Raw genomic sequence first — 143,239 nt, forward strand, 5'->3', positions numbered from 1 at the left:
AACACGGTCTGATGTGCTGCAACGTCACCATCACTTGGACCACATCAGCCCACCTCTCCTACCCTATTTAACGACTCTGCATTCCCACAATTTCCTCATCCATCTCACCCCTCTCCTCCAAACTCTTCTCACGATTCCACTGTACATTTGCTGCTTCCCATGGCTGCTTCCTCCTATTACTACTGCTCCTACTCCGAGGGCATGCAGTCTCGGCGGCTGTCGTCCAACGAGTCGGGGCTCCGGCGGAGGTGCCTCATGATGGTGAAGCAACAGAGGACCCGGTTCTACATCCTGCGCCGCTGCGTCTCCATGCTCCTCTGTTGGCACGACTGATCACAGGTTCACCGATGCTCTTTTCTGTTTCATGACGCCGCGCCCCGAGGCAGGAGCTCGACGGCTCGTACACGAGAAGCTGCTTAGAGACGAAGATGCAGGAAGACATGGGTGTTTGGCAGAAGTCTTGTTTTGGGGCCTTCCCTTGTTTTGTTTTGTTAATTGGGTTCCACAAGGCTTCGGTTCATTAGTTAGTGTACAGATTTCCGAGACATCAACTTGATGTAAATTAGATTGTGGGCATATGCTTGATGAGGAAGAGTGTAATCTCCCGAAAACAGCTTCGAAAGCGTGCAATTGTGATCTAAATGTGTTCTGATGAAGAGATTCTAGAAGTCTCAATCAAAATAATGTGAAGGGTGCGCACAGGCGGGTCAAGGCGTCCAACCGATGGACCCTGCAATAAACTACTTCAACGTGTACAATTTTAATCACGTCTAATCTGATGTGTCCACCATGACATAACCATGTTTTCATTTGAAAAAGGCCGTCAACTGATCAAGTCATGACGTTGTCAAGTAATTTACTTTTAATATTGCTAGTTGCAGGTCTTATCTAACATCTAGATTAATTATATATTATTTTTTTTATAATTAAATATTTTAATATTTTAATATTTATATTTAAAAATTATATTAATATTTTTATATTTATGAAAGTAATATATTTAATTTTATTTTATTTTCAGATTTTACTAACGGAAATATCATAGGGTTTATCACTGAGTACGTGCTTACTCTGTCTCACTTTTATTTATTATTGAGCACGTGCGATATTTTTACTAGCAGAATTGATAGCATAAAAAAAAATATGATTAAATGTTTAACTTTTATAAGCATAGAGATACTAATATAGTTTTTGAAAGTATATAGATTATGATACTAAAGGTAGCTAATTGCATAAGATAATATCTAATTTAATCGATACTATGATCTTATGACATTATATCTAAGTCGGGGAATACACAAAATTATCCCAACATCAATGTACATCATGAATATAATGTTCCAAAAGTTATAAATAAATTCACTTAGATATGTTCTTAGGAGAGAGCTCTCGTTTTATTAGTACTTTTGATTCACTATTTTCGATATTGTCTACACTTCAATTCTTCAATTAGCTTATGCATCGGAGATATTTTATTAAGCATGCTCTCGATATAATTTGTAGGATTCAATATCTTTTAGATTCAACCATCCCATCCCTAACATCATCATGCGACAAACGCAAAATAAGACCTTAGTTGACTCCAATTTTACATTCGATTCGGACAATCAGATTTCAATTTAGCATTTTGAAAACCGAGCAGATTATCCCTTTGAATCAAAATTGGCTACAAAATAGATAATCAACTCAATATGATCCCACAAAACCCACAGCGAGGTGTGTCAAAGCTCCACTAATAATGATCTTAAACCAATAAGAAACTGTCAGATCATTGTTTCCATCAGATCAAGAAATAACCAAAGCCACCGGACGTCCATGGACATGGAATGGGGTGACCCACGAACAGCCCAGGCCCAGAAAGCATGGCTTTTGATGCACATTCGTTCTAGAAGTTCATTGGAGAGACGTAAGCGTTCGTAGCATTTTAGCTCAATTCCAGTGGAGTATTCCAAACTTGCCGTCGTGATTTGATACTCCTCCTGTGATGATGGAATAATGCATGCGTCTTGAGAGGAAAGTGCTCGAGCGAGACAAGAACAAACGCATTTGTTCTCTCCTCCGCCTGCCGTTCTAGAAGATGCGGAAAGAAACGTATCGGGACAAAGTCGCAGGAAAACATTGAAAATTAGTCTTTTCTTAAAATATGGTTTTGCTAAGATAACATATGTTATAAACAATCACGTTGATAATTAATATATGAGACCCCCTTGTACAAACTTAATATTAGATATATAATTTTTGTATTCCAGCTGTTTTTTTTTGCTAAATTATATTGATAAAGCATATTATGGATTCCATTGTGTGGATATGACCCCCCACCACGCCAGCGCAAGTGTGGAGTCTCGGGAGGCAAACACAACGCCACATCGGATGTGCTGTCAGGAATCCGGGATAATGGTTGTTCTCCTCCCGTGTCGTTTGGGGCTGCACCAACTAGCGTCAGCCCGACAAGGACCACATTGGGAAGCTCGGAACGGCGCCATGTGGCGCCATTCCACATATCCCGAGCGATGAATATCCAAAGGTATAAATTCGTCGCTCGAAGAGTCGACCGTCATGCAAAGGTCACATACGATCGACCTTCAGACATTATGATAAAAGCCCCTTGCCAATATCTAACAAGAGAAAGATCTTAGGAAAAGAATTCCATTAACTTGATCTTTGGAGGGGCCTAAGTTAGGATTCCCCTCCCCATCCCGACCTAGGCCAATGTGCAGAACTCTGACGGCAACAAAGGCGAATGCGCTCGTTGAAGAAGCACATCCCAACCAAGCTCGACCCGATCAAACGAAAACCTCATCCCGAGATCTTAAACATCACTAATTGAACCAAAACGTACGGACCCCTCGACCACGTTTCACCAACACGTACAACGGTAGCTTTGTTCGGTGATATTTATTGTGAAATATGGATGAGGAATCTATAGTTGTTATATTCGAATCAAGTCAAAACCGAATCATATTAATAATTTGATGGCTTCGAATTAAATTCAAATCGGATTCTAATGATTCGTTCTAGTTTCTAAAATATGGAATCGGACGCATTCGTTCTGGTTCGATTCCGAATCGACTAAAGAAAAAAACAAAATCTAAATACCCTTACAAATAATGAATCCATCCCTTTCAACAGTTTAATAAGTGATTATAATAAGGGTATTTTAAAAAAAGAAAATAGATGATTCTAACTTAGAATTGGAACTAAAACTATCGGTTCTTAAATTGAAATAACCTAAAATCAATTCGATTCTGATTTCACATTCAATAAAATCGAAATAAAGATTCTGAAATAAGCAATAAAATTGAGATCTCAAAAAAGCAACTCACCCAATAAGAGTTTGTTATAGTAGTTGAAGTAAGATATCCCATAGAAGTTCAATGCAATAACTTAGGTTAATCAAATTGAGATTTTTTTTTTTTACGTGTATGATCTCATTAGATCTCATTGTTGGGTCCAGCCATACGTGGGACAAATTGGACCGTTTGAGCTTAAATCAAATAAATTAAAAAGAGAGAGAGAGATAAGGTTGTGATGGGTGCAGCGTGAGAACACAGCAAGAGAGCGCAGCGTCCAAGCGTGCGTCCGTGCAGTGAACGGCGGCAGCACACGACGACAGAGAGAAGGAGAGAGAAAGATTAGGTTTCTTAATTTTTCTACTCGACGATCGGTGGTCAAATATTATCAGTTTTAGCTCAAATTTTATGTGAAGAATTCTTACAGTAAACTCTACAATCCTAACGGTGTTGATCTATAGTTTACCCTCTCTAAAGTATTTTCCTGTTATATCTATTTTGTGAGATCTAGAATTTTTTTACGAGAAGATTCACTTATGTTATTCTTGAGCCAATATCTATTATCTTAATGTTATTATGATCATCTAGTTATTCTAAAGAAACCTATTATAAACTTGTTATCATTATTATTGATAATGAAAGTTTGAGATGGACTATAGTCCCGTGATTTTTTTCACATTGGATCCACGTTAAAAGATTTTGTCGTAATTGATTTTTTGCTCTATTGTTTATACTGTGCTGGTTGATATTTTTATTTGGATATCAAATTAGTATTTTGATGAGGAACCCATTTTGATACATAAAGAGGGAGAAGAATATTCCGCTTTAACGGGTTTTTTCCGACACTTAGCCCACGCTTTGTTTAACAAACCTAATTCTCAATGTTTGTTATTCCATGATTCTACCATAAAATGGAAAGTCTACGAGGTAAATCCTCTTTTAAGTATGCTATTTAACTAAAACATAATCGAGAGAAATTATTACAACGAAATATTTTTTTTTCCTTTTTATGTATCAAAATAAGTTTCTTATCAAAATACTAACATGTTATCAAAAGTAAATATTAACAAGAATAACATAAACATTAGAATAATAAATTTTTATTTGAAAAATAGAAAAAAAAAATCATAACATTGTAATCCACTTTAACATTTACTATCACCAATAATGATAATAGATTTATAATAAATTTTCTCTATAATAACTAGAGGATCATAATAACATCAAAAATATATATCTTAATTCAACAATAACATAGCATCGTGATGAATTTTATCAAAGAAAATATTTAGATCTCACGAAATAAGTATATCAGAAAAGTATTTCAAAGAAGATAAATTATAGATCGACATCGTTAGGATTATAAAGCTTATTAAAAGAATTATTCGTATAAAATTTGGATCAAAATCGATGAAGTTTAACCATTTGATCATCTAGTAAAAATCTTAAAACCCTAATTTTCTCTCTCATCTTTTCCTACGCCGGTATTCTTTTTACCGTTTTGTTCACACGCCTCTCACGCACAACTCTAATAGTTTTTTCTTTTCATTTTTTTAATAAATCAGATTTAGGCTTCCAAATCGATCTAAGCCTATCTATGGACTCGACACAATTGGATTAGCCTAAAATATCCAAAAGAAAAATATATATTAGTTTAAAGAATAAATTTAAATTTAGAATCTTATGATAAACTATTAAGATCTTTACTAGTCAAGTTGATTAACACCTTTAATAATATTTTTTTTCATCAACTATGTCAATAATCACATTTGTTTGTGAAAAGTTCAATATTACTCGAGGTCTCAAATTGCTATTGTATCAAAGAGGAGCAAGGATTCTTCTTATGGGGTTCTAAGGGCATTGCTTGCCAATAATAATATATTATGGGAGGCTATCGGAGAGTTAGGAATGATTAAACTTTCTAACTCAAAAGGTGCAACTTCAAGGGTATATAGATACGAGCTTTTATGCCAAACAATTCATATACGAAGGGAGTCACCAATCACATCGACATTAGGTGTCCAAAGCCTCCTCCTCTTGGTGCTATTAAATTTGGACACTGATAGCTTCTCTCCACATGGGTCGAATGTGATTCATTGCTCGAGATCATGATAATATTGTTCGATATAAAAGGATTTTGAACTTATCTATATGAAACTATGTTTATTAAGTAACATCTCTCGCATGCGCCGCAAGAATGCTTCACTGTAATCATACTAGAGACTGATTCTCTGTTAATTAAGGAATGTATTATGGACCGTAAAAATTCCCCTATGGAGATCTCTAATCCTGAAACACACACACACACACACACACTCTCTCTCTCTCTCTCTAATTTTTGACTGCACTCACTGTTTCAGAGAGTGCAAGGGTAGCCCATTAGACTACTACTAAGGATCATACAATAATATTATGTTATTTTGGAAGAAACAATTTCCTTCATATTTACCATCCTTATAAGTAATACTTTCCTTCCGATTTACTATCCTCACGTTGTAGGCTTTTTCTCAATAATTAAATTTTCTGTATTTCTAAAATTTCACATAATCTTCCATTGACCTTAAAATTTTCAATATGATATATGTTAATTCAAATATTCACATATTTTATTGTTAATATTCATCGAGAAACTTAAGGTTAGTTGCTTTTAATTATAACTAACATAATAATGTATTTAAATTTTAAATGTATGTAATATATAACATATGCTTATCATCATAATAAAGTATAACAATTAAAATTCTATTTTGAGTACACATAAAATGATCAAGCAACGCATAAATATATGACTCTTCAAGTTAAATAACCTAATAGCTTGAGCTTTTGGGTTGAATTGGTATGATATATAGGCTCTTAGGTTATTAGATAACCTAATAACCCTAAAGCTTTTCATCAAGCTTTACGGGCTTTTCGTTTGGAGGATCGAGAGCAAGTTCAATGCAATGATAACTTTAAACAATCTCCCTCAAGAGAGTCATTATTTATTTTCATGAAAGGAAAAGATGACAAGATAGTCATTATTGTTGAGATAATAGCATATGATAAAGAGAATGTACAAAGTGTCGACCATGAAGGTGACGACAGATTCATGAAGACTACTAGTGCGAGGATTTTGAAGGCCAAGGGGGAGTGCTCGATCTTCGACCAGCTCATCCTCTGAACTCTTTTCGAATAGAACATAATTCTCTTAAGAGGCTTAAAGAATGCCTAGAAAGTCATTAAACATTTTAGTAAAACTTATAATGTGCTTTCCATCCACTCCAATGGAAAGATGTTGAAAATATTCATATATATATATATATATATATATATGAGATGATAAGAGATATATGAGAGGATAATCTTATATCATTAATGATTGAAAAAATCAGATTATAAATATTATATTTATTATATAACCTAATAACATAAACTTTTTTATTAAATTGATGCCTACGTTAATGCTGTTCAATTTGACTTGGAGTCGTCGCTACAGGATGATTGACATACGAGTAAAATAAAACTACCGACTTGCAAAGAAAGAATATTTACACGCCAGTGTTCTCCGATTAATTTATATCTCAAGGCAGCACGCACTTTGAACATGGCCGGAGAATTCCCTCGGCGTCTCCACCTTCCGCCATTGCAGCCGCTTGCCCTCTCCCTCCTCTGTCAGGTCCAAGACGTACGCCACCTGGGCCCCACCTTTTGCCCATAAGCCCAACACCATGAGGGCCCCTTCCCACGTCACCAACTGCAGCGCAGCCCGCAAGTCACCGGGCAAGTCCGGCAGCCGCCGCCACGCCCCGCCGTCCTCCTCCCGCAGCACCGTCACTTGCCCACCCTGCCGACACATGTACGCCCTGCCGTCGCTTCCAACCACGTACGTCCGCGGGCATGCCGCCTCCTCCAGCTTCCCTTCCTCCACGGCGCCCCATCGCCAGGTGGCGACTTCGAAGGCCTCGGCGCTCCGCGTGAACTGCGCCTGCGCCTCCGTGGGGTAGCCCCCGACGACGTGAAAAGCGCCGCGCGCGAACACCCCTCGGCATTCGTCCCGCTGCCGCTCCATGTCGGGCAGGTGGACCCACGCGTCAGCCGCCACGTCGTAGGCCAGCGCCGACCGCAGCGCGTTCTTGCTCTCGTCGTGCCCGCCGGCCACGAACACCGTCCGGTGCTCCTCCGACGCCGCGCACGCGAAGAAGGAGCGCCGCGGGCCGGGCATGCGGGCACCGCGGCGCCAGGCCCCGGACACCAGGTCGTAGATGCGGACCTCGTCGGAGGTGGCCCAGGTGCGTGGGTCCCACCCGCCGACCACCACCAGCTCCCTTCCGACGGCGGCCAGCTGGCAGAAGAGCGGGAGGCCGTGAGAGCGGCCGGGAATCGGCGGTGGCGAGCTCCAGGCGCCGGTGGACGGCTCGAAGAGCGAGATGCGATAGAGCAGCGGGGAGTGGGAGGATTGCTGCTTGGCCTTGTCGGCGGGGAGCGGCGTGGGGTCGCACTGAGCGAGTGCGACGACGGGCCGGGCGAGGCCGGCAGACTTCCTGAGGCGGTGGAAGGACGGCGACTCGAGGTCGTGCTTCCAGAGCTTGCAGACGGCTCGGACGGTGCGGAAGGAGTCGAAGGGGACCCGGATGAAGCACTCGCGGGCGATCTCCTCCGGCAATTCGGGCATCAGCTCGGCTTCCATACCAGTTTCTAAATCAAGCGAGGGCACGACAGGGTTCTGACACAGGCAAAGACACAAACGGAGGAAGACAAAGAATTTGCGCTTTTTTAAACAGTGGTAATGGCTGAAAGAAGATAATAAGTTGAATAAGTGAGGTTCTTTCTATGGAGACGATGACGGAGGAGGGTTTTGTTTATATAGGGCGTCACCGATGATCTAGAACTGGGGTGACGGAAGAGGTTCCGTAAGCTTCTTATAGACATGGTAATCTCCACGGGAAGACAGGAGAGAGTGTTCCTCTCTCTCTCTCTCTCTCTCTCTCTTTCTCTCTAATCAGTGAATCAGGTCCCACCTGTCGGCTTTATCTTAATTCATTATTATCCGTCTGAAAAATTGGGAATTTAAGCTTGCAGGATGAAGGAGAGGAGGAGAGGCCGAGGTTTTAGGGTGATACCAGTGGGAGGAATTTTCTCCCTGTCGAAGCTTTTCCCTTTTGTTTATAACACTGACATACCATCGCAGATCTTCTCATCCGTCCCTGCGAACTCAGATTTCACATGTTCTTCCTGTGCTGGGGAGAACTGGCTTACAGTGGATGAGATGGCGTGGGAACTTCTTGGTCGTCGCAAAGCACGAAAGGAACCCAACGAGGATTGCCTGCTTTGGTTTTGATTGATTCGCGCATGAATACTCGTGGCATCCATTGAAGATTTTGAAGCCCCAATTCGTCGTGCTGCCTCTCCGACTCCGAAAGAAACCCGTCCGAATCCTCTCTGCTTGCTCGGTGCACATTTGTTTCACGAGATGCATGTGTCCGTCCTCGAGGTGAAGGTGACTCTGGCTCAAAAGTAGTGGTTTCTGAGTCACAATTTTGTTCTTCGTGCCCATAGTCCTTTCGGTCTCAGTATTCATACAATGAAAATGATGCCCGTAATAGAACATGCGATAGTGAGGCTGAAACAGTCACAACCATTACCCCTCGTAACTGAGGACCAAAGCATCGTTTCTAAATTTCTTTTTCTTTGAAAAAAACATGAGCCTATTTCCAGTAGATTGTGGAAACCAATGGGAAAACAAGGAGCATTATTAGTATGAGGATCACAATGTCAAACCCTGGACCGATGGTTGAGGATCCTGTCTGGGGTCCAACCATTCCTTGGTGGCCACGACAGCAAGCCAAATGTCAACGCCACATCTACGTTTTTTATTTATCCCATGATTCTCCACACGGCAATGTCTGCGTCGATAAGTAGCAGTTGTCCCGAAGCGACAAGGTCCGCTGTTAATAAATTAGGAAGACAAGTTTGACATTGCCTACATTTCTTCCTACAGAAGCAACGGTAGAATGAGTGCGCAGCTAAAATCTATCGGATTCACTTCAGTTCTAAGGACAGCAGATTTATGGACCGAGGAGCTCTGCGTACTCTACAGCTTGTTGCGTGAGCCGAACGAAGCCTGTCTCGATGCATAACAACTAGTCATCATATGACCGGCCGAAAGGAGTCGAATGGTCCCAACAAGTACAAGAATTAGGGCCACTGAAACCATCCTTCGAAGCCACGGCAACCGATCCAATGGGCCGGCCAAGCCATCAGGTGAGCGATCCTTAAACAAAGGCGAGATTAGAATTGTTTTGTTGTTGTTCTCTGACTGGATGCTGGAAGAGACGATGACATTAACAACAATTCGAAAGAGGCCATCTATGGTCTCTCTCTTTGAGCAGATGATACGTGGCAGTGCAACAGTGAGCTGAGGCAATGGCGTACAAAAATAACCCTTATAATACTCCGGCGATGTTTTCCACCTTCCGTATGTCATTCCAGAGACAGACGGTCACTGTGTAATTACAAGTCCCACTCGTGTCCTCTCTTCCAAAGAACAAGTCTTGTGGCCTCATTATTCAATATCCCTTACTTCAATTCAAGCAAGTGAATCAAGACTGGGATCGATGAGCCGCCATCACATAAGCCATAAGCACCGTTTCCGCTACTTCTAGTTGATAGCAGATGTCCATTGAATCTGGTAGCAGCTGTACATCATAATCCACTTGGGAAAAGCTTATGTTAAAAATACGAGTTTTCATATCTCCATGGAGCAGCCCGCCTGCACGTGGCCCGAAAACTCTTCCGGCGTCGCCACCCTCTTCCACGTTGTCGCCCCCTTTCCCGCCCCCACCTCCCCGACGTACCCCACGTGGCCCCCACCGCGCTTCTCCGAGCCGATCAGCATCAGGCTCCGCTCCCAGGCCACCAGGAGCGGCGCCACCCTCGCGGTCTCCGGCGCTTCCGCCACCGCCCGCCACGCGCCGCTCCCGTCGTCCGAAAGCGCCGCTACGTCCCCTCTCGGCCCGCACATGTAGAGCCGCCCGTCGCCACCCGCCACGCACGCCCGCGGGCACGTGCCGACCTCCAGCTTGTCCTCCTCCACGGGGCCCCACCGCCTGGAGGCGACGTCGAACGCCTCCGCGCTCCGCGAGAACCGGCCCTGCGCCTCCGTCGGGTATCCCCCGACGACGTGGAAGGCGCCCCGCAGGAAGGCTCCTCGGCACTCGTCCCGCTCCTGCGCCATGTCCGGCAGTGGGGCCCACGCGTTGGCCACCACGTCGTACGCCATCGCCGACCGCAGCGCGTTCTTCTCCTCGTCGTGACCCCCGGCGACGAAGACGGCACGGAGCTCCTCCGACGCAGCGCACGCGAAGAAGGACCGCCGGGGGCCGGGCATCCGGGCCCCGCGACGCCACACGCCGGCCTCGAAGTCATAGATGTGGACCTCGTCAGAGGCGGCCCACGTCTCCGGGTCGCACCCGCCGACCACCACCAGCTCCCGGCCGACGGCCGCCAGATGGCAGAAAAGGGGCAGGCCACGGAGGAGGCCGGGAATAGGCGGCGGGCAGCTCCATGCGCCGGTCACGGGCTCGAAGAGGACGAGGCGGTACGAGGGGGAGGCGGAGGCAGTGTACTTCTTGGCTGGGCCTGCAGTAGGGGCAAGTGCCGGCTCGGCCTGGGCGAGGGCGATGACCGGTCTGGTGAGACCAGCGGTCTTCCTGAGGCTGTGGAATTGGGAGGATTGGAGCTCTTGCTTCCAGCGGCGGCAGACGGAGCGGACCGTAGGGAAGCCGTCGTAGGGGACGCGGATGAGACACTCCTGCGCTATGTCGTTCGGGAGCCCGGGTATCAGTTCATCCATCACCGGTGACTATTCGTTCTAAGTGGGAAGTAAAAGATGAGCGGTACTGGTCAAGAAGAAAATGCTGTGTGGGTTTAGAGTGAGCCGTGGGTGTGAGCAGCGGAGGGAACTCTTAAATAGCTGTGTGATTGTGGACAGCAGTTGGGAATGGTAGAATTGCCATGATCGAGTTGGGAACGGTGGAAAGGTTTAGGAAGGGGAGGAGACTACGGCAGTCCACGGATAAGAAGTGAAGACTGGGGGCGACAGCACGGCCGTTGATTCCTTTTCGCGGGTCGCCGGGAAAAGCACACAGTACGTTGGACCTTATCGGATGCAAGAAATCATACGCCAAGGTGGGCCCCCAAGTGTTAAAGCCAGAGTATGGCGATGTGAAATGTGGTGCCCGCTTGGTGGGGCCCGTCTGCGTTGGTCGGTAGACCAAGACATCTAGAAGTGGTGTCTGGATATGATTTGAGGACGCTAGCAGCGGATTCCTTGCAGTCTCTGAGCGAGTAATTCAAATACTGGAAGGAGCGTTCGGGGATGAGAGGATCTGACGCTGCGGATAAAGCAGGAGCCATGTCATGTTTGATTGGATGTGATATATATAATGGCGTCTAATGTTTGTCCAGTTTCGAGATCGTCTCAACGTGCCTGTCAATTAAAATCAAACGTGGATGTGGTTTAGCTTCTCTTCTCTCCATGACAAGAACTAAGATCTTGATAATTTTCTCAATAGTAGCGAGGAAGCACACGTCCTCAACTTACATTTCAAAGGAAAGATATGAAATGGAGAGGACATTTCAGAAGATATGTGATGATACTTGAGTGGCTCCGGTTCTAGATATGTGAATAACAATTGAGATCTAGATATGTGATGATACTTGAGTGGCTCCAGTTCTTGAGTAACTCAGGTAGTTCTCAAGTGACTCCAAGATATCGCTCGTAAGAAGATCAATATTAGGAAAGAGTTTTTTATTTGATCCCTCCGATGCTCAAGTTAGTGATCCGAGGTTCCTGAAAGCGGGCTTGAGTCTTTCGGAAAAAAAGAGCCCCCTAAGTTCGAAATATATTTTTATCTCTTGAAAGAAGAAAAAAAAGTTTGAGATTTTCTTCTTTGTCGTAAAGAATAAGAATAAGTTTATAAATATCTTCCTCATCAAAATGAATGAGAACAAAGTTTATGTTTAAACTACTTTGGATCTTATCCATTAGAAAGTTGGGAGAGGGTGATTTGGATCCTACATGACAATCACATGTTAGTTGATATTATATTCTCTATCATTTGTCTAATCCTGAATGTTAAGACCAAGTCGGCACTAAGGGTGGGAGTGAATTAGTGCTTACATAAAAATTCATCGATTTAGAAATTCATCAATGAAAATTGATATCGGAAAGATATTAACTTGAAAACACGTTGGTAAACGTAGTGAAAGTAAGGAATCAGTTTGCAATGAAAATGAAAAGCATAAAGTAAATGCAAACTAAATTTATAGTGGCTCAGTCGTTGTGACCTACATCCACTCACAATTCCTCTTCACTCGAGGTAACCGGCTTCCATTACCGATCTTCTTTCAATAGACGAAGGTCAATTACCCTTACAATTATTTTTTATTTTCACATGCTTAGGAGAGAACTATTATGATCGAGTCGACACTAAGAGGATGAGATAAGTTAGTACAGTGGATAAAAATATCGGTTTAAAATTTTTGTACGATAAAAACTAATCTCGGAAGATAACTTGAAATTGAATACTTGTTCGTAAGCATAATGACATAAAAGTAAAGAGGAAGTAAAGCAATTACAAAGTAAGTAAATTATAATAATATAAATGCACACTGATTTATAGTGGTTCGGTTATCGTGACCTACATCCACTCCCGATTCCTCTTCACTCAAAGCCACCAGCTTCCACTACCGATCTTCTTTTAATGAGTGAAGATCAACTACCTTTTTATGCTCGATTCTCCTTTTGACAAGTTCAGGAGAGAACATTTATACCCTCTCTTACTCATCTTTTAAACCACATTAACACTTAGAGTTTGAGAGGAGTTCTCACAAGATTACAATAGTATTTTTCTACTTTTTCCTCTCGATTCTTGTGTATATTAATTAGGGATGAGAGAGATATTTATAGGCCTTAAGTGGATTCAAACTTGGAGTCTAAAAATATCTCATCCCTGATTTTCGGGATACTAGCGATACCACCACCTATAGCACTAACACTAGACGGTACAACCGCCCAATCTGACGGTACCATCGTTTGATATCCTGCCACTAGGTGGTACAACCGCCTAGTCTAGCGGTACCACCGCTTGACATAATCTCGGAGACTGTGCAACCGACGGTTCTACCTATTGGGTCATTATTTAGGTCTTTCACTTGGCCCAACACAACCCAAACTTGAGACCAATTGACCCCTAATTGAGTTGGCTCAATTCCAACCCAATTACGCTTAAAAACTTCGATCTAGATAATTATTATAAAGCTAATCAAATATTGCCTGGCATGTCATTGGTTTATCGATGCCTTATCTTATTCTTCGGTGCATCATCATCTCTTGCGGCATATTGCCCAATCGATCATTGACCTCCGTAACTCTGATTTACTTGGCGTAATTTTCGCTCTTCTTGGCCCGATGCCCGAACTCATGGCCCGAAGCCTTCTGTCGATACGTCGATCGATCCTCCAGCTCGATGTCCAATCTTCTGACATATTCCATTCTGACCCAACAAGATTCTTCCTGCCTTAATTGTCTCTCCTTGATCGAAGCTTCCTACATCACTCAAATGCAGATCAGATAAACACTATCAATTTATTTCATCATCAAAATTCGAGATTCAATAAGAACATTTACACCTCTTTTAGACCTTACTCCTCCCTTAGAAAACTTCTAATTCTAGGAGGAAGGGACTCTAAATTCTAAGAGAGTTTTCAATTTTTCTGAAGTATTCTTTCCCCCATTTCAGCTCAATTTTGTGCTTAGCCAAGCAGAAATATCTTGGGTATTTATATATCTCAAATGACTTTAAAAATAGAGCCAAAAAAGGTCTCGTCCCGAGTTTCCCAGGTCCTAGTGGTACCACAACTTGTGTTGGGCAGTACTACCACCTACAACATTAACATTGGGCGATTCTATCATCCGGTCAAGCGATACTATCACCTAACAGTTTGAGAGATTATGTCTGGGCGATACCACCGCCTAGACTAGCGATACCAACACTTGACATAGTTTGGGAGACTATGTCTGGGCGACACCAACACTCGATCTGGCGGTACCACCGTTAGACCCTACTACAGGTCACTGAATGGGCCAAACAACAAGCCCAATTTAGCCCTGATTCAGGCCTAATTGGCCCCTAATTAAGTTAGCATTGTTTCATCCCAAAATTGACTTAATTAGTCATAAACTAACTCAATCTAGACACATGATTATAAGCATGAATCCTATATTTTCTGGCATGTCATTGGTTCATTCGAAGCTTCGTCTGATCCTTTGGCGCATCATCATGTCCTTCGGCGTATTGTCCAATTGGCATGTTGACTCCCGCAACTTTTGATCTCTTTGGCGTAATGTCTGATCCTTTGACTCAATACCCGAACTCACGACATGAAGCCTTCTACCGATACATCGACCGATCATCCGACCCGACATCTAATCTTCTGACATGTTCCACTCCGACCCAACGTTTGATTCCTCCTGATTTAATCGATTTATCTTTTTTGATCGAAGTTAGTCCCGCGTCACTTAAAACATAGATTAGATTGTAAACTCATTAATTGATTTCATCATCAAAATTTGAGATTCAACAATCTTCCCTATTTTTGATAATCATAATCAATTGATGACTGAGTTTAAACTAAACTTTCTCTATTAATATGTCATATTGAAATGATCATTGAATTCAAATTGAATTCTAAGTCAAAGCAATTTTAATTATGATTCACATCATATGCAATACATCATATATATATCATCATAATAAAATCATGAGTATTACATGCATAATCATAACTTCAAAACATTAAAGTGCATCATAACATCATTATACCATCTCCCCTTTTGTCATTAACAAAAAGGAGAAAAGTATAATTGGCAAATTTTTAATTATGCAAGCTAGTAAGATAGCAAGTTTTGCATCATTTTAGAACATATAAGTTAACAAGTTTTAGAGATGTGCAAGTTTAGCATGTTTGCTTTTCTTTGCCATGTGCAAGCTAACAAATTCTTTTTCTCTTTGGAGAAGTACAAGCTAACATGTTTTTCTTTTTTTGCAATGTGCAAGCTAGCAATCTTTCTCCCCCTTTATCATTGTCAAAAGGAAGGGAATAATGTAATATTGTAAATATTTTTCCTTTACCTCAATTTTCAAAGAATTGTATATATAAAAATAAAGATATCAATATCAAAGATCATGAAGGATCAAGTCATAATTCATTTTGACAAGTCTCTTTTTTTTGTAAATAGAAAAAAAAAACTTAGGAGATCAAATATTAAGTAATCTTTAAAGGAATTCTTAAGTCATCAATTTTAAAAAATAAAAAAAAATTATGATTCATAAATATTCTCTTTAACAAAAGGAAAAATAGGAGAATAAGGATCTTGATTCATAAAAAAATATGAAGTATCAAATTTCAAGAAATCAAGAATTTGATATAGATAAAACTCATTCAAATTTAAATCATCAAATCATCAAAATCACTTTTAAGAAATTCAAAATGACATAAATACATTTATCAATTTCTTATTAAAAAATCGATAAGATAGAGATAAAAAAATTTTGAAAATGCATTCCCTTTTTAGAGCATGTTTTTTATATCAAAACCATGCATCATGTTTAAATCCAAAAAACAAGATTTATCATAGAAATCATCAAAATCAATAAACCATAAATCATAAAACTCATCATTACTTCAAATCATCATGAATAATTAAATCATCAAGCATGATTTCAAATCGTCATTACTTCAAATCATCATTTTATTACCAAGAGTTCTAATTCTAGTGATCTTTCATTTATTATTTTGGCTAGTGAGCTTTATGAAGTGTTTTGTATCTCCAGTCATAAGCTTTAAGCATCCACTATCAAGATTTTTGCTCTTAGCTTTCAATTGTAGAGTTGTTTACAAGAAATGTATGTTTACTATAGGTATCTATTTAACTTTGGGTCTCTCATGTTTTAATCTATCGTTCTTAACTTTTGGCAATAAGTTATTCATGATTCCTTTAGGAACTCAAACCAATTTACGTGAGCCATACTTTTTGAATGGACATTTATATACAAAATGATCATGTCTACCACAAAAATTATATTTGTTTTTAATAGAAACATGTAATGTAGGTTCTTTAACAAAAGTGGTTGGCTTTTGTTGAGTGTTACAAAGCCAATTCTTTTTTTTCTACGAACATGATTCTTATCAGCAAGAATCATGTTTAAAGATTTTTTACTAATTTTAAAATTTTCTAACATTTATTTTAATAATATATTTTCATTCTTAATTAAGTCTAACTCTTCACGTTTAGTGCAATAAGTTAACATACAATTATCATACTTATTTTTTAATTTTTTAAATTCATTAGCAATAGAAACATGCTTCTTTTTTAACAATTTATACTTTTTACTAACTAATTTAAAATTATCAAACAAATCATTAAAGGCATTGAATAATTCATCCTAAGATAAAGAAGATTCATTTGAGTTGTTTAAATCGTCCCAAGTCACCTTGAGTGCTTTCTTCTTCTTTGGTAGTTTCTTCTTTTTAAGTTTATTTTTATTTTTTTATTCTTGTTTTATGAACTTTTTAAATTTGTTGTGCGGAGTTCAAAGTCATATATCACTTGAGCTTTCGCTCGAGTTGTCTTCTTTCGTTTCGTTCTAAGTATCAAATTCTTTTATTTTAATTTAAAATTATCAAATAAATCATTAAAGGCATTGAATAATTCATCGTAAGATAAAGAAGATTTATTTAAGTTGTTTACTTCACTATCGAGAGCCATCAAATCGAAGTTCGCCACTTTGTCTTCATCGGTTTGCTTCTCGTCTTCGGATACACTCAAATCGTCTCAAGTCGGTCTTGAGTGTTTTCTTTTTCTTTTTAAGTTTATTTTTATTTTTATTTTTTTTATTTTTATTTTATGAACTTTTTAAATTTGCTTGTGAGGAGTTCAAAGTCATTATCACATGTGCTTTCACTCGAGTAGTTTTTTTTTGTTCAAGTGTCAAATCCTTCCTGTTTTTTGAAAAGTTATTCTCATGTTCATCATGTACCTTGTATTTTATTTCATATGTCATCAAAGACCCAATAAGTTCTTGAAGTGAAAAGTTATTTAGGTCCTTTGCCTATTGTATTGTAATTACTTTCGAATGCCAATTTTTAGAAAGTGAACATAAAACTTTATTAAAAAGTTTAAGATTCAAAAAATATTTGCCAAGGGCTTTTAAACTATTGACGATATCCGCAAAATGGGTGTACATGTCAATAATGGTTTCGCTTGGCTACATTTAAAATAGTTTAAGATCATGTATCAAAAAATTAATTTTAGAATCTTTAACTCTATGAGGCGGTATGAATTAGTGCTTACGTAAAAATTTATTGGTTTAAAAGTTATTGTTAGATGAAAACCAATATAAAAAATATGTTAACTTGAAAACACGTTCGTAAGCATAGTGAAAGTAAGGATCAGTTTGCAATGAGGCTTTGAAACACATCGATGGGGACTAAAAGGTAGCTTAAACTCATCCCTAAGGGTGAGAAGTTAGGCCCATTAAGCATGTGCTGATATCTCATTAGCATTTGTATCAAAGTGGACACATCCACTTGTGGGAAAGAGGACTGTTGTTCCCCCTTGAATGAATGTACTATAGGTTGGAGGCAGGGCCTTTTTGTGGAAGTGTTAGTTGAGAGGATTTGTGAGTGGACGTTCCTATAACATCATGCCCTCCTTCTAGTGCCAATGTTATGGAAAAATATTGTCGACATCTTAATCAACCCAACGTAGTCCAAACTCGGAGGCATAGTAGCGTCCAAGGTGGTTCTTGAGTGACTCTAAGGTGTTGCCTACAAGAAGATCGAGATCGAGAGAGGGTTCCCAATTCATTCCTCCGACGCTCAAGTTAGTGATTTGATGTCCCTAAAAGTAAGCTCGGATCATTCAGAAAAAAAAAGATGACCTCACCTTATTCAGAATATATTTTTAGACCGATGACAAGAAAATTTAGGATTTCCTTCTTAGCCATAAAGGAGAAAGATGTTTGTAATTATCTTCTTAGTCATAATAAATGGGAAAGAAACAAAGATGTTTGTAATTATCTTCTTAGTCATAATAAATGGGAAAGAAACTTGTGTTTCTGTATTTTAGACCTACTGAGAGGGTGATTTGGTTCTTACGTGCCAACCATGTGTAAGTTGATATCAGATTCCCTATTAGGATATTTTATAACTACTTGTGAAGAATAATAAAACGATCCTTTTAGTAACTTTACCAAAGAAAACACACCTCTTTTAAGTTCCCGATAACGTGTTTCCTTCTATAATGTCAATGTAGCTTCATTTAATTTAAAAACAAGTCCCAAAGCATGGTCAAATTATATATTATTCTCTTGTACATTGGTCTGTTTAGATATATTCTTTATTTATAAACAAACATAAATATATTCTTTACCCTTCTTCTCGTCATCCTTTTTTTTTTCTCCTCTTAGGACGACACTAGAATAAAATAAGAGATTATAAAAAAAACATAAAATAAAATCAATAATATTAAGACGAATAATATTTTATTATTTTTTAAAAATTATCAATAATTAAAGAATTATTGATAAGATGGAGGAAAGTCTGAATAATAATAAGTTTCTGCAATTATTCTTACCAAGAGACGGCAACAACGAAACGACGTGCTACTTCCACTTACCTTGCAATTAGGCCATAGTACATGGGAACAGTTGTGCTTCTCATCGACCAGCTTTTCCGGAGCTTCCACCAAGTGCCACATCCTTCAGCTGTATGACAGAGGGTCTGGTAGAACACCGACCAGGGAATTAGTTCGTAAGGCATTACTACAATTCGTAATCTACCCGGAGGATAACGGTGATCTCCGATATAAGATAACAAACAGCATTAAGGATTACATTTAAATTATGCTCATCGTTCGTTTCCTTCCTTTTCCACTAATTTGCTAATAAGGAAGTTTAAAGAAGAAAGTTGCCCTTGGTTTCTTTATGCTCCCAATTCTGCAAATTATCATACATTTAGTTCATTTTCATGAGGCAAGGGATCAAAAACCGATTCCACTTCAGCTATGTCAACGTCCGCCAAGTTGGACGGTCTCCACTTTGGATTCTGCATGTACAGCGTCCATATTCACATAAAAAAGGGTAGTCTTAATTACCAAGAAACAGAATCACAAAAAGGAAAGCATCAAAAACATGGATAAGTTCATCAAATAAATAGCACATGATTGAGAAAAACATGATAATATTTGACTGCCAATGCATGCCTGTCAACAACAAGCGATTAAATATCAAACAAAGTTGGAGGTACTAATATGAGAATGTCCACGTGAATGCATCAAGTTTCCAAAAAGGATTGGAAAATAAATGTTCAAACTATAAATGACAATATGTCCTAGTTAGACAAGATAGATACTATAAATTTAGGCAAAACTAAGATGATATAAACATGTTTAACAGAGTCCTATAGGTTTTGTACTATCAAAACAGGGAGTGGGAGAACTAAAAAATTTATTAGAAACGATAAGAAAATACATTCAACTGATTTTAGTTTGCCTGACGATATTACTATACATAGAGTTTGATGGAAGGAAAAGATCTACACTACATGGTTGGAATTGTGGCATGACATTTATGACTTTCTGCAAGCAGTACAAGGTAGACTTAGACAAACATATCTTCATTACAACTAGCAAAAGAAGTTCATAAATTCTCAGGATCATGTACAGCAAAATAAGTTCCACGTGATGATCATGTATGGCCATTGAATTATGACAGGATGTACCTTACTCTGAGGATCATATGGTATAATTCCTGAACATTACTTGGAAACTATGAAGTGCCAACTATCACCATTTGGCATCTATTATGAGTTGCTGTATCATTTAGCATCTTTTTATAGCTTTACTTGATCGACTATAATTTATTTCTCCTAAAAATGAACAATGGAAGATATGTATATATGCTGCAGAATAACAGTAGGCTATGAAATTTCTAACCAGTTCTACAAAGAAACCAACTAAATTGAACAAAATTTCCTTAGTACCAAGAATCATGCTCCTAGTATTTTCTTAAATGATAAACATATCTCAAACTATCTGAGCTACCTGGTCTCTGTCCACCAAGACTGCCCGTACACCTTCAGCAAAATCATTCCGGATTGAAGATCTCAAAGCAATTCGAAATTCAGTCTTCATTATGCCACTTAGCTGGATTTGAAAGAACAGTTATAACTATGAAATTAACATTTGCATAAATGACCTGTAACATAGACAAATACAAAGTTTTCTCAAGGGTCTTACTTTTGCTAAATGGTTATCCACACTTCCATGTGCAAGTGCAACTTGGGAGAAGTGCTTCTGAGTTACAAAAAGAGAAAAGGGAGCACCTGTACCAAGGCCTGAAAGCGCATCGCTAGCCCAGCTTGCCACTGTGATTGAAAGAGAAAATAAGTAACTAGAATAGCAAATTTCTCCATTTAATCTAAATCAATCTTCTTACTGTGGGTCAATAGAACATTCTAAGAATCCAGGATGAGAATTCAATAAAGAGACAAATGAAAGTTCCAGAAAAACTTCCAAAAGCCACAACCATGAAGGTTTCTACAAATGATTCTTGCATAACTGTACAATAAAGATGATGTAGGACTGCATTAAGCTGATCGAAAATGAAGTCACCTTCAAGAACTCTTATTTGTGAGTCTTATTGTAGGCTTGGAAAGAGTCCTTAAGCTCCAGAGAATCATGTTTTGAAAATTCTCGATGTCCCTTTATTTAGTATTTTAAAGTGAGAATTCATTAGCGAACTCTCCTGATGTGACTGATGATGGTTTTGAAGTTTGTAAGATATGTAACCAAAGAACTTTTCTTCTTCCTTTCTCGGAAACAAAAAAAGAATCATCTCCCCTCTCGTGTCAATGATGTGAGTCCATCATCTGTGCATGAGGTGTGATTGGTGTTAGGGCCAAAACCCTACAGATGACTCCAGATATTGCCTCTTTGTCTCTCGATTCCTTCCTCATAGTTTCTCTTTTCTTTCTTTAGATCGACAGTTGCTTCATGTATCAATTCCATGGAGATTAACCTGAGTCCTATTTTCCACAAAATCATATTCAAATAAAATGTACAGCAGCATTATTTTCTTCATTCGAAACCAATTGACTTGCTTTAACCCTAATGAAATTCGCTTCATGATTCTTCTAAATGCGTCTTATAAATACCGTACAAGAAAACGAAAACAGGGAACAGATACCAGATGCAAAACAAAATTCTTGTAGGCCACCTCCCTAAATGTGACACCAAAAGAATAAAGGAGAAGAAGGAGAACTATAAGAATCAGTGGTTAAAATTTGTGGACATGTTGAGATATATGAATACTTATTGTGTACTGAATGAAAAACTAAAAACTATATGAACAAAAGATTCAGAATCTTAATTAGCTTCAGTTTTCACTTTTGATCATTTAAGGCACTTCATACATTGAAGCATAAGATCAATCAATACACAACATGTTTGCAAATTTCCAAATGGACCGAGTATAACGAGCAGGTGGAATCCAGATGCCCAGGTGAGAGTTCAAGAGGTATAATAAACACAGTAATGCAACCAGTGTTAAGTTACTATATTGTTGCTATTAGTTCAAAATTTGGAAGTTAATAACTGAACATTACAAGAAATGTTGCAGTTGAGAAAAGCTTCAGGCTCACACATTATATTCATCTTTTTAAATTAGAGCATACCCACAGAGTCAGAACTAGCTTGGTGCCTTTTTAACTCTTCTATTGTCTCAGAGATGGATTTATTTGCAAAACAAGAAATAATCTGCGGCAAAAGCATTTTCAGTTGAGCCTCTGATTCTGGTTCCTTTTTATGACCAGCCAACAGTGCCTGGATATCTTTGTCAGGGTCATCAGAGCTGCATACAAAAACATTAAAGTTAAATTCCTAATGTCTTCTCCATCCTCTGTTGTTCTAACATAGGAAATCATAAATGAATGCCTGCTTAAAAGGAATGTTGTAGAAAAACACGACAGCAAAATAATGACAATAATAATACAGCTTCTACACCCACACACCTGAAAATATCTTTTTACTTAAGTTACATGATTTCTCTTGAAATGACATGATTCCCACAATTTGAATTTTGATGGTCAACTTTATAAAGAAAATGAACTAGCCATTGATCTAGAATAATGTAAATCTATGATTTCATATGTTCCGAAATCCTGAGATCACCAGTTGGTAATCTCATATTTATTAAACGAGAAGTGCATGGCCTACCACATAATCTTACTAGAACCAATCACATTATCTATCTGGCAGTGTGACATGGTCATCTGGAAGTTTTACCTCACCTTACCTCAGTTCATCTTGTCATATGACCAATTATATCTTATATCCAGAAATCAGATAATGAAGAAACACAACCATATTCATTGGGATGCACTCCCCTAACCTGAGTCCTAAGCTCGATCTTCTCTCATCCTCTATCTTTCTTCTTTCTTTTTTCCTTTCCTCTTTCAATTGATGAACTGAGTCACCTATCACCCACCACTTTAGCAGAGAAGAAGTGCAACTCAGTGAAGTCATCTCATCTCAGCGCATTGGAGAAAAGTTGGCCACACTACACCACGCAAAGTGCCGAAGTCTGGCTTGCCCTTGACAACACTACTGTAAACAGAGTCTAACCAACCAAACCAGCATGTCTAGTCCATAAATCACTATACATTGTCCTGATGCATTAGCCTCCAACCAATCCGAGAACACAAAGATGTTCTTAGACTGCCATCAATGACCAGAGAAAAGAGATCTCCCAGCACAAAAGATAGTGACTGGATATTTTTACTGTCTTAAAAATGGTATTATTTGAACATCTACCTGAAATTTAGCCTTTATTTTTTCTTTTAATCGCCACCAGCTTAGAACTGTTGGCACAATACTGTTGCAAGTTGAGCACAATATATACCATGCTAAATGCAGGCTAGCATGTGCTTGTGCCATGAATCTTAAATATATGTAGGACAGCAAATTTTTAAGATAATATGTACTCTCAGAGTCTCAGTAATTCCTCAGCCTCACCAGCTCCATATTCAACATCCACATCCCTTGAGGGAAATTGCAAAAACTTCTTGACAGTTTATGGGTATCTTGAAAAGACCAAACATCACAGTAATATGTCAGATAGAGAAATCATATAACAGAGGTGTACTAACGTATTTCATGTTAAATAAAGATACTGTTGGATAAATCAAGTGCAGATTAACAGCTGGCAGTGATTTCTCTATGCTCCATATCAAGATACAAAATAAAACATCCGAATGTCATAAAACAAAAATAAATCCTATGCCAAAAATGTGCAGGTCAATATTTTGAAGGAAACATGGTGTATTTTAACAAATGCATGTAAAATATATTATTATATAGGACCTAAGTAAAAAATAACAATAGTGGCTTGGAGTTTATAAAATCTAAATTGAAAAGGAAAACAAAACATGCCAAAATTTGAAGTTATTTTGGTTTGTTGTGATGATAAAACAAATTTGAAAAAGTGAATTTCATGAAAAGCAATGCCTCTGAGCTTTTTTATCATCTCACATTAGTCAAGAAATGTAACATGGAATAATTGCTAGTTTTTCCAATAAAACAAACTAATAAATATTAAATAACATACAAGTTAACATTTAAAAGAGCTTCCTTCAACATGGCCAAACTTCCAGATGGCACATAATGTGTTCCAAGACCCATATATAATGCATCAGCAGGTGATGAAATTCTTTTCCCAGTCATTCCAAGATAAGCACCTGAACACAAGATAGTGGATAAAGAAAGAAAACAATGCCAAAAGGCACCCTAAAAATATCAGAACATACATGAATGATTGGTTCCAGAATAGACTTTGAATTACTCTGAATAGGGATCATGCATGTAATATTCTAATAATTTATCTTAAAAGAAAACAACGTGATGGTTCATAAATCATAAGAATATTACTAATATTGATGAAAAGCAGGATCACAGACAAAAGTTCCAACATGGTAAATCTTGGAAAGGTAAAGAATGCCATGTCAAGGATGCAACAATTAATAGTATTATAAAGATACATTTTGTACAATTTAAACAATCAATAACCATTACATACAACTTATGAAAAACATAACAATAGACCATATCAATAATAAATTATTCATAGAAACAAGAATGGTCATGGTGATATTACAGAATAATAAGAAGATAGTTATATCCATAGAAAATCAAAAATCCAAATATATGTCTAAAGGCCTAATGTAGATTAGATAGATATCTTCAATATAGATGGCATTTGTTAACATAACTAGCTTATAGTTGTCCTAAACTCCCAATTTGTTTTGAAGTTCTATATACATACCACAAATTATCTCGCCTCAATGCACAACATGAACGTGATACAGAAGAAAATAAATTTGAGCACCCGTGCATCAAGGAACATCTTCCACGGTGACAAAAAGTCCATTGTCAATGGTCTAATAATCAGCTGATGTTCTGGTTCCAAAATTTGTGCAGCCACACATCAGCCACACATGATGGCATGAAATGACTCGATCACTCTCAGCTCCAGTTCACATCAGTCTAGCCATGTTCAGAAAGATCCTTTTTTCTGAAAAAGGTTCTCCCCAGGGTGCTTACAATGAATATCTTGTGTGTTTATATTTGAGTAAATGTCAGTTACAACATTTGCACTGTTTACTAAAAGGTCATTTGTTGCTTGTCTTTTACCCATTTCTGCAACCTTACTCAAAAAGGTGGTTGTTTTCTTACATCACTGTTTCTCAAACCATGGTCACCTGGAACACAAACATATATTTTCATGATTAAAAATGATATTTATCATTTTTCCTTTTTATCAGCTGAGTATTGTACAAGTAGGGTATTAACTAAAGTGGGATGTAAAGCTTTACTTCAAGCATGCCATCTTACATTTGACTGCATCCAACATTCACTACATGATCTGGATATAATTTACATATGAATCCAAATGAAACATAGAACCTACACATTTTTGACATGCAATTCTGAATTTGGCCCAGACCAGTACAAGTCCAGTACCCAAGGTTGAATTCCTTGCTTACAAAATATATGCAGGCTTTAGGAAACATACCAACCGCCCCTCTTCCTGGACCATTTGCTGCAATATAAGCAAAGCCAACATCTGGAAACAAGCCAATTCCATTTTCTGGCATGGCAAGAAGAGTCCTCTAGGATGCAAACCATCAAATGATCAAACAGAAAAAAAGAACTAAGATTCAAAAAGATGATGTAGTTAAAATGACTATGAAGGTCAACAACTTCACAGAAGCTCTCAGTTAAGTTACCTCTGTGATAATTCGATACCGCCCATGACCAGACAACCCAATTCCAAACCCCATGGTCACACCATCCATGAAGCATATATAAGGCTTTCTATACTCAGAAATTTTACAAATCAGAGTATATTCTGCAATAAAGACCTGCAAACAAAAATCTCTTAGCCTATCAATTAAGATCAATCATCGAAATTTGAAAGACTACAGTCACAAAGGAACTAAATGGAAACATTTAAATTAACCAAAATGGCATGTGATCAAAGCAAGAAACTTCACTACCATAAAGCTAACATTATACATTCGGATTATGCAGTAAAGGTTACAAAAGAATAGGACTATAAAATGCATGGATTCCCCATCCTCTTTTGAACAAAAAAAAAGCATCTAGTCTACCACGAAAGAAGTACACATCTTCATATGGACTGAGATATTGAACATGTTGAAAAATAAAATTTAAGAAACTAAGCAGGGAATCTAATAGTGTATAAAGCATCTAAAGAGACTGATCCCATAAAAGAAAAAATCTGGTAACCCCCTCATGAGATCACTGGCTGATGTGTGTGTTGAATATGAGCTTTGAAAGATGCAGAAAACACATGGATACACATTGGAATGATCTTAGCAACTCAACTAACTTCCAGAATGTAATTAAACACTTGTCATCAATATAAGTAACATATAACCCAAGAGAAAAACGCACATGATAATAATTCAGCTAGCACAGATGACATCTCTAAAGCAGTCAATTGATAATTATTCATCAAACTAGAATCTCGAACATAGAAAATGCATTTAACAAAATCTGATACCACATTTATAGACCTTAGGACGTGATTCAGCACAGAATTATGCAAATGACTAGACCTCAATTATTTCTGACATTTTGTACTTGGTCGTAATCTGCTTCACATCACCACCTGCATTTAGACTACTTCCATCATTATCATATATACAGTCACCAACCAGAGAAACAAGCAAGACAACATAGCTAGAAAATCATGCACCAGAAATAAAGGGGAAAATGTGCAATAGATCATTGAGAGACCTTTTGCACAATAAATGTTGTTTTGTCCTTTAAATTTCTGCTACAACACCTTTAATATCCATCTCTGCATTGGGAATGAAGTTTACCCCCAAACACACCAATGCTTCGGAGTGCAATAGCACAAAGGAAAATCAAGTATAGGAATCTAAACAATGAGGAACATGAGCTGTGTCAACGTCATGACTAAGAAAGAAGCTTACCTGCTGAAAAGGCCCGAGGTGAGCTGCTCTCCACCAAAACACATTTGATGCTGGGGTTAATTCCCCATTCATCGAGTAAAGTATGGTATTTGAAGTCCATCTCTGCATCGCCATATAAAATATGAGTCACCAATGTCACTAAAGTGTGTACCAGATTAAAAGTTGCAGTGCCAACATATACAAGTATGAAGCCAAGTAATCAGTCTAACCAATACCAAACAGACTTAGCTCAAATAGTTCATAAATAATGATCAGAAAATTATGCACTTTTGGGAATGACAACCACATAAAAGTTCTCCAGCACCATGATTCTCAAATATCTTGAGTCCAAGATTCTCCTAAAATGGAAACCAATATTCCTTAATAGATTCTATAAAACAATTAAAATTAAGCAATGTTCCCAAGGTACAAAGAAAAAAAGTTGGTTTTGTCCAAACTAGAAAAAATCGGGATAAATGGAGAAGCAAACCCCTTGATTTAGATACAGAGACAACCCTGCTGCAGATACATAGATCAGCAACGAGCTAAAATTTCACACTTATGCTATCAGTGACTACCTAGCAGCTCAGCAGCAGAATGGAAGCTATTAGTGAACCAAGAGTTTCACAGAGAAGATCCTGGTAATTTTACGAGTAAAACAATCAGTAAAGTCTTTTTTAAGATACAATAACAATAAAATTATAAATCTCAATTATTTGGGGCCGACCCATGAATCTTTTTCCGTCATCGAGATCTATAAAAAATCATAAGTCAGAGTACTTCAATTTTTATTTATAGTTTATATAAAAAAATTAATACTTCAATCTTTATTTTAAAGTTTTTTTCAAGATATTGGTTAAAATTTAACCGACCCAGAAATGATCTAATATAGGAACGTGGAGAAGGCTTCGGTGGCCAAGGGTCACCAAAACATTTCTTGTATCCATCGGCAAAGTGTCTCGGCTATGAAAAGTCACCACATGTGCAGATTCAACAAAAGAATATCAAGAAAAGGCTGCAAACTAAGAAATATGCAAAGACAAAAAAGAAAGAAAGGAAAAGATACCGAGATTCATGGCGTTGAGGGCTTTGGGGCGATTGAGGGTGATGACGGCGACGCCATTAGGGAAGATGCTCCCCTTGACGAAATCCTCCGAGGAGTCGGCCATGGCGGCGACGCAGCGACGAGAATTTAAAGACCACAACCGAACGAAGCGGGTGAGGTTAGGGTTTCCGGAAAGTGATTTGGGCAAGCAAGGGATCGCGGAGTTATGTAGATGCGAGGAGGAGGGTTTCGGGCGGAGGTGAAGCCCGGAGAGGAGGGTTCGCATTGATGCAACACGTAATTTATCGGAAGCGACCCGAACACAGCAGATACGCATAAGAGAGTAAAAAGGAAAGCGGATATGAGCGATATCGTGCAGATACCCAAATCCCATGTTTTCTCTTTATTTAGAGCAATTTAGCATCAAGTTTCTTATATGTTTCAACCAATTCCTACTTCGAGATCTCACGATCCGCCGCTACATCCTTTGGATTTGATACCAAGCTCCTCTTTGTTTTCACCGAAGACCTTGATGTCATGCGGCAAACGAAAAGAAGGGTGATGCTGTCTCCTGCTCATCGAGCACGCAAAGAGGGAGACGATACACATCCATACATGTAAGAAGGGTGGTCCCAAATGTGATACAAGAATACACGCTATGGCAGGACAAAACGGAACGATTACGCTATGATAGCCCACACGCTATTAGGATGGTCCTCAACTGCGGCCTTTAGAATCGGGTCCATGGGCCTCTCTCATTTGCCCACACGCTCTCTCTCTCCTACCAATACACCGCGTCGTCACCGAATGAAAACTTCGAAAGCACAAGCAATGGCTAACGACGTGGGAATATTACCACAAAATCTCGTTCCAATTCTATGTGCCTTAGTCGTTTTTATCATTAAGAATTACATCGCCATATCATTTGTTTTGTTTGTTTGTTGGATAAACGGAGAGCGAGATGTTCTCCGGATCTCACTGCGCACGTACCGGCAAGAGGTTGACGACACACGAACCTGGGACTCCCACTGCGCACGCGCCATGAGGGGAGGGGGGGCGACGACCGTACACTCTTTCTTGAGATGCGTGCATAATGGTGTGATCCTTGCAGAGGATAGTACCGTAGGGGTGCGCGTGTCGTACGTAGGACACCATAGGATCCCGACTCGTGACTAATATTCTACTTTACCTTGTACAACTCACGTGCCGATGACGACACCCGTAAGGTTAGAACCTAATCATTGAGGACTCGAGGCTTGAATCAGACCACGATTGCATTCGATTTGAACCCAATTGCATGGCCTCTTCCTCAGCGATCGAACGTCCAAATCGGTTCCTCGCTTTCGACAGCGGCGTGGAAGTAATAAACATGAACACTTCCTTGCCTGCTACTGAGAAGTTTCAACTGCATACAAGTGTCATTGGATCAGAATGGTCCCAAGATATCACGTTTAGAACGCTTGGGAATGATTGATTGAATCAGACAAATCAAATCACAATCAGATCACATGCTGACACCAACATGAGACGAACACAACCTCTCATCCACCCTAGGAATGCGTCTTTGAGAATCCTACCAAAGCCTAGGAATGCATCTGTGTCGCCTGAGATGTCTCTCACGAATCCTTTCATTCGATTCACCGCTGTCACAATCTAGCTCGGACTAGATGACAAATGACCAATGGTTTTGCTGAATGCTTAGTTGCACCCTATAATACTTGATAGTATCCGATCTAATTGTGGGGGCACGACAACGCAAGTGTCACACAAATGACAAGCAAGATAAACAAGAGTTCACATGATGCGTGTGGTACTAAAGTGTAAATAGATTGCATTCCTCGCCAGCACAACAGACTGGTGATGACAAAAGATGAGAGAGTTCTATCAGTCTCATATCAGGCAGAATCATATTCCCATCTAAATCGAAGCAAAAGAGTCGATCGCTTCCAGGATTAAGCCATTTCTCCTTTCAGGTTATTGTAATCATTAGACTGTCAGTTCTGATGAAAGGAACAAAGAACAAGCAATTTGGTGTTTCTGATACCCAGAACAGTTATGTGGATCTGCAAACCTAATCTTTTGGCATTCATTCTTTAAGTTCTTACTATGGAGATTTCACTTAAACGAAGCATGCAGATTGTCGAATCAAAGAGAAGTTCTACCGAGCATGCAGTGCAAGAATTCTAGTAGCCACCGACGCAAGAAGAAAGACACAATGCAAGAAAGAAAGATGCTTAGTCCAAGTGGTGGCTCTGCAATATTCATCAATTCACCAAGTTCATATGGGTCATGAGACGATAAATTTCGCGCTTGGGAGAGAGCAGGAAAAATGGGGGAGCCATACACTGTGGCTCGCACCCTTTCTCATCAAAATCATCAGAGGAAAGAGAAAAGGTCTACCAAGACAAGGAGCGTAGGCAATTAATAGATGTTCGCCACCAACAGTACCACGGACACTGTAACGAAATCAGCAAACAAATGAATGTACATGCTGATCATCCATGGCCGCTAAAGATTCACATAGACAGCTCTTGAGAGACGGATGATCAAGCTGCTTGCCGTAGCAATCTCAGTGCTCGCGGATCAAACGTGCGCCGGGAATCTGGCAAACCTCCGCCTTACTCAGCCATGGTCATGTCCTCCAGAAATATCTCCTCGTGAAAGGACGAAGTTGACGAACCAGATGAACCAAACGTGGGCTTCTCCTCCATCTCTTCTTCCATCAAAATTTCCTGGTCACGGCAGTCGCAGCTGCAGAATGCTTTCTCACCTCTGCAACAAATCACAGAACTCTTGTCCGTTAATAAATTCTACAACACAGACTAGAAATATAGTTAGCAAGCAGATGGAGGAGACTCGAGATCATCAAAAGAGTAACCTATACATGTAGATGTCTTTCCCCTCCTCCAGCTTCTTCTTGCAAGAGAAACAGCAGCGGAGGAAGTCACTGGAGGTGCAGGGCGGTGCACCTTCTTCGGAGGGCTTCAGCAGCCAGGCCGACCGTTCCTCATCTTTTCTATGCTTCTTCCTAAGATCTCGCGACGGAAAGCTGTGGCTTTCAAGAATGCAATCTCCAAAAATGTGAGTGGTTTTAGGATTGGGACCGTGCGATATAATGCAGGTGTAATCCTCCGACTGCTCGATTTCGCTTGCGGAAAGAGAAGCGATGACTCCACAGGGTGAGCCGCCAATAGAGACAGGGAGGGACCCAGAAAGCTTGTCAAAATTGGCACTTCCTTCCGCCATGGAACTCTTGGAATCTGATGCAAAGACTTCAGATTCGGACTTGGAGTCGATTGGCGTCGAGGATGATGTGCTAACCACCACCGAACAAGATCTCAGCAATCCGACCTCTCCACATTCTGATTCAGCTCCTTTGGATCTACCAGTCTGTGGGGAAGTGCGGTAGTCCTTCGGCAAAGACTTGGGAGCTGCGCCTGTGCAGTCATCTCCCGGGCCGACAAGGTGAGGTTTGGGGCTAGAGATGTTGATCCTCATGCGTGGAGCAAACAGTATGTTGCTGCTTTCGGAGAGCCCCAAAAGCTTCCCACAAGGCTTGGTCTCGTCGTTGAGGGTATCCACCAGGCGCAGGCCTACCCGGGTGCCGTCCCAGCACCTGGGCTTCCCATCCAGGCTTGCCGATCGAGAGAAACCGAGAAAGGAGTGGCCGAGGTTGGAGAACCCCTTGTAGTCCAAGGGGGACGTGGGGCTCCTGACTGCGTCGGACTCCGATAAGCCCTTGGCGCTGAACCCTACGAAGAGGCCAGGAACACTGAACAGTGTGGCGTTCCTGGCCTTCTGGATCAAGCCATTGGAGGAGAAGCACGAATCGGAGGTGGAATCAGACAGCAGCTGCCCTTTGCAGTGATCTTTCTGGACCTTGTTCATTCCCCTCAGCATCTCTCTCCTCTCCTCTCCTCTCCCTCTAGAACACCAGGATCCCTGAACACAGATTCACAAGGAGCTTCAGCAAGGCATCCAAGCTGGTGTCCCGAAAAGATCCCACATAGCATTCGATAAAAAAGAAAAGAAAATCTCTTTTTTGTCCCATTGGAGAACCATCGATTTGGCAAACTCAAGGATGCAGATCCTGGTTTGACAGTAAAACCAGCAAAAGCAAACATCTTTTTTATTTAGCACATATAAAAAACTGAGTGAATGTATCAAAAGGTTCCGGACATGGACCGGAAAACAAAAGACAACAAACAAAGACGTGAGCAGAGGAGAAAGATCAAACCACATCCCCGAACACGAGATTCACAGATTCAGGCACATCCATCAATGGGCCTGCGAACGGCAGCAAACAACAGGCATAGAGACCATCATCATGTTCAACATTAACAAAGGGGAAGTCAGAATCAAAGGAAGCCCCTTGATCAGATTGTCAAGATCTCGACTTTTCGCAAGGATTTTGTTTCGACTGGAAACAAAAAAAAACAGAAAAAAATACTGATGCTTGAGATTAAAGGTCAAATACAAGATCAATGGAAAAATGGAAAACAAAGAAGAACTGCTTCTTCAACCTGTTAAAATGCACTAAACAAACCAACGGAGAAAAACTACGACGGAAAACAGAGAGATTTAGTGCTTCTCGGAGGCCACAGCTAGTGATCCCAAATGCCCGAGTCCATGTGATGCACTAAAGAAAAGTCCCGATCAGGCTGAAAATTATAGAATAAAACAGAGAGTCCACATGGAGAAGGGAGGGAAAAACCCCACCTTCGCTTCCCCCTTAGCTTCTTCCTTTCCCCCTCCCTCTCACAATCTCTATCTGAGAGACATCTCAGATGGAGGCTATGAAGAGAAGAGAACTACCCCCCAAGGTGCAATAAAAATAGGCTGCAAAGGTATGAATGATAGCTTGTACAGTACTCTCTCTCTCTCTCTCTCTCTCTTATTTCTCTGTCTGTATGCATCAAAATCAAAGCAGTGGGGTGCGGTGTGGCTTCTGAGCTACTCCATCGCATTCATGACCACCAGGGTAGCAAAATACACGTATTCATCTCTGGTTGGTTGGTACCGTCAGAACAGAAAAATATACGTATATTCCACCATTGCGAGTCGGTGACCGCTGCAGAGGGCACACTTCCGGAGCAGAGTCGCATCGTTAAAGGCATCTTCTTCCTGCGTCCTATGTGCATTTTAAATGGAAGTGCATCGTCGAGTCGAAAATAGTGATCGTTCATTCAACCGTAGAAGAAGAAGAAGTTGAAGGACCAAAGAATCTACTTCGGAATGTGTTGGTATTGATGATCGATGGAGTCAAAACCAGTCAAAACATCAAGATCAAAGATCCAACGGTGAACATCATCCCTCGTCGTTGTATTATTTATTATCATCATTGTCGCTGATAATATTATTTGGCGTCGAGGAGGGGCTCGCGGGGAATCTTTCCCGTGGCTTCAGCGTGGGGAAGAAGGGGGAAAAGAAGAAAGGGGTGGGGCCTCCTCCTCTCCTCTTTTCTCTCTCCTTCCTCGAGAAGGACAGCCAGGGCAGAGGCGACGGACAAGCGTGGCCCACCCTCATCTTGCAGTTGCTGCAGCGGTGGGTCCCGTTGCGTCTGCCCGGCCCCGTCCCCATCTCCTCAGCATTATTATTTTGGTTATTATTACCACTTGACTGACTCAACCCCTAACCCCACCTTGGCCTCGAGTTGGGTTAGTGGATTTGGTTGGGGTCACACGCTCGCTCGCTCGCCCATCGAATCGAGGCGACGACAAAGCCGCTCCACTCCATCATCCTTCCAATGCACTGTGAACACACATAAAAAGCTCGATCGAGTGAGTTTTTGAGGCTGCACCATAAGAAATACAAGAATCCATTGTGTTATTTGTTGGTTCTTTTATATGTGTTGTAGTTGAAATTTAGTATCGGCAGCTAATAATATTTGATAAAGAATATGACTTATTAGGTATTAGTCGTCCCCACGTAGCCCAGCAGCAGGTTCATTATTTTTCATCTAATTTACTATCTAAAATACGTCTCATATAATTCCCGACTAAAAATAATCCTTTCGATTTCACCAGTTGCTCCCAGAAATAGACAAGCTAGCTACCTTACCTACAAGTTGATTCCAACGTTTCAAAGGAGCATTGACCTCTTTTAATTCACACTCGTAATGCTGCTTTCGGAGAGGACGATTCCATTTGCTTAAGCGAAAGATGTAGCCAAAGCAAAGACCAAAGGGAAGAAAAGAGGAGAGAAGAAAAGAAATAAAGCGCCCTCCCATGGTCCTTTTTATCATGTGCAAAAAACAAAGGCATAAAAGAAAGAAAAAGGAAGGGAAAAAAATATAACACTCATAATGTACTTTCGGGATACTAAACAAAGGGTTTGAATCATTTTAGTACCTAAACAACTCGGTGTAGATAGAGAATGTTTATAGGCTCGACTCTTTTAACCATGCATCGGCTGTGTGTATCTAAACAAAAATGATAGCTTCGATAAAGATGTGTGTAAAATTTTGGATTCTACCACCCCTCTCTCTCTCTCTCTCTCTCTCTGTTGATCTCATCGAGATGATTCTCTGAAGAGGAGCGAGTAAGGCGGTAGCGTGGATGTTATTCCTGTGACGGGCACAATCGTATGCAAGCAAGGACAGAATTGATGTGAGTTTTCATCATGCCTTCACGTACAACATGTGATCACTCCCCCATCTTTAATCGATGACCACTGCCACACCCTTTTCCTTTTCTTTTTTCTCCTTTTCTTACCCCCTCTCTCTCTCTCTCTCTCTCTCTCTCTCTCCGTATAAATATATATGATCTGGGTCCCAGCTCCCTTTTCCAACTCGCCGAGTTATCGCGAGTTCCTCCGTCGTGAAAACCGCTCGACCCTTGTACGACACCTTATCATTCACCGGCCTCACTTACCCGTTCAGTGATTGTTAGCGACGACAGAACCCCACTGTGGCTGCCTCCAGTCACAAACCAGGCATTACACTTTTACCCCAGTCAAGGTCTAACATGTAATTTCGCCCTCCCCTCTCTCTCTCTCTCCCTCTCTCTCCATATATATGCATACCTCTCATGATATCTCCTTTTGTGTACGCTACTTTCTGTGGCTTTGCGTGACCTAAGCCTCCCACGGTTTCTCGCATCGAGAGGACGACCGACATCGGCGCAAATCACGAGGCTCCGGTGTCGAAGATTCCCTGCCCGTTATCGGCCCATGGAAAGGCCTGCCACTGGCCCATGGAAGAAGGATGGTATTATTTCAATTGAAGCATCAGCAGTGGAAACAACAATTCCTATATATGCTTTGGAATCGCAATAATTGTGGTGGGTTGCTTCTTCTCACAAATAACGAAATATTCGAAGGGACGGCGACACGTAATAATTTTGAGTTCCTAAAGGTACAGAGACAGTGATGGGTGTACCGAGGAGACCCGCGTAGATATCTATTGGTGTTTGTTCAAGTTAATTAGATATCTTCTTTTGAGACAGCGTTAGGTTTCTTGTTCCTTTTTTTAATAGACGGTTTGGATGGCACACTGACTTAAGCAGGTGAGGATTCATAGGATTGTGTTGAACGACTTACTTGATGCCGTATATGGATGATTCCAGCACCAGAAACCGGATGAGATGCTGTCGTCAACACACTCCCAGTGGTGAGTTCATCCTTCATCGATCCTCGCTCGGTTCATCTCCATAAATGCGGAACGCCCATGGTTTTGGTAGCGTGAATTCCCGTAACAGGCTTGTTTCCTCATCAGAAATCTTGATCGAGGCAAATAAATAGTACGTCCATACAGATAAAGAATAGAGCAAAAGGCCTCTATGGACAACGACAGGCTAAAGATTTCTAATTTCATTTATCTACAAGGAGAATTGATTCACGTGTAGGCTATTATTATATACTGGAATCATCACGACCAAAACAGTGGACCATTGTGGATGACTATTGCCTTCTATGCTCCAATTCAATCACAAAATCGATAGAGGCACGATAATTAAGTCTCAGTTGTCAACAGCGAGCTCTAAATAATACAAAATAAGTGCTCTCGCTGTATCTGTACGGTTTTGTCTATTTTGAATATATCTGTACGGTTTTGTCCAGCAAACTAAAAAACGATAGACTTATTCGTCATTAGCACTCTTACTCTTCAACACCAATATGAAACTAAATATCATTATTAATACTCCTGGAAGCCAAAGACTCATGACTCTCCTTCTAACATCATTTTAATAAGAATTATTCATTTTGAATATGCTTAATTTTATCCTTTTAGAACTTTTAAACCCCTAAAAACATCTTTGAGGATAAAGATAATGACAAGACTTCAAGTCACTCCGCCTGTCTCCTTAATTATGCTGCATTTTGGACAATACAGATGATGAGCTGCTCCGATACCTTTATTTGGTTAGTTGGCTTAAAATTTAGCTGGACTGACCTATATTAGCTTGATTGACGTTAATTACATCACAGACTAAGAATAACATAAACTAAAGACAGATTATAAAAGATATAAAGCAAACACCATATAAAAAATTTAAAATAATGACAAGCATTTCAGAATTTTTATATCCATCTTGATGGTTTCAGCTGTACCTGTTTTTAATGACAACCTTTACCGATGACTCTCTGTGGGACAGGGCTGTTGGCCAGCACTATGGAGAGTTGTAGACACCTCAACTGACCCATTGTTTACCTTCATATTTATGCCTGAAGGCTCAATAATTGCTTGTCAACTAGAGATTGCATTTACTTAACGTAATGCATAGATGATGGGCTAAAAACTAGCCAGCTGATGAGAAAATAGACAAAAAAAGACGTTGAGGAGATACCAGACAATGTGGAACAAACTTCTTTTTTGGTGAACGAGTTAGGATCAACCTGACGAATGATGGAGTACAATTTCATTCCCTTAAAAAAATACCTCAATGGAACATATTAGCAGCAAAAGATGTGAAGATTGGTTGCTACCATGTTGTAGAATATACACATGCATCTCGGTGTATAATATCACGTCCCCTTTGTTCAGTAGATGCTACAACAAATGTGAGACAACAGTCAGAAATAGAGCAAGAACGAACCCATCACATAACTGAAAGCCGATACATTGGATTTTAGCACATGATGACTTCGTCTTCTAACTGTTTGTATGTACAAATATCGGTTCAAGGTTTACGACTTTACAACAAAATTTTGCAGATAGCAAGCAATCACCTAGAATTACCTGGTTTGTAAAAACTCCTTACTTCGTGCCACAAACAAAGCAATGTATCGGATGCATCTTCATTCCAACCACTGATGCTGAGTTTTGAAATATCCAGCAGTGTCTTCAGCCATTCTTCATGCAGAGTGGAAAACTGGGATCTTCCTTCACTTGACTTGAAATTCTGACTAATCGTCAGCTTCATTTTTTGACTGGCACAGCCAGCAGCTTGCACAACTGGTCTGGGAAGGCCTGCCATTAAAGCTACTTGTAGCCCATAACTCTCAGGGCAAGCTCCAGCAGCAAGTTTGTAGAGAAAGATAAGGTCTTGGTCCCCGTTGTAAGAGATCCCATCTTTTGGCCTAAAAGCACAGGCCATGTGTTGCAGACTCACATGAGGATGAGATGCAAATTCTTTAGTAAGTGGATGGTAATGGGTGGCAAAGAGCAATCGACAGCAAATCTTTTCCACAAGATGGCGAAATACCTGTTGAGGTGACACAGTTAAAATGTGTCATATCAAGGACACCGATAAAAACACAGAAATCTATAAATGGAATAGCACACTCGAGGGTGTCGAAGAAAGATCCTTATATCAGTAGCAAATCTACAAATAAAAAATAGATTTGTAATGAAAAAGCAAAGGTACAAATTATGCTTTACAGATGGCAGTTTAAGTATATGTTGTAGCACTTAAAATCATTCACAAGTATGCTATCTTCATATTTATCTTCTTCGTGAGTTAGGTAAGTGCTATTTCCAAAAGCTTAAGCTAATAAGAGGTCAAAGGTCAACAAACTTTCTGCAAATGGACCATATACAAACGAATTAAATGGCATGTGAGACGAAGTGATGGAGAAAATAGCACCAAGTTCTGGAAACATCGACTTCATGATAATGACTTAAGTGACCATTATTCCCCAAAAACTTGGAATGGTCAAAAAGCAACCAACTTTACAGACTCAAAGCATAACCAGAGAAAAATGTATGGTTTTATCTGATCAGATATATCATTTTTATCTTTTCCTAGTCTCATGCAGTATAGGAAAATTAACAAACAGATACGATCGCATACTTACAGAATAAGCAATTGCATATCCATCAAATGTGCTTGTTCCTCTGCCGAGTTCATCAAGCAAAACAAGAGAATCTTTGGTGGCATTGCGAAGAACTGATGCAGTTTCTGAGCATTCAACAAAGAATGTACCTAAAATGGCCAATTTGAAATTTAGTACATGCAACATATCAACTTTGAGTAGGTTCATTAAGGACAGGAAGGGCACTGACTTTCGCCAGACATGATTCTATCAGTTGCACCGAGTCGTGTAAAAATAGTATCAACAGGAGACAACAGACATACTTCACAAGGTACATAGCAGCCCAGCTGCAAACAAGAATACATCAACAAAGTATGTTACTTTTTGTTGTTTCCTTTGACATCAACCTGCATACAGAGAGGATACAAACAAGTTAAACCATAACCTGGGCCAATATGACAGCTAGACAAGTAGCTCGCAGTAAAGTTGATTTTCCACCCATATTGGGTCCAGTCAACAGCAGTGCACGAGGATGGCAAGCCATGGAGTCTTCACCAAGATATATGTCATTGGGAACCAGACCATTCCCATTGTCTGCAACAGCATAGGGATGCCATAAACCCTTCATGTGAAGTATTGGTCCTGCATCATCTTGGTGTAGATTTGTTGAATAAGAATTAGCTTCTGAAAAAGTAGGCCTGCTCATGGGCCTACATGATGAAACTGTGACGGTAGCGAAAGCTTGTAGCACATCGATACGGTTGAGTGCATTTATGATATGAGACCACTCAGTAGCTTTCCCAGAGAAAAGCTCAACTAGAACAGCCAATGTTTCTGCATCTGAGTCTTTCACTTTGTGATCCTAGCAACATTAATAAAGTCAATATAACACCGCAATTCTACCCATATTTTGGTGTGATTATATGGCATATAGAGGAAGCTAAATGTATGAATGAATAAACTGTGCAATTAACCTATACAATAAAAAGAATGATAGCAAAAGCAAACTCTTAAAAACCATCAGAGACAAGTTTACAAGGTCTACCATGGGATTATAATAAGATTTTACTCATTGAAAAAACATGAACAAAATTTGAGGACAGAGAAGACATCTGATGAAAAAGTTAATGATGGATAACAGCAAAATCATTAGATCATTAGAGATTAATGGCCGTAGATATTTTTTTTAGCATTGTCACAGATCAGTATAAAATAGGGCACAAGACACTCATAAAAAACTGAGTGGCATCAAACTTATTACTGTCTCAAGAAAATCACTTCAAAATCCAGATCTATACCACATGCTTAGCTAACTTTCCCAATTCTCCATCTGATGCCAACTAAAAAGAACTTGCACAAGAGCATGTACATGACAAACCTGGTAACGCGGAAAGTCATCATCCAAAGCTACTTCAAACTGGTGAAGTAGTTCATCAAGGCCACTGAGTGTTGGAAGATTGACAACCTTCAATAATGATATTATACCATGATCTTCTTTTTCTAAGGCATTTAACAAGTCTATTCCAATTCGAAGGCCTTTAACAAGAGACCCAAATGCTTTCACCTGAAAAAATGTGTATAAGCATAATTATTTTTGACTTGGTGTATATCAAATTCCTTGTACCGTGAAAGCCTTAATTGTAATTGACACACACACACAGCTATAAACAAAGAACTGTAACATCATGAAAAGAATCAAAATATGATTGTATGCAAAGCATCTCCTAAACTAATTGCATTCCTAAGATGGATGCAGATATGCCTCTGGTATCATGATATGGAAAGAACATGACCTTGACATAATCAATATCATAGAGATTCCAATGCTAGCCACAAGCCATATACAAAATATTTACCAAGTAATTTTTCTATGGATGCCTTGCACCTTAGCTGTCATAGGTGCTATTGTAAACATTGCCATACCATCTGTGCCAATATATCTTCTTTCTTCCAATTATTATATTAATGATAACTTGTATCATCATTTACCTAGTTATAACAATAACTATTTGTACATGTAGTTGTTATGATCATGTTGTAATTTTCCATATAGACTTATTACTTCCAAAACCCTGTTCTAAATGGCAACCTGTAGATTATTCGGTCAAACATGTTACCTGATCAAGATTTAACCAGATCAGTTTACACTGCATCATTAAAAAAATAAGAACTCTTCCATCAACAATTCTTCCTATTCAAAGTAGAAATCATTTTATGGCTCAAACGGAAAGGTTACCATTTGCATCAATCATCCACAGAAACAAATTAACTTTAACATCTCCAAAAATTTGAAAGATTTGATTTTATGAAAACCTTATCTACTGCAAGGAATCTATAGAATGAATAAACATAAGAAACATTATCGACATAATCAAGAAACTGTTCTCAATGGTTGTTCATTTTACAGATTTTACAGTACATTTTAGGAATCAAACACTGTCCATTCCTATCTTGCATGATATCTGAATTCTGAGATAAGAAAAATATTAAAACCCACAGGAAAGATAATAGAATAAATATTACCCGCTGCTTCAGTACTCTTTCTCCAACAAATGGCAAAAGAAGTGTAGATGAAGAACCAACAGTGGATCTAACTCGTCCTAGTAATCGCTCAAGATCTGGAAGCCTATGTAGATACCCAACTATGATGGAAATAATCCCTGAATGCTTTATAAATCCGTCCACAATGTTGAGCCTATGATTGACATCAGTAACATCTTTGAGTGGATGGCAGATCCATCTTCTCAAAAGCCGCTTACCAGATGCAGTTATGCAGTGATCAAGATGCTTGTACAGTGTGCCTGGATTTACCATATGGAGACATAATAAGAAGACATTAAAAAAGAGTATCTTCATTGGAAAGGAAGAAATCTCTCAAGCAAAAATCAATGTCTAAGTAGGAGATTTGTCAGGTACCTGACAAGCTACCATCAATATTATTGCTGAAAATCTCAAGATTAAGCAGTGTCTGGCCATCCATCCTCAGACAATTTCTATATACATGGTAAGGTAAAAGTTCTCCATTACGTAAAGTATCATCAAGCTGGTCCACAAGAGGTCAAGAATCAGAATTCTAAAAGGCAATGATGAGGAGAGAGAACTACCCCACTATTGTTGCTGGTTACAGATGGCAAAAACTTTAATTGCACAGTTTCTATTTCATAATGAACAATCACATTGCACTATTAACTTCAATCATAAGCAAGTCAAATCAATCAGCCATTTTTATACAACAAAAAAGGCATGCCATATAAAGAAATTTAGAACATGTTGCCAACCTACCATTAGCCTTGACAAGTGATCAATGAGTCCCCCAAGAGCACACAAAATGAGATCATGGTTCACAGAATAGTCGAACGCCGAAGACCATGAACTAGAAGATCCTTTGAAGTATCCTCTAGAATTAATCAATTTCATAATTTCAGAGGCCGCAAGAAAATCTGCATTGGGTGTTGTGGGAGTCAATTGTGTTTTCATCGAACCTGCACTTGGAAGAGACATCAGCCTGATAGTGCACATTCTTTGGTTAAATATAATCAAGAAAAAGAAGCATAACTGATTTAGGATAGATCCTTCTCCACCATCCTACTCATGTCTAATGCTGCATCACTAGGAAAGCAAACTTTTCTAAGCATTTCCTCACAGAAACGTGCAGGATAGCTCCTTTTCTATTTCCTTCTGTTTAACATAAACCTGAAGCCCATCCGGGAACCTCCCAGGTAACTGATTGCACTCCTTATACTATTTTAACTGGTCATCACAATTAACTTAAGATGGATGACTTTTCACAATTAATTTTCCTTTATTTCTACCTTCTAGCAGTTGACTTTCTTTAAGAAAAAATTCTGAGTATTTCTTTCTTATTCATTGGTTTCATCACTTTACCTGCTGAAGCATATTTTGTTAGTGTCATGTGAGTCTCTTTGGAAAGTCCTGCAATAATTCAGAATAGCGATTTTAAATTTTTAATCAGCCTAAATGATGGGTGGTTGGATGGGCGTGAGTGTAAGTGTGTCCATACCTGATCTTTCATAGATAATCTCCCTTGGCGAAATCTGACAAATTCAATAAATTAAATGTGTATACAAATTTAGAAGCATGAAAAAAATGGATGCAGAAACATACTCACTTGCATCAGCAAAGCACCCAATGCTGCAGAGTTTTCATCACAAATGGAACCCACCCAAAACTTCAAAGCAGCATAATCAAGGAAAGCAAATCCATAAATGGTAGAACCATTTCTAGAGCCACGGTCTTGCTGAACAAGGATCATAAAGCAAGATTAGACATAGTAATGCTAACAAAATAGAAGTTGCAATATTACATACTTTGAATTAATATACATGAACAGAATACCATCTTCGGTGTCAGCCATAAGGCCCATAACTATGAGTCTATGAATGGATAAGATAGATACCATCCCAGGATAGACATTTGCCAAATGCAAAAGCATGTAGATGAAATTATATATATGTATATATATGCTAATCGATTCTTTGTTTGAGTGATTCTTTTCTTATGTTTAAGATTATTCAATATTTTGGTTTTCAAAATAACAACGAAGACAATTTAGAGAACAAAAAGGCTAAAGTCTGCAGTGGTAAAGCTCCACTTCAAATTCATCACACTGTTAAGTGATTAGTTAACTAACATCAGAAAGAACATGGTTGGGTTACAAAACAAATGTCGAACAAACTCAATGCTGATATTCATAAACATGATTTGATGTTTTCATCACTCATCTAAATAGCAGCCTGGTGGCTGCAGTGGCAATGGCCACGGCAGTTTTAATTTCAGGCTGGGAGGCAGTGTATGTGGGGCATTGGTATATAGCTGAATGAGACTACGACGCATCCTAATGGTTATTTGGCCTAATCTTCTATTTACGGCCACATTAAGAGATTCCCACTCTTAGATGTAATGAGTTGGAATTGCAGCTTCTTCTACAAAACATTAGATATAACAACCAAGGTTCGCAATACCGTACCGTACCGGTATTTCAATCTGGGCTCGGTACCAGTACGGTACGGTATACCGAGCGGTACACCTGGGTGTATCGAGTACTGTAGCACTGCTACAGTGATATAATGCCTCGGACCGGTAACAATCGGTCCGCGTACCGAAAACCTATCGGACCGGTACGTACCGCCCGTACCGGGCGGTACAGCTCGGTACGGCAGACCCTAATAACAACAACAACAACAAAACCGTAGGTCCCAACTATTTGGGATCAACTACATGAATCTTTTACCGCCATTGAAATCTGTAAATAAAAAATCATATGATTAATTAATTTTAGAATACTTAAATTTTTATTTATAGTTTTTATTAAAATCTTTTTAGGTCTTCTTCTACCTCTTCTCGTACCACTAACATTAATCATTTTACCTCTTCTGACTACCGCATTCGAAAGTCTCCTAAGGACATGCTCATATCATTTTAAACGATTTTCTCTCATCTCATCTTCTATCGAAGAGATAATCAATTATTCACGAATACAAATATTTTTTTTCTAATCTTTCCTGATAACTCCACACATCCATCTCAAAATTCTCATCTTGACAACACAAACATTTTGTATATATTGTTTCTTAACTGCCCAACACTCATATCCACTAAGCATTGTTGATCTTGCAAATGTCTTATAATTTTTTTTTAATCTTGAAGGTATCCGATGATTACATAAGACTTCTGACGTCCGTCGCCATCTTAACTATCCTGTTTTTATTCTATGAATAATATCTTCATCGATCTCTCCATCTTGTTAAATAATTAATCTAAAATACCTAAGGCCTTTACTTAAAGAGACTTCTTGTCCATCCAACTAAACAATATTCTCCCATCCATTCATAGAATCACAAATTATATTTTATATATTCAATTTTAATCATACTTAATCTAAAACATTAGATAAAGAAGTTTTAAAATATTTCCACTATACGCATTTATTCTTCACATTATGGAGTCTATCTATATTACTTGGATGTGAGGTATACATTAACATTTTAATATTAAGTCCTTATAAGGGCATGTAAGCCGATTACTTCCAAGAAAGAACATGACGTCTTGATATCATAAACAAAATGACTTAATAGAGCTTTTCCTATCTAGTACCTAACATTTACACTCTAATAGCCTAAAGCAATAGGACATAATTGAAACACAACAAGATACAGGTATTAATAATTCCTAATAATTAGTAGTAAAAAGAGAAAACAAGGAGCAAATCATAAATAAATGACAATCAACATAATAGAGCTAATACAAATAACAAAAGGATGGCAGACCTCTTTCAAAGCAAGAAGGTGGACTGCTTCTAGTCCAATACTACCATCAATCGGAGTACATGGAGTGGATACACTAACAAGCTTTCTTTGAATGACCTGATGTTTAAAACATGTACCAGATGTTTAATGAATAACATTGTGTGAAAATTCATATGAATTTGTCTAACATTTAAGTACACAAATCCAGAAAGTTAAAGGAAGTGGAGTAGCACTTACAAACATGGTGCATGATCAATTGGAAAAGTCAAATTAGTCATGCAGCAAAAACAGTTGCAAAATACATAATTATTTGTCTTGCATTATTTTTTTTATTGCATAATTCAAAAGCCCAACTGAATAAGGAAAAAAACAAAAAGAATATGAAGATTACTATGTCAAGTCACTCTTAAAAAATCACCATGGTTCCTGTGCAAGACAGTACATCAACAGCATCTGACACAATATTAGGCATGATTTTTAATCTCAGATACTGGGCCCAAACCCACCATTGGCCAATCCAGTATGGGCTTGGTTTGTACCAATGCACTGTGATTATCATGCTGTTTAGATAAAGTATCATGCGAGAGAGAGAGAGAGAGGCTCATGTTGTTTCGGTGTCGGTGCTATAGTTGAATCCCCAGTTGACGACTTACTATTTCAGTTCAGAAAGTTGAGTTTCGATTTCAAGTCTTGTTGTCGTATCAAAATGACGCTCTGGTGCTCTAGCTCTAAGTCATAGAGAGACAGAAGTTATTGGCTCTACTATTCCTACCTTAGATACTCGGATATACAGATAGAAATGAGAAATTCCATGTTGCAAGCAATTCTTCAAGTTCAGTTCGAGGACTTGCAGCCGCTCGACGAAAGCAGGAATCGAAATTGATAACTAGAGTTTTAACCCTAAAAAACCAAAACAAATGAACCCGACCTGACCACTTGAGAGGGAGGGATCGGAAAATACCATTTAACACGTACTGGTCTGGCAAAATTAAAAACATTGGTCTGAGATCAGACGATTGAAACAGACAAATATTGACTTCAAGGTATATTTATTTTGTATATTATGTTAATAAAGTTCATCAATTTTAAATTTAAATAAACAACTTCCAGAACTGAAACACTTGACTAATCTACAAGCCTCTTAGGGCACCTAGGTTAATGGATAAATCAAGATCAGGCAGTCAAGCTTTTCCTAAAAAAAATTGCCCTAATACAAAATTAGATTAGCCACCTTGTGTCTTTATTTTAAGCAACAGGAAGCTGCCAGTCATTCACAACCTGAATAATCATGAACAGAAATGAAAGCAAGGATACTCAAAATCTGTAGCAAGAAAACAACTCTCTAGTCCCAGTATTCAGTGCCAAAATTATATGAAGACACTGGATTTAATTGTATTGTTGCAATAGAATCATAAATTAATGAGAATAAGAAATCCCTGAAAAATATTTGATCAATTACTTGAACTTATTCCAATATTTTTTTTCCTTTTAAGTATAAGCTTGCAGATTTTTGCATTACAATATAGAGAGAAAATCAATCAGCACGGTTCATGTTGGTGCAATGTGCCACGAAACATTAATGGAACTCAAGCTATGGAAGTACCTACTCTAGGTACAAGACTAGGAAAAAGAGCCAGCAAAGATGCAGAATGCTAAATGTCAAGATAACAAAACAGAAGTGTTGGGAAGAATGGATATGGGTAAAAAATCATGCAAATAAAAATGAAAGAACTTCCGAACAAAAGGGCGGCTATGAAGTATTTACTAGCAGCTCATATAGCACAAGATAGAATGACTATAAACAACCCAGACTTTGCAAGATGAACAAAATCTAAATGTACAGTTCATGTTATGGATCATGACTCCTAATTATCTGAATTTTTCTATAATTCTCTTTGGTAATTGTTTTCCATAGTTTTATTCCATTCAAAATTTCCTCAAATAACAGCTTGAGTCAGGTTTTGAGAAATGGTGTTGTGTTTCTAACTCTAGGCTCTAAGGATTCCCTGGTATTATGCAATTAATTTTGGAAGTTGTTAATGCAGAATCTCACTGGTTGCTTTGAAAAAATTCCATCACAATGTATAATACTGCCGACCTATATGATGCTTTTGTTAACTAAATAGTTTTTTGTTGCCATAATATACATACCATCACTTTTTTCAAAAACAAAAGGGCAAAGGGCAAAAAAGGATTTAAAGCTTAAAAGCAATATATCACAGAAAATACATACAGAAGTTGCTCCTCTAGCTTTAGCTTGCTCTGAGGTTTCAAGCTGTTCCATTCGTCCAACTTTATACCTAGGATCAGAACACAAGTTACTAGCAAATTGCAGCTAACAACATCAACTCATATAATGTAACAGCAACATCATGCTAATTATTAGAAATGTGCTTTTTTTCAGGTTAACTAATATGTTACCAATTGAAAGCAACTGCGATACAGTCAGGTCTGTAAGTTTTCATGCATAATGCTTAAATCATATATTAACTGACACGAAGTAATTTATCCTAGAAACAAGTCAATGCTGCTATCAGGATCAGCAAGATGATCATCGTCAAAGCAGAAGTATTGATTTGTTATGTATTATTTGACCATTGTTATGACAAGAAATTGGACAGCAGGACAAGATTATGCTCTCACCCCCTAGCTGTGAGTTTCAAGACAGCATCATCTATCCCAGCCTCAGAAATACCAACCTGTTCAGTAAGAAGTAATATTAAACAATTTCCTGCAAGAAGTTGCTAGAAAAGTTAAAATCAGAACAACTGGCATGATACAAAATCCACACAAGCAAGAACATCATCAGTGGTCTACAGACTTTAATATCTTTCTACATGTCACATTTACTATCCTTAACAACTACCAATTTCCTGTTCTATCAGCACTCAAGCTTCTAACTTTATCCTTGGTAGATAACTGACAAGCCTCTCTGTATCCTTTATATGCTCCAAGCTGGAACTAAGGGCCTATGATTTGTCTCTTGAGTCTCAGCATGTTAGGCAGAAAAATGTGCTACTACTCTAAATGGTTGGATGTAAATTGTTCAAGCATTCAGGTGAGAAATGTTAGACAGAAAATTATATTTAGTTAAAACAATGCAACTATAATATGATATTACTGAGGAACAGATAGATGGCTACAAAGATTCATGCATCTATTTACAGATATTTACATCTCTCAAAGGAGCTGGTAGTATGAATTAGCTTTGAATCTAACTTCCAACATAGAACAGTGTCATCAGGGCCTGACAAAAATGATGGGTTGAAGATTCCCGTGAATACTTTATTCACAAAATAAGGCTCGTTAAATGTGAAAGCAATGCCTTATCCCGCATTCCTATTTTATATCCCGCAACTCAATGATATAAAATGTGAGTATTAGGATACACTAAGAGCGAGATGAATTAATGTTACAATAAATCTTAATCATCTTTTCATTTCGATCAAGAAAACCATATATCTGAAATACTATCAATCGTAACGAATAAGAATTACCAAGTAAAGTAAATGATGATAAGTAAATAAATAATTATAAATAAAATTAATAGAATAAAAATAAATCAATTTATAGTAGTCTGATTTTTTAGATTTATATCTTCTATTAATTTCTCTTCTCGATGCCATTAGCTTGTACAAATGATTTTTCTTTCAATGGACGAAGATTGATTTTTTTTTTTTTTTTTTTTTGACTTAGAAGAGAACCTTCACACGTACTCTTTTACGAAAAGTCTCTTGCCTTCTGTCATATAGTATCATAACTAAACTTAAAAAGAAGGAAAAAAACTCAAACAATGCTGAAAAATAGAGTTGCAGTACTTCACAAACTCAAGAATATATGCTCCATCAGCTTAGCCTAAGTGAGATATTTATAGTGATAAAAGGTTTAAAAAATAAAAATAAAATTTTAAATTATCAAAATTTTAAAGTACGAACAATACTATTACTGATTTTGCACAATAATATCGAAATAATATTTAGAATAAAATCGTAATTCTAAACTCTATAAGCAAAGTTAAACCAAGCAGGAGAGTTTCTTCTTGTTTATAACTTGACACCTTTGATAATATTAAAACCATGGTTTGCAGTACCGGTCCGTACCACCTGGTACGGGCGGTACGTACCGGTCCGACAGACTTTCGGTACGCGGACCATATGTTACCGTTCCGACACGGTACGGTATACTGCTACAGTGCTCGGCACGCCTGAATATACCGCTCGGTACACCTGGGTGTACCGAGCGGTATACCGTACCGTACCGGTACCGAGCCCAGATCGAAACTCCGGTACGGTACGGTATTGCGAACCTTGATTAAAACAAAGATAACAAATCAGATACCATAAGACACCTTACATGTTTAGTAAAAATCAGCTACTTCACCATGTGCAGGACATAATTTGACATCTTTACCAATAGGACAATTCATGTTCACATCAATTATCAAGAAAGGCATCAAGAAGTCATAAAATGTATGAGCTCTCCAAAAATATAATTCCTCTTCCCATTTTAGTGGTCCTTGTGAACTCAGACAGAAATGATCCTGTAAAACAAATATAGCAAGATATAGTAATCACTGGTTCGTATACTCCATTGTGGGAAGCATATCCCTCCAAGATTCTATAACTATAGGAGAAAAGATGACTTCACGTTCAGCAGAAGACAATAAAGTGGCTGCTGCAAATGAAGGTTTGTGAGCATTAATGGTCTTTCTAATGGAAATAAATTACTCCATTAGGTTAAACATCTCAAATGTTACACCCATCAACTCTTTTCTATATTTAACCATTTTGATGTTTAGAACATCTTGATCACTTACAATCGCTAGTCTTGCAATAAGAATCAAGTATTATTAGATAAAAGAGAAAAGCAAAAGCATGGCATATTGCATAATGATAAATCTGGTGAAATCAAGAGCGATGAGACATTATATGTCAGAACCTCCTTCTTTTTCATATTTCCGGATATAAATGCATGTCAATTTGTCAACAGCTTTTCACCGAGAAGTCACTAGATGTAATTTACCCATTTGCCCAATATTCTGAGAAAGTTTGTCAAATACCATGTTATTCTTGTCTTTCTCAGGCAAAGAAGCCCAGCCAAACAAATATTTGTATAAATGAAAATGCGGGCAGGATATCATAAAACAATATCAATATAATGCAGCATGGACAAATTTAAAGAGAAAATTGCACACAACAAGCTAGAAACAAGAGAAAGTTGATAAGGTGGCTAAATAAAAGGGTTTCCTAAAAAATAATTGATGACAATAATGGCAAACGAAAACTTGATCAGAATCTGTCATTTAAAAGAAAATAGAAGTTCATAATGAAAAGAAAATGAACTACTTCATGTTAAAGAAAAAAACAACATTTCAAATAAATAGGGACAAGAGAACAAGCATGTCTCTAAAATTGTGCAAGATTCAGTGAGGTTACCTGTCTGCATTTACCAACACCACTAATGGTCATTTTCCAATCAAGCTCTCTTTGTCCAATCTCAGCATCTAACTCATATAGCTCATAGAACTTGCCCTTGAATTTAGAAGTTGAACAGTATGATTTGTTAGCAACTTCTGAAGTTCCATCTAATGAAGTAGATAATATTAAAAAAAAATGCTAGATATAAATAACAGGACAAACTGAAAATTGATCGTTTTTCAAAATAAGTAGTGACACATTCAAAACACGGTGATAAGAGAACATGAACCCTCAGATTCCCCATCCAAGAATGCTTAGAAACCACAAGTTTAGAGATGAATAAAAAAAATTATGAATATGTCATCAAATAGGCTAACAAATTAAATGGATAAGTCTTACAAGAAAGATTATATTGGAAAAACTACAAAGTAGTATTACCAATCTCTTGAAATGAAAGATGATTAAAGACAATGCTCATATAGTTTCCATGTGATGATCAAGTTTGTCTTGTTTCAAAATACTGCTGCTCTTCTTAAATTAACATTGATGAAGCATTATTAATCAAATTAACTCTCTCTGTGGACACATTCATCCCCAACCAATGTTTTCTTTAATCACCTCCTTTAATCCCTTCTCTGTTCCTATCCCTCTACCCTCGATATAACTGTCAAAATAGCTTATTAGTGGCAAACAGCTTGCATAAGAATTGATCAAGATAAATCTAAAGTATAACTGTTTTAGCACATATTCAAATAAACTTCACATAATCGTAGATTTTATAGGAAGATACCACTTTAAAAAAGAGGACAACATCCATATATTGACATTTGACACTCCAATACTGCCTTTGAGATGCGGACATTTTCTTCAGTGCATCAGGTGGAATGTACAGGGTTCTCTTGTCATATAGTGGGTCACTTGGTCGTCTTCCATTCGCATCCCTAATATTGGAAGGATTGAGCCAGTCAAACTTGCTGCTTGCACTTTCACATACTTCTTCCTGAATGTGCTTTCCAACAACTGAGTCAAAATCTGACTTCAACCTTTTGCCAGAACCAACAAGAAGAGAACTCTGCTTGTCATTAAAATCAGTCAGACCATCCTGAACTCGCTTAAGACGAGGAACGAGTGGGCGTGTAGCTGGAGTTTCTGGTCCCAGAACATCTGAATCAGGTCCAAAATGCAGATCCATTCCATCACACTCTTCTTTAAATATTGAAGTATGTGTTTTTGAGTGCTCATCAGAAGGCATTTCATTTCTCACACGACTTTTTTCAGCAGAATTAGATTTAGAGTGACATATAAAGGAACCACTGCCCTCTTGGTTCCTGTGAATCATAAAAGGACAAAACTCATGAAAAGCAACTTGAACTATGTAGCCTGATTAAACCAAAAAGAACTCAGACTTCAACAAAACTCATGAACAGCAACTTCAAATATGTAGCCTATTCAAACAAAAAAGAACTCGAACTTCACTGGGATTAACATGACCCATTACAACTAATGATTGCCTCCAGCCATCCTGAAGCAAAAACAATTAAATCTTCATACTGAAAACTGTTTATAAAACATTATATGATATGAAACAATTAATGTGCAAAGCATCATCATACCTATATGATAAATATGAATAAATATGAATGTTTGATGTCAGAAAATTGAAAAAAATACAAACCAAAATATTTCACCTTATCGGAATTTAAAGATTCTAATTTCAGGCTGCATATTAAGTCATCAATTAAATCATAAAGACACGATGTAAAATCTTAATGGTATCATACAAAACATATAGTGCTCTTTATTCTTCAAGCACATAAATGTAATGACCCAGGCCTGATGGGTTAACTGACCTATCAACTTTGTTTTTTGGTCTAAACCACTGACCAAAATACTTAAGCTGAAGTTGATAGTAATACACTCATCAGACCCTTATAAGTCAATCTTAATCTTGTCCACTTTCGATGTGGGACTAATCAGGGGTGTTACAAGCACCCCCACTCAAAGGCTTGACGTCCTCATCAAGGCCCAATATAACCCAGATCATGCACTAGCATAGTGTGTGAGGCGTAGCCCAATGGTGGCTCCACGCCGTGACGAGTCCTCTGACTTCGTCTACGGGTAGCCCTTTCATACTCGAGCCCCCTCACCATGCTCGAATACGGGCCTGATGGGCTAACTGGCCTATCAACTTCATTTTTTGGTCTAAACTACTGACCAAAATGCTTAAGCTAAAATTGATAGTAGTACACTCATCAGACCCTTATAAATCAATCTTAATCTTGCCCACTTTCGATGTGGGACTAATCAGGGGTGTTACAAGCACCCCCACTCAAAGGCTTGATGTCCTCGTCAAGGCCCAATATAACCCAGATCATGCCCTAGTATAGTGTCTGAGGCATAGCCCAATGGTGGCTCCACGTCGTGACGAGTCCTATGACTCCGTCTACGGGTAGCCCTTTCCTACTCGAGCCCCCTCACCATGCCCAAATACTAGGTCGGCTCTAATACCAAATGTCATGACCCGGGCCTGATGGGCTAACTGGCCTATCAACTTCGTTTTTTGGTCTAAACCACTGACCAAAATGCTTAAGCTGAAGTTGATAGTAATACACTCATCAAGCCCTTATAAGTCAATCTTAATCTTGACCACTTTCGATATGGGACTAATCAGAGGTGTTACATAAATGTGGAACTTTTAACTGTTATTTCAGTTGTAATACCACAGTAGCCTTCCCGCGTTGCTTTGTTTTCCAATCGTGCAAATTTTGGGTCATCTGGATGCTAAATAACTATAAGTGTATGGAATGGATGTACTTCTGGAGTGCAGTAACTTTGTTTCAATGTGATGCAAAACATAGTGCTGCTAATTCTTAAGATAGTCATGACCCATCTACATCTAATAATTGGGTAAGCAACAATCTTAAATAGTAAACTATTAAACAAGACAAAGGAACCAATAAGACAACAGCAGACCAAATTAGACAAGTGGCACACACTTCTGACTAATTACCGTGCAAACACAACTAGATATGCACCATCTGCAGTGTTTCACATCGGAGATGTAAAAGGGCGGTGCATGATTTAGCCTATTTTTTGGTTATATGCTACCAATCTTCAGTTGTAGAGCAAATCAGATCACAGCTAAGAACACATTCAGCACTCTAGGGCCTACTTTCAGGAGGGAAAGAGGGAAACCCGTAGATCCTCCAAGTTGTGATCATAAGGATAAGCTACTTTGCAACAGCTTGACAAAAAAATAAGAGGTTCTTCTGATTGAGAACGATATGAAAGAACATAAAGCCCGATTGAGCTAACCGGTGTCACAAGGTACAGATAAAGCATCAAACAACCTGGGCAAGAACAACAACTAAAGAGTTCACAATCAATATTATAGAAAACCCTAGATTGACGAATAAGTCGAACTCATACCCCTTTCTGAAGCCCTCGGATTTGTCTTCTTTCACGAACTTGCGCATGACACTCGAAAAAGGGCTAGCGCTGCGGCTGTCATCGCCTTTGATCTCCGGGGCCCCTGCCGGGAAGATTTGGCAGCAGGGCTTCTCGGGCGGAGTGTCCGTTCCTCGAATCTCTGGAAAGGGTTCATCGGAGGGCTTCTCTGCCCCCGCGGAGCCGAAATGCGGGCCTGGCAGAACGTCGGACAAGGGCGAAGGGCCGTCGCACCTTCGGTTCTCCGCCGAGGGTTTTTTGAGGAAGGCGAGGATGGACGTTTGCCGCTTCTGCATCGTCCTTCGTGCGGCGAGGAGCTAAACAATTAGAATTGGAGACACGACTCGTTATGTGATACTTATACGGGAAGATAGGTCTGGCGCGAAATGAATTTTCCACAACAGAGAGGGAACCAAAAGAATATTATTTTTTAATACTAATAAATTTGAGATTACAAAAAATAACGAATTATGTAATTTTTTAAAGCCTTGACTTTAGCCACCCGAGAATCTCCCTACAAATATTTTCACACCAACTATAGTCATTAGCTGACATTTAATCGTAGAATCAATGTGAAACATAATTTGACATTTGTTTGACACAAAAGAAAACCAACATAGTAGGAGGTGCCCCTCCACTCGATTTCACATTGCATGGGGCTATACAAGTCAGTGCTGCACCACAAAAACCCAAACGGACCAATCTATAGGAGGTGTACGAGTCGATCGCCCGCTCAACCGTATTGCTGGAGATACGAGCAATTATTATCAATTATTGTACCCCTCGATTGTCTCCGTAAATATAAATATTGATTTCTTATCCCGGTATAATACATCAAGAGAAACACATTTGCACTAACTTAACCATCGGATGAGTCAAGTCGAGAATCTCCCCCTATTGTTAATATATTGTGCAGGATCTAACACACGATTAAGAACAACTAGACTCCAACTCAAGACTCCCTTGAAGGCCCAGTCAACACTTCGAGGCCGACCTCACTCTCTCATCATTCTTCCATTGAGAAATCATTTGGACAACATTATGCTTTTATGATTAGATCAAGTTATATCGACTCCTAGGCCACGACATAAAATGTGCATAATATTTTTGACGTTAGAATGAGGGCTATGAGCCATTAGCTCTCACAGAGGAGAGCACTGATAAGAATATTTAGTCTCACATTAGTTGAAGAGCAAGGGAACCAAAGACTTATAAGCCCTCCGGGTCACTTTTACATTTATAGATCCATTTTAAAGTTTACATGTCTCAAAATAATAATCAAATATTGACTTATTATATTGGTACTAGAAAGAGAGTCATAAGCCTCGTAGCGCTGATAAGGCTCTGATTTTTCTTTTAGACTCACGCGTCACTCTTACCCTCAAAACTATTTTTTTTTTTAGACTCACGTGTTACTCTTACCCTCAAAGATCTTGTTTTTAGACTCACGAGTCCGGACTTCCGTATTTACCGGTTTACCGGTTTGTGAAAACACGTAGTTCAACATTCTTATCAGGATCATAAATATATTATGCTATTGCTACTCTGTTCATACATCAAGAACAATGGGCGGCATCACACTGTAACGTAAGCACGCAATGTACGATCTCCTCTACGTTCCGAGGGCAAGACTATTAGTCTGTTTATTCTCCGGCGCCGATTAGACAATGCAATCATTGGAAAACGGTGACAACAGCGGATTTGCGATCGATGCCTACAGCATCACGCGACGAAAAGCCGCGGTCAGATCGGTGAAGGCCCTGAGAATGTCCTTGTGGACGCTCTGTTCGTTGAGCTCCAGATAGCAGAGGAGAAGCTGCTCCATAAACTCCCAATCCAACTGGTCATCCGCGCCCACCGCATTGTGCGCCTCCATCATCTCCTGCATTGATATCAGGAAATCATGGCAGGGATCCTTGGAGAACGTGATGACTGCGGTGCTGTCGACGCTGACCATGTCGGATTGACTGGTGGAGCTGGAGGCGGCGCTAACCCGGACTTCCTCCACGAGGGAGCTGGCCGCGGTGGGGGGCACGAAGAAACGCTCGGAAGCACGGATGACGTGCGGCGGCGGCCAGGTCAACCGCGGCGAGATGTCGGTGGGCTTGGAGATGTAGTAGGCTCGGCAGATGTCCTCCTCGTCGTCGTCAAAGTTTATGGCGGCGGCAGTCCGGTCGTTCTCGCTGTCGGAGGACGTGTTGATTAAGCACTTTCTGCCTGACAAGAGCCACAGGCAGATCGAAGGCTTGGATAGCGGCTTACTTAGTCTGGCGAAAGAGCCGTAACGAGATCTCTCGGTAGCTTTCTTCCTTCCCATTCCTTTTCTCTTCTCTTCTCTTGAGATATCTCATGCGGGATCGCGTCAAGTGTATTTATCGAGGAAACGGCATTGAAAACAAGATCGGAGGAGCAAGATGTAGCTGGAACAGATCATTTGCTCCTGGTTCGAGGTGCAGATTCCGGGCGCCTCTTGTGCTTCGAATAGCATTAAGGAATGGGAGTTATGGTGAATGGTCGTTCTTTAGAACTTGATATGGTACGGGGATTAATGCGTGATACGTCGAGAACGCAGAATAAGGAAAATTGTAATGACTTGTGGGGTATCAGGATCAGATTTGCTTCTGGTTTTGGCAGAGATTTTAGGCATTTGGGTTGTACCATCAAGGAATGGAGTTGCATGAAATTAACGGGATCCGTTTCTTTCGGAAAGAAGAAAGATATATGCATTAAATATGGTCTGATAGAGAATTGGCCCGAAACGAAGACGTCATTGTATGAACCATTTTGCAGACTAGGCTTCAATGCAAGTTTAATGCGACAGGGTTACTCAAGAAAGCTTGGACAATTCATGGATACTCTACCTATCAGTATTGCGGTAACGTACGACTGCTGATTACAGGCCCGGAAGAAAGCCAGAGCTAACTTACGTTCCTCTCGACATCCTGCTCTTGGTACAGGTTTTCATGAACACTACTCCATTCTAATGCTGCGCCACCAAAGTCAAAGTCAACAAAGAGGGAGCCAGGTCTCATGAAGGAAATAGGTAATGACAGTGACCGGAAGAATGCAGCAAGAAGAAGGGCATGCTCTGAGTGGCTACAATAGGATTTCTATCTGATTGAATGGTATTTTCTGTTGCTGTTGGGTTGGTAACTCGAAGAATATTTATGTAGATTTACAATGAGAAGTTGAAGATGCAGCCCTAACACGTCAATAGCAATAGCCGGAGGAAATTAACGCGTTGGGTCTCGCTACATCGACGTGGAAGAAATAGGTCGATGAAAGCATCAGAACCACACGATAACAATGACAGTGCTAGAATAAGCTTCAACACGGATAACCAAATACTACCTAGGGAAAACATTAACTCGGTTGGCATTTGGCAAGACATGAAAGCAACCTATTGCCTCTACAATGGAGCTTTTTCCTCGAGAAGAAACATTATGGCAGCTTTAGTTCTTGGTTCATGTCATCTTACAGCATCCTTGAATGATAACAGTGCAGGCATTTCCCGTAAAGATGGTCATGATATAATTACCGATCATTTATCTGCCAAGCAAGGTCAGAAGAGAATAAAAACCAGCTCATACATGTAGTGGAGGAGAGGTTTGACCACAAGAACACACAACAAAAGAACGAAAAGAAAATAGAGAACTTATCTGCTAAGGATTACAAGACTAAATTTGCTCTAAGGTCCATCTTGCTTTTTATTGTAAGGAATTTGCAAGACGCTGAGATGTTGCTGGAGATAACAAACGACTTTACATGCTTTGATTGGGACAGGAGGGAGAAACATGAAGGCACTGAAATCATTCACATGCTTTCATTTCTATTTCCCCTTGGAATATGCTATCAAGGACTTGAACGAATATTTTTTTCTACTCAAGAGACGGTCTGCTTAATAATTAGAGGACTTGACCGAGTAACATGTCACTTTATCACTAAGATCGGCCTTTTGAAGCATATGCGATAGGAAACAAGACAAAAATACAAACAAGAAACTTAATGATGATTACAGAACAACAGAAAAGAGTTCCCATCGGGCATCACCGAGATTGTGAAAATATAAATCTAGAATGAAGAATAGCTGAAGAGTTTAATCAAGGTATAGTGGATGCATAAAAAAAAAAAAAAGGGTATACAACAGAAATTGTCCCCAATCAATACAATGATACACAAGTACAACAGAAGTCAGTAAATGCAGGCAAGTCCAATGAAGTTAGGAGTTCATGAATAGTCAAGAAAACAAGCAGCATGATCTTACAGTTGACCTGAAGGAGATCAAAATTGCCCAATATTGCATGCCCCTTTATCCACAGCAAAGAAGAGATCTACTGAATAATACATTGGCATTTGCCACCATGATATCCAAATTCATCATCTGATGAGGAGTCGTCACTGCAACATAAACCCAACCAATTAAAACTCAATTATTTTCCATAAATTTGAATATGGAATCTAGGAAGGAAGAAAAGATGATAGTAAATGAACAAAAGAACCCTTGTGCTGAATTCCCATGTTCAACTGTTGTAACAGCTGTATCAAAAGTTATTTTGAAAAGAAATAATTACTGTACCCATACTGCATAAGGAAGAAGATGAGGCTCAAAATAGAAAATTCATGTCATTGATAGTTCTTGAACCTACTTTATCAAATATTATGTCTAATCTGTTGAAGTAAAATCTTAATCATTTCATGTAGTTAGTAAGGAGGATACTCGTTCCTCATCTTTAAAGTAACCACTGTCACAACCCAAGCTTTTAATTTAATTTCAATGGTTCCAAATCCAGAACGAAATTAAAAATCAATTCTCACATAAAAATCCATAAATCTCTTGCTGACAAACTTTGTTTGTGTTAGTCCGTAAGAAAGAGTCGAATAGACTTGTAGGATTTCCATATGGTTCAGAAACGATTATCAATAAACTTGACCAGGACTGGTGTTACTTTACTGCTCTCCATCTGGACTACGATAGGGATTTAACTATTGTGTCAGCCTTCGATAACACATTTTATTCAGGTTGTTCTTGTCATGTACTTAGCTTGAATAAATGCTTCATTTACAGGATTAAACCACGAGTTAACTCTTAAGTCTCACTGATTTTCACCATGCCAACCTGTTGGGGATCTGTGATCTCATGAGTGTAAATCTCACCCACCATCAAACTTTCTGGGGCTCTAAAAAATTGGATTATCTTGTTTACCCACGATGTCACATAAAACACAGCCAGCCAAATGGAAGATGAGCACAAAATTCATCACCTGAGGCATAAGTCCTAAAGATCATCATGACAAATATGAAGCAATAATTACGATTCATCTCTCTTCTTACCAGTATTAACATGTAAAACTTAGTCATAATCAGAGGAAACATGAAAAAACTTTTCTTGGTATTCAGATGGGACGATACCTGGGTTCATACTCCTTAATTTTCACAAGCTCATTACCATTTGTATCGGTCCACTGGACTTTGCATCTTTTGGTAAATCCACTTGGTAATTCTCTCAATGAGTCATTTGAATCAACAGCTTGAATGCCCAAAACAGAACCATCCGCGAATGGCTTCTTCAGGCTACTCTTCAGGTGCATATTTCTTTTGTCCTCATCAACCGCATCTTCAGTAACAGGTTACTTGGAATTATTAGTAGTGGAAGAATCTAATAAAGTTTCATAAAGATGTACTGGACCTACTTTGGGGGGAAATGTTACGTTCACTCCTGCGGAGGCATCGGAAAAACAGACGAAGGAAGCGCATCCACGAGAGACTTGGTCTTTTCTGGAAGCCAGCTGTAAATCAGGATGAACTTCTTGTTCGACCAATTGATACTATCTCCAGGGAAAAATTTGTGGGTTCTCATTCATTTCTGTAGCCTAGGATTATTGAGAGAGACCTTTGCTATAGCCTGAAGATGAATTTAAAAAAATCCTCCTTCCACTGTTGATATCATTGGAGAAGCTGCTCATCCGAGCCACGTGGATTCTTCTACAACATGAAGATCTAGGAGAGAGTTCCAGTTGGCTCCTCAAATATTGGGTTCCCTTTTACTGCAAGAACCATCAACGATGCAGCTGTTACATAACATCTTCTACAGCAGAACACAATTGACACAGGCTAACAAAAAAAAGTTGGGATTCAAACATGATGCTTTGCAAAGTCAGTGTACTATTCAATGTCACTTAATTTCATAATGTGGATTCAAATTGACAATGTCATAATGCAGTAATACAAATTTATTTCAATCACATGCCGATATTCTTGTAAATTTATCATATTTTGATTTCACATATTTACTCATAGACATTCAATTTATGAAGCTAGAATGCAACTCTGGAAATTTACTTTCCAGGGTGAAAATAAAGATTGCTGATATCATATAAAATCATGCACTTCCATCAAAAGCCTATACTTTCTATCGAGCATAATAAAACAGTTCATTTTCATGCATGATTCCAACAAAATTATAATAATATTTTTCAAGGAAAACTAATTACAGGAACAACCAAATCATTGTTCTCCTGATGAAAGTGTTTCGAGTGCAGAGGTCATATAATTCATGTTCTTTTTCAACTTATTTTTTCATCTCATACATTCTAACGTCGACATGCCAAAGTATCATAATGCTAATACAAATACAAATTTACAGAGAGCAAAAAAAAAAGGGAAGGGGGGGTGGGATTCCCCATGGAAAACAGAAAGAAATGAGCGATACCCAAATCAGACACATGAAACCTGAATCCCGCGCTAAAAAGCAGGAAAGAAATCTTTAGAAAGCTTCCCGACTGGAATTAGATGCCGTGACATGGAAAATTCCCAAGGAAACCTGATCCGCAATCCATAAACATACGTGCCGTTGCAACAAAACCTAATCAAAATCCCCGCTTCCCACCATAGCGACGAATTAGGCCTCTGATAAAAGAAAATTTACGAGGAATTAATCAAGAAAGTTACAGCAAGAACGGAAGGAAAAAGAAGAGGAGAAGGAATTGAAAAGTTCAAGACCTTGATTAGAGATCAAAAGAGGGAGGGGTTCCTCCGTATCGACGACGAACCCGGCGGTCCAACGACCCAGTAATATCGGCATCAGAGGCACGAGGTGAGGGGCGAAAGGAGAGGACGGCGCGACACGAGGTACCATCACCCCGCGGCTTCAGATCGTACTATCCCCGATCGATGACAACGGGATGGCGAGTGACGCACCGTGGATCTTGGTTGTGCCGCATCTATTTTTTGCACTGCAGATGCGCGCACTGCAGGAATGTGGTCTGCGAAAGGCTGGGACGCCTTCTTCCTAATTTTGATTCGTAGGCGTTGGGGGCTGACTTCTGTTGGATCGGCAACCTGGGTCCTTGGAAGTGACCCATGTATGTCCGGCCCTAATTGTAGTGGTTCTCTGATTCCTTCGGAAAACTCGAAATTTTCCCACTGTGTTATGGCACCACGTCGTGTTTGGAGTCGAGCAAATGAACTCCACGCTCACTCCCTTCTCCTTGCGAGCAAATTAACTTAGGAGATCAAAGGACCGCATACTTTCAAGTTATATGTATTGATAGATCCGTGTGGGTGAGGCACTGCATGACCTATGAGCCACCACGAGGAATGTCGAAGAACAGTTACCAGTCTCCTCCGGCCTTCTTTATCCACAGGGATAAGGGAGGTCATGGCAAAAGGTTGCACAGCTAAAGCATCTTTTACTCTCACACCAACATGATCAGTCTGCACAATATGGAAAGTCGAAGAAACCAAATGTTCTACAAGCTCTTTCTAACATACAAACATGACAGCACAGAGAGGCAGAGAGAGAGAGAGAGTGTGTGTGTCTTAATGCATCGGAAGAATTTGTAGAACTCGAGTGAGTAGTCGAGACTTTGGACAGCACGCTGGGAATCAATTAGCTACCAGAAGAGAGTGACCTCCGACGAAGGTTGGGACTCCTCCTCCGCATGCGATGGAGAATGCACGTGCCTGCCCTCGTATGTGGTGATCACCATGCGCGGATCTTCTGCCATCCGTTCGATCCGTTTCTTGACCCGGCAGTTCTCTTGTGTACACCGGTAGTAGCTCCTGTCCATGGCAAACATCATCATCACGGCAACTTACCATATGTAACAGTGATTTGGAAGAGCGTTTAGGCTACAAAAGAATGTGGTGTTCATCATCATCATGCATGCATGCCCTTCCAAAAGCCCGGAGCATCAGATCCGGCCACTTGCCATTCATTTCAGAACAGCAGTGGTCGGGCCACCAGCATAGAAGGAATGATTGCAAATTCCCTCAGTTCTTTTCCATGTAGTGCTGAGGCAGAGAGCTCAGTGGCATCATGAAGCGGCAGAGCTCCTCAGACGGGAGGACTCTTTGCTGGGAGCAAGTCAGATATGGGTGTGAGTGGGTCTCACTGTAGTCATCATCATCATCATCACCTGATAATGTGATCAAGGAGAGCAGCTCTCAATTATACCTTCTCCAGACGACCAATACGAATCTATATAGGGTAGCTATGCCCACAAGCAAACATATGATCCGTGTCAAGAAGGTCCAGCAAATGGAGAGATGAATGATGGTGCTTCACCCCCTATACGACGCTGGTCATCATTTCTCGTGATCTTGGCCAATCCTAACAGGGTCCCACCACCTCCCCTTGTTGCTTGCGAGAGCTTTAAGCTTTTCCAGAACCTGTAACAGTGACGTCTCCTCCTACAAGTACTAAGTTCAAGGTTCGACTTCTCCTACCGATGACTCTTGCCTTGCTAACACATGAATCTTGAGAGAAGGAAAAAGTATAGCCTGGACTTGGAAGGAGGGTTTCTCTAAGCTCAGGATGTGAGCTAACATGACTCCACTACGCAGGTGTTCGATATACAAACCCGCTGCATCACCTGAAGCTTCCACTTCTAGCATTAAACACCATTTGGTGGCAAAGCTACATCGGAGAGTTAGAAGAAGATTTGGTTCTCTTATCCTTAAAGAGAATCTAGGATGTGCTCTCAAAACATTTGATCGGTTCAATGCTTCCCGTCCGCCTGTGTTTGCGTCGTCTGATGGCCTAATTCAACTGAAATAATTGAACGCAAATAATTTCAAGGAAAAGATGAAAGAAAGAAAGAAACGACACAAGTTCATGAAGTGATACGACATGGACAATGATTGCCGTATAGAAACCTGATTCAAGACTAAAAGACAACTTTCCTTTTCCCAATAAACAAAAGAACCAATGATCTTTCGGGTGCATGAAGTTGAATGTCATTCCAAAGAAATATCATCAAGCCCTCAAAACTAAAATCAGAAATCCTCTAGCAATTCATCCTGGTCAGTGCCACCATAAATCCAGCACTTTTTTCTTGGGTAAACATTACAAGATATTGATTGTACTATAGCTAAACGTAAAGTTATCATTGAATGTATATGATGACTACATTGCTTCATACTTTTATGCTTGCTGAACAAGGAATGCTAAGCCTAACGTTTAGCGAACACCAACATTACTTGCTTGCAGATAATAAACAAGTAATTCATCCTAAAATTTTCAGTAATCTATATATAACTTTGGTTCATGCAAATGAGAAGTTTGTGTTCTAAGATAGGGCAACAAAAACAGGTAAAATGAAGTAAGTTATATTCACTTAGTAAATATAACCAACAGCTCACAGTACTTGTTTCTAAGTCTCCCTACTGGCTTGTTACACAAAAAAACAATTCAATTTCCATAACATTATTCATGCTCCGTTGCATATTCTTTGGGATTAGATTGAGAGAGATCATGCAGTTCTCTTATTCATGACCTTTTAACCTCAAGAAGAGACCTAACTCCTATCTTTAGGTGTCAGCAAACGATGATGGGGAGCTAAATATTGCCTTATAGCAGCACTTAATACGACTTCACATCTCACCTCAAACGAACGAGTTTATATATATATATATATATCAAAAACTAATGAAGAACTTATTTTCACTAGTCTTTTCAACATGCTAACATATATTTAGCATCTTTTATATCTTCTTTTATCATTTCTGTAAAAGACAATGTATATGTCATGTGATTTTTTAGCCAGAAAAGAAAACCAATATATGTACGGTATATCATTTAAAGTTATAGACTGACTTCTCCTTTGTGGATGTCCTATAATTACTTCTTTGGTCATGTTGTGATCAGAATTGTCACAGTTACCAAAGATTATTTCCAACATGTCGACCATTTTCGTGGGTTGAAATATCATGAAAGGAATGAAACATGTTATGAATAATGTTTTACAAGTTGAACTGTAATGTGTTCCCAATAAATTAATTATTTAGATATGCTTTTTCAGGAGAAACGATGGGTTTTCATGAAGACTTCTCTCGACATCCTCCCTTCTTGACTGCTGGAAAAACATGCATATCTTTGTCCTCGACATTTTATTGCTGATACGAAACTCAGTATGTCATGATTCTGCTTTGTTCTCTTGATACTTTACTATTTCTTGATTATTATTATTATTTATTTCGAGGTATATGCTGGCAAAAATAAGCCTGTTAATAGCTTTAAGACTCAAAGACTTCGTTGATATACTCCGTGTGTAGAACTCCATACTAATTCCATGATCTAGTAAGCAAGAAGATTTCTGGAGCCTATCTAGTCCTTAGCAGCATCATGAATCCAATGAGAGCTGGATCCTAAGCAGGATTTTGCATTCCTAATATGAAATAAAAGTAAATGGAAATTAGAAAGGAAGCATGGAAATGGGAAGTGCACTGTGACTTCTCATCTCATGCTGCATATACGTACCTTGGATGCTGGGTATTCTTCACAACCTTCTGCCCGTACTTTCTCCACTTGTAGCCATCATCTAGGACATCCACCTCGCTCATGGTCTTGAAACAAAACCTTGGTTCCCTCACCTTCCTCCTCACCTTAACTTTCTTCATCCTCATAGCACCAACAGATAGACCGTCGATGATGATGTTGTTGGCAGCAGGACCGTTCTTGTTGTTACTGTAATACTCGCCTGCAGCCACAGATGATCCTTTGTCGCTGGCTGCCCTATCTCCAGTGCGTGACCTGAATACGAAGCACAAATCAGACTCATGCGAAAGAAATCAGGTGAAAAGATCGAAATATCTCGTCTTGTATTTTTGATAAACCTATGCTATAAGGTCTTACATAGATTCTTTTGACTTACCATAGATCACTACTTGATCTTTGTGTCGGTGACTGCCCAAGACGACCTGAGCCATCGTTTCCATGATCCGGTGGCAAGGAGGGTAGGTTTCCCCTCAAGCGAGAGACAGCATCTTCTCCTCCCACAGTGCAAGTCTTGCTGAGAGAGTAGGGAGAGAAGGTCAGAGGAAGATGTGAGGCCTGGAGGTTGAAACCCATATGAGAAGTCGCCATTATCTCTGGATTCTCCACCAGACCTTGGTTCATCACCCCCTTGGAAGTGGATGGGAACATTTCTTCTTGCACTCTTCTTACCTCTGATCTCTCTCTCTCTCTCTCTCTCTCTCTCTCTCTCTCACAAAGGAAAGAGGGGTGTATGTGGTGAAAGGTACTGCAAGTCAATGAGAAAAAGAATATAGACTGCGTTTTGGAAGATAGCGTACAATAATATCAGTGTATATCGCACATCCAATTGGTGACTATCCTCATTACCTGCCAAATTGCACCACCATGTGATTTTTATACAGTACTACCAATATTTCTGCTTTTATTATAATACCTTTATTTTACTATGCTACAAAAATCTTAGACAAAAATAAATTACTGCTGACCTGCAAGTAAATTTAGAATTAGTAATATATCAATCATCTAAAAAATCTTATAAGAAGTATTTTTAGAGTATTATGAGTACTTTTTTGCTAATTAGTGTGAGTATCCTAAGGTGTAATACTAAATACGACTATTTTTCAAATTAAGAACATATTTCTTTATCCATTTGATATATTTAATATGACAATATATGTATCTGCAAAAAATATGTTAGTGTTTATTTGATATGATCTTTTTACGTTTGTTAATAATTTTATCTTTCGTATTATTTAAAATTTGAAGTATTTGTGCGTAACACTCTTTTTTAGATGCAAATCTTATTATTATAACAATAAAAAGGAAACAGAATCTCCTCATCTTATAAATTATGGAAAATTATAAAGTGTAGTATGACACATTATTTTTATGCTAAAAGAGTATTATACTACAAAAGTTTTTCCAACTAAAAACGGGGTATTTTGGACATCATATATTCAATCAAAAGTATTAGAAGACATGTAGCGGTTCAATAAACACCATCCATGATGTAAGAATGACAAAATAGTAAAAAAAAAAACAATGTAAAACCAAAAAATGATAACAATTGGAGTCTTATTTTTTCTATCAAAAAAAGAAATATAATCATCTTTTGCAATATAATCAGCAAAAACCTCTCAATCACCATCTTTTACAATAACCTTGATAATCACTTCTTTTTCATCTTTAAATATTTTTTTTCATTCTTTTACATATAACTCAAATGGAACAGTTAATTTGTTTATTAAATAATTAATATTTAAGATCAATTTAAAATAAATTATAAAAAATAACGTTTAATAATTGAAAATATAACAAAGAATTTTGTTATAACATAAGAAAATTAACTGATTATTTTACCTTTTGTAATTGTGTGTTAGTTCATTCACAAATGGTAAGTGCTAAGGCTGAATTCAATCTGAATGTTGTTAGCAAAAATATGCTATGACATGACCGGAAAACCACGAAGTTTAATTTTTCTAATATTTGAAAAATAAAAATAAAAATATAGAGACAAAGATAAATCTTTCCACCGGAAAATAAGTAGAGAGAGGAATCAAATAACAGCCCCATGTCACAGTGATATTTTATTCCACTAGTATTACATTATTTATACTGATGCAGGTTGAAGCAACAAATTACTTCCGTGTCACTCAAACTCCTACTGTTATTAAAATCCATCTCTTACTTGAACTTAAGTTTTTAGGTTATTACTATACTTATCAATATAATAATGTAAAATTCATCCACTTTTCTTATTTTAACATGATATATATTAATAGAGAGTTTGTTTCCCAAGTCATGGCTATCTCGAGCTCATTCCTAGTCATGATAAGGAACAAAAAAGAAAAGCTAAATGGAAAGCCATGGGAAAGATGCCTTTATCTGTTAAAAGTCAAATCTTTCCCTTCAAAAAGTCATCTGTTTTCACTTTATGCCACGATTCAATTACCAATTCATTTGGAATGATTCGATCGACGATTTGAGAAGCTTTCATCATTCTCTTCAAAAGAAGAGCAGTTCTCATCGTTCACATAACACTTAGAGATTCTCTCGCCTGGGGATCCCTCCTGCATATGAAGCAATAATGCTAAGTCGCTGCTCCAGGCTATGGAGGTGGAAGATGTAATGATAGGTGAGGAGCGGATGCCCACACGTTCTCCAGTAAAAGTCAAACTTTCACTCACTCCCACAGTTCTACTCTCTCACTTCCAATGCCCTTTAACTAGATGCAGATCGACTATTGGGCATGTGAGCTACGTAAACTTAGCTATCAATCGATAGCGTCAAAGAGTACTTGGTGTTTCGTGATTCTAGATTATAGTATCCACGCATGCGTTGGTATTTGCCGGAGTATATATATATGTGATATATATGTATATAAAGAGAGAGAGAGAGAGAGAGAGAGAGAGAAGTTGAACGAAACTAAGCAATCATCTGAGACTTAATGCTACATAAACTACGCAATCATCCAGGGAGTAATCAATCTTGGTTATGCACACACGTACAAACAATTAGTATCTTTTTCCAGCAACAGTACGTGGGTTATCATCTTTTTCACGTGCATGCATGCATGCCTGCATGCGAGATCATTATGGAGGAGAACTGCGCAGCTGTACAAAGCCTTCATCCCGATTAATTAAGGCATGCCTATCTGGTAGGATTGAGTAAAGGACGCTCGCACTGCCCATGCACGCGTGTGGAGACTTTGTCTGCGTTGTATATAACTTTCACGGAAGTTCTTCGGTGGTGAAGGATGTTGTTCTTCGGCAGCTTTGGCGACCCTTAATTAGCTTCATTATCCATATGCTCGTAGGGATCGATAATGTTTCCTGCTAGGTAATTACAGGTTATGTATTCATCCCGGCGCAAGCTATGGGATACGAAGAGAAGTCAAATAGCAAAAGGAATATGACAAGAACATGAGAGGCTTTATAGCCTCCATCATTTCTATCCCTTGCCATGATTACATCCCACCATCTCTCCTTCCCAGTAACTCTCCCTCCTCCTCCTTTTCAGTGTCTCCAGGCTCTCACTTTTGATCCCACCATACGGAATTTGATCTTCTTTAAAACTATTAGGGGGGATGGAAACAGTGCACAGACCAGATAAAGTACAGCAAACTGATAATTAAATTCTGCACCCTCTGAAGCTATCGGAAAGACCCAAGTTTGTCAAAACAAGGAAATCCTGAATTGGCCAACCTCTCGTTAACCTGTTACGTTTCAGAAGATGGCTCGCCATGGTGGCTGACACAGAGAGCTCACCATCCATCCAGCCTGTGTTGTGTTGGTGCAGTCCAGATAGAGTTTGGTGTACATGTGTGTGTGTGGAGTTGACTAGATACACAGCTGTGGTCCATCGAGTCCGAGGATGCGCCCACATCCGCAGCAGACGGAGTTCATGAGCATCCATTTGACGGAAATGCTATCAACTATACTTGCTCATGATCATTCCACTGCGAGCCAGGGACCATACTTGTCCCAGCGAAAGTAGACATCCACCTGTGACCTGTTACCGGACAGCGAGGACCAGTATATTCGAAGTTGGACACACAGAGCAGACCTGAAGCTAGATGTCAAATTTGCTGCCCCCTCAGTAACTCTCTGTTAATTCATGAGCCACTTCAGCTGGATCCATTCGGATCTGTAACTCTTTGGTGATAACTCTGACTCCAGTTCAGTGGAAAAATTAATCCAGCAAATAAACCTTGTCCAACTTGCAGAAGTCAGAATAACAGGGTAGAAATTAGAGCAGATGAACCTGGGCTAGCCCACTTTATAGTGTGGTGCTTGGATCTCCTGGGACTGTTTATTTTTCTCTTTATTCTTTCGGCTCTTCTATTTGTTGGTCCAACTCATATATAGGCTTAGTTAATTGACCTATTGAGCCCAAATCACTAATTGAAAGCAGAAATTAAAAAAAGAGAGAGATAAGGTAAGGTGCAGCGTGTGTGCGCGCGCTGTGAACGAGTGCAGCGTGCGTGTGTGCAGATGCGCGTGCATCGAGCGATGGTGCAGAGAGAAATAGAGAGAGAAAGTTAAGGTGTTTGAGTTTTCTATTTGACGATCGGTGGTCAAATATCATCAGTTTTGGCTCAAATTTTATGTAGAGAATCCTTGCAGCAAACTCTACAATCCTAACGGTGTCGATCTACAGTTTATCCTTTCTAAGATATTTTTTATTATACACACGTGAGACATAGATTTGTTATCTTTACTATTGACAGTGAAAATTTGAGGTGGACTACGGTCCCATAATTTTTTTCACATTATGTTTTACACGTTAAAAGGTTTGGTATTGATTTTTTGCTCTATTGTTTATATTATGCTGGTTGATATTTATATTTGAATATCAAGTTTGTATTTTGATAATAAACCCATTTTGATACATAAAGTGGGAAAAAAATATTATGCTTTAAATATTTTTTCCTAACACTATTAAGTTATAAGTCTAATACGATCATCGCTTCTACCATTGAAATGAATTACAAATTTTTTTGTTTTCCTTGTTAATTCTACGAAAGTTCGCTAGCAGGATGACTTCTCTCTATTGATATATGATATCATGTAATCCATCAAACAATCTAGCAAGCATAGAATATTGTTGACAACAGTCCTCAAGTTGCAAGGAGGAGTGTAGGTTTCGTTTTCCTAGTTTCTTTTTGGATGAAAAATACGAAAAGACTAATAATCATCCAAATTTATCACAAATATTTATTTTCTTCAAATACGAAAGGATATCCGAACCCGATTAGAGGTAGATGTGAGTATTAAAAGAAAACCAGTTATTTATTGTTATCACTGATGAAATACACGTATAACATTTTATTCGAATTTAAATCGACTAACAAATAGCCAAGATAACATGAATAGGGATTTGAAATCAATTTCGATATAAACTTAGTTTTCTCTTTTCCAATCTATCTCAAATCCTAATTAAAAAAAATAAAAATATGATTCAATCAAGATTAATAATCTGAAAAGGGAAAAAAAAACTCTATATCTCGAATTATTTTTTTTGATGCTTAAAACATTAATTTGATTTTAGCGTATTAGGGGCCCTCCGAGCGATAAATCGCAATTGGAGGGCAAAAAGAAAAGACCTGCATCGCAGTTACGGGGGAACCTGTCGATTTCAGGAACTTCACGAATCGTAAAGCGAAAGATCGTCATCTCTAATGTCGCAGTCGAAGAACAATAAAAGACCCGCATGGCAGACTCGCAGTTATGCTGTTTTACCTTGACCGGTGGATTTCAGGAATTCACGAATCATAAAGCTGAAGATCGTTTGTTTTTATGTCCGTATATCTCACATCGCACGGTGGTTAAGTTGTACCGCAGAGAGCTTATCTGCGGTGGAACTCCCCGTAGTTTCCCCACGCAATAATAATAACGAAGACCTCGTTGGGGGTTTCCTAAACAGATCCTTACGCCTCTTACCCCCCTTCTCCGCTCTACTTCGACCGCCCGTTACGGTCTCTCCTCGATCATTACCGCCACCTTCGACGGTGGCGACGGTGACACTGGGTGGTTCGCTATCTGCAAAGACCGTTCGAGCCGTCGTGGATTGGACGCTTTCCCATATTCGAGGGTTCTTCCTCCGCGATCCAACCCATATTCTTTAGATTCCAGGTTTAACGCTATCATTCTCATCGGAGCCGTCCCGAGATAGAACGTGGAGGCAATAATCGTGGTAGGGATTGATTCTGGATGCATTTTGATATTCGGAAGTGGGTTTCTCGCCTCAGGATTCTATCTTCATTAGTTGATTGATGTTCGAATAGGCTCTCACTTTGTGCGAGCCCATTGGATATGGATTTATCTACCTGTTTCATATGATTGAACTGGTTTTTGGCCATGCATGCTGTATTTTGTCATATCACTGTTGACGCGAAGGGTCGTGGGTAGGACGCTTCATTTGTGAAGTGATAGGAGCTACGGAGTTGTGTCAAGACAATTTAAGGTTTATTTGGTCCCTTTGTTCAATATCTTTGTTGTCACTTATGTAGGTTGTACGAACTTATGGTATTCACGGGCTTGCTTGCCTTCGTAGAAAACCTAAAAGATTGTGTAGAACCTAATATTGCAATATAGTCTTAAAATTATGACTATTTTATGGGCTTTTCTTGTCATCTTTAGGTTGACATTATCTTTTTGTGGTCATTTATTTCTTTATATTGGGCTTAATTTCATCTGATTTCCAGGAACTAGCAGAACGTTTTTGGCTTCTTTGATTGGTTTGAACAGCATGTTGATCTTGAGGTGATGTAGATGGAGAATAAAATCATTTTGATCCAAAATTGTGGGAGACCTTTCCTTTACCCCTATTCATGGCCTAGGATGGGCAATTTGGTCTGGCATGTGTTCCTTGAATTAACAGACTTAGTTAGCAGACTGAGACTTTTTTTTCAGGATTGACGTGGCCATCTTTGGTTGCATTTGTCAAGTTACTCTGTAGAACAAGGGAAAAAAATGGAAACTAAAGATACAGAACAGAAATACGAATTGGGTACATGCAACACTGTGTATTGTGAATAGACTGGTATCCATAATGTCAATCCCATTGATTTTCTTTAATCTGCTTTTGGTTTAAAGGAGAATATTAGTTCATTAGGAGAGTGGCATTGCATGAAGTGACACATTCATTTCCATGGACTAGAGTAATTTTATCAAGCTAACTATATCTTTTAATATTTAAATTTTTTCAAAATAAGTAGAACTTTGAGCCACCAGGAACTGGCTTTGAACTTCTCTTCGGGAGGTTCCTTGTTCTTGTTATAAGTTTGTTGCTGGACATAGACTTTGATTTAGCCTGTGATTACATGACACAATTTGAGACAATTAGTTGTTGATTATTGTTCTTGAGGGAGACTGATAGGAGCACAAACTTAAATACCTTAAGGCTGAGATTTGTAATATTTTCTTTTTGGTTTTTATCTGGTGGTTTATGCGACTTGAAGCCTTAATAACTTGATGCCATGTGATTAATATTCAAATACAATTATGAATTTTCATTACATTTGTCAAGTTATTACATTTCTATCATGTGGTTGTCCTCATCTCTTTCATTTTGTTTCTGCAGTGCGTAGTCTGCCTTCAGATGGGTCTCTGCTGATTGAATTGATAATTATAACATTTGGACCAAGCAAGAAATATGTCTTACTGTGATGAAGCTGGAGATGGTCCTGCTGTACTACGGTTGCAAAATTGGGGTCATTTAAAGTTTCAATTTCAGTTATCGGACTTTTCTGAAGCTTTTATTTCACCATCTAGGGAGTTGTTGCTGCTGCTTTCTAATAAGCTTGAAGCTTTGTTACTTCCTCTAGTTGCTGGTATTGTCTCAAATCCTATCAAACCTTTCTTCATCCATTCTCCATACTTGTACTTGCTCCTTAGCAAGTATGCTTTTGTATATTTTCAGGAAATGAGTCAGGCAAGTTGATAAGCAGCGATGGTTCATGCCAGTCTTCTTTTGCAACTCTTCAACAACCCGGTTTATTACCTTTCTGTTCTCCAGAACCAAGAACGGTTGTTGCATCAAACTCATCTTGTGATGCCACATGCACTACTGAACCGACAGAAGTAGTTCCGTTTTCTACTTTTGCACAAAAAGGGAATTCTTCAGTGTTTGATTATTATCCTGTGATTTCTGATGTGAAGTCATTGGCTTGGGGACACTGCAGTGATGCATACAGTCGCTTTGGAAATTCTAGTTTTAGAGAATTTCTTATAGTCTCAGGTAACAATGATATTATTATTCATGCTTTTCGTTATCACAGTGAAAACACAAATATTATTGAATCATCTCCTGAAGACGGAGATGTTCATGGCACGTGGGTGGAGTGGGGTTCAGCGCATTGTTCACAGTCAAAGGAGCAGTTCTTGCATTCTCATGGCTTTGGAAATTTGCATGAGAAAGATGAGAACACTAGAACTTCGGAAAGGTTAAACGTTCATAATCAAACAGGGAATGCTAACTCATCTTATGACACAAACAAGAATTGGTTTCGGACTTTTCTTACTGAACTGGAGACAAGTGTTTCTGATGGCAAGTACTTGGGATTGTTCCCTGCACAAGCTTCATTCCCTCATTCAGCAAATGTTGTATCTTTCAGTATATACGATAGCACTTTAGCATTTCTTTCTTATGCCAGTCCTCTTACCCAAGAGGAGACCCATAGTGTTGGAACTGCAGACGGGCTTGTGACTAATGAATCCATATCCAAGGTTTCAAGTAGCTTCCAGTCCAAAAGTGAACTTAGAGGTCTCTCATACAAATCCTCAAGAGTGTTCTTCAGCACCTCACATCATTTCATTGGTTTGGCATTGACTTTTTCTGCTGACACTTCTATTATCAGTCAGGAAAATTGCCTTAAAGATTCAATGAACACAATAGTGGTGGTTATTAAGCTACACCACTGGGGTATACAGTGGGTTTGTTCAGTGGACCTTGAGGACTCGTATCCTGGTTCAGGTCCAAGTCCACCATGGGCTGACATTCAGTTTTCAGCCAACTTTCTTGTTTGCCTTAACACCTCTGGGTTGGTCAATATTTGGGTTGCAAATACTGGTATGCTTGTTGCACAGTTTGACACCTTGCGGAGCTGTGAAGTGGACTCCGGAATGCCTTTGAGCAGATATGCATCTTATGAAGAGTCTGATTTCGATGATGTTGATCAAGGTGCTGGGGATGCTAAAAATCACTGTATTTTCAAAAAGTTGGTGGTGGCTTCACATTCTTTGCACCTAGCTATAATCAATGAACATGGGGTAGTCTATTTACTTTATGCTGGTGACTATATCTCAGAAAAGCATCATGAAGCCAACAAATTCATGCCCCATTTTGAGCATTTTGATCTCGGTATCCTGGCGGGTTGGAAGGTTGCTGGTAGTTGTATAGGTAGTCAACAGTCATTTGGTGGTCTATCTAGTGGCCAAGAGTTAGTTGATTTAGATATGTCCGGTCAAGATTTTCCAATTTCAAAGCACATGAATGGTACTAAACAAATGAAAAGATTGAAAAATCATTTTTGGCGTATAGAAGACCAAACAGCAAGTGGTTTCAATACTGCTTCACAGATAAGTTGTCAGAGAATTTCCGACTGTGAATCCAGAAAATCTGCTCCCATGCGAAGAATATTTATGCCTTTAGACAGATTCAATAATGATGATTGTATTTGCTTTTCACCCTTTGGAATCACAAGGCTTGTCAAATGTTGCAATTTGAAGGAACGGCAAGGCTACAAAATTGTTCATACCGACTTACATGTGAAACGGAAAGCTCTTGATGAAGGAGATTTGTATACATGTGGGCGGTTGAAAACACACTCTTCTGCTACGAGAGATTCCTTTTTTATTGGAGAATCTCTTGGCTGCTTTTTTCAAGGATTTTTGTATCTAATTACCCAGCATGGCCTCTCTGTTGTTCTCCCATCAATTTCAATTTCATCTGCTGTGTTCCCAGTAAAATCAATTAGATATTGGAACCCAGATGCTGTTGTGAGCAGTGACTTTGATATTGAGAACATGTTGACGATACACAAACCTGACGAGCAGTGGAGGCCTTGGCAAATGGAGGTGGTAGATAGAATTCTTATATTTGAAGGGTCTAAAGAGGCTGAGCATGTCTGTTTGGAGAATGGTAAATACATTTACATGCTACATACTCTATTGTTCTGCTTCCTAATAGAATCTTTTAATCTTCAAACTTTGCTTTCTTTTGTTTTATATAAATCAAGAATCTTAATGTGATGCTTTCTATCCAGTTTATGCATGCTGAAATATTGCATTGGACTTGTTATAGGCTGTATAGTATAACTGACCTTAATCAACAATGGTATGTTGGAGCCAGTTAGACAGATGTTTATTAAGAAGTACTTACAAACGAATTTGATGATTCGTTATACTCTCTCTTACAGGTTGTTTATATCAAGCTTGAAGTTATAAAATGAAAATTCATCTCTTTATAAGCTACTATGGGAAGTTTGTCATTGCTTTTCTTTACTTCATAAGCCTACCCTACCTAAATTTTTTGGCAAGTTGTTATAGGTATATGAAATATTTGGTCTGGTCTGATGAGTGCTATTCTTTTACATCATCAGGTGCTAGCATAAACAAAATGCATTAGCTGATATTCTCTTTGATGGCGTATTTGTTTCTATGAGTCTCTTCTTGCTGTAAATGGATTGTTTCTGTAGTGTATAAGAGATAGGCCCGTTAACTTGAAACTTTATTCTTCACTTTTCCAACGAGAAATACTGGTTCATTTTGGTTTAGCATCTTGGGATTGTCTGATAGTAAACAGTCTGCATGTCTTCATTAACAGTCTGTATTGATTAACTGATTTTAATACGAAATGTAAAATCTCTTTGCACCAAATGCCATGTTAACAAGACATGTAGGGCAGCAATGCAAAAATCTACAAGAACTTACTGCATTGGTGCTAAGGAAGGCCAAGTTAGTTTCTACCTAAAGTATTGTCCTGGCAAAGGATGTCTTTAGTATTTGTGGCAACTTTGCATTTGATATATGGGGATAATGATTCTATTTACATGTTTCACTACCAGTGAAATGAATGGTTATTATTATATGTACAGCAAACTTATTGTGATAGGTGGTGAATATCAAGTTATCACTAAATCTAAAGCTTTGTTGGTTTAGGATATGAAAATGTAGGGGCTATTAGGGCAAATATAATATGCTTTTTTTTCTAGGATATGATAATATGGAAGATAAAATAGAGAGGGAAGAGGAGACAAAAATAATACTTGCATTTACCCCAAGTGCCACATTTAAGTGTTTTGATTTTGAACCCAAGGATTTTAATTTCGAATGCGGGCGGTACATACCGATACATGGACCGCTCACTACCGGGCGGTACCGTTGATCTAGCCCCGTATCGATTGTTATTGCTTGAAACAGGTCGGTAACGATCGATTTCGATCGTCGCCATCCGCTATCGGGCGGTATCAGCCTGGTTGCGGCGAGGGAAGAAGAAGCGTTGAGGGAGAAGGTACTTGAAGAAGAGGGAGAATCGGGAGAACCTCGATGCTTCCCGATCCGACGCCTCCCTCCCTCAACGACCCCGATCCAAGAGGTAATGGAGAGGCGGTGACTCGACTTATTCTTCACCACGTTCTTTGGAGACGTCTGCGGCCTTTGACGTCTTCGCCGAACGCCGCAGATGAGAAGAAAAGTAGGCGACGTTGCTGAGGCAGCGTACGCCTCCTTTTTCTTATATATATATATATATATGTATATGTACCGAGCGGGACACCCTGGCGTATCACTCGGTATGCCTGTACTGTATTGTATCAAGCAAAGCTCGAAACATCGATACAGTACGAAATTAAGAACCTTGTTTGAACCAAGGTCTGCCATACTGAAGCGTACTGTCCGTACCGGGTGGTACGTACCTGTCCGACGGGTTACCGGTATGCGGATCGCCTCGTACCGCTACAATATTTACTGTAGCACTACTACAGTGCTACAGTATCATACTGTAGCACTGCTACAGTATGAAAAAATAAAATAAAATTATTCGATACACCAGGGTGTACCGCTCGGTACGCCCTGATGTACCGCCCTGTAACGGACAAACTTCTAAACAAGATGTTGGATGTAATGCTTATGTCTGTCCGTTGTCTTTTGGCATGTTCATGCCTTGTACAGCAGGTAGAGGGGCGGCCGAAGGCTAAATAGTCCCATGTTAGTTGGGTTGGTGGCCTCTTTAGGCTTGTAAATAAAGGTTGTGTCATGTGGACACGTGCGAGAGCTTTTCGGTCTGTAATGGACCATTTTACCCTTTGTTGTGCCACTGTTTAGAGCTTGTAAAGTCTGTTTGTAATTTGCATAGTCTATGAAGTGTTTTCCGGACATGTTTGCTTGTGGATCCCGATTGAGGCGTTCTCTTTAACCCGTTCTCTCTTTTGTTGGTCCTAAGGGACAATGGGGGGGCTTCGGGGAGGCTGACCTTTGCGGACGGACGCGCGAGGGTGCCGCACGCCTTAGGCAAAACCAGCTAAGGTCGTGACATTATGGTATCAGAGCGGGACAAGCACTCATAGAAACACTTGACATGCAAACGTGGGGGACCTAGCGGGGCTGCGTTGAGGGCAGTCAGCACACGCGCGACCGTTTGAGGGAAAACGAGCATGGAGATGTAGGGAAAAGAGTCGCTCAGAGGAGCGAGCATCTGAGATTGGCATTCAGAGGAATGGCCAACCCTTCGCGCAAGAGGCACCACGAGAACAGGCAAGCTTGGAAGAATTTGGAGCGCACAAAGGTTGGGATGGCTGAGTTTGAGCTACGGCTCAACGTTGACAACTATACTTGATGGTGCTCTAGGCAAGCGAGGCGCTTGGCAAGAATGAGACCATCCAAGGTGGAATGAGTTGCTCAACGACCAAAAGAGTTATGCAAAAGCTCACAGAGGTGAGGGGAATTGCTAACTCGAAGAATTTGGTACTCATGCATGGGCTTGTATGCGGACGATGGAATGTTTGTGGCCATCCCAAGGCGGTCGAGACTCGGCGCCATGGAGCATTGAAACTTTCTCTTCGGCATGCAAAGGATACGTCCGGAGGAGGCTGAAGTGTGCAACGAGTTTAGCATGTTGCTAGGCCTTGAGGGGTGCGGCGGTGGCTGTATTGACGTGGAGGCGCAATCTAGCAAGTGCGTTTGCAAGAGGCAGAACAATGCACAGTTTGTTCAGCAGATCGGAGTAGTCCAAGGGGATGGTGGTCTCCGAAACGAAGAGAGATGTTGCTCCAATGGGACAGTTATCTAGGAGGGATAAGTCTCGGCACTCCAGAGGGAGAATCATGTGAGACGGACTTCACATGTTGAGGAGGAGTACCTCACAAACAACAACTTCACGAAGCTCGATGGACTGAGTAAGCGGCGAGGAGTTGTCGTATGATCTCGCTCGAGAGAATGCATTGGTAGATGCATTGCGAGATCAAGTGGGGGAGCGACCTAAAGCAACTTATGAAGGTACACTTGGAGTCGATGTGGAGATCGGACTCAAGGGAGGGCTGACCCGTGGAATGGTGGGCGCGAGGGCCACCATCGACTCAATGCAAAAACGAGGAGCGGAACAACTTGGGTGTAACTTGGCGAAGTACCCAAGCCGCATGAAGGGAACCAGCATAGAAGTTGGAACATGAAGCAGAGGCACAGTGCTTTCCTTAGACAGAGGTCAAGGACATGAACTCTTGTAGAGGCAAGAGTAGGATCATGTTGTTCTATGGGTCCTTCTTTCTGACGAAGCGGACTCATCTTGCATGGTGCCAAAGATGAAGGGAGCTTCGCGGCACATGCACCTTAACTCGGAGAAGCATTTGATGGAGGAACTAAGGCGACTCAATTTGCGGAGGCGAAGTTAGGTTCAGAAGGGCCTTAGCACGGGGCAAGAGGACGCAGAGGCGGGTACTCTTGAAGAATATGCCACAGTGTTGTCATTTGAGTTGCTATGAAGGAAGCAGTGCGCAACGGAGATTGTGCTGGTAGGGGCAGAGGCCCAGGATCCAGACAATGGTGCACAGATTACAGTGAAGTTGGTGGACTTCGAGAGCTACTAGGCGACGGACTGTCCTAGAGCGGTGCTTCATCTATGTGTGACCCAGGAGTGGGTGGATGAAGGTCGATTGCCAGAGGAGCGAACAAAATCGAAGGTGGAAGGGACCCTGCGATGTATTGGCAGAGGCCACACATGGAGGGTTCACAATTCGAGTTTATTCCACAAGGATCAGAATGCAATGGAGATGTCACCAGGAGGCGACATGGTGCAGCGGATCGTGGTGGAACAGTTCGTGGCAATGCGATACACACAATCTGTCCCGTGAGGGATGAGATCATATGGAGGTATGATCGGGAGCTACTGGGAGCTCCGCTTTGGTGAACAACACGACGACAGGAAGGGCTATGGATTCAAGGAGTGAAGGCCATGGTACCGCAGAGGCGGGTCTTCCGGGCGTGCACCGAATTTTGCATCGGATGAAAACCTTGGTCATCAGCATATGGGGGCTGGGTTCCACCAAGGGAAAAGTTCGAATGCAAGTACCAGTGAGTTTCATGGGAGGGACTTGATCATGCAGAGGTATGATCGAAGCAGCTGGAGAGTTGGACTTCTCCAGAGCTCATATTCGCTTAAGGGAGCCCGACAAGTCAGAGGACAAGGTCGAGTAAGCGAACGTTGCTACCAAGGAAGCTAAGGAGAACAGAATCGGTGCAAACTCTACAACGTGATGGCAGAGGCCATGCATGGGAGTTGCAGTCTGTCTTTCCATCGACCAAACGGACTGCTTGGAGAACACAGTGGTGTTGACGCAGGGGGTCGAAAGGGGCGAGGAAGCGACGACGAGTCCAGAGGGACTTAGCTACCCAAAATCAAGCATCAGTTAGAATGGAGGTGGACTCAGAGGAGTGCCACGGAGACATCTCTACTGATTGTGAAGGAAAGGGATACAAAGGCGAGGCGACGGATAGTAGGGCCATGGGCGTGGCAGCGCCATGGTACCGCAGAGGCGGGACTTCCGTGCAAGTCATTGATCCCTTGCTCTCACGGAGGGAGAGCGCTTGGTCGTGAAAGGGGCCGAGGAGGTGGAGCATGCAGAGGCAATCTCCGTACCGAGACAAGGCTGAAGGGCAGAGGCCAAGAAACTTCGTAAGACCGGTGTCAACAAGTTTCTCATCAAGATAGCCGTAAGTGAAGGACTTCGGGTCATGCAAGAGTGCACGACCAAGGAACGAAGCAGGCAGTACGCGGTGCTGTACCTTTGCTACTTAGTGGAGTAGGCGGCAGGGTTGATGGAGAAGACGGTACAATCCCAGAGGCGACCTCATCTATCAGAGAATTACTCCAAGTTGGGGTGAAAACTTCCTGCATTCCAGAAGTTCAATGGCATTGAGAAGGTGAATCACAGTAACTAACTCAACGCAAGGAGTGCAAACACTTCAAGTGCTTCAGAAGTGTGAGCAAAGAGCAGGCGAAGGCCAGTAACCAGCTCGATGCATGAAGTACAACCTCGAGGAGGCGGGCGAAGTCAAGTAACTTTTGCCTTCTCAACTCTTAAGAGAATGGGCGAAACCGAGTACCCCAATTCTCTTATCTATCCAGCAGAGGAGCGCTGCACAAGTTCAAAGACCCTTCGAAGATAATGGAAGACAATAGTTGTCAAATCCTCACCAACGGTGATCAGTGCTACTGAGAGTAGATTGTCCGCCTCATTTCCCAACGAAATGCCAATCGAAAGCGGAAGTGATGCGAACCTACTTGGATGTGACAACTAACTGAAAGAAGAGTCAATGAGCAGATTTTGTGGAGGAAGGACCCAAAACTTCAGAAGTTTGCGAGGCGATGCTCGTTAAAGCTCCAACAAGCATCCACCCAGTTCAAGCAGCATGTGGAAATTTTGAGAGACTGGCGCAGTAAGGATGGTCTTTTCCTTCATTTGGTGGATCCGCAGGAATCAACGAGGATCAATACAACTCAGCCAACCCCACACCAGAGTCAGAGTCATTGGCGAGTTGAAGCAGCATGGCGGATCAAAGGTTCGACTACTCAGAAACAGCAGCGGAGAGCAGCTGGGAGCCAGGAGGCGCATTGCAGCTGGAGCGGAAGATTGAAGACTCAGCAAAGGCGAAGAGTTGCAGTGTTCACAAAGGCTTCGACGAGGACGTCGAAGGGATAAGTGGGGGAGAATGTAACGGACAAACTTCTAAACAAGATGTTGGATGTAATGCTTATGTCTGTCCGTTGTCTTTTGACATGTTCATGCCTTGTACAGCAGGTAGAGGGGCGGCCGAAGGCTAAATAGTCCCATGTTAGTTGGGTTGGTGGCCTCTTTAGGCTTGTAAATAAAGGTTGTGTCATGTGGACACGTGCGAGAGCTTTTCGGTCTGTAATGGACCATTTTACCCTTTGTTGTGCCACTGTTTAGAGCTTGTAAAGTCTGTTTGTAATTTGCATAGTCTATGAAGTGTTTTCCGGACATGTTTGCTTGTGGATCCCGATTGAGGCGTTCTCTTTAACCCGTTCTCTCTTTTGTTGGTCCTAAGGGACAATGGGGGGGCTTCGGGGAGGCTGACCTTTGCGGACGGACGCGCGAGGGTGCCGCACGCCTTAGGCAAAACCAGCTAAGGTCGTGACAGCCCGGTACATCAGTACCGTACTGTACTGAGCTCGGGTCGAAACACCGATACGGTACGGTATGGTACGGCGAACCTTGGTTTGAATCATACGTGCTTCATACATGGGCTATGTAATGACACCATCTTTCTCTTTTTGGAGTAAATCTACGTCCAAATTTGTTAATCTTATGATATATATATATATATATATATATATATATATATAGGCTGGTTATCAACCTCAAATTCTTTATCTTGTTCCATTTTTATTCTTCTTTTTCTTAGGCATTCTAGGTACATAATGACATTTGAGAAAAACTTAATCAATATAAAAAAAGACTTTTGAAACAAATTCTTTTGTAGTGTAGAAACTCAACTCCAGTTATATGTTTGTGACTGAGAATGCAATATTTGACCCATCAATGATGAGTCCTTATCATTGTTATGGGTCATTGTGTAATGACCTTTAGAATTTAGATTTGCCTTAATAATAAAAAAAATGGCTAAATTGAAAACTTGGGTACTAAGTGGCTCATTTGAGAAGACTCAAACCTTTTCTTGATGTACATCTCTGTGTCTATTTGTAAAAAGACTCCAGTAAAGTTGCCTGCTTCTGGTAGACATGGTGGGATATCAAATCTAATGTAGGGTGATAGCACAAAGGGGCTTTTAGGGCAAAGAAAATATATTTGTAGTATTTGATAATGGTGGAAGGGAAATGAAAAAGGGAACCAATATTATTCAAACTCTTTCTGGTTTCTAAATGCTGCCCTTAGGGTGTTGGTCTCACATTAGACATGCCTCATGCATGGGATGGAAACACACTGCCTTCTTTTCTCATGGGAAGAACTACTTTTGCATTTATTTGACTTGTGTTCCCTTTTGCAATATTCTTGATTGGCATGGACTTCTTTCTTTAGAAAAAAATCTTTAGTCAGGCTCAAATTCCATATTTTCTCCCTTTTTTTTGCTTTAATTATCATTGACTCAATTTAGTCATTTTTGGAGAGTATTATATTATTAATTTCCCAACAACTTGAAGAGCTTAGAACCACATGCTCAAAATGTTTAAGTCGTGGAAAACAGTAATAGATCCATGTAACCTTATAAGCCAACAATTTCCCCACTTCTGTTGTGGGACTGTTTGGGATGTCACAATTTCCCCCACTCAAGGTTGTGGGACTATTTGGGATGTTAGAATTTCCCCAATCAAAGCCTGATGTCCATGTCATGATCCATGGGCAGTGCATACCCTGGTAAATGGCTTGTGAGGCCCATCCTAATGGGTGGCTCCATCTCTAATCCCATCCACATTAGTCTTTTCTACTCGAGACCCTCGAAGTGCCTGCCACTAGAACCACTTTGATAACATTTTTGTTACATTTTAGCTTGATTGAATCACTTAAGCACAAGCGAATGGTCATAGACTCATCATGCTATATAAGCCAACATAATCCCACCTCGCTTCCATTTAGTTTCATTTAGGTTTTAACTTTTTAACTTTGGTATAAATATGATTTCTGCTCACTGTATATTCTCCATATATATATATATATATATGTATGTATGTATGTATGTATGTATGTATGTATGTATGTATGTATGTATGTATCTTGCCTTTGTTATTATTCTATGCTTATAAATGTCTTGATAATCTTGATAATTATAGACAATTTTATGACAGGATGGGACCTTGGAATCGTTCGTTTACGCCAGATGCAGTTGGCACTGCAGTACTTCAGATCTGATGTAATAGAACAGTAAGATTCTTTTCTTGCATATTATTTTCTTTGGCATAAAATAAAAGTTAAATTGGTTCTGTTGGGATCTAAGATTTTAAGTTGAAATGCAAAATTTGAGGGATTTTCAAACTAAAAAAATATTGTGTAGATTTATGAGTGGCAATCATTTTCAATTGCCTTGGTTTTTTATACCGTTCATTTATAGGTTTTTATTAAATCAACCTCTGCTAATCGCAAAGATTACCTGCAATAGCTACTAACTACTAAATTTAACTACAAAAATCAGCCCAAGAATAACATAAAAATATAATGTCTTATCCAAGATTCGTCGTACCATACCGTACTGGCGTTTTGACCCGGGCTCGGTATGGTACGGTACGGTGTATCGAGCGGTACACCTGATTTCACCGATTTAACCCTCGGAAAATACCTGAAAATAAAAAAAAAGAGTTAGGATAGGGTTTTCAAGTTATAAATAAATATAGTAATAGTATAAGTTTAGCAAAATCAATGTAAATTAGGTAAAAATAGTATCATATATCTTTTTCGGGCTTTGAGGTAGTCTTGTTCGAGGTTCGTATTTCAGCCCGTTATAGATTGAAATATCTACAAAAAAATTAGTTGAATTGTTAGACTATTTTGTTATAATATAAACTCTAAAATTCAAATGAATTAAATTATAACATATCTAGATATACCTGATTGTTGATTCTACCACCAAAACGAACGACGGGCCTCCATGGGTGGTGCATCGGGGTCCTCGATCCGATACATATCAATATAATATGTTTGTTGGACCCAATCATGAAATTGATGCCATGACATAGTGTATTGATACACCGTGTGCCATTGATGCATCAATGTGGTGCTGATCGTAGACTAATCGTCATGAATCATATTTGTTCGAGGTAGCTCTTGAGGCATATATTGGTGCTGTTCTATATCATGCTGTTGCTCAGAGAAGGATGACCAACTATCACCATACTGTTGTTGCCCGTATAATTGTCCATAATACGATGAGCCTCCTTCTGTGTCTATATCATGTATGATCTGTCGCATTTGTTTATATTCATCCATTGCCTTCCCCTTCCCCTTCCGCACATAAACTTGACCAGTACCTTGTCGAGTTCCATGATCTGAATCTTGAGTGGCATGTGTAAAATATTGCTCCTCAGTCCATTCACCACTCTCAAGTTGTGTAGACGAGACCAACGACTGCCCGGCATCACCGCCATCATTTGTCGAGGCACTGCTGTCCGTGTTGTTGTCATGTCTCTGGACCGAGCGAGAAAGAGAATGTGATTGTGAAGGTGTCTCGTCGTCCGACTCGATTCTTTCCAACGATGCAAATGATGCTATTGCCTTCCCCTTTGCCTTTGCACGTTGGGCGGACGAGTTTGACCGTTGGGTGTCGGTAGTTCCTCGAGCAGTTTGACTCCTACCATGTTGTAATCGAGGGAGATTTTTCACTTGTTGGGGTTGTGCTTCTTCTTCTTCCATTGCCTCGGTGATAAAACGTGAAGGATGCTGAGGATCTCCCACCTCATCAAGTAGAGGATCCTCTTGGTTCTCTACTGCTTCAACCCAATCTAACATTGGCTCTGAATCTTCGTTGTAGAATTGGAGGTCAATGGGATCAATATCTGATTTCTCTGACTCCTTATCCAACTCAGCACATCGCAATTTTAGCTGTATGTTATAATGGACATATACTAGTTTCTCTAACCGTCTGTAGGAGAGTCTGTTGCGGACCTTCGTATGAATCAATGCAAATGTTGACCAATTACGTTTGCAACCACTAGATGTTGGCTGTGAAAGTACACGAACGACAATCTTCCTTAAATGTGGTGCATCGCCTTTAAATTGTAGCCACCACTCGACTGCAAAAAGATATAAATAAGATTTTATTAGCATAACAAATAATTAACATTAAATATAATTGATAATCAATATGCATAACTTTTCCTTACCAGGATCCATAGTGTAACGACACGATACAGCTACAACGTCGGAGAATGGACCAACTGTTTCTCGAAATAATCAACCCTCCATAAGAGCATCGGTTGCCTCGGTTATGTTTGGCAAGAGCCGATATATAACATTTCGTAGTGTCGTTAGGAAATTATTTTGCGTTCCGAGAGCATATCGATATTGAATTGCCGGGTTTAGATAATACGCTGCAAAACATAATTTTGTTAGTATGATTTTTTATTATCTAAATAATAATAAATTAAATTATTCTGAATATGAATTTATCTGCATTATGGATATCTTGATCCATATGAACTTTGGTCCGACGATCAATGATTCGTATGTATTGGTCGGCTTTAAAATCATCTTTGATTGCTTTCCTGACCTCCTCTCTTATTGAAATCAGCATATATTTAAGATACGGCATCTGTGGACGCTTGTCCATATCGACCTTACGGAGGACAATATAAAGTGGTTCTACACCTTTTATGATTTCTGCTATAGTCTCCCAAAATCTAGAGGAAAGAATGACTTTTTCTATCTTCTTTCCATCACTCAATTTCGAATATCTTGATTCAGACCACTCTTGTGAGCTAGCTATTGCCTTCAAGCCATGCCTTTTTTACTGTAATGACTTTAATGCAATAAAATTGGTAGCAAATCGAGTAATTCCAGGTCGAAGTATCTCACCGTTTACATACTTTTGCATTAATGCGTGGACCCAATGATGATTATATATAAACTTTGTAATTGATTGTGCTCGAGCTACACATTTCTTGACCGAATTCAACTCACCAATATCCTTCAGCATTAGATCTATGCAATGAGCTGCACATAGAGTCCAAAACAAAGTTTTTCTTTTTTCCATCAATTGCAAACTAGCCTTTTTGAAATTCGCTCCATTGTCGATTATTATTTGGACAACATACTGTGGTCCAATCTCCTCTACCATAGTGTCCATCAAGCTCTCAATGTAGTTTGCATCTTGGATCTTTTCAGTAGCATTAACGGACTTATGAAACACCACTCTTCTATTGCAATAAACAAGAAAGTTGATGATACTCATTCTTGTTGGTCCTGTCCAATTGTCACACATCAATGTCACCCCATATTCGTCCCATTGCCTCTTGAAGGATTTGATCCAATCCTTTAGTTTTGCTACCTCCTCATCTAAGTATACGCCGTAAATCTCCTTCGGTGTTGGAGGTTGGATCCCCGTGCCAGACTTTTGAATAGAAGAGATCATGCTATGATAATATGGACCTTGGGCTGTGTTGGCTGGAATCCTATGAAAGTTGAACCATTTTGAGATTGCCTTCCCAATATCCCTTTTTTTTTTTCTTTTGTGTATGCATCGTCAATCCGTGTCTGTTTCGTTGTTTGTGGGGGATAGGCTTGCGAATCAATATCAACAATATCTGGTGCAGACCTCCTGCCAAGACCTCTCATAAAACCACGGAGTCCACCATACCTCATGTTACTAGTTCGGCCTAACTGAGAAGGAGCAGTTGGTTGCCTCATGCTGGTTGACCTCTGGATTCCACTACCACTGCCATGCTCCAATTGTGAGTCAGGTCGTCGATGCCGCATTGCTTCATCGATCGTATACTTATGCTCCAATGATGCACGAATCCCAGCTGTGAGATCCGGGTCGACTTCATCGTCGTAACCCTCGTACTGATCATAAACTGGTTCCTGTGTAGCCCTATGATATTCTTCCTCAACTCTTGTCTTCTTTTTTAATGTATCTTCCTTTGCTTGTTTAAGCTTGCTTTGAAATAATTTACGGATCTCCGTTGGAATGTTCTTGCATTTTGCAACATCAGGATACCCACCTGTCAAATGCATTTTCACTCGAGTTATTCCTCTACCCTTATCAATGTAGTCACAATAAATACATTGCCAATGATGACGGTTTCCATCTAGCTTTCGGGCATGAACGCATGAATCATCATGTGACTGTTTTTTTGGAGCCATGATCCTACCAAATTTAAATCAAATAAATTATAAAGTATAAACATATTAAATTGATCAAATATCGATCATAAATCACTAATCGCAATATTAAGTCATTTTATTAAAACATAACTAATCATATTTTATCATCATAAATATGTTACATGCATAAAAGAAGTATTAAAATCATTAGATACATTAATTACGTGATTAATATAGTTAATTTTTCACTAATCACTTCTCTTTCAACACTATAAACATGACAAACATCCTAATAGGTATTAAAGATATTGGATTGACATAAAATCGAACAAATTTCGATTAAATCATCATTAAAATGACTAATCACAGTATTAAATAATTTTAATAAAAAATAATTAAACTTATTTTACCATCATATATATGTTAAACACATAAAAGAAACATTAAATATGTAATTTTAATCCAATATGATTCAAATTATAATAAAATCATCATTTATCTATACTAATTATATGATTAATATAGCTATTTTTCACTAATTACTTTTCTTTCACCACTATAAACATGACAAATACCTTAATAGGTATTAAAGACATTAAATTTATATAAAATCAAACAATTACTTCTCTTTCAACATTATAAACATGACAAACACCCTAATAGGTATTAAAGATATTGGATTGACATAAAATCGAACAAATTTCGATTAAATCATCATTAAAATGACTAATCACAGTATTAAATAACTTTAATAAAACATAATTAAACTTATTTTACCATCATATATATGTTAAACACATAAAAGAAACATTAAATATGTAATTTTAATCTAATATGATTCAAATTATGATAAAATCATCATTTATCTACACTAATTATACGATTAATATAGCTAATTTTTTTACTAATTACTTCTCTTTCACCACTATAAACATGGCAAATACCCTAATAGGTATTAAAGACATTGAATTGATATAAAATCGAACAAATTTTGATTAAATCATCATTAAAATGACTAATCGCAGTATTAAATAACTTTAATAAAACTTAATTAAACTTATTTTACTATCATAAATATTATTCATGATGAAACACACTAATCATAATCTTAAATATCTTAATTACTCTCTAATTAAAGAAAACGAATACATACCTCTTGATTAGAAAGTTCTTCCTCTTAATCTTTCCAAATTAGCCTTGATTAATTCACAAATCGTTGTTTTATAGAGTTTAGGAGAGAAAAAAAAAGTTTGAGAGAGAGTTTAAGAGAGTATAATGAAATAGGGGAGAGAAGAATGGTTTAAATAGGAGGAGAAAAGGGAATTGACCGTTGGAGCACTGTAGCACTGCTACAGTGCGGTTTCGACCGTTACCGAGTGGTACTGGATGGTAACGGTCAAAATCGATCGTTACCGAGTGGTATCGGGCGGTACCGAGTGGTGCCGGGAGGTAACGGTCGAAATTTCGATCGTTACCGCTCGATATTGCCCCGTATCATCTGATACGGGGGTTTTTGGGGCGTACCGCCCGGTAGCGGGCGGTCCGTGTACCGGTAGCCTATCAGACCAGTACATACCGCCCGTATCGGGCGGTACGATTCGGTATGGCAGACATTGGTCTTATCCTAATCCAGCTAGTTGTCATTGTTTATGTTGAAACCCATCTCCAAATCCTTCCAAAAATGTCCATCTATTGTTTTTATTGGAATAAAACCCTGACCATGCATCTCGAGGTTGGAAATTACATGCTGGATTCTATGTTGTGAAGTCAGCTAGATGTTGACTTGATTGACTCAGGTCCAATTAAGTCTGATGGTGTTAGTGATATGGCCACTATATTGACTAAATTGTTGTTCCAAGAATTTGTAGATTCTGCTTACAGTTCTACTTACTTCCCTCTGTTGGTGTTAGTGATATTCTCCCTTTTGGCTTTTACTTTATCATCTTTTTTCCTTCATTCCCTTCATTTTCCATGTCTTGCTTGTTTAATGTTTGGGATATCTCCTTGATTCACTCATCTATTTGGGTGCAGTTTATGTAATGCTAAAAAAGATATTGTCACTTTTATTTTATAATTCAAGTTTAAAGGCATTGCTTTTCTTCGTTTGATATCTTTACTATGGGTGTTTAGGGTGTTTTTAATTTGACACACATTTTATTCATTTTGTGGGTACTTACTGTTTTTTAAACTTCTGAAAATCTTTCCCACATGTTTATTATTATTTTTGCCACCTCTAATTTGTGAAATGCAAAGTTAAATTCATTGCCTAATCCTAAATGCTGAACTTATAACTATGCTTATAACTTTATTGTCTATTATATAGATGCTTTTCCTTAAGATTTTAGCTTCCTGTTATTGTTTCTGTTGTAGGCTTTTAGTAGTAAGCTTTTCCAAACCTTTCCCACATATTTTCTTCTTTTTTTTTCCTTCTCCCCTCTAAAGTGTGAAGTGTGAACTTCAATTTGTTGTCATATCCTAAGCACTGAACCTATAACTATGGTTATAATTGTATTGTATAATATTGATGTTTTCCCTTAGGATTATAGCTTCATTTTAGAGTTTCTGTTGTAGGCTATGGTTAATGCTATTGCTCCTACTCATTCAATGGTTGATGACTTTGTTTCTTTGGCAATACAGTAGCTGAAGTAATCCTTGTAGTTTCTTCTTGAGTTTTTATAATATTTCAAGGGAAATTAACTTCCTCAATTTATTTATGTATCAGTGAATTTTATATCTTGTGATGCTATTTTTCCTTATTAGCTTATCTTTTTTATGAGTATAACCTTTTATGTCAAATTGTTAAGATCAACTTCTGTTCTGATACTTCTTAGCAAACATATCTTTGTCTAAACCTGGTCCAATAACTTACCCGCTAACTTAATGAGCCTAGACCGGTAGTCCTGAACTGCTTAAACTAATAATGGCAATCATCTCACTCTCGGACTAAAATGGGTGTCACAATCTGTCCCATTTATGGCTTGATGTCTTTGCCAAATTCCAAAATCAAACTCCCAGCTTAGTGGTGGCTTCATGTTTAGATGTCCCAACAACCCATCCATGGGTAGTCTTTTCCTACTTATAAATATCATCATGCCAAATGCAAGGTCTGGTCTAATATCATTTATCATGATATGTCATGATGGAACAGCCAACACATTACCTTGATAAGCCTGAACTACTAGCGTCAAAATGTTTAAGCCCAAGTTTATGATATTAGATCCATCTAACCTTTTAAATCATATTAAACCCCCTGCTATTTCCAATGTGTGACTAAACTGGAGTGTTATGTTTTTTCTTTATGCTTTGCTAAAAAAAAAGAACCTGTAAGTTGTATTAGAACATTCCAAATTTCAGGTGCCACATGCAGTGTCACACTTACAATCATGGCATTAGATAGTTTATGCTGATGGTTTGTGGTAAATTATGCTTAGTTGAACCTGAATGTCTCAGATTCTAGAGCATGGACAAAATTGCGATGGTATCATTGTTATTCAGCTTTCTTGAACCTGGGTCTATATTTAATTTGCAGATCTTTGGATATGCTCATGGATGTTAATCTGGCAGAAGAAGGAATCTTGCAGTTGCTGTTTGTTTCTGTTCACCAGATATGTAGTAGTGTTGGTAGGGATACTGATCTAGCTTTAGTATCGAGGTATGCTTTCTTTTCTATATCAATGCAGTTGTTTCTTTTCAGAAAGCTTGGTGTTTTATGATTGATACATCAGTTTGTCATGTTTATTTTATGCTTTCTGTCAGTGAATTTGTTCTTAATTTTTTTGGCTATGTCTATCTTGCATTTGTTCCTTCAGAAACAGTTGGATGGAATTAGATTATACTGTAGGAGGATGGAACTAGATTCTACTGTAGGATATGGATTCAACGTTTGCTAGTTTGTTCTCAAAAGGGAAGAGTTGTCCACTGGATTCTGGTTCATCCAGATTCTTTAGCATTTTTTCCAATTAAGAATGTTACAAGACTCGTCCACCAATGATTTCTTTATATTTTACTTTCTTGATGGCTTGAGGTGGATTGTACAATTCTTTTATTTTGTTTGACTAAAGATGGTTGACAAGTCTTATACAAAAATGTTTATTGGCATAATGTTGATTAAAAATATCATAAAAAATTCTTATCATAATATTTTTTTAGCCCTTGTGGGTAACTTCTTGTAATACTATTAGTCTATGTTCTTTACTGGTCTTTAAAACACTAGTTTTTGCAGGGTGTATGGTGGTGAGAACAGTTGCTAAATCTGCTTGGCAATTCCCTCAATTTTTTTCTACCTTTTCAATTCATCAATGACTTAGCACTGTTACAGGTTGCTGGCTCTTGCTGCTCGCTTTGCAATTAAAGTGATTCAACGATATGGTCTTTTGACTCAAAAGAAGGATTTCATGCTTGATCTTGGAAAAGAATCTGGAATATCTCAGCTGCAGACGAAATTGAAAATGCAAAAAATAGATGATGTTGGCAATTTGACAAGGCTTTATGAGATGGCATTCTATTTGGAGGTTATAAGAGAATTACAGAGTCGACTGATTCCAAAGATCAGAAGACCAGGGAAAGTGGTATGATGCTTAATTTTACCAGTGAATTTGGGTGTAAGATGTGCTCTTTTCGATTTTCTTTGTAGTGATTTTGATCATTTTGTTGTTATTTTGCAGCCGGCAGATAGTAGAGATACAACAGGTGTGGTAGATAATGGTGCAATGCAGGATGAGTCCCCTCTTTCAATTGTTCCTACGGATAATGTGTCATCTCAGCAGATGGAAACTTTGGAACTGCAGATTAAGGAAGAATCTGCCCCCAATGTTCCTGGGTTGTTATTTGATAATGCTAATACTTTACAGCTGGTTGAATCTTCTGCAAATATGGTTGAAATGGATGAATTTTATGCTCGTGAGGCTGGTGCCCTGCAAAAAAGAAACCTGATTCCTCTGGAAAATCCCAAGGATATGATTACACGATGGTATGCTGACACTTTTGATCTAACAACTATTGTGAAAGATGCTTTACATGCCGGTCGTCTCCCTTTGGCGGTTCTTCAGCTGCATCTACAGCATCAGAAGGAGTTGGGATCTGAGGAGCCTCATGATACTTTTAGTGAAGTTTGTGATATTGGTAAAAATATTGCATATGATCTGTTTTTAAAGGTAAGATACGTGTCATCTTAGAACTAGTTATTTGCAACTTAGTCCATGTGTTTATAACTAAAAATTAACAGGGGGAAAGTGGGCTAGCTGTGGCAACATTCCAACAACTCGGGGAGGATGTAGAAGCTGTTCTTCGACAATTGTTATTTGGTACTGTAAGGCGATCACTTCGGGCACGAATTGCAGAAGAAATGAAGATATATGGATATTTGAGGACAAACGAATTAAAGATATTGGAGAAAATATCCCTTATTGAGGTTTGCATTTGTAACTCATCTGCAAAATTTCTTCTTTTTGTACTTGTGTTAGACTTTGTGTAACTCCTGACATTCTTTTCATTTCATAATGAATCATTTTTATACTAAATTGGTGAAGAGACTATATTCGAGCAGTAGCTTCTGGAGAACATTTCATGAGAGGCGGAAAAGCATATATGATACTACCCCTGCTGATACTTCAGAAGCAGATAACCTGACATTGGGTTTTCGTGTAAGTGACTGTTTTACAATTCAATGCGGTGATATCGATGGAGTTGTCATTGGTTCCTGGGTAAACATTGATAATGGTTCTGCCGCTTCTGCTGATGATGAAGATAAAGGACTTCTTACGTATTGGGCCTGTGCAGCTGTCTGGTCTGATGCATGGGACCAAAGAACTGTGGATCGTGTAAGTTACAGGCTCTTTTTATTGAGTAGTTTAGCAGGATAAGATCTTTCATGTGCTTTTCTTTTGGAGAACTGTAATGTTTTTAATGTTACAACTTGGAGGTCTGATGACTCTGATCTGAATTTGTTATTGATTATTGGAGTCTTGTGTTGAATTTATATCAGGCAATCTATCTGTCTCCTTGTAAATTGGTCTTTTTCATCAGTAAAATTGGATCATGGTGTCTTATAGGTAGGATGGACATTGTCTTCTTGCTTTTACTAAGATGACATGTGCATGGTGGAAGTTTCAAGAGTTCTTTATATAGGTATCTTGCAATTTTAGATACTTCCGAGAGTACAGCTCGGAACTTTGTTTCTGTAAGCAAGATGGTTGTGGTATAGTGGTAGAACGAAACATGTGTAATGGATTGATCAAATGCACTTATTACCATCTACTTGCATTTAGTTATGTGTGTGGACATAATAGCATATGGTATAAATGAAGAAAACTACCCTAGCTAGCAAGTGCCGACCAGTGTTGAAATGTGCTAACTTGTGGCCAGTCTGTGTTGGCCAGTATAGGGTGTGTGCAACTGCCAATCTCCGTGATATCGCGTCATTCCAGAAAGATGGTGGCACTTTTGTACCTTTGCATGACAATCAGTTCAATTTAGTGCGGAAACAATTTGATTGGTGTTCATACAATTATCCAAAACATTTAAAATGAATTAATGTCTTTTGTTGTCTTGTTAAATTTGTTTCAGGCTTTCTTTGTTAACTTGCATTAGGATCCTTTGCTTGTGATGTTCTACCATTTGCTCACCATGTTAGTCCTCAGAGAGGGGTTGTTTTGACCTTGGGTTTCTTCTCATTATTGTACTTTAATTGCACAGTGAAGCGAGTTGCATTTTGAAGACATTCAAATTTTCTTTTGTGATATTCTTGTTTTTGATGGTTGGTGTAATACATCTGCCAAGTTTAAGTTTGTATTCTGATGTAAAAAATCGAGCAATCTTATTTAATTTCTTATGATGTTTCCTACTAACTTCACTTCTATCACACAAAATTTAGAATGTTTAATTCTTTTGTATTACTTGGATCATTATTCATGTAAAATGTCTGTTTCTTATGTTCAGCTTTCCCCTGTCACTGAATGCTTTTCATTCTGTCAAAACTTTGCCATTATTTATGGAGTGTCTGATATCAACGTGTTATGTAAAAATTCTTGTCTTCTATAACGAAACTTTTTGCAAGCTTGAAGCAACAAGACTCTTTTTATGCAGATAGTGCTTGATCAATGTGTTGAAGAGGGAGTTGATATACCATGGGAATCACAATTTGAATATCATGTGTCTCACAGTGACCTGGAGGAGATCTACCAGCTTTTCAATTGCCTTCCATCATCTTTATTGTTAGAAGGGTCTCTTAGAATTAATTTAGGTTCATATGTTGCTGCAACTGATGCATCCAATGAGAAGATCCCTGACTGTGCCATATATATTTGCTCTGCCGAAGATTTGGAGCCAGTTTCTATGGATGTTCCACATGTTAAAATCTTCAAGTTTTCTGCCATTAATATGTGCTCATCATGGTTACGAATGTTTGTAGAAGAGGAACTTGCAAAGAAATATATTTTTCTGAAAGAGTGCTGGCAAAGTACTGCTGAGCTCGTGCCACTTCTTGCCCGTGCAGGCTTGTTAATCTGTACATCTAAGACATATCTGATGGATAAGTTTTCTGATAGTTCGCTTGACTTGGACATAGTGAACAATTGTAGAAAGTCTCATAAGGACATTGCAGAAGCCTTTCATAAACTAGTTATACATCACTGTGTGCAATACAATTTGCCATACCTTTTGGATTATTATCTTGATCATCATGATCTGCTTCAGGATTACCATTCTCTGTGTACCCTACAGCAACCTGCAGTAAGTTTTCCATAGAAGAGTGTAGGCTGATGTTTTCCATATGAGAGATTGTCAGATTGGCTGCTATCATTTTCTTATGAATTGTTATATTGGTTATATATATTGTTTTTCCAATGTATACTATAATTATTAGTCATCTTCTCTGTAATTTATTTAGTTGTGATTAAACTTGTAAAATTGGATATTAGAACTATAGTCACCTAGTAAGTAGAGAGTAACAATTATTAACCTCTGATTGGTGATTACTATAATTGCCTGTTTCTACTTGGCAAAAAAGGTAACAATGAGATGTTTGAGCAGAAACATCAATAATTGACTAGTGAGTTTGTTAAACTCAGGAAATTGTGTGGATTATTTTACTTGTAATTTAATTATTAACCAACCATTAGAACTTCTTACTTGTAAGTCAGAAAATATTTTGTTGGCAATTAGTCATCATGTTATGATCTTTCCTGACATTGTTTGTTAAGTAGTTTCATATTTTTATTTCTCATAAAAAAATAAGGCATTTCACACTGTCAATTTTTGATGTAATTTTCTTCATTACTGTTTTGAGGTAGAGGGTGGGCCTTGGTGTTATGTTGAGGTTGCTACTTGGTGGTCTAGGTGATCAGGGTTTGGGTGTTGAAAACTCTCTTTCTGTAAGAGCAAGACTGCATATATTGACTCGCCTTGCATCTACATTGGTGGGAGCCTATTGAGCCATCTAGTGGTTGTTTGAGATACAGAACAATATGCTTACAGAATATTTGCATGATAGCAGGACTACAGGAGCTAAGCCTGTGGCACACTCTACGTTAGATAGTGTTGACTTGTGGTATATAAGCTGTGTAACGATCTTGTTTTTATGGAATTAAAACAATGTTAATCTAGTTGAATTTGGCCTTATGTACATTGGGCATGTTTCTCTTTTCTTTAGAACTTTTATTCCCGAGCAGTACTGTTATCTGAAGAAAAAGAAACATCTATGACCAAGATTAAACTGGTTTTTATGAAATCTGCAGATTAATAAATTCAATGTATATTTTTATCCTATACTTATTTGTCATAAGCAAAATGTCACTTGAAGAAAAAAATTCCTCATTTCTATTTTGTTTCAAGTCATATAGTTCCTAGTTTATTTTGAAGGTCGCAGAAAATTTAGGTTTTTTAGGCATTTCACAGACTAAAAGATTTGGGTAATAAATGACTATTTTTTGGCTTCTTCTGAATGATATTATGCCTTTCAGGGAAACTGCCATTGGGCAAATTGGTTGCTGACTTCTAGAATTAAAGGCTGTGAATATGAAGCATCATTTTACAATGCCCGTTCAAATTTATCTCGACAAGCAGCCTCTGACAGCAAGCTAAGTGTACTAGAGATTGATGAGATAATACATACTGTTGATGATATGGCTGAAGGGGGAGGAGAGATGGCTGCTCTTGCTACTCTAATGTATGCAGCTGCACCAATGCAGAAGTGTCTTTGTACTGGAAGCGTGAATAGAAATAGTAGCTCTTCTTTTCAGTGTACATTAGAGAATCTGAGGCCTGGTCTGCAGCCGTTTCCTACTCTTTGGCGGACACTTTTAGCCTTTTGCTTTGGACAAGATGCAAATGGTTATCCATTCAGTTACGCAGCTAGTATTAGTAATAGTAAGTTCTTTCATCTCTTCCTGTGTGCTCTTTGCCTTTTTAATTGTTTTATATCCACTCTTTTCTTCTATTATTTTGGAAAGTAGTATTCTTCTGATCAACATTGGGGAAAAAACCTTTCTCTAGTACTTGGAAAGTCAGCATTCTCAGACTATTTGAGTTGGCGCATCAGTCTCTTCTTGTCAGCTGGAGGTGATACTTCATTAGAACAGATGCTGCCATGCTGTCTTCCAAAATCTGTCAGAAAATTGATTAAAACATTTGTTCAGGTATTTTGTCTTTTTATTTCATTTCTTATTTAATATCCTAATGTATTCAGGATGTGTAGTTCTTTGTTTTGGTTAGGAACTTGATAAACTTCTGAAATTGATAATTTTTAGAGTTACATAGGACTAATACCGGAACATATTGCCTGGTACGATTGATATGTAAATATCAGACAGTTCATATTGGCATGGATTGTTGTACTGCCCACAACGATATGAAACAGATGGTGCATACTGGTCCGAGCATGGGTTGGTACATAGCCACTCGTTCCAATTCCATAAAAATAATAAAAAATCAAAAATAGCGATGAGGCCATTCAACTTGGCATTAAAAAAAGGAAAAAATCTAAAATAGAAATTAGAGCTCATGAACGCAAGCTCTATTCTCGTGTTCAATGCTGCTGACATTGCCGTTGCCACTAGTATTGCTTTGTTGTGGCATTCCTTCTTCCTAGGTGTGCTCCCATCTTTTCTCCTCTTCTTCCTTTTTCTTTCTCCTCCACCATTTCTTTCTTCCTCCACTATTTCCTCTTCTTCCTTCTTCCTTCCTCCTATGTTCCTCCACCGACCCTTCCTCTTCTTCCTCTCTTTTTTCCTCTTCGAAGCACTGTAATGTACCAATATACCATGTGTTGGTATACTAGTACTGATCGGTATGTACCAGTTCGATAGATCACCGAAATGGGTCCAGTACCTGAAATGGTGATTCTTGCATATTGGTCCAACTGGTCTTTGAAACCTCGAACCCTTCATATCCTTAGCTATTGGCTTTTACATTTATTATGTAAATTTTTGTCTCTCCCTTTGATATTAATTATTTATTATGTAAATATTGCTTGAACTTTCATGTTTGTCATGTGTTGACTCTGAAACACCATGGCTCTCGTATCTAAATAATGCTCTTTAGACTGTTGAGACATCTATTTGATGAACCATGTAACAAAGTTGTAATTTTTCCAGAGACAATATATTATTGTTTTTTTTTTTTCTGACTCCATTTTTTACGTTGCAAGTAGTTTCTCTCCATCTATGTATCATTTTGAGTATAAATCATATTCATGTGTTGTCCAACAAAAGGATGTATAATTTTTTTTCCTGTTAATAACATTAGGTCTTAGCTATGGCATGTAGTTTTTTTCCATCTTACAATCTTCTTAGAATATGCATATTTCTGTCCATCCATTTCTCCTCTTACATAGACTGATTAAATTTCACATCATCAGGGTCCTATTGGATGGCAGTCATTATCAGATTTTGGGACTGATATAGAACCCTTTCTCTTCATGGACACTCGAGCTGTAAATGCAAATTGGAATGGTGGGCTTAGTGCTGTATCTTGGGAAGCGTCCATCCAAAAAAGCATTGAAGAGGAACTTTATTCTTCAGTTGAGGTATTTTATGAAATGACAACTTATGTTGTAATTGATACATATGTTGTATAGATGTATGTGTTTAATATGCATGAGAGATGACTACATGCTTAGATCCACAAGTGCTACTTTGTTTAGAATATTTTGCTTTGGTAAAGTCATCCAGTAGTCTGATATTGAGAAAGTAGGAGTAATGTTGAAGTAACACAATTGTTGTAAAGTACTTGCATCTGTGATCTGGACAAAAAAAAGGACCTAAGTGATCTGGGATGTCTTTGGACTGAATTCAAGGGCCATAAGATCTGGGGTAGGATCATAAAGTTTATACTGTGGATAATATGATCATTTGATTGCATGACCTAAATTCTTCATGCTGTTAAATTCTAGCACAAAGAGGATATGCACTTTATCTCTTTTGACATTGATTTCTTTCACTATTTGACTGACCAGTTATTCATTAATGGGTTTACAAGGAATAAGGAAGCAAGTTATCATATCCCATCTCGGTCTATCAGTTGGACCAATACAATAGTTCCAATATGCTGGTGATACCAGCTGGTACCATTCAGGGAAACAAAGAAAATAATGTATATTTGTTTTGTTGTCAGCCTTTAACTACATATATAAATTCTGATAAAAAAATTATCATATAGAAATAGTGTGATAGAAAACTATATTACATCATTGGTAATATACTTTCTTTTCTTAAAATTCTAGGGCCCACATGGCTTTTGACATTGACAAATTTTAATGGTTTCTTGTATTAATTAACTCGGTTGCAAGATGCTACCATGTCATGCTATGAAGTGCCATGCCATTCTGTTGGTCATGAGACATGGAACTAACTGGTAAAAATGGCCTTTTTCATCAATCTTTGCCTTCAGTCTGGATCTTTATACCTGAATAGTATGCCCATTTTATTGGCCGTGATGAATGGATCAGCTGGGATTCAAGCATTGACCTTGTGCTCCATACAAGTAGTTCATTAATTTTCATCATTATGAATGGTTAAGACCTACCTGATAGGAAAGCAGATGCTGTTCTCACAATTGTTCTATATAAAGTTTGAAGGTATTAGAGTTTATAACTAACTATATAAGCGGTCTTATTTATATATAGTATGTGTAAATATATATGTGAGGTTTTATTGTACTGAATATTGAGACTAAGCCATGTTCCATTTTTCCTTCTTGTACTTCCCTAATATCCTCCAAAATCTTTCTCTTGAATCTCTTTTTAAAGAATGGAACTTTAAGTTTTTTACCAGTACTGGATACATGTCAGGCATCGATTCTCATGTGATACTCAATATATGCTTGACATATACTTCATTTGGTTATCAGCTTTTCAATAAGCAGGTTCTTTGTGGATATTTTAGAGATGCTTGGAGATATTTTTAGAGGTCCTTTTAATGGTTACAAAATTGAAAGTTGACTTTAGGTTCGTTAATTTTTAGATCATTTGTCTGAGAAATAACAGATTTAAAGTCATGACTTTAGCCTTATTTTATCTTACAATTTTATTGAAGTTTATAAATTCTCATATCATACATTCTGTGAAAGTTTATTGAAGATGAACAAGCTAAGAATGTTAGCTTACTTGGTATTACCCTATGGGATAATAAGCTATTGTGTTATGGAGTGGATGGAACCCAATGTTAAGCCATTGTTGCTTGCTGTCGTTTCGGGTACATTCCCTCCTTTTCTCCTTTCCTAACTCCTCTTCTTCCTCCACTGGTTCCTGTTCTTCCCTCCTCTTCCTCCTTCCTCCTCTTTGGTATGTACCGTGTATCGACATGTATTGATCAGTACGTACCCATCTGAAGATTCTCAACTGTGACCGAAACAGCCTAGAGGCACGGTACAATGTTCCTTGCTTACAACATCCACTCTCTTATAATTCCTCTCTTCTCTAATACTCAATGGAGCTAAAGCCTATTCCATACTGGCCGCATCTTGGTATCAGAAATATTGCATGAATTCCATGTAATAATATGAGAAAACATTATATATGCATCCCAGCGATAACTTATCCATTTCAGACAATCCAACTCAAGTACTTCTGCAGGATTTGTACCAATCCTTTTATAAGGCTGCTCCAGCATCCTTTCGTGCATGAAAGGATTGTTTCATTTCTTGCGTGAAAGGACTTGACTTCATATGAGATTTGTCTGAAATGAAAATGCTGGTTGTTAGGATTCAAGTATATATTTTCCGATATTGTGATATGGGATATATGTAATCCCTCCGTTATTGCGACACTGCCAATATGGAATAGACTGTGGAGCTTTATCGAGACACAATCGACATGGAATAGATTGTGGATGTTGTAAAAGAAAGTGGCTATACAAGGATTCGTAAGTGGATATATGACATGGAATAGACATGGCTCCGGTGAAATTTAAAGAGGTGAATTGTAAGAGGAAGTGAATGTTGTAACTTGTAAGTAGGTTTCCTGATCTTGAGAGTTAAATAGAGAGAGGATATACAAGGATTTGTTTCAGTATATGAATTCTGTATGCTCCAAAACATTTTATTCTCCAGCTAATAACCCAAAAATACATAAACTTTCATTGACATAAACGCAAAAGAATTCTTTTAATATTTGAATTCCTTATCCCTCTAACAATCTTGTCATCCAAGTGATAATCCATTACTTACCAACCAAGAAATACTTCCATTCACATTGATCTTGGATTTATTTCTGGTTTATATTATTCCTTCACAAGGATGTCAGACCCTTAAGTAGGGAGATTGTAATCCCATATTGGAAGTCAGAAAGGACTTGATGAGTTTACAAGGGATATATAGAACTACTACCATTAATTTGGATGTATTTTGAGGACGTCATACCTTAAGTAGGGAAGATTGTAATATCCCAATTTAATCCTATGTTGGAAGTTGGATAAGACTGGAATGAATTTACGAGGGATAGATAGAACTACTACCATCAATTTGGGCTTAAAATTTTGGGCTAGTGGTTCAGGATTTAACAAGTTAATGACTGAATTGTCTCATCGAGCCATGTTGTGATAGGTACTATGGCACAATGTTGTAGCATGAGATTGCTTGATTATCTTTCATTTAAGAGATATTAGATATCTAGACTAGTTAAAAATCTAACTTAGATTGAAATTTCGGACACTAGTAGTAGTAGCTCTATATGTATGAGACATTACAAAATTGGGAACCTCCAAGAGCTTGGCTGATCTTTTTATTTTTTATCACAATAAAGTCAGCTTATTTTATATGTCACTCTTCTAGCTTTATTTCATAATTTAGACTTCTAGTTAATACCTTCCAGAATCTTGTTCTCTTCTTTTTGACTAGAGAAGCGCATGGTAGAGGCAAACATTCTAACATAGAAGCCTAGGTGTATGTCAAGATCTAGTGGAAACGTTTCATTTAAATTTTTTCTTACTGTATATCTTGTCATATTCTATATTGTCTTATAGAAAATTGTCATATCAGAGTATCGGTGTTGGTCGTTTTGCCGACACCTATAAGGTAGTCTACTCTAACTAAAATTTTAATTGTAGACAAGAGAACTTTAATTCTTCATAAATCAGTTGACTCATTAGTAGGTGTAAATGAAATGCAGTTTTTACTTGTCTCTTGTTAACAACAGGCAATTTATGTATTTGTTTGTTAAACTAGTCTTTTATGAGAGAGATAGATGAGTAGTAGTAGTTATCAAATATCTTTATTTCATGTGTTCTTGCAGGCAAAAATAGGTAGTTGATGAAGGATTTAAATTATAGTCTGGTACCATTTTTAGCAACCACATAGTATCATTTAATAAAAAAGAAAAAAGATGAATGGTTGTGAATCAATATTGAGCTATATGACTGGTAAATACCCATCCATACTGAATGTTATTATTAAAATTTGAAACTAATGGCTGGTATCACTCCTGATGGTACCTTCATTTTTGATATAATGATGAACCCTGCCATAAAAATATGGGGCAACTGCAACAACCTTTCTGTCACAATGTATGTTAAATAAATAACAAAATATCAAATTAGTATTACTGAGTAGCTTTGCAGTTTTTACTAAGATGTAGTTGTAATCTATATGCTATGCAGGAAAATTGGTTCTGCCGAAATATTAGCACGTTAAATCAGGCTTATTCTCATAGCATTAAATGAATTCTGTTTGTCTGAGCCTGTTTCAGATGAAGGTCAATTCTGTAATTTATAATGATATACCATAAATAACTCTTTTATGCAATGCATTTATTGTCCGATCCACCATCCAAGCTGACTGGTGGCTGGAAGGTTACATGGCTGTATACCTCTGTGAACAGTTGGTGGAGCCAGAATGCCTCCAGCTTCAAAAGAAAAAGAATGGAAAAGTTAAGAAAAAACCCTAACCTTGTTGATCTGCATCAGAATTGGTATTGATCTTTGACGAGAAATACCTCGGTCCATGCAGTGGCACCTATTTGAGGTGCTGTGCTCTCATATGAGAATAAGTATTGTTTTAGTCTTTTAGCCAAAACTTAAAAGAATATTTGTAGTTTTCTCATTACAACTGTGGTTTTCTTTGTATATGTTCTTTTTCCAGCCTTTATAGCATGTCTGATGGGTCTTTTCATAGATAAACTAGCATATATAGTCAGAAGCAGCCTTTGGCAACAGAAACACAGCCATGCTTATGAATGATGCTTAAGATTCGATTTGAATGCCATACTGTCTTAGGTCTTTAAAGTTCTTTCCAAGCTATCAGGGCTAGATATATCTTGATTTTGTTTTGTTTTTTTGTATTTCAGGAGAAGGGCTTTGGAGTTGAGCACCATCTGCATCGTGGGCGAGCATTGGCAGCTTTCAACCATCTTCTTGGAGCAAGAACTCTAAATTTGAAATCAGCCAATCCACGCCAACAAATATCTGGAAAACCTAATATACAGTCAGACATGCAAGCAATTCTTTCATCTCTAACTGAAGGCGAAAGTTCAATCCTCAAAACTGTATGGATGCTTTTCTACTTTACCTTTATTGAAAACTAATTAGAATACTCTGTAACTTAACCTTAAGAGTGATCATTTTCTGCGTATTTGACATTTTACCATATACAAGGAGTTAGCTATAGTTGAAAATACATTTAGCTTTTGATAATGTTATCAATGTGTTTTATCATCTAGCTCAGCCTCATGAAGGGTGAAAAATATCCTCCAAAAGTATCATGGATGTACCATTATTACTAGACATGCAATTGAAAATTTAATTATCCTCCATTTCTGATTGTTTTCTGGCTTAATATATTAATATCATGAAGATCTCAATGTTTATCATTTTCAGGTTCCCCCACTAGCTATAATGAACTTTGAAGATCATGTTTTGGTTTCTTCTTGCTGTTTCTTCTTAGAGTTATGTGGCCTATCTGCCAGCATACTTCGTGTGGATATTGCTGCATTAAGGCAAATTTCTTCTTATTATAACAACTCAGTTGAGCAGAATGCACGTTATGATCATGTGTCGCCAAAGAGTTCAGCATTTTATGCAGTATCTCATGGAGGTCATTTTACTGTTTCTCTAGCTCGAGCATTAGCCGATGATTATATACACCATGATCATCTCAATATTACTAAGAAAAGCGATGTTCCTTTTAGTGATTTCAAAGATAAACCATCTCTAGCCCTTATGACTGTGTTACACCATCTCGAAAAGGCAAGCCTGCCATTATCAACTGAAGGAAGTACATGTGGCTCATGGCTACTAAGTGGCAGTGGTGATGGGCTTGAGTTCCGGTCTAGGCAAAAGGAATCCAGTCAGCAGTGGAGCCTAGTTACAAGGTTCTGTCAGATGCATCATCTTCCACTGAGCACCCGATATATTTCTTTACTGGCTAAAGACAATGATTGGGTACTCTATTTTTCTTTTCTTTATCTTTTTGGACTGTTGGTATGAAATTGTGGATCTTCGAATCATAAAAATCCAATGCCATTGCATTTTTCGTAGGTTGGTTTCCTAACAGAAGCTCAGTTGGGGGGATTTGCTATGGATGTGATCATTCAGGCTGTAAGTTCAATTTATTTTCGTACATAATTTACGCTAATTATTAAAGATGTTCATGTAAAGTGACCATGGGTATTTATCCTTCTTTCTTCTGATCTTGTAACTTTTACATTTCTCAGGCAGCCGACTTCAATGATTCACGACTGAAGACTCACATATTAACAGTTCTAAAAAGCATCCAATCAACAAGAACTAAAACCAACTCTTCAACAACTGCAACTCCGGGAAGTAGTAGGGGCAATTCTTTCATTTCTGATAATAACACTGCAGTTCCTATAGAACTTTTTGTTATTCTTGCCGACTGTGAGAAGCAAAAAAATCCTGGGGAGGCCCTTCTATCAAAAGCAAAAGACTTACATTGGTCTCTGTTGGCAATAATTGCTTCATGTTTCTCTGATGTGTCTCCACTTTCATGCCTAACAGTTTGGCTTGAGATTACAGCTGTGAGGTAATGATGTTTCTTCGAGCAGGTCGCGATGGCTTTATTTTATTATCATGATTTTTTAATAATAGAGGTTCATCACTGATACAACCATTTTCATGATCAAATAAATTTCCAATTTTCTTCAATATATGCTCATTAGCTGCCATTAATTCTTTTTTAGAGAGACTTCATGCATCAAGATGGACGATGTTTATTCAAAAATCGTAGCAGGTGTTGGAGCTGCTGTTAAGTCTACAAATTCCTTACCAAATGGAAGCAGAAACTTTGCATTCCATTATAATAGGGGGAATGCAAAAAGAAGATGTCGAGTGGAAACCATGTCAGTGAACTCCTTGATGGGTGCATCATCTGACATTACTATTACAACAAGCTCTTCTGTGGCTTTTGTCTCTGAAGAAATTTCCAAGGAAGAAATGAAAAAAATGGCTCTTGAACAGCCAAAAGTTCCCAATGGTCCTGATGAAGTGCTTGCTTCTCTTTCAAATATGGTAGCTGTTCTTTGTGAACAGCATCTATTTCTTCCTTTGCTAAGAGCATTTGACATATTTCTACCTTCATGTGCTCTTCTTCCCTTCATACGATCCCTTCAGGTATATGGGTATCATAAAATCTTACCATTAGATTACAGTCAACTTTAGTCCAATTTGGTGTTTTTAATCATTGCAATAACTGTATGCACAGTTTAAGTAAACTATTTTTTTCCATGGTTCTTTGTAATGATAATTGTCAGGCATTTTCTCAAATGCGACTTTCTGAAGCTTCAGCGCATCTGGCATCATTTTCCACTAGAATGAAGGAAGAACCATTTCATATGCTGAACATGGCAAGAGATGGTGTGGTTAAAGCATCATGGATTAGTTCCATATCTGTAAAAGCTGCAGATGCAGTGTTGGCAAGATGTCCGTCTGCTTATGAGAAAAGATGTTTATTGAAACTTCTTGCGGGAGCTGATTTTGCCGATGGAGGTTCTGCTTCAGCATACTTTCGTAGACTCTATTGGAAAATAAATTTAGCTGAACCCTCTCTTCGCAAGGATGATGATGTATACTTAGGGGATGAGATCCTTGATGATGGATCTCTTTTAACAGCATTGGAGAATAATGGTTGTTGGGAACAAGCACGAAATTGGGCTAGGCAGCTAGAATCAAGTGGTGCATCTTGGAAGTCTGCCAGTCACCATGTTACTGAAGCACAGGTACTTCTTATTTAGTTATTTCGATGGGCATGATAATTCTGGAAATGATTTGATTTGTAGTTAAATCAAATGTGTTGACATCTGAGATGTGCCTGAAACTTACAGTTATCGGTGAAGTTCCTTTTCGGACATTGTTCAGTATCTATAACATGCCAAAATTTTGTGAAAATCCTTATCATCAAGTAGTACTGCTTGAGTGTTGACCATAGTTCCAGGGATCAAGGCGTTTACGCTAACCAATTGTTGGATTGTCACTACCGATACCCACATCAGTCATCAGTTATATGCTTAATGCCATCAGCACATCCCATTTATCATTGTGACAAAAAAGTCATGTCATGCCCAATGAATAGTCCCACAGAAGTAGTTGATGATGGGTTGGACTGGTATATAAAGCTTTCTTACTCTTAACACCTATTAACTGACTATCATTCAATATATTAACAGTTTCCTTCTTTTTCTAACTGAATTTATCATCTGTGCTCTATTATGTTTTACGAGATTTAGAATCTTAGTACGTCACTACAGATTGCTGTTTCCATTAGATCTCTATATTGTCAGGTGGGCAGTTCTGATGCACCTGAAACACTGCAACCTTTGTTTAGTTTTGACATTTTAAAGTGTTTGCTTCACTCCAATAAGTTCCTCATAATTGAGCAACCATCATAGTATGGCCTTGCTATATAATTATTTATTTGTATCATCTTCATATTGTAAGAGTAATGCTGTCATATTTTGAATCTAATTAATGTAGTTGTTATTTTAGTCGAATGGCTATTGGACTTGATATAGGCTTTATTTGGGCTATTTATAGGCCAAACCAAGTGTTTATATAAATTCATTTTGATTCTTTAGTTTCTTTTCCAGATTACTGAGATTGAACTTGCTCTGATGCACTATATATAATGTTTTTCATATTGGAGTTCAACTTTTGCAGGCTGAAGCAATGGTGGCAGAGTGGAAGGAGTTCCTATGGGATGTTCCAGAGGAAAGAGCTGCTCTATGGAACCATTGTCAGACACTTTTCCTGAGATTTTCGTTTCCACCTTTGCAGGTCGGCCTTTTGTAAATTAGTGGACATGTTTGAAAATGCACTCACTGAAATCATTTTATGCTCATCCTTGGTGATATTTAATGGGGTTTCTTTTCAGGCAGGATTGTTTTTCCTTAAACATGCGGAAGCTGTTGAGAAAGAAATTCCAGCAAGAGAACTACATGAGATGCTTCTACTTTCACTGCAGTGGCTAAGTGGAACAATTACACATTCTCCACCGTAAGTTATTTTTTATAAGTATATATGACAGCAGTCCATTTGCTTTTTTCTTGGTTAAGTTTTTGTGCTTCTGCACAGGGTTTATCCTTTGCATATTCTACGAGAGATCGAAACTAGAGTGTGGCTCTTAGCTGTAGAATCAGAAGCTCAGTTTAAGGCTGAACGTGACTTTACATCACTCAGCTCTGTTCAGAATCTGGTGGGTGGAAGTTCTACCAGCATTATAGAACAGACTGCAAGTATCATTACGAAAATGGATAATCATATAAATGCAATGTTGACGAAAGTTAGTGATAGAAATGGTACAAGGGAAATTACCTTCCTAAATAACCGAAATTCACATACCTCAGAATCTAACAGTATAGCAGCTGCAGTGAGCAGTGCAAGGATGAAGAGAAGGACCAAAATTAACCTTCCATTAAGACGGTCTGTGATAGATAATCTGGAAAGTAATAATGATTCTGATGATTACTCTGACTCTTCTTATCAGCCTAAGAACAATGGCGAACTGTCTAAATCTATGCTATCACAAGAAGAAAGCATGAATATAGAAACATCTATTTCAGCATGGGAAAAAAGAGTACAACCTGCAGAAGTGGAGAAGGCTGTTCTTTCTTTATTGGAGTTTGGACAGATAACAGCTACTAAACAGCTTCAACAGAAACTGTCTCCATCACATGTGCCAGTGGAACTTGCCCTTGTTGATTGTGCTCTGAAGGTTGCTATCTTATCATCTTCCAATAACAATGGAGAGCTTAGTGATACAATTATTGATCCAGAGATCCTTGCAGTTATTGTTTCAGCTGGAGTGTCAATCAGCGATCACATAATTGAACCATTACAGGTTTGATAATGGCACCGATCTGATTGTCATTTGTTTAAATTGCATAGCTGTTACTGGCTTAAGAGAACAAGAATGGTTCAATCTTAGATTTGATATACAGTTGTCGTGTTAGATATTTCTTATCATTTTTGTTATTAAATTACAGGCTTTGGAGTTCTTAGCTATGAAGTGCAATGAAGGTTCTGGGCGTGGGTTGTGCCGGAGAATAATTGCTGTTGTCAAATCTGCAAAAGTATTAGGCATCCCTTTTTCTGAAGCATTTGACAAAAAACCTATCGATTTGCTGCAATTGCTTTCCCTCAAAGCACAAGATTCTCTTGAGGAAGCCAAACTCTTGGTGCAGACTCACACAATTCCTGCACCCAGTATTGCGCGTATTCTTGCTGAATCTTTTCTAAAGGCATGCTTTCTGTTTTGACAGATATGAACATTGATGCTTTACTTTTATCGTGACATCTTTCTTAAAATTAATTTTTGGACACAGGGGCTATTGGCTGCACATCGTGGTGGGTACATGGATTCTCAAAAGGAAGAAGGCCCTGCACCTCTTTTGTGGAGATTTGCTGATTTTTTGAAGTGGGCACAACTTTGTCCTTCAGAACCAGAAATTGGCCATGCACTCATGCGTCTAGTAATGACAGGACAAGAAATACCACATGCTTGTGAGGTATTGCATTCTTGATTCAATGTGATCACAAACCAGATACACCACCTTCTATGCATTCTTCTCATGTTTGGGTTCATTCTTTGTGGAGTTTTGTGAATGCTAAGCTTGCTACAGGCCTTATTTGACCTTTACTACTCATCACTGATGGAAAATAGTTTCTTATATGTTTCTGAAGTAGTTATGCATATCTTCAAATAACAGTCACACAAACTAGAGATCTGTATGACAGTTGCCTTTCACAGAAAGCAGGTATCATTTAGTGTATACATTGCTTGCAGATCATAACATATACCACATATATTGATGCTAAATGATAGATTATATCAGTATGTATATGGTCAACAGGGATGTGGTTATCACAGTGACGCAGAACGAGCTACCTGACATGTTGAATTTCAAAAGTTGAGATAGGTCTACATAGATGTTATATATCTGTTGCATGGATATACATGTCAATGAAGCTAATATCTCTAAAATATTGATATCTTGCACGTATAGGGTTAAAATATTTAAGACAGCAAAAGATGGACAAGATACAAGACATTGCAGACTGTTAGATGGTGAAACTACCTATGTCAAAGGCTGCACATTAGTATTAAATCTCTTTCTAGGTAAATTCTGGGGATGGCTTATACAGTATACCTGTTATCATCAAGTCAAAATAAAATTATATTGTCATAGGTAAGGCTGCGTACATTGATTCTCCTCAGACCTCACATTGGCAGGAGCCTTGTCAATTGGGTACACCCTTTTCTTATTGTCATAGGTGGTGTTTGATATAAATAGATTTTTTATAAATATTTTGTAGCTGAAGATTTAAAATCTAATTTGAAATTTTTTATTTTATTTTATTTTATTTTATTTTTTGAGTATTTATATCTTGTCCGAATGAAACCTTATGCACAGCATTGATTTTATGTATTGCTGAAATTTTGACTTTTTAAAAATATCTGACAATTAGAAACATATGAGTATATTTTAAAATCTAGGTGATATGCAGCCAAACCCTACTGATATTTTCCAACAAAGTTGATTTAGATGTCCTGTAATGTTTGTTTCTCATTACATTTCATGAGGCAAGGAATCTGTTTCTCAGAAGTTTATCAGGATGAGCAAGGGCCCCTTGCGAGTTTCACCTCATTTTAGGATGGATAGTATGATGCTCTATGATACCTACTTACAAATATCTTCAATTAACTGTTTCTTTTACTGTTCAACATGTTCATTGGTAAATTACTCGTTACATTTTAACCTTTTTTCTCAAAAAGAAAACTGAAATGGTTTTGCAGGTTGAACTCCTTATACTTTCACATCACTTCTACAAGTCTTCTGCCTGCCTAGATGGAGTTGATGTTCTTGTGACCCTTGCTGCAAATAGAGTTGAATCATATGTCTTGGAGGGAGATTTTTCTTGTTTGGCTCGCCTTGTTACTGGAGTCAGCAATTTCCATGCCTTGAATTTCATTTTAAACATCCTCATAGAGAATGGCCAGCTTGTTCTGCTACTTCAGAAGTATTCTACTGCAGAAATGGCCACTGGCACAGCTGCCGCAGTCAGAGGATTCAGAATGGCTGTTCTTACATCACTAAAGCTATTTAATCCGCATGACCTTGATGCATTTGCCATGGTTAGTATGAGTCCCTCTTTATCAGTGATTTTATGTTTCTCCAGAAGTAATTGAATCATGGCTCTTTTATGATTTATCCTTGATAATATGATTTGTCGAGGATTGGTGGATCTGGTAATTATTTCTATGAAACAAATCCGGGCACAACAAATTTGTCACTTTATATTATTTGTTTCTGATGTGTTTTCATTATAAAAGAAATTTTATCAATATAATGCTTGTCATATTTTTATGGATAGAAACAATACTGGTATGCTATACAGTTGCATGTTATTCTTAATGCCTTTGATCTCGTATTATGATTTTTCACATGGTCCATGATCATAAAAACACCTATTGAAGGTGGCTGAAAAAAGTTGAAGCCAACTATTTTCGTTTTGGGTACTGGATTCGTACTGGCATATGTTGGTATTGCCTGTACGTACTGAGTTTCAAAAAAGAATCCAGAAGAAGGGCTAAAAATAAAAAAAAAGTTTACTGCCCTGTACAAGCCATATCGGGCGACAGAAGCCCTGTCCCAGATGGTCGAAATCTTATAGCGGAACCATCCAGTTTACCTTAGTCCACGTGTTAATCAGTTGGATCAGTAAATATCCCTTGAACCAAACAATTGGATGTTATTGTAAATCTTGGTTGAAACATTTCAGGTTATTATAACTATAAATTACAAGGATTATCTGATTATTTTTTTTTATTAGGTTTGTCGGTAGCCATTTGCACCAACCTTCAACTGGTGTGGCTTTACACTTCTGAATACTACATGTTGCATCTTAGCCATTTAAAATAAGCTTTTCTTAACTGTTTTGTGGAAGTGTGCAGAGCGGAAATATAGAGAATGTTTCCAGTAATTTTCTCCTTTTCTCATACAGGTCTATAACCATTTTGACATGAAGCATGAGACAGCTTCGCTTCTTGAGTCTCGATCCTTGCAGTACATGCAGCAGTGGCTCTCTTGTCGTGACAAGGATCTTCGAACTGAATACCTGCTTGATGCCATGTGCCATTATATCGAGGCTGCTGAAGTCCTTTCCGGTATTGATGCAGGGCAGAAAACTCATAATGCTTGCGCCCAAGCTTCCCTCCTCTCCCTTCAGATCAGGATCCCTGACATCAACTGGATTGCACTCCCAGAAACCAAGGCTCGTAGGGTGCTTGTAGAGCAGTCTCGTTTTCAGGAGGCCCTAATTGTGGCAGAAGCATACAAACTAAACCAGCCCAGTGAGTGGGCTCCAGTACTATGGAACCAGATGTTGAAACCTGACCTAATTGAACAGTTTGTGGCGGAGTTTGTAGCAGTGCTTCCATTACAGCCAACGATGCTTCTAGAGCTGGCAAGGTACTACCGGAGTGAGGTTGCAGCCAGAGGGGATCAATCTCATTTTTCTGTGTGGCTCTCTCCAGGAGGGCTGCCTGCTGAGTGGATTAAGCATTTAGGCAGGTCATTCAGAACCCTGCTGAAGAGGACAAGAGACCTGAGACTGAGGATGCAGTTGGCAACGACAGCAACAGGATTTCTGGATGTGACTAATGCATGCATGAAGGTGATGGATAAGGTTCCAGAGAATGCTGGGCCCCTTATCTTGAGGAGGGGTCATGGCGGGGCTTACTTACCCCTTATGTAGAATTCTTTCACATGAGATTTTCGTGGATATTCTTCTCGAGATTGGGCATCATGGCCGAACGGTTGTGTTGACATGCGCTGGCATTAGATTTGAGTGCTCATTACTCTGGTGGTCTGAAGAGCAAGTAGAGGTTATTTTTTTGACCTTGTTTTTCGAATGTAAATGCTTATTGAGTGATTGGTATTCTTTTGGCAAAGATATATGAGCATTGTAAGTGGTCAATGTGGAACATATATATATATTTTTAAAATCAGAAGATACTATTGGGGTTGCTGATGGTCTGCTTCTGATGTAAAGCAAATTTGCTGTATATGAAACCGTTGTATCATGCAATTTTGTGATGCACAATGCAATATAGCTTTATCCAAGAACATTGTGCACGATAAAAGCTGATTCTGGGTGCAGCCGAGGAATCCAGTGTTTGATACCTGAGTTCCTAATATCGTTTGTGTCATTATTTGTACTGGAAGAACAGAATTGTCATTAATTTCTTTTTACTGGGAGGATATTGCTATGAATTCTTCACGAATATGTAATAAGGATCAACGTTTGTCCTAACCCATCTTGATGTGGAGGAAGGAAGATTCCAATATATAAGAATGAGGCATTATAATGTCAACAGAGACGAGAAATTAACTTTTGTTCAATTTGCATGACTCTGACAAGAACGTTGTAACATGATACTGTAATCTTGGAAGACAGGATCTGTGATCGTCGCTCAAGGGCAGTGTCAACGCAGCCTCGTGTATGAAAGGATTGTTGCATTCTTTGCATAAGTACTGGAGTCGATGACCATCAGAGATTGTTGCATTCCTTGCATAAGTTTATTCTCCAAGTATTGATCCAGAAATATTTGAAGTTTTCTTGGACTATTATTAAATATAAGTTTTTGAACATGATAATCAAGTATTAATTTAGATATTAGTTGTTTGATATGAATATTGATCCGGAGACAATCGAGGTCCTATTTCGCGTTTGTGTAAGATTACGTCGCGGACACACGCGACACACTCGACAAGATAAATTCAATATTTGAATTAGTTAATTTTTTTTTTTATTTCTATCGACATTCTATATGACATCCTGAATAAACGGTTAAAAAAAAATTATCCATTTATAATTCCAGGCTCATTAAATTAACTAGATCATGCTTCACCATGCGTTCTTTGTGGTGTTTTATTGGTTTAGCTAAAATAAGGGGTGACAGTAACTAAATGAAAGAATGCTTGTTATGGTAGAATACACAACTCACTTCCCCTGGGACTGGATGGCCCGTCTCATGATTGAAATCCAAATCCGGCAACGTTTGTCCATCTTCTACCTCTGCATCTGTTAGACTCAGAGCCTTCTGCAGTTTTCTGTGACAGAATACCTCAACCTCAGCCATGAAAATGGCGGTGACAGGACGGTGATCTGAAAGCTTCAGTTCGGATCTTCTGTAGCTCAGAAGCCTCACACCCTTTCCGAACGAAAGAATGCGGTCGCACCTGAGGTGGCAACGGTACTTAGTCACAACTCTCATCCATACCACCCATCACCGAAAACAAGTAGAAGCTGAAATAAAAGACTCATGCGTACAGGCATGTCGTCACCGATGAGAATTATAAGCTCATACATACCAAGCTGGATTTCTCCTTCCTCCCCTGTGGTCGTGTCCGACGTAGGTTGTGGAGTTGAACTCGTACTTGTAGGTTGCTGGAAAGTCTATTGCACCCTCTGACCACCCATCAAAAGCGCGTCCTTTCTTCAGCTCCCGCTTCAGCTGCCACGGAATAGGGTATCGGCAGAAGTCATTTCATGTACTATGCAAAGAGTTCTGCACTTATCATGTAAGAAATGCATGCTGCACATTGTCAAAACACGTACAGCGTCGTCATCTGGGGTTTGGAATTGCCCTTTCCAACCAGAGAAATCATAGTAGACAGCAAAGACAAGAACAATGGGTTCCGTTATCCAATGTTCCACTACCTGGTCCCTTCCTTCCAACATACTCCAATTTTCGCTGGCAATAAGTTCGTGTGTTCTCTCAAATGACAAGTCGATGCGGTAGTTTAGATCTCCCAGCCAGAAAATTCTTCTGTGAAAATAAGATCTCGGAGTTGAGAAACAGTATCAGATCAAAGATCAAATCGGAGAAAGATAAGAGAGTTTCAACTCACTCATGGTCATGGATTGTTTGGGGCATTCCCATACGAGCAACCTTGCTAAACTGGGTTCTGCGATGGATTTCTTGCACATCTGCATTCCTTCGGAGTTCGTCCCCACTTTGTTGACCTGACGATAGGTGGCTACATATGAAGCAAAAGAGCGTTTGATAGACTGACATGCTGACTGATATGGAGCCCTGCATCATATTCGAAGTAATCAACAGATTGTATATATGCTGCCGCAGCACGCAATTATTTATCCAGCTCATTACATGAATGTCATAGTGACGATCTGTGTTCAGGATACAGTACATGTCTCAAACTCACTTGCATGATTATTGACGATAACTCCATACAGGTAATAAACATCAGCAACAATATTTAGTTTAGGACAATAATAACTATTATCGTATGCTAAACATGGATTAACAAAAATGATTATCATTATCGTAACTTATAATGATTAGTCCTACATCGAAAATGGATAAAACTAACATTGACTCGTAAGATTCTAATGAATATATTATTATTACTATCATCCAAAATATTTTGATAAGTGATTTAGGTTCAATAAAGTTGATAAGCTAGTTAGCCTCAGATTATAATATTTTGATATTAGAATCGACATAGTAATAAAGCATAATAAGGGTCGCGAAGAAAAAAAAACTACCTATGGATGGAATCAGAACTTACATAATTTATCATTAGCGTGACCATCATTTGGCTACACCTCATATGCAGTAAAGCCCAATTGATCGGGTCAGATAGTGTGATAGCACAATTCTATCTATTATCATAGACATGTGTCTTCTTCTTCTACCTTTGGAACCTATTCAGTGACATGGTAAAGTTGGTGAAGGAGGTCAATATTATCGAGTTTCAACCTATACACTGAAATCTTAATGATTCGACATATAGGGTAGCTAATTGGGGCATGGTGACTAACCATGTAGCCTTCTGGGAAGGTGATTTTGTTAGACAATTACAGCCTCTAACTTTTGTTTCCAGAACAGTTTGACATCTAATGAAATTACTTTCCTTTTATAAAAAAATAATATTTAAAATTTGTCTATGCTGAATCGAAGTACACAAAAATTCTACAGAAGGAACTTATTCTAATCTCAACTCAGTCAAGATAGGAGAGGAAACTTACTTTGTTGCCGATGTAACCCATTACACCCACACCGACAGTAGACACCTTCAAGTTGCGGATGTGCTTCCTCAGGCTGCGGCGGACCCATAATGAGAGGTAGATTCCGACCATTTGTTTGCTTATTATCCTCACAAAAGCCAGTCTTTTCTTTCTACACCTGACAACGTTCAGGTCAAGCTCAGGAACCAAACCAATCTCTGATGACTTCTTGAGCTCACCATGCACCGGATTGAATGGATTGTGAGTTCTGAAAGACTTATTTGACCTAAAGGAACATGACTTGTTTAAGGCATGCTTGGGTAACAAGTCTAATTGCTGTTCTGGCCAGATCAACCCAATCCTCTCTGCGGTGCTGAGAGTCTTCAGCAGCTTCTTTTGCTGGGTCGTTGTTGTTGTTGTTGCTGCTGAGTTCACATCATAATCTAACAAAGTGAAGTGATTCAGCCTTTGTAATCTCTTCGTGGTGGGTGGCTTAGTCGGATCAAGTTCCTGTGGTGGGTCTGATTCAGCATGATCAGAATTAGAATCCAGAGAGCTTTTCGATTCATCAGCACTCGTAGGGTTCTCGACGTTGCTGCCAGTATGACTGAAAAGTTGTTCTTCATCGTCGTCACTGTCAGTCTCAGAGAGCAGTTCGTCCATGGTGATGGTAGCATCTGCTGATGTCTCGAACCGGGATGGAGAAGGAGGATCGCTGTAACATTTGTACTTCGGTTTGATGGGCCGAATCCTATTTAGTGTGTCACGAATGAGATCTTCCCATTTTGTAACTGGGCGACTGTCCTCGGCGCCAAAGATATTGCCCGCATTTAAGGGGACAATTTCTTGTATACTGCATCAGAAATCTCACATCAAGATCACCACATTCGTGTCTAAGAAACACATGTAAATCGAGATCAGGGATTTAGCATCAAAAGGCACACACACAAACAAAAAAGGAGTCGATAATACACGACAAGATTCAAACAACTCGTAAGCATAATCACTAGTGCAGCTGATGTAATTAATTCTAAGCAAAATGGCATGAAATATCACGTTGTCAAGACTTGCACCGGCAAGTGTAACATATGCAGACTAAGATCAATTGCTGCTTGGTTGATTTAAGCTACAAGTTCTGGTTTACCCGAGTGCGTAGATATCAGCAGGCTCCTCCATATCTACCCACTCTGATACGTCCAGGTTCTCCGGTGGAAATTGGCCCCCGACATTCCATGTCCCGATGCAGACCCTGACGAGCCAAAACCCAAAAAGCTTCAAATCTCTCGTAGGAGAACGGAACTCTAATATGCTCGAGAACGAGGACCAATCTAGTGTTTGCCAAAAATGACATAACCAAGTAGACACTTGCCTGAGTTCCTTGGTGTTAATATACTGTGCGCGAAGGGTCTCCGAGTTCCTCCTCTTCAACTTGTACGGGATGCTCTCGAGGTTGTCATCTGCAGCAGGAGGCCATTAAGTTACCCACGGGAGAGAGGAAGTACGCGAGGGATATCACGTTAAACAGTATGGAGCTGATGCGTAGAGAACATAAGGAGATAACACGACAATCATGGCGGATAGAGCGGAGGTGTGATGGCAACAAGTATTCTCAAATATCAATCCACTTCTTTTTTTGTACTTACTTTCGTCTTCACATTGTTACTTAAAAATGATTCCATGATCTTTGAAAGATTCTTTATCATTTTCGTCTCTTCTTCATATCAATCTTTTTTTTTATTATATTTATATTATTAAAAATATTCAAGTGTATGAGATGAAAAAAGATTAACTAATTAGAATATAGTTATATTTTGACTTGCAACCTAATAAGATTAGAGTTTTGGGTTGAATTGATTATGCTTGAAGGGCTTATTTGGAAGTTTTCTTTAAGAAAAAATTGATGGAATAATATAACAAATCATCAACTCTACACCAATCTTCAAAGTGGGAAGTTTCATTTGAAAGGTCATCATAGTTTTCGATTCATTGCAAAGAGAAACGTGAGACAAAGTTTAGATTAGGCCGTTTTGGATTGGAATGTCTCTTTATGAGTCTCAACCACTAAGATAAACCTTGGATGGTTAGGTCAGGCTAAGGAACACTTAACTAACACTTATTTTCTCCTTCTATTAGTAATAACGTGAAAGTAATACTGAATGAGTGATAACATAAGTTCAAGTACACCTATGCTTGATGAGCTCCTCGAAGATTTGGTGGGGCTAATTATAGATTACTCTTATTGTTAATTATCTTTAACATCTTCATCCCTATATTTTAAAAAGTTACATTGGCATCGTTGTAGTTACAAAAGTTAAACATCTCGATTTATTTATCCTAACGATATTAGTTTTATTGACGTAAACATAAAAACGGATAAATGATAATTTTAACATTCAGTGATGGATAACATTAGTGGTAACAGATGGCATCATCGTTGGTGTCGATACCGACGTAGTAGCCTGGCCACCTTCGATGATGATAAGGTTTGCTCTCACTATGATGCCACTTGCTTCCATGAAGAGCATGCCACTAACCTCATTATCGCCTGCCTCACGTCACTCTATATCTGCATCAACGCTAACGCAAATGTCGAGTGACCCTTTCGTTGTTTGATAACTATGTCGATGTCAATATAAATGCAAAGTGACAAAAGAGTCGCTCAATAAGAGATGGTATTGGAATTAACATGATAATGAGAGAGTGATAGGAGCTCTAACAACCCTAGCTTTGGGCTGAGATTGGGATCCACCTAATGGGTCAGTGGCAAGATGACCACCATCTTCGTTGTAGATGCTGCGACAATCACCACCATTTGCTCAACAACTATGTTAGTGTTGATATAGATGTAGAGCGGTGTTAGGCGGGTGACGATGAGGTCGGTAACATGCTCCTCATAGAGGTGGGTGGCATCACAATAAGAATGGACATTATCATTGTTGGAGGTGGCTAGGCAACTACATCAACGTCAACGCTAGTGATGTTACCGTCCGTCACTATCGACATCGTCTGTCACTAAATATTAAAATTATCTTTTTATCTTTTGTTTTTATGTTTTCGTTGATAAAACTGATATCGTTAGGATAAATAGATTTAAATATTTTACTTTTATAATTATAAAAATATTAATTTAAAATTTTAAAGAGTAAGGATCGAAACATCAATTATAACTATCTAGCTGGTAAAATATGATTAGTCAGATTTTGAGGGCAGGAAAAGGAACAAAAAGTGGCAGCTTTTGTAGCACCACCAAGGCATTAGGGGCACGAGCGAGGCAAAGGACTTTTGTTCAGTGGCGTCGGTAGGACGGTGAGTGGTGGTGCTTCAAAAATGGCGAAACTGTTCCCAACTTTTACCGCGTAAATAACTCACTGTTTGTTCTGTCTCTATCGGTGAAGATAAGAAAGAAAGAAAGACAGAAAATTACCAAAGACTGGCCATCTTGTTCACTGCTTACCAGACCAAAAACTGTGCACCCTTCGCTCATGAAGTGGAAGAGGAGCTAAAAGATCCACAAAACGTACCGTTTGCCTCAGTCTGAAACCGTCTCGCTCTCTTCCCCTCGTTCGCCTCACAACCACCGCACTCTCCATCATCTTCTTCAAGACCGCTATCGTTGCTGCCTTCGTCGGCGCTGAACTCGGAGTCATTGGTTCTGAGATTTAGCCATTTCTTGAGAACTGTCTTGGGCCAGAAGACCTGCAAGCGGAAGCGGTTTGAAACGCAACGCAAGAAACAATTCAAGAAAACAAACATGACAAATCAAAGAACAGTCAGCCTATCATAACCTCTCCTGGCTTCTTTGGCGCCTGCATCTTCCTAGGCGTAGTAAGCAGCAGCCTGTAGGCTATAATATTCCTCCGCTGCTCGCTACTCTCTTCTCCCTTTCTTGGCAATGAATGAACCGATGCTTGCTGAGAGGGTAATAAAATCGCCATCTTTAAAGAGCAGCGGCAAGGAAGTTGGAAAGAGATCAGAAGGCCGCATCCACCCCTGAAGACCCTCCGGATCGCGACCTCTATTTCGTTGTTGTGCATGTATCCCGAATCCAGTGCTTATTACATATTATCCTCGTTTAACATCCGGATCTTTAGAATTAAAATATTTATATTAAATATTTTATAATTATGAAAGAAAAATAATTAATTATATTTACTCGAATGTCATTGGTTTTACTGATAGAAGATGCGTGACAACATGTACAAAAATGGTATGAAAATATTGGATAGAAAAGTAATTTTTATAACTCCTTACGGGAGAAGAGGAGGAAGAGCAACGATAAAAAATGAGTTAAAAGATAAAAAGGAAGATGACGGTGCAGATGTCGACACTTTGCATCTACCTCGTTGTCACTCGATATCTACATCGGCACCGCTTTGCATCTGTGGTGAAATAGTCGCTCAATATCTGCATCGATGCTTATGCAGATGTAGAATGACGAAAGGGGGAAGAAGGATGAGGGATCGAAGAAAGGGAAGGGGAGAGAAAAAAAAGGAGAGTGATTATAAGATGTGAGGCAAAAAGAAGAAGAGAAAGAATGAAAAAATGGTCGTTCAATATCTGTATTAGCATCGACATAGATACAGGTGCAAATACAAAGCGTTGCTCGCATCTGATCAGTGCCGACACAGATATAGAGTGGCATCACTTAGCATTTATGGCGAAACAACTGCTCAACATCTGCATTGGCATCGATGCAAATGCAGAACATAACATCTTCGTTTTTCTCTTCTATCTCTCTCTTTGCCCCATCTCTTATCATTGCTCTCTTTCCTCTTTCTTCTCCTCCCCCTTCTTGCCCATTCCTGATCTCTCATCATTTTTCCTTCTTTCGTTGATCTATATCTACATCAACATCGATACAAATACCGAGCAGCGTTTTGCATCTGCTTTTGCATCCGCGTCAATGTCGATGTAGATGCTGAGCAATACTTTACATTTGTGCGGTGCCAATGCAAATACAAAATAGTGGCATTTACGCAGCGCTGACGCATATACAAAACATCGATATCTGCATCGTTTTCTTCCTTCTATCTCTTTGCGCGTATTGTTCTCGCTGACTACCACATCGTTCTTATCAATCATAATCACAATAGTCACCCATGGACTCAGTAACACTGCCATCCATCAACGCTATAAAAGAAGAAAGAAAACGTAATTAAGACATTAAAATTATCTTTTTCATATCGTTTTCATATTATTCTTGCACCTGTATCTTCTATCAATAAAATCGATGATGTTAGGATAAATGAGATTAATTGATTCGCTTTTATAACTATATCGATCTCAATATAAATTTTTTAAATTTAAAAATTAATATATTAAATAAGTTAAACTATAAGAATAATAATAGTATGTAATTAGCCAAATATCTATTGCGTATCCTTTTCTGGCCGGGTAGAGAATACTATGAGGAGTTCATGTCGCTCACCACCTGCCATGTGGTTGGAAGCAGCGGCGACAAATGCATCTCGCCCACAGGCAACGACAGAGAAATTAATGTGAGATGCTAAGTTACACGGTGATCGCTTGACTACGATTGGCGGCATATGTTACATGCACAGTTATTCATCGTTCACGAGCACGAGATCCACGGACACAAACGTACTTAAAACTCGTCAGCATCACTAAGAGTGCTTCGCCAGCGACCGGACGTTCAGTGTTCCAATCTACAAAATGGTAAATTCTCGAAATCTGATTAGTACAGTCAAAACTAGGGAACAAAATGAGATGGTTGATTGCCGCGTTGCTTCCATTAATTTCTGGTGAAGGTTAAAACCATACAGATGAAACCGTACACGACAGTCATCGCTATATTTTCCACGCCAACGGACAAATAATATGGTCATATGCTTAATAGAGGCGTAGTGAAAGATGGTAAAAGCCAGGATGGACTGATTCATCATGCATGATAAGAAAAGATCGCCATCAAATCAAGCGACTGATGAGAGGGAATACAACGAGTGGATTTGTCACTGCCTACCGTCCCCTCTGCTTTAAAGCGGTCCATTTTGATCATCAGTCTATTAATCACATGGAACACAAGATTCACCGGAACGCACTGGGGGGCTCGCAAAAGAGAAAGTGAGACGAATGATGTGATGAGAATAAAAGTGTGGCACCAGTTAGCGACTAGCTTAGCCTCTAAGCTTGGGATCTTTCCCCGACGTGCTGATTTCACTTGTAGTATCGGTGAAATAATGTGTGACCTTCTGTTACTTTATTATTACACATAGGGATAGTTTTAAGGTTCAAGTCTACGCGTAATATATATATATATATATATATATATATATATATATATATATATATATATATATATATATATATATATATATATATATATATATATATATATATATATATATATATATTATTTAATATAATAAAAGTATATTTTATTTTATTTTTTAAAATAAATACCTAACCCTGATATCTTTTTAAAAAAAAATAAAAAAAGTACTTTTGATATTATTATCTATGAAACTAAAAAATAATCCATTATCAATCCATGGGCATGAAACTAGCAATGAGTTTTTCCTCTTTATAAAAGGAAAGGAAGGAATGCATCCCATCTGACAATAGATGGGGGTGTTACTATATGCACACGAGAACAAGACGACTCAATCATAAGTAGAGATTCGGTCCTAAACTATAAGAAAAATCTGATCAGGACACACCGCTGGGACCAGCAGTGCGTGGCACTATAAGGTGGTCCTCGAAAGACTTTCTACAAAAGAGGGGAGGACCGTATGAGAGTGTCCGGAGGGAAGCCCAAGTGAATTACGACAGATGGGAGGTAGGTAGTATACGTTAATCTTTTACGAGGACAGGACAGGACAGGACAGGACAATCTTCACTCTGAAAACAAAAAGGAATTATACCAAAAACTCGCTGATGGGCAACTCTTGAATAATAAATCATGGAGGTATGTATCTCCATGTCCTTTTCTAAGATCAAATAAAATGTCCACATAGGGTGCGGTGCTAGTCAATTAGATGGACAAGTCGCATAAACAACGAATTGTTAACAAAGCGTTTGGTGTGCCTCAAATTGAACCCAGAGTGACTCTCAAACATAAAGAATCGATTCTTATATTGCATCAGAATCGAATCAATTCCGACAACATCTTATTCCTGTATGTTTTTGACGGTTTGATCAGAATCTAAATACCAACTTGAACAATTCGTACCAGAAGTCAGTTCAGTTGCCACCCAAATCTTTCTTTTTTCTCTTCCCTTTCCTTTATCTGACTAGAGCCACTACACATACTCATTTTCTTATGAAGCAATGTGATAACTACAAAGCTAAGTTCAGCCAATGGCGCAGGTAACAAAGCAATCATGCATATGATCAGGATCTTGAGTGAAGTTCATGATCTAGCATCAGGGGATGCATATGGTCCTATCTATGTCAGAAACCAAAAGAGAGACAGAAAATTAAGACCACTTGATAGTTAAGGGTTCAAAAAGGGAAACCAAAAGAGAGACAGAAAGATGGAAGCAAATTAAATGCTTAAATGACCACTTGATAGTTAAGACTCTTCCTATATATATTTATGTGATGTTGATTTTTGCCTTTCATGACTACTTGCTAGTTAATACTAGAATACATACACTTGATAGTAATTGTCTAGACTTCATTCCCCAATCGAGCTAGCAGCTACTCTTTTCCAAAAGTTAAGCTAGGAAGAAAAGCAAATAAATGAAATAAAACAAAACAGAACCTGAAGCTGTGACTAACATATATAAACGGCATGCCAATGACCACTACTCCCGAAATCTAAAGCTAGTAACACTTCATCAAACTCTGTTTCAATTGGAAAATCTCATTCCAACATGACAGGCTTAATTTCAAAATTATTTTAGAAACATATACAAACAGAGCTTTGCCTATACATCTGTTATGTATCATATCAAATGCTAATATGAAATATCTACTATAATATGCAACATCAAAGGCAATAAGCAGAACGATGCCCATATGAATAAAGGGATAGTTGTTGATCCCTAATAGGTACAAATATTCCCTCTTATATGCAGGTCTTTTACATGCTAAATGTTTGTTTGCTAAACCTTGTGGGGCTTTGGCTCCTCTATGAGCTCCATGGAATTTATATTATAGATCTTGTGCTATTATTTGCTATGGCACCCAACCAATTCTTGAGAGAAGCTAAGGTTTGATGTGTGTGTGGGACTAATGAGCCAGCTCATATGAGTTGAATGACTAGTGCAAGTGGACCATCCGTGCCTTGTGTATGCTTGCAACTGATCAATGGTTTCTAAGATACTAAATTGAGAGTGACTAAAACTGGGACATAATAATAATAAAAAAATCATCACATTATAATAATAGCAAACTAACTTTCATGCTCATCAGTGCATTAAAACAGAAAATTCTAGATGGTTTGCGTTCTTCAGACAGAAGCATTTAATCCTGATGATAGAAATGTTCAAATTTCTTCAATGATCACTTACACAACAAGATGGTAACAATCAAAAGCCTAGATGACAACGTAGATGCCTTATTGAGTTCATATCATAAATTAGGAAATATGACACCTACAATCATATTAACTGGTGATGCTTTGAGATACTACATTGTGAGCTGAAAGAGTTTGAAGACCTATTGTTTGATGAACTAATTCAAATAATTAAGACAAAATATAATAATGATCTCGGGAAGTGCAAGATCAGCAGAAATCAGAGCAGATACTGACGATTGTATCTATACAAAAATGTCCTAAACAAGAAAATATACAAGATCCCTGTCATTTGGAAGTTCAGACTCTAAGACATGCCAATCATTTGACTCATCAATTGTAATGGGTATTAAAGATCAATTCCAATGACATTCCCATCAATTGTCTGAAAATTCAGGCAACATCTCAGTAATTGAACTCTGCTCGCATGTTAGGGTCACTAACAAATAAGACTGAATGATGCTGGTAATACCTTTTGATGTATAATATATTTTTTATCACTTAAAAGAAAGCAAAAAGAAAATTTTGTATCACTTAAAAGCAGCGAATACAGTCAGTGCTAGAAGAATAAGCACTCAAAAAGGAAGCAAAAGGATTCAGTCAGTGGCCTCTCCACAAAAAGAAACTTTGTTGGCAAAATCAGCCAACCAATCTACACAACGGTTCCCTTCCCTGAATATATGACAGACTTTAACACCCTCGAAGGAACCTATCAAGGCTATTTTATTTCTAACAATGCTAAGCAGTCTCCAAGGAGGATCTGTTGGACTTGAAGCAGCTTCACCACCTCAGATGAGTCAGTTTTGATCTCCGAGAGCTTCATGTTCTCCTCCCTAGTTAACCCTAATGTATATATCTTAGACCATAATGTACAACAGGACCACAGCGTCTAACCCTAATTTCCTCGAAAGGTCACTTAGATGTTAAAAAGATAATCTCAAAGAGCTTAAAAGCCAAAATCTCTAAAGAACTTTATATCATTTAGCAGGAAATATGGCAGCAACAATTATATAATCATCAAAGAAATTGATGTTTTGCGATATTAAATCGTGAGCTTTCGATGCAATAATAGATAGCAATCAAACCGATCGGTTACTCATTTACCCTCTGACGATTACTAAACGGCACCGGCCACGTGATCTGAAAACGCAAAGGGGGGCAGCGAGGCGTACCACCGATTGAGATCACTGAGTATCCGCCGAGGGCTTCCGGAAGAAATCATCGATGCGGCGGGCGCCGGGAGGGAGGGGCTTCTCATCGGTGGATCTGGCTTTTAAGGTAGGCGACACTGCTTTCGGGGGCGGAGGAGGCTTGGGAAGGCAATCGAGGAGGAAGGCGGCGGTGGGCCGGTGGGCGCGGGCGGCAGAGCGGATGTGGTCGAGCTTGATGATCCGCCGCTTCTTCTGTAGGACCGCGTGGCGTGCGCCAGCAGAAAGGGATGCGAGGAAGAGTTGGGCAGAAAGAGAGATGAGGAGGAGAGCCTCCGAGTTCACCTTGTTGATCTCTCGATCTAACTTTATTATCTTCTTCACCCTCCCCATCGGGAAAGACGGGCTTAGCGTTCCAGCCTCCTCCTCTTCCTCTTCTTCTTCTTCTTCTTCTTCTTCTTCTTCTTCTTCTTCTTCTTCTTGTCCTCCTCCTCCCGCTCCTCGTTGTTGCTCTCGATCGTCTTGCGCATCTTCCATTGCTAGGGTTTCGAGGTGAAGTTCGAGAGAGTTGTCATGAACTGGGGACGATCGGGAAAAGATTTGGCGGATTTATAAGGAAATTTTCCCGCCAAAAATATTGACAAAGGCGGCGAGGCTTGTATTCTGATTAAGGGCTGTCCATATGGGAACGTAATACCTTGTTTGTTATTATCTAAGTTAAAAAATGATTAGATGGTGGTTAGATTGTTTTTCTTTTATTATCATAGATGAATGCATAGAAAAGAATGAGATGCCTTGGTCACATCACCGCATTAGATATCTTTTGTCTTGATCAAACAACAAATCATTAGTAAAGAGAATTCTTTGATCCTATCAAGTGCTTCATGTGTTTCGGATGGATGCATCACATCCATCATAACAAAACAAACACTTTAGTTACATTGGAGATTTCGGAAACTTTTGTTTCGGGAGATATACCGCTTATATAGAAAATATTTTAGATGAATTTGATATTTTAAATATTTTTTTTAATCTTGAACAAATAGATCGCACATCGAATAGATACGAATGCATCTTGCTTTAGGATGTGTCAAATATGCTAAATATTTTTTTTTCTATGCATCACATTCAGTCCAGCCGTACTTACGTACCGACATGTGGACTGTTCGGTATCCGATCACTGTAGCAATATATTATAACAACAGTACAATGCACCAGTACATTATAGTTATGTACTGTAATAATGCTACAGTACTCGATGCACCTGGATGTATCGCTTGGTACACCTGGGTATACCGCTCGGTACACCGTATTATATTGGTATCGAGCCCAGGTCGAAATACCGGTACGGTACGATATTGCGAACCTTGATTCACCCCCTCTGTTTATAATTTGATTTCATCGAACATTATGATAAGTATTTTGGTAACGGCGATAACAGTTCACATCTGACATATGTTAGATACATACAAATTACAATATCCTTATTTATCAGATCTGTAAATTAACTGGATCTGTATAGATACAGAGGATGGTGACTGGATAGTCCATACTCATGGCATTGCTTTCACTAGATATCCAGATTCATCTGTCAAGCAGCTTTCCTTGTTACTTGATCCCTTGATGTGCTTTCAAAGATCTTATCAGCATTGCCAACTTCAAAACCATCACGCCTATGGAACTCTTGAGCCTACAGGCACATAGAGGCACAACCATGAGTGAAAGAGAATATATACATGTATTGCAAGGGAACCATTTAATGTTCAGATAAACAGATTATATATTTACTATGGAACTGTAATAATGTCAACAATATAATATCATGAACACAGAAGAGGGTCCAAAGGTTCTATGTATCACAGGTCAGTGGTTACCAATTGCATACCTTCGATGGGCAAGCTATACAAGTTACTAGGTTTCTGGTGAACTGCGATTACTCGGGAAGTTTTATATTACCAAACCTTATTTACGAGCATGTAGCAGACTTTGACCAAAACGTTACTGCACCTAGAGGATGTTGCATGATAATAATGAATTGACTGATATCTGAGCTAGATGAAGAGAAAAAATCACACATCCAAGGGTGCTGGCAAGGGTGTCAATAAAGGTCTTCCACAGTTTCACATGTGACAATACAAGGGTAATGGAACTTCAAGTAAAAGGATGATCCAAACTAGTAAAGATCATTAGAAAGTCTATAAGATGTAATGATGACATTATCGGTAAGCTCTCTCAAATGATCGAATATCTCCTCTATGTGTTGTCTGCCTAATTGATGACATAATCTTTGTTACTTGAAGGCAAGTGTTCCTTTGAATTGAGACATCAGTATCTTTAATATTAAACTTAAATGGGGGAAAACAAAGACTAATAAATCCATACCTCTTCATCGGGTATGTTTTCATACTTGGGAAGCAAAAGGCGTTCTGCAAACTCGATGTACGAACAAGCGACATACTCAGTTACACCATCAGCAAATTTGAAGGAAGTTGTATCAGCAACAGTTGAACTTTGTAGTAGAAGGCCATCAGGGCTCACTGTTCATGAAAGATAAAATAGAAGGAAAGCTGAAGAGCTTGGTTTTTCCAATAGTATAAATATAAACATATATGTAACTAAGATATCACCAGTATTGACAAATGAGTAATTAACTAATAGTAGGTTTGTTGTTTCTAGTTTAGAAAAGAAGGTATTATGCAGATCATCTTCATTTTGCGCAAAACAGATCTATAAGATATAAGTCGACCAGTCCATCGAGTAATCATCCATGGAAGACTTCTTTCAGAATGCACATAATCTAACCAAGTAAAAGAAATCTCTTATCAACAAGTTATTAGTGAAGACAACCAATTCAGCTCTTGTTTCCCAGTGGAATGACTTCTAGTTGGTCAGTGGAAAAAGGCTCATGCGAAGAAAAGAGTGGTCACATGGAGCCAATTCCTTCTGGCAAGTGGAAAAGAAGCATATTTCTTTGGATTAATGCATGGACTGACAGTATGCACTTGACAAATGAGAGATCTAGCTAAAGCTTCCAACCAGAAGTATTTGTTGGATATGTTGGCTATTTATACAGTATGTATATTACAGTCATGATATATAAAGAACTTCTTCAGAATCATAATATACATTACTTGATAAATAATTCTTAAATGCACATATTTAGTTGAATGCCATGTTAGTTTCTTTTATGCAATGCTGACTGGTTCTTTAAAAGTTACACAAGAAAACAAAATATTTTTGATATTTCATCAATTAAAAACATTGGCCAAGTCAAGCTGCCTAAAGGACTAGTTGTACTATTCAAATCTTCAATTCAAGGAACGTAAAGCTGGTAGCAAACCTTTCAAGATTCCTCCTTCAGAGTTCAACTTAAATCCATTAGCATGAATAAATTGGTTAAATCTGTTGATTTTTCTGATATGGGACTTCAGCCGGTGAGTAGAAATAGTGACATGGTTCAACGCATAACCATTAACAAGTGTCCATGCAGCGTATTCACTCTCTCTGAAAATGAATCAACAAATGAAACAAATAAGAAAACCAACTTATTTTAATTACATGCTCCACAAGTTTCCGTTAATAATTAAGATTAATAGAATCAACTTGAGAGAACATGTTCCCACCAGCACCTAATGAATGGTTAGAATTATATTATACACCCTCTCGTCACACCAAAAATGAACACTCTGCTTCTGAAATAATAGGAAGTTCAACTTGTCGAAATACCTAGATAGTAATTGATAATCAGAATAAAAAGGCTTCTCCCAAGTCAGACATCCCATGGTACTTGCAAGAGCAGCATGTTCATATCCACTATCAGATGTTTTGATGTATTTTCTTATTACTTCCTGCATATATGTGATCAACATCAATTTTAACTAAGTGTTTAATTTACAAAAGCTAGCTAAACTAAAATTGAAAAACCAAACCAGAAGGAAAACATATTAGTTAACCAACAAATCAGATTGCTGATAAAATAGGAAGACAATAATGCATAAAATCTGCATGCATTATTGTTCTGGCACACCATTTGGAAACACTAATGATCAACATGTAACCTAGAAAGTCAGGAAAATATGGGTTAAGTTTCATCAATACCATATTAAATACTAGTTCCAAGATCAGAAAAGTCATCAATGTTGTCAAAGGCACACTAGGCTTTTGGAGGTCCTAGTCTTGTGCTGTGTTCCATCAGCTTTAACAAGGTGCACCTAAGGTGTGCATCCTGTGCACCTCATAAAAAATGTGAGGCCCATAAAAGGAAAGTCTTGCAATACTCAATTTCTTTCACACACATAAGATCATTATATGGTTTGCTTTATTGTTTAACATATTGGAATTTCACAATCATTGGGAATAGGATAATTATGATTCTTCCAACAAAAAGAAATAAGTACATGAAAACAGCACCCCATTATAATGTAAATTGTCAAACATCCGAAAAGAGATTATAGAGACTCAACCTGACTTTCATAACTCAGCTGATCCACAAGAAGTTCTGATATAAATATCCTTGGCAAAGCCCCATCAATGCCAGTCCCATTTTCACCGTATCCAGTACTGGGAGGGGCAAACCACAATGCTCTCAACTTCTTTGCAGGAAATCTCAATTCTTCACGTGGCTTATAACCAAAATATAAGAATATTTTGGCCATGGAATCAATGCCATGCCCATCTACCTTCAAAGACAGAAAAAGTTCATGGTAGGTTAACCTAAGGGCAATAATACATTGGTTCAATTCAGGAAAATAAGTACAAAGGTATGAATTTACCCCAAAAGTTCGGAAAGCAAAATGATCATAGCAGATATGTTCTCCATCATCCTTCCTAACAAGTTCCAGAATGGCCTTAGCAGTTGGATTTCTGCTCAAGTAGACCTTCTCCATGCCAGAGATCATTGTTCGAAGGAATAACTCATTACCCTGTAGCAAAGACAAGATCAAACTCTTCGAGTTTATTAATTTCAACGAAAAAAAACAGGGATGAAGTTTGCAGATTTATCATTAGAATGAGCTAATTAAAAAATGAAGCTGGTAGCCCTTGTAAGTTGTGTCCTAAGCCTCAAGAAGATTTCAGCTTAATAATGCATGAATATCAAACAGGACAAACATAAAAAACAGATATTAGCTAAGAGCGCTGATGGACAAGCATGAAATTTGACATGGTTTATGATCGGTGACCACAGGAAAGTTAGACCCTTCTGCAGTTCAAGTCTCGGGAAGATACAGAAAACTAGAAAAGAATGCAGTCACCTTCAATTAACATCCAGCAGAAGTATAAAAATTTCACAATCCCTCACGGGGAAACAAACGAAGTCCCGTTCCATAACTCCTCCGCTTCGACGATGTGGAATCGATTAACAAACTGGAAAATCTATCTAGATACCAACCAAACGATAGAATATGTTCTTGAATTACGGACACTTGAAGAGTCATCGTCTCAAGGCACGAACGCAAAGCCCAAATCAAGAAGAAAAATAAGAGGGGAAAAAAAAGTACTTGTGCGATTGAGCCGTCATAAGAACCCTTATCATCAAAGACGACAAAGATTGGTCCTCAAGATCTTGTCTCCACAGCCCGGAATTAAGCTGAAAATACATAGATGGGCAAAGCAGGGGTTTACCTTCAAAGGGGCTTCCACAACAGAACTGGCGTCGGATTGCAGGGCCATACAAAGGTTCCGGTTGCCGTAAGAGATGAAGCGGGAGGGTAGGGTTCCCTGTTGGAAGGGATGGAGGCGCCTCAAGCACGCGCGCGAGAGGGAGGGGAGAGACGAGAACGAAACCCGAGGTCGTCGTGTGGCTGAAGAAGAAGAAGAAGAAGGCGATCGAAACAAGAAAGAAGAGGAGTGCAGGAAGGTCGGAACTCCTCTCACGGCAAAAGCTTCCATCGCCGGACTGTTGGCTTCGAGGAGACGTCTCCATTGGTTCTCCCAATGAATCCTACACCGGCCACGTCAGAGCCATCGCTTTGAAACGGAACAGTCTCTTCCGCCTCCGCGCCGGTGATTTTTAACTGTTGTAGCGGATTCATTATAACGACATCAAAGGCCTGGTATGTGGCAGTTTATTTCTTAGGCTAATTAACAAAAGATTGCGAGACAGTTAAATACCATTAAAAAAAACTGATTCTTATATTTTTAAAAAAATTATATTAGGATTTTTATACTTATAAAAGTGAAAAATATTTAATCTCACTTCTTTCCGGATAATCGACTTTGTTGATGAAAATATTATATAGTCGACTCTACTAATACAAATACTGAATATATTATCACGTATAAAAAGTGATATAAAACAAAATTAAAAAATAATTCTATAATATTATTATCATCATTCAAGGGAGAAAAAATTAGAAGAAAAAGAAGGGATACATTGGAGAATAATAGAAGGATGACTATTGGAGGATGTTGATAGCTAAGCTCAAGCTTAAATCGAAATAATATTTTTGAGATTTAATCGAATCTTTCTCTTATCGGGAAATCGTTCGGAAGGATACGAGAAGAAAATTGATTTCACAAAAGTTATAAAAAGAGAAATTAATATTGGTGAAAATAACACTATAAAATTATTTTTTTAATTTTATTTTAATGTTATTTTTCACATGTATGGTATTTTCGTCAGCAAATCGATGACGTGAGAAGAAACAACATTAAATGTTTTGTTTTCGTAAATATAGAAACTCAATATAACTCTTAGAGCATGAGGATTGAGATACCAAAGTTAGTTAACTATATAAATAATATGTAATTAGTTCAAATTAAATCAACTTGATCTCGTACGATAAGTGGCAGTTTATATTGTTCTAAAATTTGTAAGCCAAGCAAATAAATCATCTATCGCTTGTCTTCTTAATTTCTTCGTTCGTTATATCAAAGTAGAACGTTTCATAAATTTTCAAGATATGTTGTTCTTATTTTATGTCCGATATCATTTCCTTTTGATGTTTCCATCGCGATCTAAGATCCACTGAGACTTTGACGTGTGGGTTCATAATAACAGTTCATCTTTATTTACACTCTCTCCAGGCATTCACCTTGGTCACGAGGCGTTCTTTTGGATCGCCAAGGTTGAGGAAGGAGATGCCTGAGGTGGACCTTGGTCAGCATGGCCCAAACTTATAACTCTGAGGTCCATGAGAGTTGTAGTCATCTTGCATGCTCTGATGTCTCATGGACAGTGAAGATACGGTATTCTTTTCAGGTTGGGTCATCTCCACTTATTACCCCTCCTTTTAAGTAGATTGACCTATCTCACCATTTAATGGTTCTGCAATTCCACTCTAAGCAGATTAGATGCTCATTTTTCATCCGCCCATCTCGTTCTAGTGAAGGAGTACAATCGCCACCACCGATTGATGGAAGGATGTGCAATCCACAATGAACAGAAATCTCTATGGAATTACCATAAAAGCAAGTAGCTCTACCTGAAACTCCGCAGTAGAGAAGTGGGCACTCTCTCGGTGGTACTTGCAATTTACAATAGATGGCACAGATTGAAGCGCAACTTTGGGCGACAAGCTCTCATGTGATTTCGTAGAAGAAAGCTTCTGGAATCATATGACGGTAATATTACTGGATTCAAGGATCATGCTAGATGCTCATATCGAATCTGGTGCTGGGAGCAAGCTTTAGAGGCAGATTACTTTCTTCTTTTTCCCGCAATCACTATTGCTTCAGGTTTCTTTATTATTCATCATAGAAGTTACATATTGATGTACTTCTTATTCGGTAATCATGCATGCAGACGAAATAGTGATCATCAGGAAGATTAGTCCTGCACGAGGTGGGGACATTTATCCTTGGAATGATCGAGATAAGGGAGGAAGATTAGTACCATCAGGAAGATTACCTGATGAAATAGTGATCATCAGGTAATCATGCATGCAGACGAAATAGTGATCATCAGGAAGATTAGTACCATCTTGAAAAGCATGAAGCTGCAGCCAAAATAAAAGGAAAAGAAGTATTAGAACGTGCTCTGATCGCACAGTCAATATTGGTTTTGTGAAGATTATTACGTGACAATTGCAACTCTCTTTCTAAAATACTTTTCCATTATCACATGTGAGAGGCTGTTTCTTTGTTGTTCATCAACGTTTTCAGGCAATAAATAGGCACTTTCGCCTTCTTTTTCTCTTGCAATGGGGAGATTGGATCCATTGACGGGATCCTGGTGTTCCTATGGGCATGCAAGAGTTGAATCCACACGACTTAGCATACGGGGTATATTACTGGTTCGTAGTCAAACCAAATATATGTATAAGTACAACGTTGCAGACTGATGCTATTAAAGTCTTTCCCTCTGTTCGTTTAGCACTTACGTAAGAATATTAGGTGAGAGGCAAACGTTGTTGGATAGGGTTTAAGATCTCCAATGGCCAGCTTTCCAGAGATGAAACGAAGTATGTGGGGTAGTGCACACTAGTGATGCTGCATCTATCACTAAAATACAGTTTAGCATATATAATTGGTGATTGCCAAGGTATCCACCTTTTGAGCTTGCCTCTAATCTGGGATTAAGATATGCCCGAAGCTAGTTTGGCCACCCACCGTTTTTAGTGGCCACCCATAGTTATGCACCTATTAGTAGTATTGTAACACTCGTTCTCTGGTGCAGCTATTTAAGTACTCAACATCACCGACACTAATTAAGTCCTCGTCTTCATTTTGCATGTGTGGTCACAAGCAAGTGGGTCGCAACCAATAACCCTTTATGCAGTATAGATTGGAGGTTTCTGCCTTGCAATCTGATCTCTTTTAGATGGGATGATATATTTTTTTTGGACCAAGTCATGATTTCACTGGATATATAACATTCGAGTTTAGATCCAGAAAGCTCAGTATCTGGATTTCTTTATGTCCTTCGCCTATTGTTAACGAATCTACGTGCCTTTTGGATGGAAATAATGTCGATAGGTTTACGCTTGATAATGTCTTATCATGTGGGGAGGAAATCTGATGCTGGACCTATATATTTCTATTGCTACTGTTTTTAGGGCTGCATCTGTACACTATTCTTTCGGGGCTGATGGCACTTCAAAAGAAGAATGGAGATCGCATGTAAGTGTAATTTTTTTAAAATAATAATAATAAGGTATTATTATTCTAAGATTAAATCAAATAAAAGAAGAAGAAAGAAAAAAGAAATCAAGACTGAAGTAGAAAAAAAAACAGAAAGTTATATTAAATTTCTCCAAAAGAAAAAAATATTTATAGAATTTTAAACTATTTTTCTTGAGTTTTATATATCTCAACTGTTACACTTGCATAGATTTACATATGTAAATATTGTTTATTTATAAGTATAGAATAACAATTTGATCAAGAGATTATTATCTCTAAACTCTATCTAATCAATTTATTTATAAGATAAAAGATAAAAAAATCTAAATTATTTTAAAATATAATATTTTAAATCTTAACACTCTCTGAGTATATTTTGGAAATAAATATTATCTTTTTTTCAAAGGTCTTTAAATGGTCCTTGGAGACAGATTTGGTAAAGATATGTATGATATTATCTTAACTTTTAATTTTTATTAGTTTAATGACTCATTGAAGTATTTTTTTCGAATAAAATAATTTTTAATTTTAATATGCTTGGTTCTTGCATGATAAATTAGATTTGTAGCCAATCTTAAGACACTTTGCTTGTCCTACTATAAAATAATTAATTTATTAATTTGATAGAAAATGTCTTTAATTAAATGTCTTAATCATATATATTCTTAGCAACAAGTGAGAATCCTTCCATTATACTCGATTGTAGGAGAGATCGATTATTGTTTCTTACTAGGTTAGAACCATATAAAAACACATAGCCATAAATGAATATATGATTCTCGTTGTTACATCGAGATGTAGCTTCCTTGAATATTACATAGAATGACTTAAAAGACTAATTCAAAATGTAATATCTAATATTATAATTGTTAAGAAAATTAGATAGTCAATAAAAGCATAAAAAATGAGGGTGAAAAAGAGCATTGCCATTATTATAACTTTAAAAACCTTCTTACTTTTGTTAATTTCAAGCCTTACAATAATTTTTTTTACATAGCTTATTTAAGAGATAAATATACATTTTTTTTTACCATAGAGGAAGACATTCTACACACCAAGTTACCGAAGCTCTCATTTAAAATTAGCTAGAGTAATTATCATCCTAATAGATGTCATCTTGGTACTAAAGGTTTTCTCATAATCTTTATATTTTTTAGAAAACTCTCTTGGAATAAGTCTTATCATATAGTGATCTATACTTCGGCTTATGTTTTATCTTATAGACCTATTTACAATTAATTAGATCTATATTTTATAAGCTTTGGCACAAAATTTCAAGTTTCATTTTTACCAAGTGTTTTCGTTTTTCATCATTGGTATCCTCATACTTCATAACACTTATGGCCTTATCAAGACAAGTAAGCTGATTCTCAATTGGTTCAGAAAAGAAATAGTAATATATACTTACATTATTGCCATCTCTATAGCATATTAATTTGACAATTATTTTTTATATTAAAATTGATATTTCATGAATATCATTATTCTTCTATCACTTTGCTCCACCATTAGTGATGAAAAAATAATAAAAATAATTACATATTAGAAATAAGATGAGCCAAAATCAATAGAAACACTAGATGACGAAAAACACTTAACGATAAGCTTTGACTATATATTACTTTGTAAATGATATTTTCAAAAGAAACTACTTGTGGAGGATAATAAGAAGAAATTTCATTAAGTATAATATCTCGAGATGCCATAAATATGTGTTTATAGATCCATATATTTCTAACATTTTTTCCTTTCATTATAGCCAATAAAAATATATTTCTTAACTTTAGCATTAAGTTTGCTTCTTTTTTAGTTTGGTATGCAAACATAGCATAGAGAATCAAATACTCTGAAATATTTAATATTTGATTTTTCATTATGTAAACTTCAGATTAATTGACTAGAGGAGTTTAATAATATAAGTTACACATGCAACACCTTATGCCTATAAGACTTTAAGTAAATTCTTTACAAGAAGCCAACACCTATAAGCTTTCACGAGAAATTGAATCTTTCATTCTACCATATCATTTTATTGTGATATGTTTACATATATATGAGTTTCAATTTGATATCATGCTCTTTGCAAAAGAAGAAAATTTTATCAGAAGTGAACTCCCCATAATTATTGGTGGATAACCTTTTAATTTTCTTTTCAAAAATGCTTTCAACGGTTAACTTGAACTTTTAAAATTTAAAAAAACTTCTAAATTTTTTTTTTTCACAAAGTAGATGTAAGTGAACTTTGTAAAATCATCAATAAAATTAAACATATAATTAGAACCTAAATAAAATAGAGTTTGAGTAAAATCCATTAGATCATTATGAATAAGCTGGAAGAAAAATTTACATAATGAAAAAAAAAATTATTAAAAGATTGCTTGTGTTTTTTGCCATATTAACAACTTTCACAAACTTTATTACCACTAAAAGCAGTAAGATTGAGAAGACTATTGATTAGATATCGTAATACTTAATTTGAGAAAATTTATATGATCAAGTATAGTATGCTCGATTGATGCACTATCATTTGCATTTATCATATCAACATAAGAGTTAGATGTTGACAAAATATAAAATTCTTTGACCCTTTAATCAGTATATAATATATCTACATTAATTCTTTTATGTTATGAAAAAATTTGATGTCATTAGGATAAAAAAGAATATAATTTTCAGCATCAACTACATTTACAATAGAAACAAGATTTTCCTTTATACTTGGGACATGGTGCCCATTGCACCATTGTTCAATGTAATAAAATTATTATCTTTATTTGAAATTATGATAGTGTCTTCCTTTTCCATTTAGTGAACAATATTACCTATCATGATAATTATATTATTACCTTCATATTGATGAAAATTGATGAATTTGATATCATCACCAAGGAGATGATTACTACCTTTTGAATCAACTATCTAGTTATGTTTGAAGTTGATGGATGCCATGAACTTAATAATTTCAACCATAAAATATTTGTCCTAATCTTTATCATTAACATTGGAACAATCTTCTTTATTTGTAATATTTCCTCATTAAATCTTAACATGATAAATTTTCTTGATATAGCCTAATTTGCAACACCTATAACACTTGATTTTCTTTTGATTTATACCATTATTCGAAAAAGAGTCTGGCTTGCTATTAGCATAATCTTTTTTTTCTTTTATTTTTATCATTATTTTTTTTCTTATTTGTAAAAAAGACATCTTCATCTCCTCTTAAAGTAGAAATCTCCATTATTTAATGAATTAAGATTCCTGAGAAGTAAAAAGAATTTTTAATTTTACTAAGGATGATTGTTGAACTAATCCTTGAATAGATGTAACATAAAGAATAAGAAATGTATTCTTTTTGAAGATCATGAATAATATAATATTTTATTAATGCATCATATATATACTCATTTGGATATAAGAGTAATATCCCTAAACATAAATTTTTAATCTTTAAAATATAATAAGAAATTAAGATATCATCTTAGATAACATTTACTGAGCCATATTATTTTTGTTGAGCAATGCATCAAGAGTGATCAAAACCTCGACTAATTTACAACCAATAATATATTCAAAGAGATCATTGGAAATAAATATTTTTAACATAAATTTAACTTTTACATTTAATGTCCATCTTTAATGTCTTCACGATGTCTCAATCTAGAGCATTTGGTATTGATGTTATATTACCACTAACCATATCTCATAGATCTTCCTATATGAGATGGGATTCTAAATAATTTTTTTCTGGTCTTATAGTTAAACTAATTAAAAAGTTCAATATCAAACCCACCAACTTGATTATTATAACTCATAGTAAAAAAAATATTATCTTCTTCATTAATAAGATTTTGAAATATAAATTATTACCCTTATGGCTCTGATATCCTGTGAAGAATGTATAATCTTTTCTCAAATAGTAATAATAAGGTACTCCTAGCTTAATATCAAATCAAATAGAGAAGAAACCAAGATAACGTAAAAAAAAAGAAAACTATATTACATTTTTCAAAAAAATACTTACATAATCTTAAACTACTTTTAGACTTCAATCAACCAACAATCTTAATTAATATAGAAAAATAATTTTAATTAATAGACATTTATCTTTAAACTTTATGTAATCGATTTATTTAAAGATAAAAAAATATTTTAAATCTTAATACTTCAATATTCCATGCAAGTCATGAACAGTTGCCATGCGGATCGGAGTAAGAAAACGTGCATTCCTGTGTAGCTTTCATAGCTTCTCGAGTTTGTTTCGTCAAACAAAACATAAAGCAGCAACGTCACGTAAACAAACTCCAATGTGATAAAGATTGGTGGCCGACAAGCGCCGCCTCGATCGGCCAAGCAAATTAAACAAGTAGCTATCATCTCCATTTGTTTCGTCAGCAGGTTAGAGAAGGGGACCCGTGAAACCTTGGGAGCTTCAGCTCTCAATATACATTACTGTAGCGAAGACTCCTCCTATCGATATTGATACAGATGAGTGTCACCTCGAAGCATGATCCAGCAGATCACAGGGAGAGATATAGGTAAGATGATTTCAACAAATAAAAGCTCACACAGGGATATCCTTCTAGATATATTGCCATGTATCTGATCCTAGGAAAACTTTCAGATCCCCAAAAGGATCTCCTTTGTGATCAGAAATGCATGTCCTAGGGTCTCAGGGCATCTTCCAGCTTGTCGAGGTTAGCTATGACCTCCTTCCTGGTTGCAGTTCTATGCCAAGAGAACACACATACAGGAGTGATTTATTCAACATCACTGTTCTTAATCTCCTATTATAAGGAAGCTCTCCCACTGTGGACGTACGTATATATTATCAAATGATATGAACTGCAAGGTCCGCTGCACACGTCCTTTCAGATTATGATTCTCCCTGGAACGATTCCAGTCCTCGTCTACGATCTTTGGCCATATGTTTGGGGCCCGCAAGATGTTGGCATGTATCTACAAGTCTTTTTCTTGGCGGGAATTCCGAAAAAATCGAAGGATCAAAGAATAATAGTGCTACAGTAGTGCACCATTCTGAGTCCAAATTAGGTTAAAATTTGCACCATACTAAGACAAATTAAGGATCCAAATTTACTTCAGTGATGAATTGTCCATTACCAGACTGTCCATTCATTACTTTTTACTCTAATGATTCGAAATTAATGCACCTATAGCTCCAAATCAATCTCGAATATTTAAGAATGTTTAGAAGAAAAAAATGATCAGTTCCGTGTAGTTCACATACTGCAGTTGATACTTTTGTTTTTGGTGTGTGCATAGACATCGCAATTAATACTTCAATGATAGACATAATGAATGATCATATCTGTTTGCACCAACATCCTATGACGGTTGTATAAGCGCTTCACTACTACTTTGAGTCGTGTGGTTCTCATATGGTTGGCCTCGACCATGCTTACCATAACCCCTACTAAAAATACATATAAACGGGGAACAAATTCTTGAGGCATCATAAGACCTTAAGCTTTAACCAGTCATATATTACTTAATTAAATACTCAAAGGTCCACATTGTTGATTTATTAGTAGACACCGCGGCCTTTGCAGCATGAGATAGACTAAGGGAGGAAACTGCTAGTAGGAGGTGACGAAGGGGCAAGAGATGAATACCATTTCCAAAGGCTGTTTGAATGGAGCACACAGGAAACTAGATTTCCTCCCTTGCTTGGCCCGTGGTTTCCATTCCAAACAACCAACTCCAAATGACCCCTTCTCTCTCTCTCTCTCTCTCTCTCTCTCGTCACCCTCTCCCTTATTCCACATCCACATTCATGTTCACATCCCACAAGCGATCCCCTCTTCTTTAGGAGGAGAACCCATCCACAAAGAATCGAGATTGTGATATTGCACTCTGCAGCCAATTAGTCTTGTCATATAAATATCAAGCCGACTATATTTCACACGATGGAAACAATCTCTTCCTGCCTCTCCAACCTCTTGCTTTCCTCTCTCTCACGATAGAATTAGCACCGCTCCCTTGCACCAGTATCCGAGTTCATTCGTCTCTTCGACATTCTTTTGGCATCGACGACTCCGAAGACCTCATTGTTTTCTCCACTATTGGTGAGGTAAGCGCTACGGGGTATGTGTGGTTTCTGATTTCATGTGGTGAAGGTGTTTGTGGACTGGTCTTCTCCTTCTGTTACAGTGCTAATTGCTTGATGAAGGTTGGGGAAAAGTTGGCGGAGCAGACGGCGTCAGAGGTGTCGGCCAGCAAATCAGCATCCGAGAAGAGGCGGCAGTCGTCGAAGAAGAGCGGAAGGAAGCGGAAGAATCTTGGGCCGAGGCCGTCAGCCGTGCAGAGGCTGTTCGAGACGTGCAAGGAGGTCTTCGCCAATGGAGGGCCCGGGATAGTTCCCTCGCCGGAGGATGTCGATCGCCTACGCTCCATTTTGGGTGTGTTGTTCGTCTACACTTATTGCTTGTTGCATTTATATGCGAGAGTACTATGTTTGCTACTTACATATATTGCTAGTTCTAGACATTTAGGTTATGCTGTCGTAAGAAACCATTCGATTAAACATGTGGCAACAAATGCTTTCTTTGACAGGCGACCTGACGTTTCAGTGGTATTTTTTTCCTTCAAGCCTTACAATTTGATCATATTCCATGCCTCTTTCTTATATAGTATTAAAGTGCAAGCTTCATGTGGTTCATAATTCTGAACCTTGCTTGAAATGTTGAACACGTGATTTGGTTAGATTTGTATCATGTGAAATGTGTTTAACGCTATGCACCCCACTATCAAGAAGCAATCTGAACAGTGAGTTGTAGTACGCCACAGTCTGCCATATTAGGAACAAGATTTGTTTAACGGAGATCAACAATCTTGTTAAGCTTTATTGAAGATGTAAAAAAATTTTATTGAAGAAATGAAAATGCTTTAATACATTAACATGTCCCTCTCCTATATTTATACAGCTTCTATTTATAGAGAAAGAATTTTCCTCAACAAAATAGAGGATTTTCTTCGACAGAGAGATTTTCAATATATTTGTAAGGTTGCTGCGAGCAAGCATGTACGACACAACTGTTTATGTTTGTCTTAGATTCTTTCCAACCAAATATGATATGTTCTAGTAGAACTTCTTCTTCTGACTGCTGCAATTATTTTCTTACTTACAGACAACGTGGATGCCTCATACGTTGGTCTTACACCAAAAATGCCATATTTTCGACATGGTGCATCCGAAGGGAGGCCGCCGATTACATACTTACACATTTACGAGTGTGATAAGTTCTCGGTGTGCAGTATTATCTCGATGGTATTACTTCGATATACGCGCAAATCTATATATGCTTCAACTGTTTCCTTGTTTGCTTTATACACCCGTGCAGATTTGCATCTTCTGCTTGCCTCCCTCGGGTGTGATTCCATTGCACAACCACCCAGGCATGACGGTATTCAGCAAGCTTCTTTTTGGATCTTTACACGTCAAATCCTATGACTGGGTTAATCTACCTCAGGACTCCGCTGAGATTGTCGATCCCTTGCACTGTTAGTTCCAGCTTTCTGATAATGACTTTTAATTTTGGTCTATCCGAATCTCCTTTCTGCCTCTTCCACATCACTAGCTGTAGACTGGTTCTTCAACTTCACACGTACATCTTGGTGATTGGCCTTCTTGTGTTTGCGGTTTTAGCAGTTCAACCCCCAGGTTTGCGATTGGCAAAGGTAAAGACTGATGGCACCTTCACTGCGCCTTGTAGGACCTCTGTGCTTTTTCCACAGGATGGAGGTAACCTGCACTGTTTCACTGCGAGAACATCTTGTGCGGTGCTGGATGTGCTGGGGCCGCCTTATTCCAATCCCGAAGAAGGAAGGGACTGCACCTACTACAACGATTCCCCATACGCTAGCTTTTGTGGTACGATTATTAATACATGCATATGTCAACTGCGCAAACTTTCATTTGATCGATTTGGCACGTTCGTGTTTTGACGTCTGAGAGACACCCACCAAGAAAAAATTGCCTTGGTGGAATACTTTGGCACCATCTCTGCAAGGATTCATATCTACAAACTCTTGGTCGAGTAGAGGGAACCGACCACTAGTTTGAGACTCTGGTTGGGGGTTGTCGGTGTGGTGATTACTATCATTATCTAGAAGAAACGTCCTTGATATGTTCGTTCTTGGATCAAGCAGAATTCATGTCCTCCTGTCCGGCAAACCCATTTGTCATTCTGGGATAGTACATGGAATGTCAACACCGGATATTATGAAAAGCTCTGGAGTCGATTGATAGGATCCAACCTTTGGTGCCACTATCACCTACTCATTTGCTTTTATAAGATCTTATATTGTTCATCATGTCTGTGCAATTTCGAGCCTTGCTGTGCGTAATGCCCGTGAGTTTAGCATGATCACTAAAATGCTGTATTACAGGTGATGCAGAGTTACTAACCGATGATGGGGAGTATGCTTGGCTTGAAGAGCGAAAGAAACCTGATGAGTTCATCGTAGTTGGGGCAAATTATAGTGGTCCAAAAATTATGGACCAATGATTTAGTTTTGATGATGTTGCATTCTTGCTGTCGGAAAGAACGATGCTATAATGTGTAAACACAGAATCCAAACGCAGAGAGAAAGAGTTGGGAGGTGTGCTCAAAGAAAGAATTGTCGATGCTATAATGTGTAAACACAGAATTTCAGTTTGTTTCAATGAATTTGATGTTGAGAAAACAGTAGAATTGTGATGATGCTGCTCCATTAATTCTGCCTGTCATGGTGATTTTATTTTAGCGGCTATAGTTGAAGAAAAGAAGGTGAAGCTGTTGGTGGATTTGGAAGTCATGCACACTTCGATTGCTGCTAACTCTATATGGTGGATTTGGAAGTCACATGATGATTTCATAGCGTTGCTTGCCGGATTGGTCTTGTTTTTCCTTGCGTTATTTGTAAACCTTGACTTTGCTGGTATAGCAGTCAGATGAGAAAGACCTAATATGGGTTGATCCAAGGAGTGATTGTTCTTACGATTAACGGGGTAAGGATGGTATCAGCTTTTTGGTCAGAGATGTTTATGGTATTTGTTTCATTACATGCTGCAATTCTACCGTGGACACTAGCAGTGTGAAGTACTAGCGACTATGCAAGGCTGTGTAGGACATTTCAGTTACTTGGTGGACATCCTCAATTGATTATATATATATATATATATATATATATAATCAAAGATATTTTTCAGTCTATTATCGATGGTTTTGTGTCAACTCATGTTGGAGGGTAATAAGGTTGGTTTGTAAATTTTGAGACATTGAATATGAAAATATTGTATCTCTAAAAAGATATCCATTAACGTATTATTGTACAATTGATATATCTCAGGTTTTAGTCGAGTGTTATATATTAAAAAATAAAAATAATTATTTGTGGCTAGATTTTTATCTTATTTTTTTTATTTTTGTTGCGCTTTGATGTCAAGGGTGACTTCTATAATCATAGATTATTAAGTTAATATATAGTTCACTTTGTTTGAAAAAATAATAGCTTCTTTTTAGGCCCCTGCAGCACAAAGGTATGATCCTAGTCCAGTTGGGGGGTCTCTTTTCTAAACCAAAGAAACCATTATTACCAATCCTTTCCTCTTGTATTCAATGTTTTTTGGGAGAGTCAAAAGATGCAACTTGGTCACTGATCTACAACCAAATTTATTCAAACACCAAAAGGAAGATCAAAAGTAATTCCATCTGAGTGTAACTCAGCCAATCAAGTCCATTATCATATTCTGTAATCATGATATATCCCTCCCACAACCAATGTAATCCCCAGAAAATTGTCAATATTTTACATTAACACTTCAAAGATGCTACTCCAAATGACATTAATTATGTGGCAACCGACCAAACTATCCTTAAGCTTTTAACATCGGATATATACTAAAGATAAAAGGTAGCATGCATAATGGACATTGTCTAATTTTCTTTTGAGGGAATACCAGATGGCTGGACTACTTTGCTCCACTATGATGACTGTTTTCTGAACCATTGGAGGCGACAGCTACTGGAGTACAAACATATCATTAATTATTGCTTATAAAGGAATTCCTGCCACTTTTACATGGTTGTGGATCAGTGTCAAATATGTACTTACGTACGTATTATGTGCTATCTGTTTTAGCATCATGTGGCTTTAGATGGTAGGTTATCTGGCCTTTAAGCCACATCTCGTCCCATCCATCAACAAGGCCAATTGCAGTTTGTGTTTTCCTGCGTTGAAGGTAAGTGACAATGGACATACATGTTCATCAGGCC

General features: G+C 38.3%; 12 protein-coding genes across 26 annotated transcripts; 2 read left to right on the plus strand and 10 right to left on the minus strand.

Annotated features, from left to right (window-relative positions):
- Nucleotides 1-6,645: 6,645 nt before the first annotated feature.
- Nucleotides 6,646-8,201, minus strand: LOC103991563 (F-box/kelch-repeat protein At1g15670). Its single transcript, XM_009411058.3, has one exon. The coding sequence runs from the start codon at nt 7,954-7,956 to the stop codon at nt 6,844-6,846; it is 1,113 nt and encodes a 370-aa protein (XP_009409333.2). The 5' UTR covers nt 7,957-8,201; the 3' UTR covers nt 6,646-6,843.
- Nucleotides 8,202-9,698: 1,497 nt separating this feature from the next.
- LOC135617151 (F-box/kelch-repeat protein At1g80440-like) lies at nt 9,699-11,509 on the minus strand. Its single transcript, XM_065117099.1, has one exon. It carries the CDS (start codon nt 11,119-11,121, stop codon nt 10,015-10,017), a length of 1,107 nt encoding a protein of 368 aa, XP_064973171.1. The 5' UTR covers nt 11,122-11,509; the 3' UTR covers nt 9,699-10,014.
- A 7,339-nt stretch (nt 11,510-18,848) lies between these two features.
- Nucleotides 18,849-28,518, minus strand: LOC135617152 (3-hydroxyisobutyryl-CoA hydrolase-like protein 3, mitochondrial). Of its 3 annotated transcripts, XR_010488628.1 has the most exons (11): nt 27,958-28,518; nt 26,913-27,014; nt 26,532-26,584; nt 25,677-25,811; nt 25,463-25,559; nt 23,999-24,128; nt 22,068-22,243; nt 20,632-20,759; nt 20,437-20,538; nt 19,229-19,439; nt 18,849-19,115 (listed from the first exon to the last, which is right to left on the minus strand). XR_010488628.1 is itself a non-coding variant. In XM_065117100.1 (10 exons), the coding sequence occupies exons 1-10, from the start codon at nt 28,328-28,330 to the stop codon at nt 19,341-19,343; spliced, it is 1,395 nt and encodes a 464-aa protein (XP_064973172.1). In that variant the 5' UTR covers nt 28,331-28,518; the 3' UTR covers nt 19,172-19,340. The 3 variants fall into 3 exon arrangements, 2 of the variants coding, with proteins under 2 accessions (XP_064973172.1, XP_064973173.1); XM_065117100.1 differs by lacking the exon at nt 18,849-19,115 and having other exon boundaries at nt 19,172-19,439; XM_065117101.1 differs by lacking the exons at nt 18,849-19,115; nt 26,532-26,584 and having other exon boundaries at nt 19,172-19,439; nt 27,958-28,517.
- A 1,815-nt stretch (nt 28,519-30,333) lies between these two features.
- On the minus strand, nt 30,334-32,812 carry LOC135583521 (FCS-Like Zinc finger 10-like). 7 transcript variants are annotated; one of them, XM_065117103.1, is made up of 5 exons: nt 32,656-32,799; nt 32,460-32,575; nt 32,174-32,356; nt 30,815-31,878; nt 30,334-30,708 (listed from the first exon to the last, which is right to left on the minus strand). In XM_065117103.1, exons 3-5 carry the CDS (start codon nt 32,213-32,215, stop codon nt 30,555-30,557), a joined length of 1,260 nt encoding a protein of 419 aa, XP_064973175.1. In that variant the 5' UTR covers nt 32,216-32,356; nt 32,460-32,575; nt 32,656-32,799; the 3' UTR covers nt 30,334-30,554. The 7 variants fall into 7 exon arrangements, with proteins under 7 accessions (XP_064973175.1, XP_064973177.1, XP_064973178.1 ...); XM_065117105.1 differs by lacking the exon at nt 32,460-32,575 and having other exon boundaries at nt 32,656-32,807; XM_065117106.1 differs by lacking the exon at nt 32,656-32,799 and having other exon boundaries at nt 30,821-31,878; nt 32,460-32,645.
- A 3,679-nt stretch (nt 32,813-36,491) lies between these two features.
- LOC103991568 (DNA mismatch repair protein MSH7) lies at nt 36,492-53,583 on the minus strand. Its single transcript, XM_065117110.1, has 19 exons — nt 53,243-53,583; nt 50,604-51,141; nt 49,832-49,927; nt 47,040-47,095; nt 46,630-46,696; nt 44,418-44,513; nt 42,260-42,388; nt 42,152-42,185; nt 42,016-42,063; nt 41,413-41,612; nt 41,047-41,173; nt 40,654-40,931; nt 39,509-39,694; nt 38,576-38,992; nt 38,381-38,477; nt 38,173-38,300; nt 37,115-37,580; nt 36,862-36,925; nt 36,492-36,771 (listed from the first exon to the last, which is right to left on the minus strand). The coding sequence occupies exons 1-19, from the start codon at nt 53,554-53,556 to the stop codon at nt 36,675-36,677; spliced, it is 3,438 nt and encodes a 1,145-aa protein (XP_064973182.1). The 5' UTR covers nt 53,557-53,583; the 3' UTR covers nt 36,492-36,674.
- Nucleotides 53,584-54,974: 1,391 nt separating this feature from the next.
- On the minus strand, nt 54,975-55,577 carry LOC103991868 (transcription repressor OFP14-like). Its single transcript, XM_009411407.2, has one exon. The coding sequence runs from the start codon at nt 55,575-55,577 to the stop codon at nt 54,975-54,977; it is 603 nt and encodes a 200-aa protein (XP_009409682.2).
- A 1,738-nt stretch (nt 55,578-57,315) lies between these two features.
- LOC135617154 (probable WRKY transcription factor 57) lies at nt 57,316-64,774 on the minus strand. Of its 2 annotated transcripts, XM_065117111.1 has the most exons (7): nt 64,414-64,774; nt 64,020-64,292; nt 60,260-61,321; nt 59,970-60,166; nt 58,951-59,304; nt 58,670-58,874; nt 57,316-57,658 (listed from the first exon to the last, which is right to left on the minus strand). In XM_065117111.1, the coding sequence occupies exons 1-3, from the start codon at nt 64,683-64,685 to the stop codon at nt 61,153-61,155; spliced, it is 714 nt and encodes a 237-aa protein (XP_064973183.1). In that variant the 5' UTR covers nt 64,686-64,774; the 3' UTR covers nt 57,316-57,658; nt 58,670-58,874; nt 58,951-59,304; nt 59,970-60,166; nt 60,260-61,152. The 2 variants fall into 2 exon arrangements, with proteins under 2 accessions (XP_064973183.1, XP_064973184.1); XM_065117112.1 differs by lacking the exon at nt 59,970-60,166.
- A 5,160-nt stretch (nt 64,775-69,934) lies between these two features.
- LOC135617155 (uncharacterized) lies at nt 69,935-111,269 on the plus strand. Of its 3 annotated transcripts, none has more exons than XM_065117113.1 (26): nt 69,935-70,211; nt 71,601-71,850; nt 71,940-74,159; nt 82,335-82,410; nt 89,831-89,953; nt 90,620-90,869; nt 90,966-91,454; nt 91,526-91,711; nt 91,830-92,120; nt 93,385-94,029; nt 95,259-95,664; nt 95,791-95,933; nt 97,154-97,321; nt 102,074-102,271; nt 102,603-103,166; nt 103,263-103,322; nt 103,439-103,767; nt 103,925-104,354; nt 104,495-104,959; nt 105,897-106,013; nt 106,111-106,232; nt 106,311-107,076; nt 107,222-107,476; nt 107,561-107,743; nt 109,033-109,371; nt 110,241-111,269. In XM_065117113.1, the coding sequence occupies exons 2-26, from the start codon at nt 71,673-71,675 to the stop codon at nt 110,991-110,993; spliced, it is 9,756 nt and encodes a 3,251-aa protein (XP_064973185.1). In that variant the 5' UTR covers nt 69,935-70,211; nt 71,601-71,672; the 3' UTR covers nt 110,994-111,269. The 3 variants fall into 3 exon arrangements, with proteins under 3 accessions (XP_064973185.1, XP_064973186.1, XP_064973187.1); XM_065117114.1 differs by having other exon boundaries at nt 70,089-70,208; XM_065117115.1 differs by lacking the exons at nt 69,935-70,211; nt 71,601-71,850 and having other exon boundaries at nt 73,904-74,159; nt 82,335-82,399.
- An 846-nt stretch (nt 111,270-112,115) lies between these two features.
- On the minus strand, nt 112,116-118,283 carry LOC135617156 (type I inositol polyphosphate 5-phosphatase 1-like). Its single transcript, XM_065117116.1, has 9 exons — nt 118,058-118,283; nt 117,794-117,968; nt 115,642-115,729; nt 115,417-115,521; nt 114,294-115,125; nt 113,153-113,337; nt 112,962-113,070; nt 112,613-112,755; nt 112,116-112,480 (listed from the first exon to the last, which is right to left on the minus strand). The coding sequence occupies exons 1-9, from the start codon at nt 118,205-118,207 to the stop codon at nt 112,204-112,206; spliced, it is 2,064 nt and encodes a 687-aa protein (XP_064973188.1). The 5' UTR covers nt 118,208-118,283; the 3' UTR covers nt 112,116-112,203.
- A 5,652-nt stretch (nt 118,284-123,935) lies between these two features.
- Nucleotides 123,936-124,436, minus strand: LOC103991574 (uncharacterized). The gene has a single exon (XM_009411070.3). It carries the CDS (start codon nt 124,434-124,436, stop codon nt 123,936-123,938), a length of 501 nt encoding a protein of 166 aa, XP_009409345.2.
- Nucleotides 124,437-125,281: 845 nt separating this feature from the next.
- On the minus strand, nt 125,282-129,881 carry LOC135617158 (2-oxoadipate dioxygenase/decarboxylase, chloroplastic/amyloplastic-like). Its single transcript, XM_065117117.1, has 7 exons — nt 129,522-129,881; nt 128,672-128,821; nt 128,363-128,578; nt 127,626-127,747; nt 127,240-127,403; nt 126,282-126,436; nt 125,282-125,589 (listed from the first exon to the last, which is right to left on the minus strand). Exons 1-7 carry the CDS (start codon nt 129,786-129,788, stop codon nt 125,491-125,493), a joined length of 1,173 nt encoding a protein of 390 aa, XP_064973189.1. The 5' UTR covers nt 129,789-129,881; the 3' UTR covers nt 125,282-125,490.
- Nucleotides 129,882-138,711: 8,830 nt separating this feature from the next.
- LOC135583534 (plant cysteine oxidase 2-like) lies at nt 138,712-141,668 on the plus strand. Of its 4 annotated transcripts, none has more exons than XM_065117118.1 (6): nt 138,712-139,053; nt 139,134-139,381; nt 140,111-140,250; nt 140,324-140,483; nt 140,629-140,853; nt 141,372-141,668. In XM_065117118.1, the coding sequence occupies exons 2-6, from the start codon at nt 139,147-139,149 to the stop codon at nt 141,488-141,490; spliced, it is 879 nt and encodes a 292-aa protein (XP_064973190.1). In that variant the 5' UTR covers nt 138,712-139,053; nt 139,134-139,146; the 3' UTR covers nt 141,491-141,668. The 4 variants fall into 4 exon arrangements, with proteins under 4 accessions (XP_064973190.1, XP_064973191.1, XP_064973193.1 ...); XM_065117119.1 differs by having other exon boundaries at nt 140,632-140,853; XM_065117121.1 differs by having other exon boundaries at nt 138,713-139,053; nt 140,111-140,229.
- The last annotated feature ends 1,571 nt before the right edge of the window (nt 141,669-143,239 follow it).

Source organism: Musa acuminata, chromosome BXJ2-7 (assembly GCF_036884655.1).
Source record: "Musa acuminata AAA Group cultivar baxijiao chromosome BXJ2-7, Cavendish_Baxijiao_AAA, whole genome shotgun sequence".
Taxonomy (NCBI): domain Eukaryota; kingdom Viridiplantae; phylum Streptophyta; class Magnoliopsida; order Zingiberales; family Musaceae; genus Musa; species Musa acuminata.

Bases quoted from the DNA above. Each gene is read 5' to 3' on its own strand.
- LOC103991563 (XM_009411058.3), bottom strand. From the start codon at position 7,956: ATGGAAGCCGAGCTGATGCCCGAATTGCCGGAGGAGATCGCCCGCGAG.
- LOC135617151 (XM_065117099.1), bottom strand. From the start codon at position 11,121: ATGGATGAACTGATACCCGGGCTCCCGAACGACATAGCGCAGGAGTGT.
- LOC135617152 (XM_065117100.1), bottom strand. From the start codon at position 28,330: ATGGGATTTGGGTATCTGCACGATATCGCTCATATCCGCTTTCCTTTT. The intron at 22,244-23,998 runs GTATGTTATTTA...TTTTGTATGCAG, and splicing joins GCTCTTTTAAATGTTAACTT to CTCTGATGACCCTGACAAAG. The intron at 19,440-20,436 runs GTAGCTCAGATA...CTGTACATGCAG, and splicing joins TCTTGGTGGACAGAGACCAG to AATCCAAAGTGGAGACCGTC.
- LOC135583521 (XM_065117105.1), bottom strand. From the start codon at position 32,215: ATGGATGTGCCTGAATCTGTGAATCTCGTGTTCGGGGATGTG. The intron at 31,879-32,173 runs GTTTGATCTTTC...ATCTGTGTTCAG, and splicing joins ATCTCGTGTTCGGGGATGTG to GGATCCTGGTGTTCTAGAGG. The intron at 30,709-30,814 runs GTTACTCTTTTG...GATTTGTTGCAG, and splicing joins AAAGACATCTACATGTATAG to AGGTGAGAAAGCATTCTGCA.
- LOC103991568 (XM_065117110.1), bottom strand. From the start codon at position 53,556: ATGCAGAAGCGGCAAACGTCCATCCTCGCCTTCCTCAAAAAACCCTCG. The intron at 42,186-42,259 runs GTGAGTATGTTT...TGAATTTGTCAG, and splicing joins TGGGTGCTTTGCTGATGCAA to ATTTCGCCAAGGGAGATTAT. The intron at 38,478-38,575 runs GTTATGGTTTAA...TCTTGTTTGCAG, and splicing joins TAGCTGTCATATTGGCCCAG to CTGGGCTGCTATGTACCTTG.
- LOC103991868 (XM_009411407.2), bottom strand. From the start codon at position 55,577: ATGGGAAGGAAGAAAGCTACCGAGAGATCTCGTTACGGCTCTTTCGCC.
- LOC135617154 (XM_065117112.1), bottom strand. From the start codon at position 64,685: ATGTTCCCATCCACTTCCAAGGGGGTGATGAACCAAGGTCTGGTGGAG. The intron at 64,293-64,413 runs GTAAGTCAAAAG...CTTCGTATTCAG, and splicing joins AGATCAAGTAGTGATCTATG to GTCACGCACTGGAGATAGGG. The intron at 61,322-64,019 runs GTACGTATATGC...TGCCATGGACAG, and splicing joins AAGAATACCCAGCATCCAAG to GAGCTACTACCGGTGTACAC.
- LOC135617155 (XM_065117113.1), top strand. From the start codon at position 71,673: ATGTCTTACTGTGATGAAGCTGGAGATGGTCCTGCTGTACTACGGTTG. The intron at 74,160-82,334 runs GTAAATACATTT...ATTTTATGACAG, and splicing joins GCATGTCTGTTTGGAGAATG to GATGGGACCTTGGAATCGTT. The intron at 91,455-91,525 runs GTAAGATACGTG...AAAAATTAACAG, and splicing joins CATATGATCTGTTTTTAAAG to GGGGAAAGTGGGCTAGCTGT.
- LOC135617156 (XM_065117116.1), bottom strand. From the start codon at position 118,207: ATGGCGATTTTATTACCCTCTCAGCAAGCATCGGTTCATTCATTGCCA. The intron at 117,969-118,057 runs GTTATGATAGGC...TTCCGCTTGCAG, and splicing joins CGCCAAAGAAGCCAGGAGAG to GTCTTCTGGCCCAAGACAGT. The intron at 113,071-113,152 runs GTGAGTTGAAAC...TTATTTTCACAG, and splicing joins CAAACAATCCATGACCATGA to AAGAATTTTCTGGCTGGGAG.
- LOC103991574 (XM_009411070.3), bottom strand. From the start codon at position 124,436: ATGGAAGATGCGCAAGACGATCGAGAGCAACAACGAGGAGCGGGAGGA.
- LOC135617158 (XM_065117117.1), bottom strand. From the start codon at position 129,788: ATGGAAGCTTTTGCCGTGAGAGGAGTTCCGACCTTCCTGCACTCCTCT. The intron at 127,748-128,362 runs GTTGAGTCTCTA...ACATATATGCAG, and splicing joins AGCTGAGTTATGAAAGTCAG to GAAGTAATAAGAAAATACAT. The intron at 126,437-127,239 runs GTTTGCTACCAG...TTTCATGAACAG, and splicing joins TGAAGGAGGAATCTTGAAAG to TGAGCCCTGATGGCCTTCTA.
- LOC135583534 (XM_065117118.1), top strand. From the start codon at position 139,147: ATGAAGGTTGGGGAAAAGTTGGCGGAGCAGACGGCGTCAGAGGTGTCG. The intron at 139,382-140,110 runs GTGTGTTGTTCG...TCTTACTTACAG, and splicing joins TCGCCTACGCTCCATTTTGG to ACAACGTGGATGCCTCATAC. The intron at 140,484-140,628 runs GTTAGTTCCAGC...TTGCGGTTTTAG, and splicing joins GATTGTCGATCCCTTGCACT to CAGTTCAACCCCCAGGTTTG.